Raw genomic sequence first — 144179 nt, 5'->3', positions numbered from 1 at the left:
AGTAAGAACCCTAGTAGCCTAATATCTCAAAGACTAGTTGATAAAATGTTCATAAGAAAGAAATGAAATTCTAATGGAAATGTTTCACAATGATGTCATTAGGCAGAGCAGGCAACAGATGGCACACAGACAGCAGAGTTGGGGACAGATAGGCAGGGACAGACTTGCAGAGACAGGGAGTCTCAGGTAAATTTGTTGAGTCTTTGTTTGGCAACATTATGAAAGGTTCTCAATTTTTTTTACTTGTAAAATAGGAACATAATTGGAAAATGCCATGGATACCCCCACTCTCAACTTAAACTGGTGACTGAACTAAGATTTGTTATTAAAGGCAATGGTATTGCTGTCGTGATCAGTTCTGTAGTTTTCGGTAACGGTAGTTAGGAGTACGGCAAACATCTTATTTCTTTGGTTCCTCAATATACATTTACCATATTACAATGTAGGCTATGTGTTACAGCACTACTTTTGGTGTCCCCCTCAGGAATTGCTCTTGAGAAAATTTCATGTAATTGTCCCCTCCAAAGTTGATATCAGATTTTCGCCCCTGGTACTTTGGTTTAACAACTTTGCTTTGCAGTATGTTGCTAACATTTTAAAAGGAGCAGAAGTCTACATGGCATTAAGTGGTACAAACAAAATACCGTCATTATTGCTACTACACACCAGACCTGGGTTCAGATGGTGTTTGTTTTCTTTCAAATATGTTCACCAGAAGTTCAAAGTTCAAACCTCACCCATTTGGCATTCCGGGCAGGCTAAATTAAAATACACACGGTACTTGAAAGAAAACACACTATATGAACCCAGATCGACTCCCTTCCTCCTCATTTATAACATGCAATCGAGGATTCCCTTGTCCTCGTCAACAATGTTGTTATCATTCTCTCCACCCCGGACTCTGCCATCCCTTAGTGCCCCAGCTGTGGATCTTTGTCTCTTCCTGAGTGGAAGGAACTCAAATCTGTAATTCGAAGCCATGGGAAATCCCCAGAATATTCATAATACACACAGGAATAATGCACCATAGAATCTGTGGGATGCGGAGACACACTTCCCCAACAGCACACAAGGAATGGGGAAGGTGTGCCACACAATTCCGTGCCTTATTCTAAAGTACAGTTGCAGGGGAGTGATGGAGGTGCAATGAGAAGTTCAACTAGGAGCTTGAACGGCGCTGTATTGATGACACATACAGTAACAGATGATACAGCAGGGGCTGAGTGATTTTATAGTTTGTCAAATGTTGGCAATGGCTTCACACGAGAGAGAGCTACACTACCGGTCAAAAGTTTTAGAACTCATACAAAGGATTTTCTTTATTTTTACTGTTTTCTACATTGTAGAATAATACTGAAGACATCAAAACTATGAAATAATACACATGGAATCATGTAGTAAACAAATAAATGTTAAACACATCAAAATATATTTTGTATTTGAGATACTTCAAATAGCCACCCTTTGCCTTGATGACAGCTTTGCACACTCTTGGCATTCCCTCAACCAGCTCCATGAGGTAGTCACCTGGATTTCAATTAACCTTTCTGGTGCAGGCGGTCCGCTAGCGACCCACCTCGACAATATCCGGTGAAATTGCAGAGCGCCAAATTCAAAATACAGAAATAGTCATAATAAACGTTCATAAAAAATACAAGTGTATTACATCGGCTTAAAGATTAACTTCTTGTTAATCCAGCCGCTATGTCAGATTTAAAAAAGGCTTTAACCTCTTACATCTAGACGTTCCGCTAGTGGAACACCTGCTCCAATATCCAATGATAGGCGTGGCGCGAATTACAAATTCCTCAAAAATACAAAAACTTCAATTTTTCAAACATATGACTATTTCACACCATTTTAAAGACAAGACTCTCGTTAATCTAACCACACTGTCCGATTTCAAAAAGGCTTTACAACGAAAGCAAAACATTAGATTATGTCAGCAGAGTACCCAGCCAGAAATAATCAGACACCCATTTTTCAAGCTAGCATATAATGTCACATAAACCCAAACCACAGCTAAATGCAGCACTAACCTTTGATGATCTTCATCAGATGACAATCCTAGGACATTATGTTATACAATACATGCATGTTTTGTTCAATCAAGTTCATATTTATATCAAAAACCAGCTTTTTACATTAGCATGTGACTAGCATGTAACTAGCATTCCCACCGAACACTTCCGGTGAATTTACTAAATTACTCACGATAAACGTTCACAAAAAACATAACAATTATTTTAAGAATTATAGATACAGAACTCCTTTATGCACTCGCTATGTCCGATTTTAAAATAGCTTTTCGGTGCAAGCACATTTTGCAATATTCTGAGTAGATAGCCCGGCCATCACTAGCTATTTAGACACCCACCAAGTTTAGCCCTCACCAAACTCCGATTTACTATTAGAAAAGTTTGATTACCTTTGCTGTTCTTCGTCAGAATGCACTCCCAGGACTTCTACTTCAATAACAAATGTTGGTTTGGTTCCAAATAATCCATAGTTATATCCAAATAGCGGCGTTTTGTTCGTGCGTTCAAGACACTATCCGAAGGGTAAAGAAGGGTGACGCGCCCGATGCGTTTCGTGACAAAAAAATTCAAAATATTCCATTACCGTACTTCGAAGCATGTCAACCGCTGTTTAAAATCAATTTTTATGCGATTTTTCACATAAAAAAGCGATAATATTCTGACCGGGAATCGTTGTTTTCGTTCAAAGAGAGAGAAAGTAAACATGGTGTCGGCTCGTGCACGCGCCTCCAGTCTCATTGTCCTCTGATCGACCACTATCAAAATGCGCTAATGTTTTTCAGCCAGGGCCTGCAAAGCCACCATTCATCTTTCTGGCGCCTTCTGAGAGCCTATGGGAGCGTTAGAAAATGTCACGTTATGCCAGAGATCCCCTGTTTTGGTTAGAGATGATCAAGAAGGCCATGAAATGGTCAGAGAGAGCGCTTCCTGTTTGGAATCTTCTCAGGTTTTGGCCTGCCAAATGAGTTCTGTTATACTCACAGACACCATTCAAACAGTTTTAGAAAATGTAGGGTGTTTTCTATCCAAATCAAACAATTATATGCATATTCTAGTTAATGGGCAGGAGTAGTAACCAGATTAAATCGGGTACGTTTTTTATCCGGCCGTGCAAATACTGCCCCCTATCCCCAACAGGTTAACGAGTCCGACGTGAAGGATATACTGCTTTCCCGGGAACAGTACCTAATCCCCGTAATTTGCGTGAAGAAAAGACGGAGAAAAAGGGGGCGGAGGTCGGGCTGCCTTCCATTGAATTCGTAGGCGAGCGAGTAAACTCCCACTGCCATCCGTTCTATTGGCCAAAGTGCAATCATTGAAAAATAAAATCGATGACGTACGATCAAGGTCATCCTACCAATGTTTCACTGAGTCATGGCTGAACGACGACACGGATAGTATAGAGCTGCCGGGATTTTCCATGCACCAGTAGAACAGAGAAGCTATGTCTGGTAAGACGAGGGGTGGGAATGTGTGTCTATTTGTCAATAACAGCTGGGGCGCGATGTCTAATATTAACGATGTCTCGAGGTAGAGTACCTTATGATAAGCTGTAGACCATACTATCAACCAAGAGAGTTCTCATCTATATTATTCGTAGCCATCTATTTACCACCACAGACCGATGCTGACACTAAGACCGCACTCAACCAACTCTATAAGGCCATAAGTAAACAAGACAATGCTCATCCAGAAGTGGGGCTCCTAGTGGCCATGGACTTTAATGCAGGCAAACTTAAATCGGTTTTACCTAATTTCTACTAGCATGTCACATGTGCAACCAGAGGAAAAAAACTCTAGACCACCTTTACTCCACACAGAGATGCATACAAAGCTCTCCCCCACACTCCATTTGGCAAATCTGACCAATCTGACCCTACATTTGCCAACAGGCAACATCCGCATCGAGCTAAAAGTTAGAGCTGCCGCTTTCAAGGAGCAGGACACTAATCCGGACGCTTATATGAAAGCCCGCTATGCCCTCAGACGAACAATCAAATGGGCTCCCGAGTGGCGCTGCGGTCTAACGCAGTGCTTGAGGCATGGGTCACCAGATCCTCAAAAAGTTCTACAGCTGCACCATCGAGACCATCCTGATCGGTGGCATCACCGCCAGGTAAGGCGCTACAGAGGGTAGTGTGTACGGCCCAGTACATCACTGGGACCAAGCTTCCTGCCATCCATTGCAAAAATTGCAAAAATCATAGAAGTTGGAGACATATCTCCCTCACTGACTTCAAGCATCAGCTGTCAGAGCAGCTTATCGATCGCTGCAGCTGTACACAGCCCATCTGTAAATAGCCCATCCAACAAACTATCTACCTCATCCAACAAACTACCTACCTCATTTTTCTGCTATTTTGCACACCAGTATTTCTACTTGTACAACCTCATCTGAACATCTATCACTCCAGTGTTAATTGCTAAATTATAATTACTTCGCCACTATGGCCTATTTATTGCCTTACCTCCTTACTTCATTTGCACACACAGTATACCAATTTTTCTATTGTGTTATTGACTATACGTTTGTTTATCCCATGTGTAAATCTGTCTTGTTTTTGTCGCACTGCTTTGCTTTATCTTGAACAGGTCGCAGTTGTAAATGAGAACTTGTTCTCAACTGGCCTACCTGGTTTAATAAAGGTGAAATAAAAGATACAAAAAAATCCAGGACCTATATAATAGGCTGTGTCAGAGGAAGGCCCATAAAATTGTCAGAGACTCCAGTCACCCAAGTCATAGACTGTTTTCTCTGCTACTGCACGGCAAGCGGTACCGGAGCGCCAAGTCTAGGACCAAAAGGCTCCTTAACAGCTTCTACCCCAAAAGCCATGACTGCCGAACAATTAATCAAATGGTCACTTGAGTATTTACATTGACCCCCCCCTCTCTCCGTTTGTTTTGTACACTGCTGCTACTCCCTGTTTATTATCTGTACATAGTCACTTTACCACTACCCACATGTACAAATCACCTTGACTAACCTGTACCTCCGCACATTGACTCGGTACCGGTACCCCCTGTATATAGCCTCGTTATTGTTTTTTTATTGTGTTACTTTTTATAATTTTTTAGGTTAGTTTAGTTGGAAAGTATTTTCTTAACTTGTCTTGAACTGCACTGTTGGTTGAGGGCTTGTAAGTAAGCATTTCACGGTAAGGTCTATACTTGTATTCGACGCATGTGACAAATAAAGTTTGATTTGAAGTACATTTTCCCTCAACAAAGTAGTTTGTTATTAGTAAAATCAGTGCTAGTAGTAAAAGATAAGTCTTTATTTGTTTTCAGGGGGTGTGGATTGCACCATAGGATTTATTTTTAGGGGAAGCTTGTTCCACCATGGTGGTGCAAGGACAGAGAGGAGCTTTGACTGGGCTCACATGTGGGTGGGAGGGCCTAGAGACCAGAGGTGGCAGAATGGAGGGCTTGGGTTGAGGTTTAAGGTTTGACCATAGCCTGAAGGTAGGGAGGGGCAGTTCCCCTTGCTGCTCCGTAAGCAAGCAACAGGGTCTTGAAGATGATGCAAGCTTGTGAGCGGAGTGTGCGGAGGAGCCGGGCATAAAATAAAATACACTAACACAGACACACACACACACAGACAGACATAAACACATGCACACAAACTGTACACGCAAACAAACACACACACAAACGCACACACACAAACATACTGTACACGCAAACAAAAACACACACCGCCCTGAGCAGACATAAAAGAAGAGCAGTAAACGAGAGGCGTGAGTTAGTCAATACAGTAATGGGCTGTGCACAATACAGGAGCTAGAAGCAAACAATCACAAGATGCCTGTCTGCTCCGTGTTCTCTCACAACGGCCCGTCCTGACAGGCTGCGTTGAGAGGATGTTTACTTGAGCGCCATTAGGGATACACAAACAGGCTCACACTGACGGCTTTCTCCCATTAGTTCTGTCAAACATGTGTACAGTGGAGCTCTCTCTTCCCTTCCTCATTCTATCCCTCCCTCTTTCCCTGTCTCCCTCTCTGTCTCTCTCTGCCTTCACTTGTCCACCACATCTCTTCTTATTTCCATCCTTTTTCTCCCTCACCTCCCCCCCTCCCCATCCACACCAAGGACAGCGAGAGTAAACACACAGCATGGGAATCATCTGCAATTAGACCAGGGAGGAGAGGAGAGAGAAACATTGTCATAAATGAAACCAGTACACAAAAGCTTGAAAAGTTGTTTTGGCACCTCTGCAAAATGGTACTGCGTGACTTGGATGAGTGGGAGGCAGTACTTCTTTGTGTCACACCACATGCAACTTGTTCACATCCAGAAAGACAAGATGAAATAAGAAAGGATGAGAAAATATAGAGATTGCTTTATTTAGGACAGCATCTGCTACAAACCAGTGGTTTCCAAAGTGAGTGGACTCTTTGTCAATCAACAGTGGTAACTAACTTAATTTGATAGTTTTTTTGTGTTATTCTGGATTCCAGGACGCCCTGAACAGACCAGGTTAGACAGACAGACAGACAGACAGACAGACAGACAGACAGACAGACAGACAGACAGACAGACAGACAGACAGACAGACAGACAGACAGACAGACAGACAGACAGACAGACAGACAGACAGACAGACAGACAGACAGACAGACAGACAGACAGACAGACAGACAGACAGAGACACATTTGCTAGTGAGAATAAAAACAACACAATTTGCCCCCCTGAGAATCACAGCATTGGGGTTATAATGATGTTAAAATATGTGAGCCCTGCATCCAGACCTCGTTCTGTATTCTCCATATTCCATAAATCAGCATGTCACACAGGGATTTGTCTGTTGGATGTCCAATCTGACACCTGCTATAGTCTCAGTGGTTCCTAACCTGGGGTAAGGGTACTTGGGAAATCCACAGGGGGTAATTGAGAAGACTCATAAGACCACAGGCCTACTGGTAAAATTCACATGAGAGGGTACTTTGTGGGTTCTCCGAACAGAGCAAAATGTGATTTGGTGTACAGTAACCAAAAAAGGTTGGGAATCGCTGGTCTAGACTGACTCTCGAATGAGGATACACACCCAAGTGACCACTACCAAATCCACACAAACATAACCTAAAGGTTGTCCAAGGATGCGAAAACACTCCTAGCAGCTGTGACTCTGACCCGTCTCTCATCCATCTTGGCAAGAAATGTCCTAGAAGACGAGTCTGAAAGTGAAGGCTTGGATCTTGTTAGCTTTATATCATTCACAGACCACGGGAAGACCCTCTCTCCTTCTCTTTGTCTATAGCTCGGTGGGAGAGCTGTTGGCTTCCAACTAGAGGGGAGTGTCGATAAAAGGCGCTCGCAAGTCTGTGTTTAAATTCATGCTCCGCCACACAAAGGAGAAGACAAAAGAAAATCTGCTTCTCAGATGGTGGAGCAGCTGAAAGGAAAAAGGGGCCCAACACACTGGAAACTCAAAATATTCTCGGAGTCTGGATGGATCATTTGATCAAAGACTCGCTTCTCGCCAAACACATTTTTTTTGGGAGAGGGAGCAAAGACTTTTAGGTTTTGGTTGGCCACTGGCCCCGGCCACACCGTTACAGAACGTGAGCTGCCCCTACACATGGCCATATGCGAGCAGGGGTTGAACACATTTCAAACAGGCTGGATTGTCCCCCCACACACTAAAAATTATAAATCACTTCAACCCTACGTAGATGTACAGGGCCTTCAGAAAGTATTCACACCCATTGACTTCTTCCACATTTTGTTGTGTTACAGCCTGAATTTAAAATTGATTACATTTAGATTTTTTGGTCACTGGCCTACACACAATGCCCCGTAATGTCAAAGTGGATTTTTTCCCCCCGAAATCTTTACAAATTAATAAAAGATTTAAAGCTGAAATGTCTTGAGTCAATAAGTATTCAACCCCTTTGTTATGGCAAGCCTAAATACGTTCTGGAGTATAAATGTGCTTAACAAGTCACATAATAAGTTGCATGGACTCACTCTGTGTGCAATAATATTGTTTAACATGATATATAAAATTAATACCTCATCTCTGTACCCCACACTCACAACTATCTGTAAGGTTCTTCAGTCGAGCATTGAATTTCAGACATAGATTCAACCAAAAAGACCAGGAGATTGTCCAATGCCTCGCAAAGAAGGGTAGATGGTTAAAAATAAAAAAGCAGACATTGAATATCCCTTTGAGCATGGTGTTATTATTACACTTTGGATGGTGTATCAATAGTGTTGCACAATCCAGGTGTGGAAAGCTCTTAGAGACTTACCGAGAAGGACTCACAGCTGTAATTGCTGCCATAAATGATTCTAACATGTATTGACTCAGGAGGTTGAATATTTATCTAATCAAGATATATTACAGTTGTATTTTTCATAAAAGTTTTACACATTTTTCTTCCACTTTGACATTAGAGTATTTTGCGTATATTGTTGACCAAAAAATGACAATTCAATCAATTTTAATCCCACTTTGTAACACAACAAAATGTGGAAAAAGTAAAGGGGTGTGGGTACTTTCTGAAGGCACTGTATACTATATATACACACAGTTGGACCAAACGCTTGTGCACGCACGCTCACACGCACGCAAGAACACAAACATACACACACACACAGTCTTGTATAACTAACCTTTTGGGGACACAGAATTCAGTCCCATTCAAAATCCTATTTTCCCTAACCCCTAACCCAAAACCTAACTCTACCATTACCCCAACCTTAACCCTAACCCCAAAACCTAACTTTAACCTTTTGACATGTAAGTGCTAAATATTAATAACGGCCCTTGGAGCGTGAGTTCTTTTTGCACGCATTACTTAGAAAATGCCTGGTTTTTGAAAGAAAAGCATATTTTTTTTGTCCATTCAAATCTCATAAAATGGATCAGAAATACAGTGTAGACATTGTTAATGTTGTAAATGACTTTTGTAGCTGGAAACATAATGTAATGCTTTTCTTAGAGAAGTGGAGGAGTCAGGCGCAGGACATAGGGATAAAGGTATAGAAAACGTGTTTACTAAAATTATCCATAAATCTTCTCATCAAAATACATATTTTGGAGAAACACTTCCAACTACATAAAACAGACAAACAATCACCGACAAGACAAACAGGAAATGCAGAGGTTTAAATAATGAACATAATTAGGGAAAATCAAAACAGGTGTACACAATAAAGACAAAACCAAACGAACAGTGAAACATCGATCGGTGGCAACTAGTAAGCCGGTGACGTCGACCGCCGAACGCCGCCCGAACAGGGAGAGGGGTCGACTTCGGCGGGAGTCGTGACAGTACCCCCCCTGACGCGCAGCTCCAGCAGCGCGCCGACACCGGCCTCGGGGACGACCCGGAGGATGGGGAGCAGGGCGATCCGGACGGAAGCTGTGAAAATCCTGGATTAACGACGGATCCAGGATGTCTTCCGCCGGTACCCAGCTTCGCTCCTCCGGGCCATACCCCTCCCACTCCACGAGGTACTGAAGGCCCCCCCGCCCGACGTCTGGAGTCCATAATGGCTCGTACGGTATATGCCGGGGCCCCCTCGATGTCCAGAGGGGGCGGAGGAACCTCCCGTACCTCCGACTGCTGGAGCGGACCAGTCACCACCGGCCTGAGGAGAGACACATGGAACGAGGGGTTAATATGATAATCAGGGGGAAGTTGTAACCTATAACCTGTTTGGGATAGGGGGCAGTATTTTCACGTCCGGATAAAAAACGTACCCGATTTAATCTGGTTACCACTCCTACCCAGTAACTAGAATATGCATATACTTATTACATATGGATAGAAAACACCCTAAAGTTTCTAAAACTGTTTGAATGGTGTCTGTGAGTATAACAGAACTCATTTGGCAGGCAAAAACCTGAGTTTCATCCAGGAAGTGGCCTGTCTGAGAAGGTGTTGTTGTTCTTGCTTCTGTTTATTGAAGAGTCAGGATCTTAGCTGTAACGTGACATTTCCTAGGGCTCCAATAGGCTCTCAGAGCCCGGGAAAAACCTGAACGATGACGAGGCAGCCTCAGGCTGAAACACATAATCGCCTTTGCCAAGTGGCCCATCAGAGGACAATGGAATTAGGCACGTGCCCGATTCGACCCAGTGATTTATTTTCCTTCGGCTGTTTATCTAATCGCTTTTTTACGAGAATAATGGCATAAAAATTGATTTTAAACAGCGGTTGACATGCTTCGAAGTACGGTAATGAAATAAAGGTAAACAAAACGTGTTTACTAAAATTATCCATAAATCTTCTCATCAAAATACATATTTTGGAGAAACACCTCCAACTACATAAAACAGATAAACAATCACCGACAAGACAAACAGGAAATGCAGAGGTTTAAATAATGAACATAATTAGGGAAAATCAAAACAGGTGTACACAATAAAGACAAAACCAAACGAACAGTGAAACATCGATCGGTGGCAACTAGTAAGCCGGTGACGTCGACCGCCGAACGCCGCCCGAACAGGGAGAGGGGTCGACTTCTGCGGGAGTCGTGACACGTAAGATTTTTTATGGAATATCTACATAGGCATACAGTGGCCCATTATCAGCAACCATCACTCCTCTGTTCCAATGGCACGTTGTGTTAGCTAATCCAAGTTTATCATTATAAAAGGTTAAATGATCATAAGAAAACCCTTTTGCAATTATGTTAGAACAACCCACTGTTCCCCGGTAGGCCGTCATTGTAAATAAGCATTTGTTCTTAACTGGCTTGCCTAGTTAAATAAAAAAATATCTAAAAAAATAAATGAGCATGAAGGGACCTATTACATATGCCCACCATTGCTAAGGCCGGGAAATGCTGGCATCCTAAATCATTTTTGTTCATTTTTAAAAATGTATTTAATTTATTCTCCCCTGAAAAAACTAGGCTACAGCGGTGGCTACATTTCATCATCATGTCAACATATTTACACCCCTGGACATGTAGTCTACCGATGCCTGCCTCACGAGGAAGATATTTCAAGGAAGATATTTCACAATCATCAAATGTAGTGAGTATTATGTCTTGGATAGGTTTTAGCCTGGTCAAGGCGAAGGAGAATGAGAACAGGGTGGAGGTTCAAAGTCATGAAAGCAACAAAATTATGTTGTGTGGGTGTGTCACACTGATCTGTTTCACCTGCCTTTGTGCTTGTTTTCACACCCCTCCAGGTGTTGCCCATCTTCCCCATTATCCCTGGTGCATTTATACCTGTGTTCTCTGTTTGTCTGTTGCCAGTTCATCTTGTCTTATCAGGTCTTACCAGTGTGCTTACCCGTCTTCCTTTTTCTCAAGTTCTGTTTCCTAGTTTTCCCGGTTCTGACTATTCTGCCTGCCCTTACCCCAAGCCTGCCTGCCGTCCTGTACCTGCCTGACTTTGACCTGATCATGAACTCCTGCCTGTCCTCGACCTCCCCTTTGCCTGCCCCGTGTTTAGAATAAATCAGCTGAGAACTGTACTAACTGTACACTCCTGTGTCTGCATCTGGGTCATATCCTGAGTCGTGATAGGGTGATCATATTGAATCAGCTATATTGTATGCAGAGACCATGGCATGAGTGAAGCGAGGTTGTAGATATAATGGGTTATTGTTAACTAACGAGCTAGACAGGTTTTGCTTTGTTACGTGGGTGGACCAGTTATCACTTTCCTTCCAAAACGTGGTTACATTTTTAGAAACTTAAGTATTACTAACTACACAATATATTCCCAGGAAAACTCAAATTGTGCTCTTTAGTCTACAGAAGTCTACAGATTAGGTTAAAAATTGTTTGTTAAGGAAAATATGATTATGAAAAGTTTGATTGAAATTGATTAAACATAACTACGAGAATGCATTACAAATCAAGGAATAATACAGTTTGATTACATGCTTTTCTCTTTTTTTATTTTTTATATCAGAAATGAAGCCCAGGAATCAAACAAAGTATTTAATTTCAGGTAAAGAAACATGTTACATTTCTGTTTTTATTTTTAAGAACATTTCTCTAATCCCCCCTCATCCACTACACGTCAAATACCTCAAGTCATACATTTCAATAATTTTTAAGATTACTTAAATGTTTATAACAGCATAAAGCATCAATTGTATCAGCCACTATATGCCCACTTTCCACTTAGTAGTGCTTCAGGGTGTGGTACTCGTCAAAGCAAGGAACTGCAAACAAGGCTGTGTTACAAGGCTCACACATGTACTTAGTCATCTTCCTTTGCTTCTGTCGTCGGGTAGATATTAAACAGACCTTGCAATCCCTCCTTGTTCTTTTCCCTTGCAGGGTGGTCTGAGGGACATCGCTTGGGAAGTGGCATCCAGTGAGGCGTAGAGGATTGTCAGAGGCAGGCCTGCCCCCAACTGACGGACGACAAGGAGTGTGGTAGTTCTCAAGGAGCTGTCGCATTAGGTTTATCCTGTACTGCTGGTACGAGATCACCTGTCCTGTGATCTGCCAGTGGACAATGTGGCCGTTCACGAGAGCTATCTATTAGGTGGAAAAATAGCTTCTTGTACCATTTGAGGGAATTTCTGGCACACTAAACAAAACTCTTCTGCATGTCCACATTGTCAACTGCTCCCATCCTCTTGTTGTACTCCAAGACACAGTCTGGCTTCATTTTCCTCTCTCCGGTGACATAGTCTAGTTCTCCTGTGTCCGACATTTTGGAGGTGTGCACAGTGGACAGAAAATGGACATTGCGTTTTACTTCCAATATCTCCCCGTTTGTTTGGAAATCTACCTCCTCCTTGTTCATTTTCCACAAGCCCCTGTGTTCTCCCTCAAAAGGTACTATAAAAGGGTAGGGCTACTGTACCACAAATACAGTTTTTCTTCACCAGCCCATCAGCAGCACTGGGACCAGGAAGGTATACATTTCACTGATGGTAGTGTTAACCCATTTTGAGAGCTTCCCTTTTACGCCAGTATACACTGTAACAAGCACATTGAAGATTTGTAATATGCTGAAAAGTGACCAAACTAAGTTGATATTTTTAGGACAATGGGCACAGCCATCTTTGACTTTGTTTATTTGCGTCTTATAGCGAATGGCATTCTGGGATTAAGTAGTTTTCGCATGTCAAACATAAACAAACATGGCTGCCATCATAAAGAAGTTGGCTGCTGTCAGATTAGCTGACACATACTGTATCTCTTTTCTAAACAACATTACATTTCTCCCTTTTCCTCACCAGAGATGTGGTACATTGTAAACAGGTCTAGCTGTTAGGTCGCTAACTTATGTTTCTTTTGCAAGCGCAACTTGCTATTTAGACTGTTTTATGGAATTCGTTTTTTTTTTCTGTGGATGTGTTCCATGTGATGCTTGGGTGATGTAGTTCGCATTTATCTTTAACAATAAAAGGTGAAATTGAGGAATAATGTTGAAGACCTTTATTTTCAATCAGTACAAAACATTATTTATATGTTGTTCAGACATCAATGCTGTTTAGACATGTTTTTTGCATTATACACTCTGTTGCTACTGTTTCAATCCCATATTTGCCAGGGACCACTCAACACTGATCACAAATATGTCATCGTATGCGTCAAAGAGTTAACCCTAACCCTAAACCTAACCCTAGCTCATAATCGTAAAACTAACCCTAGCTCCTAACCCTGACCCTAAACCTAATTCTAACATAAATTCTAACCTTAACCCTAAACCCCCTAGAAATAGCATTTGACCTTGTGGGGACTAACAAAATGTCCCCAGTTGGACTTCTGGTCCTCAGAAGTATAGTTAAACACGTCTACACACACATTAGTTGTCTAATTCACACACTTATCAAGAGAACATCCCTGGTCATCCCTACTGCCTCTGATCTGGCAGACCCACCAAACACAAATGCTTTGTTTGTAAATTATGTCTGAGTTTTGAATTGCGCCCCGGGCTTTCCGTATTCTAAAATTATGTCGTCTGGTTTTACGTAATATAAGGATTTTAAAATGATTTATACTTTTACTTTTGATACTTAAGTACATTTAAAACCAAATACTTTTAGACTTTTACTCGCGTAGTATTTTGCTAGGTGACTTTTACTTTTACTTGAGGTACTTTTACTTTTACTTGAGGTTAGATACTTTTACATACCAAACTATGTTTAATTGCTACCTGATTCAATTAATCATGTAACAATTAACTCATTAGGATCTGGGCCACCACAAGAGCGGTTCTTTAAATAGTTATCATCTCCCGAGTTAAACTCTGAAAGGCCTTTACCTATCACATCTTTAAACAGTCAACTTATTAATCATAACCTCATATCATATCATCATTCTGAACAGTCGTAACCTCCTTCATCTGCAAAAACCGAGTCTTACTTATGATTCAGTACTACACAAATTGGTTTTATTATTTATTTACTAGCAAATTAAATGGTAACACAGGATAAACATATACACTTAATATGTTAAAAACAGGTCCCTAGCGGAATGACAACAATATGACTGCTTGTTACAAAAGAGATATGGCTGCTTGGTACAGGAACCATACATTTTGCACACAAACCACCGCTCGCTTTAAGTAAGAAATCATGACTGTATTTACGTGAAATGCCTGGGTCCGCCATGGGTCTCTCTCGGTGGACAGGGCCGCATTGGAAAAGGAGTTGGGCCTTTTTGTGGCACGCTTGTAAGGCTTTGATTGTCCAAAAGGGTTCCAAAAAATGATCTTCTATTGTTCTTCTCTGTATTTGTCCGGTGTCCTGGTACTTGTTTTGTAGTTCTGAACACAACTACAGAGTTTGTTTTCCTTCCATTCGCTCTTAAAGATCCTTCTTGAAGATAGGCTAGCCAGCCGTGTCGATGGTTCCAAGTGGGGTGATGAGAGTAGCATAATACAATGGTTTGAGCAGAGTAGTATAATGGTCCTACCTAGGGGGCAGTATTTTCACGGCCGGATGAAAAACGTACCCAATTTAAACAGGTTACTACTCTGGCCCAGAAAATAGAATATGCATATTATTAGTAGATTTGGATAGAAACCACTCTGAGGTTTCTAAAACTGTTTGATTGGTGTCTGTGAGTATAACAGAACTCATATGGCAGGCCAAAAAACGGAGAAAAATTGAATAAGGAAGTGGGAGAAATTTGAAATGTAGTTTTTGTTTTGAATCCCTTGAAAAACTAGTGACATAGGATTTACGTTGCACCTCCTAACTCTTCCATTGGCTGTCAACAATCTTTAGGAACTGGTTTCATCCGTCACCTGTTACCGGGCAGAAAATTGTGGCTCAGTCACTCACTGGCCAGTCTGAGGACAGGTGTCTTATGACGCGCGTGCACGTGACTTCGTTGTTTTTTTATTTTTCTTCTGGGATGAATACCTATTGCCCGGTTGTAAAATTTGTGCAATTTTACGTTAAAAAATACCCTAAAGGATTGATTGTAAACATCGTTTGACGTGTTTCTACAAACGGTAATGGAACTTTGAACATTTCGTCTATGGATTTGCGTCCACGCCACATAGCATTGTAAAGTGTTCTGGATGGGTCAACAAAACGGACGTATTTGGACATAAATGATGGACTTTGCAGAACAAATGAACATTTCTTGTGGAAGTGGGTGCCCATCCGAGTGCATTCCGCCGAAGATCAGCAAAGGTAAGTAAATATTTCAAACATATTTTTTGTTTGAGATTTGTCGACGTTGTGGTTGTAGGCTAACTGTATCGCTTAGCATTGAAGGCTAAGTTCTGTACTCAGAATATTGAACAATGTGCTTTTTCAGTAAAGTAATTTTGAAATCTGACAAAGTGGTTGCATAAATGAGTAGATTATCTCTAATTCTTTAAATAATTGTTATAAATTTTGTCAACGTTTATGAGTTCTTATGTAAATTAAATGTGCCTATTCACCAAAAGTTATGGGGAGAAAACATTTTCTGAACGTCACGCGCCAATGTAAAAATTGGGTTTTTGGATATAAATATAAACTTGATCGAATAAAAAATGCATGTATTGTCTAACATGATGTCCTAGGAGTGTCATCTGATGAAGATTGTCAAAGGTTAGTGCTTAATTTTAGCTGTATATCTGGTTTTGTGATGGCTATCCGTGCTTGGAAAATTGCTTTTTTTTTGCTAAGGTGCTATGCTAAAATAATCTAATGTTTTGCTTTCACCGTAAAGCCTTTTTGAAATCGGACAATGTGTTTGGATTAACGTGTAGAGTATCTTTAAAATGCCGTAAAATACTGGAATTTTGAGATTATTTTGTTTTGAATTCCGCGTCGTGCTATCTCACTGGTTGTTGTCCAACCAATCCCCTTAACGGCATTTTATCTCGAAGGGGTCCTCAAGAGGTTAAATTAGCTTTCGAAGATACTTTACTTAGGACAGCTAATCAGCCGTACCAGTGATGGTCCGGGAGGTGAGTTTATCGTCTCTACTTCTTGTTGATATTCAAAGTTCAAACCACTTTAAACGTGCAGCTGTAGCTTAATGCTTTTCTGCTCTGGTATGTTCATTTCTTGACTCATCATTTATACAGTTTGTTCGAAAGGGGCGGTTCCGTCAGGCTGACACACTCTCTGACCTCACTCGGGGGAGTGACTTGTCTCTTGTACAAAGTTATGTAAAAAAATTATCTCTTATAGTTTAGCAAATTAGATCCCTCTCTTAACCTCTCTGGGGTATGTGGGATGCTAGCGTCCCACCTGCGGGACACACTATTCAACAGCCAGTGAAATAGCAGGGCGGCAAATTCAAAACAACAAAAATCTCATAATTCAGATTTCTCAAACATTATCATATCTATTATATCCCATTATAAAACTATTATATCCCATTTTAAAGATACACTTCTCGTTAATCCAACCACATTGTCCGATTTCAAAAAGGCTTTACGGCAAAAGCATAACATTAGATTATGTTAGGACAGCACCTAAACAAGAAAAACCACACAGCCATTTTCCAAGCAAGGAGAGGCGTCACAAAAAAACAGAAATACAGCTAAAATGAATCACTAACCTTTGATGATCTTCATCAGATGGCACTCATAGGACTTCATGTTACACAATACATGTATGTTTTGCTCGATAAAGTTCAAATTTATATTAAAAAATAACATTTTACATTGGCGTGTAATGTTCAGAAATGTTTTGCCTCCCAAAACCTCCGGTAAATGAGCACATCAATTTACAGAAATACTCATCATAAACGTTGATAAAATATTCAACAGTTATTTAAAGAATTATAGATACACTTCTCCTTAATAACCTCTCTGGGCTAGGTGGCACCAAATCGTCCCACCTACATAACAGCCAGTTGAATCCTGTGGCGCGATTTTCAAATACCTTAGAAATGCTATTACTTCAATTTCTCAAACATATGACTATTTTATAGCTATTTAAAGACAAGACTCTCGTTAATCTAACCACACTGTCCGATTTCAAAAAGGCTTTACAACGAAAGCAAAACATTAGATTATGTCAGCAGAGTACCCAGCCAGAAATAATCAGACACCCATTTTTCAAGCTAGCATATAATGTCACATAAACCCAAACCACAGCTAAATGTAGCACTAACCTTTGATGATCTTCATCAGATGACAACCCTAGGACATTATGTTATACAATACATGCATGTTTTGTTCAATCAAGTTCATATTTATATAAAAAAACAGCTTTTTACATTAGCATGTGATGTTCAGAACTAGCATACCCCCCGCAAACTTCCGGGGAATTTACTATCAATTTACTAAATTACTCACGATAAACGTTCACAAAAAGCACAACAATTATTTTAAGAATTATAGATACAGAACTCCTCTATGCACTCGATATATCCGATTTTAAAATAGCTTTTTGGTGAAAGCACATTTTGCAATATTCTAAGTACATAGCTATTTAGACACCCAGCAAGTTTAGCCTTCACCAAAATCAGATTTACTATTACAAAAGTTTGATTACCTTTGATGTTCTTCGTCAGAATGCACTCCCAGGACTTCTACTTCAATAACAAATGTTGGTTTGGTCCCAAATAATCCATCGTTATATCCAAATAGCGGAGTTTTGTTCGTGCATTCCAGACACTATCCGAAATGGTAAATCAGGGTTACGAGCATGGCGCATTTCGTGACAAAAAAATTCTAAATATTCCATTACCGTACTTCGAAGCATGTCAACCGCTGTTTAAAATCAATTTTTATGCAATTTTTCTCGTAAAAAAGCGATAATATTCCGACCGGTAATCTGCGTTTCGGTAAATAGAGGAAAAAAAAGAAAGACGGGGGCGACCAGTGCACGCGCCTAAGCCCACTGTCCCTTGATCGGCCACTTGACAAAGGAGATAATGTGTTTCAGCCTGGGGCTGGAATGACGACATTCAGCTTTTTCCCGGGCTCTGAGAGCCTATGGGAGCCGTGGGAAGTGTCACGTTACTGCAGAGATCCTTTGTTTTGGAAAGAGATGTCAAAGAAAGCCAATAAATGGTCAGACAGGCCACTTCCTGTAGTGGAATCTCTCAGGTTTTTGCCTGCCATATGAGTTCTGTTATACTCACAGACACCATTCAAACAGTTTTAGAAACGTTAGGGTGTTTTCTATCCATATTCTAGTTACTGGGTAGGAGTAGTAACCAGATTAAATCGGGTACGTTTTTTATCCGGCCGTGTAAATACTGCCCCCTAGCCCTAAGAGGTTAATGCAACCGCTGTGTCACATTTCAAAAAAGTTTTACGGCGAAAGCAAAGTTTGCAATAATCTGAGTTCAGCGTTCAGACACGAAACCAAACCCGCCATTTTGTGGAGTCAACAAAACTCAGAAAAAATATTATAAATATTCACTTACCTTTGATGATGTTCATCAGAATGCACTCCCAGGAATCCCAGGTCCACAATACATTTTTGTTTTGTTCGATAAAGTCCATCATTTATGTCCAAATACCTCCATTTGTTCGCGAGTTCAGTCCACTACTCCAAATGCAGGAAGCGCGTGCAAATGTCACGATGAAAAGTAAAAAAAAGTACTATTTACATTCGTAGAAATATGTCAAATGATGTATAGCATCAATCTTTAGGACGTTTTTAACCTCTATGGGCTAGGTGGGACGCTAGCGTGCCACCCGTGGTGCACTCCATCAACAGCAGGTGCATTTCAAGAGCGGCAAATTTGAATCCAAATAAATGTCAAAATTCAAATTTTTCAAAAATACAACTATTTTACACCATTTGAAAGATAAACATCTCCTTAATCTAACTACGATTTCAAAAAGGTTTTACGGCGAAAGCATAAATTTAGAGTATGTTAGGACAGTACATTTACAAGAGTTGTGTGTAATGTTTTGTCAAGTCAAAGACAGGGTCACCAAAACCATAAAACCAGCTAAAATGATGCACTAACCTTTTACAATCTCCATCAGATGACACTCCTAGGACATTATGTTAGAAAATGCATGCATTTTTAGTTCTATCAAGTTCATATTTATATCCAAAAACAGCGTTTTACTATGGCATTGATGTTGAGGAAATCGTTTCCCTCCAATAACCGGCAGTCAAGTCAGCGTCACAAATTAAATAATTAAAATTAGAAAACATTGGTAAAATATTATATTGTCATTTAAAGAATTATAGATTTACATCTCTTGAACGCAATCAACTTGCCAGATTTAAAAATAATCTTACTGGGAAATCACACTTTGCAATAATCTGAGCACTGCGCCCAGAAAAATACGCGTTGCGATACAGACTAGACGTCATGTTGGGGAGATCTAAAATCGAAAATACTATGTAAATAATCCATTACCTTTGATTCTCTTCATCAGATGTCACTTCCAGGTATCACAGGTCCATAACGAATGTAGTTTTGTTCAAAAAAGCTCATCATTTATGTCCAAAAATCTCCGTCTTGTTAGCACATGATCTAAGCCAGCCGGACTTCTCGTCATGAACGAGGGGAAAAAATATATTTACGTTCGTTCAAACATGTCAAACGTTGTATAGCATAAATCATTAGGGCCTTTTTTAACCAGAACATGAATAATATTCAAGGTGGACGAATGCATACTCTTTTATAACGTATTGGAACGAGGGTACCCAACATGAACTCGCGCGCCAGGTGTCTAATGGGACATCATCGTTCCATGGCTCTTGTTCGGTCAGATCTCCCTCCAGAAGACTCAAAACACTTTGTAAAGGCTGGTGACATCTAGTGGAAGCAATAGGAAGTGCCAAAATATTCCTCAGCCCCTGTGTTATTCAATGGGATAGGTTTAAAGTCAATACAACACATCAGGTATCCACTTCCTGTCAGAAAATGTCTCAGGGTTTTGCCTGCCAAATGAGTTCTGTTATACTCACAGACACCATTCAAACAGTTTGAGAAACTTTAGAGTGTTTTCTATCCATATATAATAAGTATATGCATATTCTAGTTACTGGGTAGGATTAGTAACCAGTATCCAGACGTGCAAATGCTGCCCCCTAGCCCTAACAGGTTAACATAAATCTTCAGTAATATTCCAACCGGACAATTCCAATGTTTTCAGAAAAGAATAGGAACACAGCTAACTCTCACATGAGGGTGCGCCTCTGAGCTCATGTCATTTTCTCACTCATCAACTTCCAGGCCCTCTTGTTCGCTCCATATTCACAGTAGAAGCATGAAACAACATTCTAAAGATTGTTGACATCTAGTGGAAGCCTTAGGAAGTGCAAAATAAACCCTAAGTCACTGTATACTGGATAGGGAATCACTTGAAAAACTACAACCCTCAGATTTCCACACTTCCTGGTTGGATTATTCTCAGGTTTTTGCCTGCCATATGAGTTATGTTATACTCACAGACATCATTCAAACAGTTTTAGAGTGTTTTCTATCCAAAGCTACTAATAATATGCATATCCTACCATCTGAGCCTGAGTAGCAGGCAGTTTAATTTGGGCGCGCCTTTCATCCGGACGTCAAAATACTGCCCCCTACCCTAGAGAAGTTAACAAAAAAACCTTCATCATTGCTTATTTTACATGCACAATAATACAATGCACAGTATGGAAACTTCATCCATGTAGTGGGTATACTTTCCAAGTTACAGTATTTCCTTTATAACATTTGTAATGACGTCACAAAATTAGAAACAAAATTACATTATTGTTCTATAGATCGCTTCTGACCATTCCCCACGTTCTATGTTAGAAATATTGTTCCAGTAGTTGCTTTTGAACGTGTTACAGCGGGAAAAAGGTCTGTTGAGACAAAGGACATTCCTTTGGTGAATACTGGAGAGGGAGACCTGAGTCTTCTCCCGTTGATTTACAACAGGACGTGAGTTGTTAATCCCGTCTAGTTCATGAGTGAACTTATTCATTGCAAACCTGATCTGACCTATTTGGATTCTCGTGGACAGTCATGACAATGCATTCATGCACAGACATTCCTGCAATCTATAAAGTATGTCTGGCACTTCCACCAAATGGTGCCAGCAAAACTCAATTTACAGACTCAGCATTTAACACGGTTAAATGCTATATGCTGAGAGTGTTATACAGAGGAGCACCACAGAATGGGATAAGAATACACTCAAAATGTACCTTTTGTGTCACAGAATGGCTCTTGAAGACATGACCACTGCCATACAACATTTGGTCTGGATTATACTATTTCAAGCCCTTTTGATTCGCCAGGCTACACTCCAATATGAAACTGAAATACAGAGCTTTACAAGAAAAAAAGCTTTTCAATGTAGGCCTACTTGATGTTTTTGCCTCTTTCTCATATTCTCTCACAAAATCGATGTTTGAGCCATTATTCCAGAAAACAGCATTAACACTTATTGGTCCCCCATCTGAAATACTCAACAAGGCATCCCTTTATTCGTGAAAAGGCAGCAGGGCTATTAACAAATTATTGCTGTATGGAATTAAGGACGGAGGGAGGACTGACACTTTGCCAGTGTTGGCCATGAGAAATGCCAGATGAGATCATGATCCCATTGAGTGTGTGTGGGTGCGTGTGCATATGTGTTTATACCCAAGCACGTGCATGCATATGCGCATGAGTATGCATGAATGTGTGTATGTGCATGTGTGCTATGTGTGGTAAAAGGGAATCACTTGTGTGGTAAATGTGGTAAAAAAAAACTTTTTTTCTTGTAAAGCTCTGTATTTCAGTTTCATATTGGAGTGTAGCCTGGTGAATCAAAAGGGCTTGAAATAGTATAATGCAGACCAAATGTTGTATGGCAGTGGTCATGTCTTCAAGAGCCATTCTGTGTGCCCATTTGTTACTGGGTGGAGGTAACATTTTATGCACTAACAGCCCCTTAGCTGTCATCACAGCCAGCATGACCACCAAGGCAGCTGCACCAGCACAGGCTACGCCAAGCATCCTCCTCACAATGAGGTCCTTCCAAACCATGCGCAGGCATTTCCAAGGCAATTCCAAGTAATAGGTGTGTGTGTGTGTGTGTGTGTGTGTGTGTGTGTGTGTGTGATTTCAGTTTCATATTGGAGTGTAGCCTGGTGAATCAAAAGGGCTTGAAATAGTATAATGCAGACCAAATGTTGTATGGCAGTGGTCATGTCTTCAAGAGCCATTCTGTGTGCCCATTTGTTACTGGGTGGAGGTAATATTTTATGCACTAACAGCCCCTTAGCTGTCATCACAGCCAGCATGACCACCAAGGCAGCTGCACCAGCACAGGCTACGCCAAGCATCCTCCTCACAATGAGGTCCTTCCAAACCATGCGCAGGCATTTCCAAGGCAATTCCAAGTAATAGGTGTGTGTGTGTGTGTGTGTGTGTGTGTGTGTGTGTGTGTGTGTGTGTGTGTATTTCAGTTTCATATTGGAGTGTAGCCTGGTGAATCAAAAGGGCTTGAAATAGTATAATGCAGACCAAATGTTGTATGGCAGTGGTCATGTCTTCAAGAGCCATTCTGTGTGCCCATTTGTTACTGGGTGGAGGTAACATTTTATGCACTAACAGCCCCTTAGCTGTCATCACAGCCAGCATGACCACCAAGGCAGCTGCACCAGCACAGGCTACGCCAAGCATCCTCCTCACAATGAGGTCCTTCCAAACCATGCGCAGGCATTTCCAAGGCAATTCCAAGTAATAGGTGTGTGTGTGTGTGTGTGTGTGTGTGTGTGTGTGTGTGTGTGTGTGTGTGTGTGTGTGTGTGTGGTGTGTGTGTGTGTGTGTGTGTGTGTGTGTGTGTGTGTGTGTGTGTGTGTGTGTGTGTGTGTGTGTGTGTGTGAGAATCAACAGTGTGCGTTATAGTAGGGTAGTGGCCAGAGATGATGGTGTGTACATCCACATGCCATGCCTTGACAGCCATAGGTCTGACACTGCCTGGTATCCATGCAACCACACACACCCAACCAGCCTTCTGTAACGCGTGGCTAATGTGAACAATTACCTTTACAGATGACACTTAAAACGAATGGTAAAAACCTTGACACTGAAGTCTGGGCACCATACACAGCACCATTTAAGCCTGGTAGTGACTGGCCTCTGTGGCTATTCATGGTATGCACTTCATAAATGCCATTGTTTTCTTAAAGAGTACATGAAAAATGAATACAGTGAGATCCAAAAGTATTGGGACAGTGACACACATTTTGTTTTTTTGGCGCTGTATTCCAGCACTTTCGATTTGAAATGATACAGTGACTATGAGGTTAAAGTGTACTGTCAGCTTTAATTTGAGGGTATTTTTTTATGCATATAGGGTGAACCGTTTAGAAATTACAGCACTTTTTTTACATAGTCTCCCCATTTTAGGGGAATAAAAGTATTGTGACAAATTCAGTTATGTATTAAAGTAGTAAAAAGATTTGGTCCCCTATTCATAGCACGCAATGACTATATCAAGATTGTGACTCTACAAATTTGTTGGATGCATTTGCTGTTTGTTTTGGTTGAGTTTCAGATTATTTTGTGCCCAATAGAAATGAGTGGTAAATAATATATTTAGTAATTTCACAAGCTTGATGTAGTCATTCAATACTTTTGGAGTTCACTGTAGCACAGTACTAATAACCTCTTTATTGCATATCTTAAACAGCTAATTTGAAAACCCTGGTACTTAACTGTTGTGTATGGCTTCTCCTCCACATGTGGGAATATATTAGACAAAAGTCATTACAATATCTTCAAACAAACAAAATGTGTTGTTTATCTTACAATTACCATAAGTATTCAGCGTTTTATTCTCATATGTGCCAGTGACTAACACTTACTGTGAGCACGGAATTGTTTTTGGACTCACGCTTTGCTATCTCCAATTCGAGTACATCAGAGGCATAATTAATAGTTTATGACAACGTCAATCTGGATGCCTGGCAGAAAAGGTGGATTCCTCGCAGCTATATATTCTCGCAGTCCCTTTTCCAGATGGAATCGAATGCCACAGCTATGCCTGAGCCATCATCTGTCACATCAGACATGAAAAAATATATCTTGATAGGAAGGACACAAATAGAAAGTTGTCACGACAGAGAAATGAGCACTATCTGCTTTTCTCTCTTTCATTATGTGATTTAATAAGCTTTCAATTGTGCATATGTTGAGAGAGACAGACAGAGAGAGCAAAAGAGATTGACACACAGAGAGAGAGATAGTGAGGAGAGAGACAGAAAGGGAGAGAGTGCTGGATGAAATGTAATTAACCTGTATGTTTCCTAACAAACCTGTACCATAAGACATGTGCGAAACAAGGCAGAGCGTATCGTCTCTAACTAAAGTTAAGTTTTCCCGTGTAATTAACAGTGTGTTTTTTGCTAAGAGGGCCTCGTGTGGGTAAGTGTGGGCTCAGGCAGTGTGTATCCAGCAGACAGCTCGTTTGTGGTAAGGTATGACACATTGGTTACCTTACCCTAAGTGTCCACAGCAGCAGAGCCAATAGAATACATAATTTGAAGAAAAAACATAATTGTGGCAATTCATATCTTACAGTAAAACTGTAAATATGACTTTAATCTCAAGAGAAGAAAGGTTTAATGTTAAAAAAGGTTATCCTACTTAGAAAACAGTCCTGATCATATAGGCCTAGACGATATCCAAAACAACGAACAACACACTGAATTCATACATTTTCAGTCATTTTAATTGTAAAGTCATGTTTTTCTACTCAATACCACAAAGAATTTTACCAATCTGTAAGATAAAGTTGTTAAACTATTGAATAATATAGCTACGTATTTCGGGTTGGAATCAAGGCATTAATGTACCACTGGCCACCAAAATACAGCTTGTTCTGCAACAACAACAAAAAATCACTGGGTGCATGACTCCCTGGACCCCCCCAGCAGGAACTCCCTTGCTGGCTACTTTTTCTATTTGGCTGACTACTCCATGCACTGATGTTAAACACTGCCATATCCCCAAAGATAATAACAGTTGTAATATGTAACAATGTGTACCTACCATGTAACTACTATGTAAATACAAAGGTATTGGGACACGTATTGTAAAATGGAATGTATTGTAAAATGGGACGTATTGTAAAAATGTTTTCATGTGAAATTACTCAGTAATGTACTTTTTCCTAAACTGCCACAAAACCACATTTTGTGATAAGACACATGTCACATACGATAAGATGACCAACCACGTACACTACTGCTTATACATTACTCTCATGGAAGCAGTAAAACAGGGAATTCGGTCTACTTAAATCATATTGTTTGTTCTTGTACGGTTATGCCAAGTATAATCAATATCGTGCCCAGTAAATGAGGCATCTGGTGACAGCACTGCACAGGAACCCAGGTCCATATACTGTTTGATGGCTTTGATCTAATGTACTACTTTAAAGCAATCTCATGCACCACATTAAACCTTTATAATGTCGGTGGGAAGAAGTGCCATTGACAATGGACTCTCATTCAGCACATACTGGCATTGAGTAAAGACTATGTGCTCTTGAAGTTCACTTTACTACTTACAGGTATGTGGATATGTGGTTGGTATCTGGGAACATACAGTAAGTGACCAGTAAATGCAATTGCTCAACTTAATGTGTGCTCATGTTATTTCTGTAATCTGTAAAACAGGTTACAAACCCTGATTTTCACTGAAAAGCAACCATTGTTCCAACAGATGGGAAAAAGGGATGTCTGAAAAGTATCGATCTTCTCTTATTTGAACATGCACACAATTACATTTATTACTTTTCTAGTATCCCCTTGGAAAGTCAGATTTCTCTCAGCAGGAGACAGATATTCATATGTCTGGGAATCCCTTCAAAAAATGTAATTTTCAAATTACTAGTCTAGAGGACCATGAATACGGCCTTCATATTTCTGAAATCAGAGAGGAATTACGAGATGAAAATAGAGCGGAGAAACAATCCCTGCGATGATCATCTTCCTGGTGATGTTCCATTGAAACCTAGTCACATCCATTTGTCTACATATGCCACATGACATGTAACCGCCACGTTTCTGTCAAATATGAATTGCAGTTAAAACAATAAAACAAATCCTGGAAAACACATTTTCTTCATGAAAAGGTACAGTATTTCCTTTGGTTACGTTTTTCTGAAACGGACTCACCGATATTCATCAATCTCGTTTCTACTGGCAAGGTGATTGAAATCTGTAGCCCTTTAATCAAATCAAATCAAATTTTATTTGTCACATAGACGTGTTTAGCAGATGTTATTGGGAGTGTAGCAAAGTGCTTGTGTTTCTAGCTCTGACAGTGCAGTAATATCTAACAAGTAATATCTAACAATACACACAATCTAAAGTAAAGGAATGGTTTTAAGAATATATAAATATTTGAATGAGCAATGTCAGAGCGGCATAGCCTAAGATAAAGTAGAATAGGACAGAATACAGTATATACATATGAGATGAGTAATGCAAAATATGTAAACAATATTAAAGTAACCAGTGATTTCAAGTCTATGTATATGAGATAGAAGCTGTTTTTCAGTCTTTCTGTCCCAGCTTTGATGCACCTGTACTGATCTCGCCTTCTGGATGATAGCAGGGTGAACAGGCACTGGCTCAGGTGGATGTTGTCCTTGATGATCTTTTTGGCCTTCTTGTGACATTGGGTGCTGTAGGTGTCCTGGAGGGCAGGTAGTTTGCCCTCTGTGATGCGTTGGGCAGACCGCACCACGCTCTGGAGAGCTCAGGCGGTGCAGTTGACGTACCGGGGGGTGATACAGCCCGACATGACACTCTGAATTGTGCATCTTTAAAAGTTTGTGAGGGTTTTAGGTGCAAGCCAAATTTCTTCAGCCTCCTGAGGTTGAAGACGCACTGTTACGCCTTCTTCACCACACTGTCTGTGTGGGTGGACCATCTCAGTTTGTCAGTGATGTGTACACTGAGAAACTTGAAGCTTTCCACCTTCTCTGATGCGGTCCCTTCAATGTGGATAGGGGATGCTCCCTCTGCTGTTTCCTGAAGTCAGCTCCTTTGTTTTGTTGATATTGGGTGAGAGGTTATTTTCCTTGTACCACAATCCCAGGGCCCTCACCTCCTCCCTGTAGGCTGTCATTGTTGGTAATCAAGCCTACTACTGTTGTGTCGTCTGCAAACCTGATGGTTGAGTTGGAGACGTGCGTGGCCACACAGTCATGGGTGAACAGGGAGTACAGGTGATGGCTGAGCACGCATCGTTGTGGGGCCCCAGTGTTGAGGATCAGCGAAGTGGAGGTGTTGGTCCCTATCTTCACCACCTGTGGGTGGCCCGTCAGGAAGTCCAGGATCCAGCTGCATAGGGAGGGGTTCAGACCCAGGGCCTTGAGCTTAATGATGATCTTGGAGGGTACTATGGTGTTGAATTCTGAGCTATAGTCAATAAATAGCATTCTTACATAGGTATTCCTCTTGTCCAGATGGGATAGGAGCTGGTGCAATGCGATGGCGATTGCGATTGCATTGTCTGTGAATCTATTGGGGCGGTATGCAAATTGAGGTGGGTCTACGGTGTCAGGTAAGGTTGAGGTGATATGATCCTTGACTAGTCTCTCAAAGCACTTCATGATGACAGAAGTGTAGTCTTGCTTTCTATGATTTTGTTTTGGTTTTCTGTCCTGTGCCACTCAAGGACATTCAGAGACTTGTCAGAGTGACAATCAGGTTCTTGTTCATCTGCCTGACCAAGGCCCTTCTCTCCCGGTTGCTCAGTTTGGCCGGGCGGCCAGCTCTAGAAAAAGTATTGGTGGTTCCAAGCTTCTTCCATTTAAGAATGATGGAGCCAACTGTGTTCTTGTGGACCTTAAATGCTGCAGAACAGTTTTTGTACCTTCCCTAGATCTGTGCCTCGACACAATCGTGTCTTGGATCTCTACGGACAATTCCTTCGACCTCATGGTTTTTGCTCTGACATGCACTGTCAACTGTGGGACCTTATATAGACAGGCGTGTGCCTTTCAAAATCATGTTCAGTCAATTGAATTTACCACAGGTGGACTCCAATCAAATTGTATAAACATCTCAAGGATGATCAATGGAAACAGGATAAACCTGAGCTCAATTTCGACTCTCATAGTAAAGGGTCTGAAAACTTTTGTAAATAAGGTGTTTATGTTTTTTTGCAAAAATGTCCAAAAGCCAGTTTTTGCTTTGTCATTATGGGGTATTGTTTGTAGATTGATGAGGAAAAACATTTATTTAATACATTTTAGAATAAGGCTGTAACGTAACAAAATGTGGAAAAAGTCAAGGGGTCTGAAAACTTTCCGAAGGTACTGTACTTGGCACTGAAAACAGTTTTCACACCTCCAGAGAGAAAATACTAATATTCAACACTCCGTTTTCAGCTGATGCATGTAGATTTGATTAACAGTTATGTGTAGCAAGGCTTTTTCTTTACCAACCACACAGTTTTAGAATATTCCATTTCACACACTGATTTCCTTATTCCCTCCCTCAGAAAACGTTTAGTTTAAAACAAATTATTGAATTGCGATAAAAAAGACATGGTACTGTATCTGTTCTCTGTTCAAAATGTTCATCCTGTGCCCTAATACCACAAAGTGCCCACATTTTCCCCCTTGGAACCTCCATCTTTATGCATTACAGAAGCTCCATCCATCCAACCCAGATTTGGACTATTGCATCACTATAATCAACCCACCAACCACATTTCTGATTGTTACATTAGCCAAATTAATTTCAGGATATCAGAGCAATTGATTGGCTGATGTTAAACTATAGCACATATTTGGTCTGGTTACCCTGGTTATCCACTCTCAGGGAAGATTTTAATGCATTATTTCAATGGATTTGAATTATTGTAGGTCATGTAGCACCATAGCCATTAAAAAAAGGTATTAGCATTTTGATAGCATGCTGTAGCACATAGCAGTCTGCACCGCTTTTTGCCATGCTTTTGAAGAACATGTCAACCCATGAGGTGATGATTCTGTATTCACAGAACTAAGCTTTTACAGTAAAAGTCAGAGAAACATCCCAATATCCACAATGGAAATACAATACGCCTCATGAAATAGCATTTTACTTATCCAAAATAGAAACATTTGCTGTTAATGATTCTATATAATTACTATACTGCATTACAACTGGGATCTGATGTACTATAACTAGAGCACGCTGTATCCTGTAATACGCACCCACTCACAAAGCCCCCTTTGTTCCAATGGCCCCGGGTGTGGGAGGTCCACGCACCCCCATGCTACCCCCTCCTCTGTCTATTAAGCTCTCCAATTCCTATTTCAAATTGGCCCTTGTTATTAATTCCAATCACCCGGAACCTGGCGACCACAACTCACCCTGAAACTCATGCGAAAACCCCCACCTCCGCGCGCTGCTTCTAATTAATTAATTACATCCCAGGTGATTTCACTTTAAGATGGAGGAAAAAGGAAGAGGGGGAAACTGCACCCTGCAGGCACCACCAAATTGGCAACAAAATCTCCTAGAAAAAAGTCTCAGTTCGCTTCTCCAGGGAGAGCCGAGCTTTGCTGCTTTCTAACTACTCTTTCTCTCGCTTTTCTTTTTTCTTTCTCACAAACTCGTCAGTCTGCTACCCACAGCATCCTAGTAAAAACACTCTCTGGAATGAGCCCACAACAAATTGATATCCTATTATAAGGATTTAACATTTTGTGTTATTTAACTACATACAAACCATATTTCTGACTACTTCAACAATCTCAAATAAATCTCTATGGAAAAATAAGTGGTTTTCTCAGCATTGCGGCTGTATTGAATAAAACATCTCGACAAGTGATTGCATATCTCATTCATTTGATGTTGATGGTTTTTGCATATTTCTCTCATGTCCTTCCAGGGTTCAACCCTCAATATCTGGGACACTCTCTTGTGCTCCTGCTATCTCAGTAATCTGCTGACTTGTAAATGTTAGCCTCTGCAAATTCCCTATGCATCATGTTTAAATATTGATAACTATCAATAATCTTTCTAACAACTCATCTTCATCAGTAAAATGTAGTTAGAGTGGACTTTGACAGAACTTTCTGACTTGCTTTGGGCATAAGAATCTAGTGCAGCAAGCAGTAACTGATCAATTCCCTAATGTTCCAAGCAAAAGTTTTAATATGGATGTTATACAGAGAGTTCATTTAAAGATGGTCAAATATACATTTCTCCTTGAGGTGACCTCAGTAAGAAATGTGAAAATATGTTGTAAAGCTTACTTAAGCATTAATTCAAGAAAGTCTATGTTATGGATACCCAGCTTGATATGTTTTCTATTGAGTTAGTTATTCAAAATATTCCATAGTTTATTTGAACACACTTTTTTACCTCTGTTTGAAAGTGTAGGTTTCTCTCATTTTTATTTTTGCTCTTTCAAGAAATAGAAGGAATAGAGGGCACTGCAGGTGAAGTAGAAGTATACATGTTTTAACTTTGAAATGTGACCAAATGATGTGCAGAGATGGGAACGTTTTATTTTTTTAAACAATAGTTGAAAAGTTTGATGGAAGAGCTGCTTCCCAGTGGTGTACTAAACATCATTTCAAACCACTTTGTCCAATGGATAACCCTGAATGTCTGTAAAACCAAATCACTATTTGTATGTTCTTTCTCTCTCTCTCTCTCTCTCTCTCTCTCTCTCTCTCTCTCTCTCATATAACAGGTTTTCAATCAAATCAATCAAATTTATTCATAAAGCCCTTTTTACATCAGCCTATGTCACAAAGTGCTATACAGAAATATAAGATTGCCACTCTCTATGGATACTTTATCCTTCTTGGATAGTGTCCAATTGACCTAACACATTAATGTTTGATGTCTTTCCACTTCCTATTCAAATATCCTTCAGTCTCTCTCTAATACACACAAATGGTTAGCCTCTACATTATTCTGGCTTGTGCATGTGTAGACATTCTTTTTCAGTTACTAGTAGCCCTCTCTAAATCAGAGTACATGGATCGCTGCCATCTTCTCACCTCTCTGTGACTCTGTTTATACCTGGCCACCCTTCCCCAGGCACCTCTTCATGTAAATTAGTGCTCGAGGGGATTCTGGCATGGTGTTACCAAATGACAGAGCGCCAGGTTAGGATGAGCAGGGTCTAACAGAGCAGGATTAAGTGTTTCTCTGAGACTTTTTGTCAATGAATCAAAATTGAAGGTGCTTCTTACAAACAGATTAACAAATGGCCTAGCAACCACCTCTGTAGGACTTGTTTTCTTTCTTTCCCTCCCTTTTCCTGGACGGTAATTAAGTTGTCGCAGGTCTTTCATTCCTTGTTTGGCATCTGGCTCGAGGGTTAGTGGCCTGGCCTGGCCTGGCTGCGCAGGCGTGTTTAAATATCATTAGTAATTTATAATCTGATTGTTACTATATTTAGAAAGTATTGAAATCATTTCAAGCCCAATTCCCCCACTTGTTGAATAGGAAAAAATAGATATATTCACATTATTTTTCATATTTGTACTGTGTAATAGAGCTTGTGTCTTCAAAAGTGACTACACCTCAGCAATTTATAACTATTTATTACTAGCAAGGTGAGATTTTAATCTTTCTGTCAGTATAAGCATTTCTGGCCTGATCATAGAATTACACATAGGATCTCTGTGAGCGGTAAAGATTTGTCATTTAACTTTAAATATATGACCTTTTATTGTGGCATAAACACAACCAGCCATGATGTTTTCATCTGATTGTAAAACAATCACTTCAAAGGGCTCCTTTACTAGGCACATTCATCCACTCGCAACATATTTACAGCCTCCAGACAGTGGTGAATGGAAAGAGACATCTGTTAGACAAAATACCAAAAAGTGTAATGACATTTGGCGATTGTCAATAGTCCAGAATAAATGCATCCACTGCTGTCAGTGTGCGTCTCGGTGTCGGCCATGTGTTCTCGTTGAACCACATTGCATTTTGGAGAGAAAGCTAAACCACCTGTTTTCAAGACCAATCGCTCATTTTGTATGCCTCTAACATGCAATAATGATAAATGTGGTGCAATAGCCTACAGTTTTCTTGACATTTTGTTTTAATTATTGTGATAGACTCATGCTTTACCACTATTTATTTTGCCGGGATGCCGTACTGGACCGTACCGCCTTACTTTCACCTCTATACTTTATACTGGGTTTCATGTGAACGCTCAGCAGGGGTTCTCCTTCACACCCTTAACTGGTAGAAAAATGAGCCACAGATGGACTAAAGATGCTGGATTTTTTCTGCTGCTCATCCTAAAAGCTACAAAATGAACTTTGGTACAATGGTGATAAAGACGCCGTATGGGAAGTGTGTTGGAGACATGGTGCTTCTAGGTGAGGTGTACTGTACATCACTGTGAGCCTAGTGGAACTTGTGGGTAAAGAGAGGAAACAGATGTTTTTGGTGCCCAAAGGGAAATGTAAGAGGATAGAATAGAAGAGCCTAATGAAGGATAAGAAGAAGTGCTAAAAGAGACTTTGATGCGTGAATTCTGTGATTTGAAATAAGTACAGTACCCTCGCTCTTTTTCACATTTGATAGTCCTGGATTTGGAGATTCAAATCTACTTTACATAGTACAACAACATATAAAAATGTGTTTCAATTGTTTATTATCATCCCTAGGGCTTATGTATCATTGATAATAACATGGTAAATACACGTGTTATAACATTACTTCGACAAATAGTCTACATGTTCAAAATAGGTGTACTTTACTGTATCCCTGTAACTCTGTCACCACAATGTGATTGTCTGCTTTGGCCATTTCTTTTCAAATGGAGTGGATTGAAGTGATAAAACAGAGTTATGCACTGTTTGCCTTTTCTGTGCAGATGAACCATAGAGAGCTCAACATCTACCAGAGGGAAAGATTGCAGTGAATCCTGTCAATATGCTCCGAGGGGCAAAAATGTAACTATATGCTTTTGAATATTTAAAGCACATTTATCTGTTCAGCAGAACAACTGCACACAATGAATCTCTCTCTCTGAAACATGTGCATGGACAAAATATATTTGATTTAACCATTCATCCCAAGGCCTAATCTAATCTGTTGAATATACTTTTCACTTTAGTTAAAAACATTGAAGTTTCTGCCCACAAGGTCTAGATCGGGACACATTCAAATGACAGGAATATTCATCAACACAAGAAGGAACACCATAATATAACTCATAATAAATACAGCCAGGTCACCCATGATACACCAAGTCAGTATTCAACGTCCATCCATGTCTGAGGATGTCGGGAGATGAAGTGGAAACCGGCCACTAGGGGCAACAGTGAGCGCTGTTACCTTTAAGATGGTTTCGGTTTTGCTAGGGCATTGTGGATAGGGATGGTGGATGGACGTAATCAGGCGATAGAACGTTTTTTGTATAATTTTGTTGTTGTAAGCCTATCCCAAACCTTAACCCTTGCCTTAATAAGGTTAATGTCTAACTTTAAGAATTTGGAGTTAAAAACCTCTTAAGGATCAGACCAAATCTGACTGCCAGTAGCGACCCTCAGGATGAACAATCTGAGCAAGATTACTGAATGTAAGTATATTATTTACCTTCAGAGGTGAATATAGCAAACCAGTTGCCATGATAAAAGTGTTTTGTTGTTGTGCACTATCCTCAAACAATCACATGGTATTTTTTTGCTCTAACAGCTACTGTAAATTGGACACTGCAGTTAGATTAACAAGAATTCAAGCTTTCTGCCCATATAAGACATGTCTATGTCCCAGAGCTGGCTGTTGTTTATGTCATTCTAGTCACATTATCGCATATTGAGCAACAACTGTCCCGGTTTAGGGACACCAATCCCGGAGAGGTTTATGCCTAAACTTAATCCTAACCTTACAATTTTGGAGTTAATGCCTAAACTTAACCTTAAATACTTTGAAATTTGACGTTTGGAACAACTTCGAAATTTGACCTTTAAAGAAGATGTATGAACGTCTAATTCTGACATGAGACAGCTGGTAGAATAAACAATGAACAAATATAAGTTAACATGCATATTGAAAATACATGTCAGGATATGAACTTAACAGATGTCAACAAAATGTCAAAACAGCATCACAGAGATAATAATATAAGGCAACTACTGTATGTACCAAGCACATTATATTTACATGAGTGTAGCATTGTTTTACTAAAGATTGGCATAAACCGAACTGGATTCCAACTCATCCCGTCTCCATCAAGGTTACTGTGAAATAAACATGAGGTTTCAGCCTCTATCAGTGACAAAGAGTGGCTTCTTTTTGGAAATGTATTGATGACATCAGTTTGACTCAGGCTACCAGGGTTAAGCCTATGTTGTCAGTACGTGTGAGCAGACCAGCGGAAGCTGCTGAGGGGAGGATGGCTCATAATTATGGCTAGAATGGAGTCAAAGGAATTGTATCAAACACATCAAACACGTGGTTTCCATGTGGTTGATACCATTTTATTGACTCCATTCCAGCCATAATTATGATCTGTCCTTCCCTCAGCAGCCTCCACTGGAGCAGACAGAGAAAAACAATGTCAAATAATCCATGTATTGTCTCAGATGCAGATCTTGTGACGGGGGTAACACAATCCCTACACTTTATAGGCCCAGAGGGTTGTGACATATCCCTATGCCTGTGGGAAAATAGTTTATAGAACTGAATATCTAAAATATATAAAAGTCCTAATTGTGGCTCCTGCCATGAAGAGGATTAAATAAAATACGAATTGTAGAGTTATCGCATTTGAACATGATTAGAAATGAAAAGAAAGAAGGAGTTGGAATGTATAATTACCACAAAATGAACCAGCACACGGCCATGCTTTACATACGGTTGAGAATACCTTGAACTTGTCCTTGATACAAAATACCCACTCAATGCATTTTAATAAATGTTTTGTTATTTTAATCACATTGAGGTTTGTGCAGACAAATTGTTCCTGTGTATTTTGTCTGTGTTGGCTTCGTTGGTTGCAATGTAAAAATATAGTTTTAATTTCCTTCAAATAGAAATATACCTAAGTGGTGCCTGTAATTGTAATATGGGATCAATTGCATTGCATGTCCTATTGCATTAGCTGTAAGATATGTTTTGCTCTTCAATGCATACAGATCATGCAAAACATTTAGACTAACAGTCATAACAATCAGCATCATATTCCCATTGTAGCCTATATAAAGTGAAACCCTACGTCACTTTCACCCAGCGTAATACAGTGTTAATAAACACTTTTTTTGTGTTATTACATGACGTAAAGTAGTGCTCAGTGCCACAACGGGCAAGATTACTGTTCCCATAAAGGTTCGGAATGTGAATGGATGGGGTAATTAATTAAGCCAAAACATATATTTATTTATTTTACCTTTATTTAACTAGGCAAGTCAGTTAAGAACAAATTCTTATTTTCAATGACGACCCAGGAACAGTGGGTTAACTGCCTTGTTCAGGGGCAGAGCAACAGATTTTTACCTTGTCAGCTCGGGGATTAGATCGTGCAACCTTCCGGTTACTAGTCCAACGCTCTAACCACTAGGCTACCTATCGCCCATGAAAAATAAATGGGCTACAAAAGGAGCCTGTTTCCCAAGGACCTCCACTTTTGGAAGAATTACCAGACCCCTGTCCAATGGGCTAAATGTAAAAAAAAATAAAAAAAATATGAAAGTGATGTTTAAAGCCCAGCTGACATGGTTTACATTATAACATCATTTTAAATTAAAACTGTTCCCTCCACTTGACTTTTTTTTACTTGCACTGACAGCTGATAGCTACTTTATTGAGGAAAAATGTACTTACTATGTCTGTGATATGTGGTTGTCCCACCTAGCTATCTTAAGATGAATGCACTAACTGTAAGTCACCCAAGACAAGAGCGTCTGCTAAATGACTAAAATGTAAAATGTAAAAATGTAAATTGAGTTATGGAGAGGTAGACCATGTGGCTTTTACACTGCTGGGAGAGAGCCAAGGGAGAGAGCTTCAAAAAGGAAAATACCAGACAGATTAAAAGGAAAAGTGCAGTATTTCATTCAAAAGCTTTTGAAGAATCTACAGTCGAATATGCTTTAATTTTGGAGGCTTTATGAAGTTTGAAGTTACTCTACAGTTTATAGAATATTGCAAAATCTTCATATAACAATTTTCACTAGATTTTGGTCAACCATAGATACACTGTAGTGTTCTCCGGGTATGTTTTTGTTGATACAGTAAGTTGGCATCTGAAGTGATATTTTTTTGCCATCCAACGCAGAAATTAAGTAAGTGTTGCAAGTAAAGATGTCATTATTGACTTTGGCTTTTAACATCATTTTCATAATTTTTTCCCCATTCCTCATAGCTAGACTGAACCAAATTAGTGCATGTCTTCAAACGGATTTAAAAAAAGTCTAGTGATAAAATTAAACTTAAAGCACTGTTAAAATATCTGTTTAGAATTTTTGACATTTAATTGTGCCCTATATTCTATAAAAATGTAATATAAAATGTTGACAATACACAAGAGGAGCAGCTTTTTTGGATTGTGTTCATTAGGCACCAAATGAAATAAAGAGCACAAAAACAGTATGAATCAGGGAATTGTCCAATAACTAAAACTGATTTTCAGTTTCCTTTCCTTTTTAAAACACTTTAAAACATTTGCGTACCCTTATGAAGACAGCACAGGTAGATTACAAATGACCTCACAGCTCAAAGTAGGTTGAGGAACAGGTGCCTGACTGTAATGTAGAGCTACTCCCTGTGCCACTGGGTCCTCGGGAATGGGTCTTTAAAAAGACAGGGCCATCCGCTCTGTACAGGATGTTCTCAATAGACTGGTCTGACCTGGTAAAAGCCTGAGCTGCACGTCAGTCACTTCAGGGGGCCCTCCCAGGGGATGCAGCGTAATTACGAGAGAAAGGGCCCTGGGGCCACATCAAATCCACTCTGAGCACTGTGAGCCACCCACTAATCACAAATCACACACCCTGGAGGTGGCTTCCCTCAGAAACTGAACCAAAAACATTTTAACTGGAAAAAGGTCAGGTTGGATGATAACTGCGGAGCCAGGTTTTGTATATGTGTGTGTGTGTGAGAGTATGTGTGTGTAATCCCAAAATAGTTTTGAAAGGAAACCCAGCTGTGATTTCTAGGACAGGGTCATTTTTTGTTGACTAAGCTGTCACAGGTCAAAGTTGACCAATGAGCTGATTTGCATGGCACTATACTAGGAAAAATAGAAGTAATTTGCAAATGTTACATAAGACCAAGATGGCTAGGTTCTTAATGGACACAAATAAGTATTGTTGTCAATATTAATCTGTGTTGATTGAACAGTGTGACGGTGTTGTCATATGCTAAACCTCGGCAAGACGGAGCTGCTCTTCCTCCCGGGGAAGGACTGCCCGTTCCATGATCTCGCCATCACGGTTGACAACTCCCTTGTGTCCTCCTCCCAGAGTGCTAAGAACCTTGGCGTGATCCTGGACAACACCCTGTCATTCTCCACTAACATCAAGGCGGTGACCCGATCCTGTAGGTTCATGCTCTACAACATTCGCAGAGTACGACCCTGCCTCACACAGGAAGCGGCGCAGGTCCTAATCCAGGCACTTGTCATCTCCCGTCTGGATTACTGCAACTCGCTGTTGGCTGGGCTCCCTGCCTGTGCCATTAAACCCTTACAACTCATCCAGAACGCCGCAGCCCGTCTGGTGTTCAACCTTCCCAAGTTCTCTCACGTCACCCCGCTCCTCCGCTTTCTCCACTGGCTTCCAGTTGAAGCTCGCATCCGCTACAAGACCATGGTGATTGCCTACGGAGCTGTGAAGGGAATGGCACCTCCATACCTTCAGGCTCTGATCAGGCCCTACACCCAAACAAGGGCATTGCGTTCATCCACCACTGGCCTGCTGGCCCCCCTACCTCTGAGGAAGCACAGTTCCCGCTCAGCCCAGTCAAAACTGTTCGCTGCTCTGGCACCCCAATGGTGGAACAAGCTCCCTCACGACGCCAGGACAGCGGAGTCAGTCACCACCTTCCGGAGACACCTGAAACCCCACCTCTTTAAGGAATACCTAGGATAGGATAAAGTAATCCTTCTAACCCCCCCCCCCCTTAAAAGATTTAGATGCACTATTGTAAAGTGGTTGTTCCACTGGATATCATAAGGTGAATGCACCAATTTGTAAGTCGCTCTGGATAAGAGCGTCTGCTAAATGACTTAAATGTAAATGTAAAATGTAAATGTTGGATGCTATTCTGTTGCAGTAGTAATATATGATATGGTTATGTCTTAGAATGTGTATTTGTATTTATTAGGAAACCCCATTAGCTACTGCGAAGGCAGCAGCTACTCTTTCTGGTGTCCAAACACACCAAAGCACTCACGTTACATATAAAACAAAACAAAATAAAAAACGGTGAACTATGTTTGTACTGAATGAGCTAAAAACAAAACAGTACATCAAAGAACATCCCTACACTACCACATAGCCACAACACAAAATGTTCAATACCAACATACATCAATATCACAATGTGTGCATATGCATGTATCTGTACTTTTGTGTGTGTCTCTTCATAATCCCTGTTGTTCCATAAGGTGTATTTTTAGCTGCTTTTTAAATCTGATACAACTGCTTGCATCAGTTACCTGAAGTGGAATAGATTTCCATGTAGTCATGGCTCTATGTAGTACCGTGTGCCTCCCATAGTCTGTTCTGGACTTGGGGACTGTGAGGAGACCTCTGGTGGCATGTCTTGTGGGGTATGCATGAATGTCTGAGCTGTGTGCTCGTATTTCAAACAGACAGCTTGTCAACACCTCTTACAAAAACAAGTAATGATGAAGTCAATCTCTCTTCCACTTTGAGTCATGAGAGACTGACATGCATGTCATTAATGTTAGCTCTCCGTGTACTTTTAAGGGCCAGCCATGCTGCCCTGTTCTGAGCCAACTGCAATTTTCCCAAGTCCCTCTTTGTGGCACCTGACCACACTACTAAACAGTAGTTTAGGTGTGACAAAACTAGGCCCTGTAGGACCTGCCTTGTTGATAGTGTTGTTAAGAAGGCAGAGCATTGCTTTATTATGGACAGACTTCTCCCCATCTTAGCTACTGTTGTATCAATATGTTTTGACCATGACAGTTCACAATCCAAGGTTACTCCAAGCAGTTGAGTCACCTCAACTTGCTCAATTTCCACATTATTCATTACGAGATGAGGTTGAGGTTTAGGGTTTAGTGAATGATTTGTCCCAAATGCAATGCTTTTAGTTTTGGAAATATTAAGGACTAACTTATTCCTTGCTACCCATTTTCGAAACTAACTGCAGCTCTTTGTTGCAGTCATTTCAGTCGCTGTTGTGGCTGACATGTATAGTGTTGAGTCATCTGCATACATAGACACGCTGGCCTTACTCAAAGCCAGTGGCATGTCATTAGTAAAGATTGAAAAAAGCAAGGGGTCTAGCCAGCTACCTTGGGGAATTCCTGAATCTACCTGGATTATGTTTGAGAGAATTCCATTAAAGAACACCCTCTATATTCTGTTAGACAAGTAACTCTTTATCAACATTATAGCATGGGTGTCACACCCTGACCTTAGAGGGCCTTTTTATTCTCTATTTTGGTTAGGTCAGGGTGTGACTAGGGTGGGTACTCTAGTTTTTTTGTATTTCTATGTTGGCCTGGTATGGTTCCCAATCAGAGGCAGCTGTCTATTGTTGTCTCTGATTGGGGATCATATTTAGGCAGCCTTTTCCCACCTGTTGTTTGTGGGATCTTGATTTTGTATTGTAGCTTTTAGCCCTACAAAGCTTAACGTTTCGTTGGTTACTCTTTATTGTTTTGTTGCCGGTTATCATAAATAAATAATGATTAACCTACCCCACGCTGCATCTTGGTCCGACCATCATTACAACGACGTTCGTTACAATGGGGTGTAAAGCCATAACACATATGTTTTTCCAGCAGCAGACTATGATCGATAATGTCAAAAGCTGCACTGAAGTCTAAGACAGCAGCCCCACAATTATTTTATCATCAATTTCTCTCAGACAATCATCAGTCATTTGTGTAAGTGCTGTGCTTGTTGAGTGTCCTTCCCTATAAGCGTGCTGAAAGTCTATTTTCAATTTGTTTACTGTGAAATAGCATTGTATCTGGTCAAACACCATTTTTTCAGAAGTTTACTAAGGGTTGGTAACAGACCGATTGGTCGGCAATTAGAACCAATAAAGGGGACTTTACTATTCTTGGGTAGCTGAATGACTTTAGCTTCCCTCCAGGCCTGAGGGCACACACTTTCTAGTAGGCTTAATTTGAAGATGTGGCAAATGGGAGTGGTAATATCATCCTCTACTATCCTCAGTAATTTTACATCCAGATTGTCAGTCCACGGTGGCTTGTCATTGTTGATAGACAAGAATAATTTTTTCACCTCTTCCACACTGACTTTATGGAATTAAAATGTACAATTCTTGTCTTTCATAATTTGGTCAGATATACCTGGATTTGTAGTGTCAGCGTTTGTTGCTGGCATGTCATCCCTAAATGTCCTTATCTTGCCAATTAAAAAGTCATTAAAGCAGTTAGCAAAATCCATGAGTTTTGTCATGAATGAACCCTCTGATTCAATGAATGATGGAGCCAAGGTTCTCCAAAGCTTTTTTCAATCATTATTTCTATCATTTATCTTTGTTTCATAGTATAGTTTTCATTTTATTTAGTTTAGTCACATGATTTCTTAATTTGCATTACGTTTGCCAATTAGTTTGGCTGACAGACTTTTTTGCCTTACCTTTTGCCTCATCCCTCTCAACCATACAATTTTTTCAATTCCTCATCAATCCAAGGAGATTTAACAGATGTTACAGTCATTTTCTTAATGGGTGCATTCTTATTAGTAACTGGAATAAGCAATTTAATAAATGTGTCAAGTGCAGCGTCTGGTTGCTCCTCATTACACACCACAGACCATCAAATATTCTTTGCATCATCAACATATGAATCACTACAAAACCTATTGTATGACCTCTTATACACTATATTGGGCACAGCCTTTGGAAATTTGTTTTTTGATATGGCTATTATATTGTGATCACTACATCCTATGGTTTTGGATACTGCTTTAAAGTAAATTTCTGCAGCATTAGTAAAGATGTGATCAATACATGTTGATGATTTCATTCCTGTGCTGTTTGTAAATACCCTGGTAGGTTGACTGACAACCTGAACCAGGTTGCAGGCACTGGTTACAGTTTACATTTTTTGAGTGGGCAGCTTGATGAGAGCCAGTAAAGTTTAGGATTATGTCATGACCCATCTTCTGTCCAAAAACTAAGCACGTGTCAACAAATCCTGTAAATATGTCATTCTCGATCTTTGTATTCAGAACTGAATGGTAGAATGACAAAAATAACCCAAAGAATCTGCATTAAACACATATTCCCATTAAAGAATACTGCAATACAGTGAGCACTAGTACCATAGTAGCCCTTTCTTGCAGTCAAATGACCAAGTGGTCCCAAGTGGTCTCATGTGTGCTATGTTATTAATATCATTCCTTATTTCATATTTAATAAAAAATATTTGAAAAACCTGTTGATAATGCAGTATTTCTATTTCTATGTTCAACCGTTTTGTTATATGTTAGTCTTCTGTGATGTACAGTAACAGTCAAAAGTTTGGACACACCTACTCATTCCAGAATTTTTCTTTATTTTTACTATTTTCTACATTGTAGTATATAGTGAAGACATGATCACTAGGAAATAACACAAATTGAATCATGTAGTAAACAAAAAAGTGTTAAACAAATCAAAATATATTTTATATTTGAGATTCTTCAAAGTAGCCACCCTTTGACTTGATGACAGCATGGCACACACTTGGAAATGAATAGGTGTGTCCAAACGTTTGACTGGTACTGTATATAAAGTGTAATATTGGGATGAAAACTCAAAATGTTATATATTTAAACTCTATTTCTGACATGGCACAAGTGTCTTACACTTGTGGTAAACCGTGCTTTGTTGGGTTGAACGTGCAAAGATAAACACAGAGACAGAGAGGTTCTAGTCAGAAAACACAACTTTATTAGGCAACAAAATTAACATAACAACAAAATCACTTAGGTTTCGCTCGGTCCACCTCAGATTTGGCTCCGTGTCTGTCTCTCTGTCTTCTCTTGTGGTGTGCCACGGTGCTCCCTTTATGTGGCCTGCACAGCTAGTTGTTACTCTCCCCTAATTACCTCTTCTTCGGCCCATCAGGTCGGGGTGCCCAGCCGTATACTCCCAGCAGAGGAAGCCAACATCGCGGCACATACTTCCCCTCTATCACCAACCCCCAGGGTAGATGCGTGCTCAGGGCTAGGTTTGTATCCCTCCTGTGCTGGGCCCCCGACCTGTGGATGACAAATAAGGAGAATCGCTGTAAGGACAGGAACCAGCAGTTAGGTACAAATCGGTCATTTGTGTCCTTACCACTTGCCATCCACACAAGAGGGGCATGGTCAGTGTTCAGGGTGAACTTCCTGCTGACATACATGATGGGGTACTCCTTGCCTTACTGTATTTGGGACAAGACGGCCCCTACCACTGTGTCTGACTGGACCAGGAGTTTTTTTGAGAAGTCCGGGGTGACGAGTACCAGGTGCGAACATCGGGCATCCTTCAGGGCCTGGAACGCCGCCTCTGTCCTCCGTCCATCGCACCGTCTGGGGTAGTCGTGCCTTCGTTTTGTCTGCGAGGGGAGAAACTATTGCGGCAAAGTTAGGTACAAATCGACTGTAGTAGCCTGCTAACCCCGGGAATGACTTCACCTGCCTCTTGGTTCGGGGGACCGGCCATTCCAGAATGGGGGCAATTTTTTTGTTTATTGGGGCTTCACATTTCCCCGCTTGACTTAATAGCCCATGTACTCCACCTCGGCGTAGCCCAGCTTGCACTTGAGGGGTTCGCTGTCAGCCCCGCATCCCTTAGCATATCCACCACCGCCTGTAACCGACAGAGATGGGACTCCCAACTGTCACTTTGCACGATTATATCATCCAAATAAGTATTAGTGTACTCACAGTGCTGGAGCAGGACGCGGTCCATGAGTCGCTGAAAGGTCGCTGGAGCCCCGTGGAGCCCGAAAGGAAGAACCCGGCAGGGGTATAGCCCACCCAGTGTGGAGAAGGCCATCTTCAGGACCTGCTGCCTTGGTGCCCTGTAGCTTTATTCTTGGCGTTCATGTGGTTCTTACAAACCTCACATCCCAGATCCAGTGGGATGTTACATCTGTACACCATGAGTGTTGCTTTACACTCTCCATCACTGATGGGGAGTACAGCTCTACTGGTATGTTGTTTTGCGCTTTGGGGGTCAGCTCCTGCCTTTGTTTGTTCACTGTTCCGAGCAGGCTAGTCTTCTTTGATTGTATGCCAGGGAAATTGATATGAAGAAGTTGTCCATGGTCACATTTCTTCCTTTGCCCATGTAAGGCTCCAAGAGTCTCAAAACCACATTCTCACTGTCACTCACCCACTGGCCTGGTTTCATCTTTCCCCTGATATGGAAAGCCATTGAGAGTACTTGGTTTTGTACTTGGTTTTGACATCGACGGCTTACCAGAACTTAACTGAAGTCACATGAACCATTATCAGTTTCTATCTGGTTTCTATCGCCAATTCATCCATTGACAACAAAATAACATATCGTAATTTTACGTTTATTAAGTTACTAGTTTTTGCTTAGTAGCCAGGGCAATGCTGCCGCTCGAGTGGTCATGTGCTGAATGCATGGGCAGCACGATATTCTTGGAAAAAGTGACATTTGGAAAACGACCTGCACCTCTTGAATTTTGAGAGTTATTTGACAAAGTAAGCGTCATAGAAACTGCAGAATATGCTCTTGCAGATACTATATACAGTAGAAATCACAATGTTTTACCTGCATGTGACTCTGAAGGATTTGATAAAGTGATGCTCTTTTCCCCGCATCTGTCAATTACAATATGTGCCCATCTCTTTATGTACATTTTGACAACTGATAGGCCTAATATTGTCACTCATTAGTTTATTGTCAATGTAATCTTGTCTATAGGCTAACTCTTATTATGTTTGAAATTAGTTTGGGTATAGTTTAAGTGTAGTTTTGATGGGCCGGCTGTGCAGGCTGACTGGCATCATTTGTTTCCCGCTTATCAACTTGGATAGAGTCAAGGATATGTTTTGCCTTATTCTAAAGTCCTACTGCAACATGTAGCATGTTTTCATTTCCCTAACAATACATTTGATTAGTAATAGAGTTATGAAACAGAATGGTGTCAACCTGCAAACCTTTCGGTCAAATTATTAACATGAGCACCAACGCTGATAAACAGGCATAAAACAAACTCATCATTACATTATTGTTTTTCTCAATTAAATCAACCTCTTCACCCTCATCAGTCAGTTAGGCCTAATTTAAATTTTATTGTGAAGTAACTTGCACAATTATCGGCCATTTTATCAATTTGTCATTCATTCAGTGGGCTGGCATCATTTGCTTCGCTGGATTGAGTCAATGATATGTTTTCCATTATTCTAAAGGCCTAGTGCAACATGTAACATGTTTTCTTTCCCTTAAAATACATTTGATAAGTAATAGAGTTATAGTAAATAAAACAGTCCTGTAACAGCTTCTTTTTACAAAGTAAAATGTAAACGAGAATGGTATCAATGGTAACATGTATGCTAGGAGTCGGGAAGCAAGTACAGGGAGTGTAAATGTAATAAATAACGGAACAAAACAAGAAACACGAACAGCGTACAGACATGAAACAGAAAAAGAGTCAATAACGCCTGAGGAAAGAACCAAGGGGAGTGACAGATATAGGGGAGGTAATCAGGAAGGTGGACTCCAGGTGAGTGTACGATGGTGATAGGTGTGCATAATAATGAGACAACTGGTGACGTCGAGTCCCGGAGAGGGGGATTGGGAGTAAACATAACATCAACCCGCAAGGCATGCGGTCAAATTATTTGCTGCTGATAAATAGGCATAACTTAACATGCTGACCAAAACGGACACCCTTGTGCGCACGCGTGCGCCTACGAGAGCACGTTGATTTTGTTCACCCAGCCCAGAAGCGATCAGGACAAGCAGGTTGAAATATCAACTCTGAACTAATTATATTAATTTGGGGACAGGTCAAAAAGCATTAAACATTTATGAAAATGTATTTAGCTGGCTTGCTGTTGCTAGCTAATTGTGTCCTGGTATATAAACATTGGGTTATTAATTTACCTGAAACACACAAGGTCCTCAGCTGCGACAATTAATCCACAGATAAAATGGTAAACCGAGTTTGTTTCTCATCATCTCTCCTCCATCCTTAAGGCTTCTTTTTCTTCTTTGGACTTTATATGGCGGTTGGCAACCAACTTTAAAGCATTACTACAACCTACTGGAGTGTGGACCTAAGTTAATCTTTCAATCACCTACGTGGGTACATGCTCCTCAAACCCAATGAGGAGATGGCACGTGGGTATATGCTCCGAAAAACCAATGAGGAGATGGGAGAGGTCAGACTTGCAGCGTGTTGAGCATCACAAATATAACCAATTTCTATTTTAGCGCCTGGCCACGCAAACACTCGCTGACGTCCATGAGCAGTATGGGTGCAATGATTGAATAACATGCATGTGTACATTTATTTCGTTGTGGTCAGTATGTTACACAAACTCATGATTACACTATTCTCTTTCTAAATTAAATCAACCTCTTCACCCTCCTTTAAATTCAGTATATATATATTTTTTATTTCACCTTTATGTAACCAGGTAGGCCAGTTGAGAACAAGTTCTCATTTACAACTGCGACATGGCCAAGATTAAGCAAAGCAGTGCGACAAAAACAACAACACAGAGTTACAAATGGGATAAACAAACATACAGTCAATAAAACAATAGAAAAATCTGTATACAGTGTGTGCAAATTAAGTAAAGAGGTAAGGCAATAAATAGGCCATTGTGGCGAAGTAATTACAATTTAGGAAATTAACACTGGAGTGATAGATGTGCAGATAAGGATGTGCAAGTAAAAATACTGGTGTGCAAAAGTGCAGATGAATGGGCAGAGAGGGTCAGTTAGCTACACACAGGGCCTGAGCTCAAGGCTGGGGCACACAGATAAACAAAATGAAGTACCGTGTTAATGAACAGTCCAGCAGGCATCAGCTGTCTAGCCGAGTGATCATAGGGTCCAATGAGAGCAATAGATGACACGGGGAGCCGTTCGGTAGTCGTTACTATGCTAGGTGAGTGGGAGACAAGGCGTTCAGAAAGCTAGCGGGCCGGGTCAAGCAGATGGGTCTTCACCAACATCCACGACGCAGAGGCCGGTTGAGAGCACATCGGCCTAATTACGTCAGCAAACCAGTTGTGACGGATCGGCAGGGCTCTGTGTCGACAAAGGGTCCAGGCCAATTGGCAAGAGAGGTATTGTAGTTGGTGTACTTCGTTGGATAGCCGGGAGATGGACCTAGCTCGAGGCTAGCGCGAGGCTAACAGGTGCTTGCAAGGGCGTTAGCCACAATAGCCACACAATTGCCACAAGGGCATTAGCCACAATAGCCACTCGGTAGCAGCTAGCTTGCTGCGATGGTCCAGAGCTTGCGGCAGGATTCCGGTGATGTAGTGGAAAAAGCAGTACGATTTGCTCGCGCTGTGCAGACTGGCAGGTATTATCCAGGCTAAAGCGGCTGGTGTCTGAGTTAAAGGTAAAGACTGCTAGCAGTGGCTAACAATGACTAAATAGCTAGTAGCTAATTTGCTGGCAAGCTTCTGATGGCTAACTTCTGATGGCTAACTTCTGATGGAGGTTCCAGTTACAAGGTCAAAAAGATAGCAGATCCATACCACATTGGGTGAGGAAGGTATATTCAACATGAAAATGGAAAAAAAGAGACTGAAATATATTGAAATATATATATTTTTTAAAGTTTTTAAATGAATATTTACACGGGACAAAACAACACACGTCTTACTGTTATGCCATCTTGTGAAGTAAGATGATCAATTAACCCCCATTCATCCATTTCTCACTAATTCAGTTAGGGGAATGGGTACCAACGTCCTACAGCACATTGTCTTGATGGATTAACCTCTCTTGGGTAGGGGGCAATATTTTCACGTCCGGATGAAAAGCGTGCCCAAAGTAAATGGCCTGTTACTCAGGCCCAGAAGCTAAGATATGCATATAATGATAGACTTGGATAGAAAACATTCTAACGTTTCTAAAACTGTTAATATAATGTCTGTGAGTATAACATAACTGATATGGCAGGCGAAACCCCGAGGACAAACCATCCCCCCCAAAAAAAATTCAGCCTACCACTATTTTCAATGGCTGTCACTTTTATTATAAGGCAAAGTCCTCCCAGATTGCAGTTCCTAGGGCTTCCACTAGATTTCAACAGTCTCTAGAAAGAGTTTCAGGCTGGTTTTTGGAAAAATGAGGCAGAAATTGTAGTTTTTCTAGGTGGCTCCCATTTGGGCCTGTAGTGTTTCCAAGTGTGTGAATGATATCGCGTTCTTTGGTATTTTCCTCCGGTAAAGACAATATCGATTCTCCGTCTTAAATTTTATCATTTATTTATGTATTAGGGTACGTAAGGTTTGATTAAAAACGTTGTTTGACTTGTTTGGAAAAGTTTATTAGCAATGTTTGGGATTCATTTTGTATGCATCTTGATGGAGGGAAACTGGGTGGATTATTGACTGAAGCACGCCAGCTACACTGAGTTTTTATGGATATAAAGAAGGACGTTATCGAACAAAAGGTCCATTTGTGATGTAACTGGGACCTTTTGGAGTGCCAACAGAAGAAGATCATCAAAGGTAAGGCATTTATTATATTGCTATTTCTGACTTTCGTGTCGCACCTGCCTGGTTGAAATATGTTTTTCATGCTTTTGTATGCGGGGCGCAGTCCTCAGTTAATCGCATGGTGTGCTTTCGCCGTAAAGCCTTTTTGAAATCTGACACAGCGGCTAGATTAACAAGAAGTTAAGCTTTATTTTGATGTATTACCCTTGTGATTTTAAGAAAGTTAAATACACTGCTCAAAAAAATAAAGGGAACACTAAAATAACACATCCTAGATCTGAATGAATGAAATAATCTTATTAAATACTTTTTTCTTTACATAGTTGAATGTGCTGACATTTTGGAGTCACACTCAAAATTAAAGTGGAAAACCACACTACAGGCTGATCCAACTTTGATGTAATGTCCTTAAAACAAGTCAACATGAGGCTCAGTAGTGTTTGTGGCCTCCACGTGCCTGTATGACCTCCCTACAATGCCTGGGCATGCTCCTGATGAGGTGGCGGATGGTCTCCTGAGGGATCTCCTCACAGACCTGGACTAAAGCATCCGCCAACTCCTGGACAGTCTGTGGTGCAACGTGGCGTTGGTGGATGGAGCGAGACATGATGTCCCAGATGTGCTCAATTGGATTCAGGTCTGGGGAACGGGCGGGCCAGTCCATAGCATCAATGCCTTCCTCTTGCAGGAACTGCTGACACACTCCAGCCACATGAGGTCTAGCATTGTCTTGCATTAGGAGGAAGCCAGGGCCAACCGCACCAGCATATGGTCTCACAAGGGGTCTGAGGATCTCATCTCGGTACCTAATGGCAGTCAGGCTACCTCTGGCGAGCACATGGAGGGCTGTGCGGCCCCCCAAAGAAATGCCACCCCACACCATGACTGACCCACCGCCAAACCAGTCATGCTGGAGGATGTTGCAGGCAGCAGAAAGTTCTCCACGGCGTCTCCAGACTCTGTCACGTCTGTCACATGTGCTCAGTGTGAACCTGCTTTCATCTGTGAAGAGCACAGGGCGCCAGTGGCTAATTTGCAAATCTTGGTGTTCTCTGGCAAATGCCAAACGTCCTGCACGGTTTTGGGCTGTAAGCACAACCCCCACCTGTGGATGTCGGGCCCTCATACCACCCTCATGGAGTCTGTTTCTGACTGTTTGAGCAGACACATGCACTTTTGTGGCCTGCTGGAGGTCATTTGGCAGGGCTCTGGCAGTGCTCCTCCTGCTCCTCCCTGCACAAAGGCGGAGGTAGCGGTCCTGCTGCTGGGTTATTGCCCTCCTACGGTCTCCTCCACGTCTCCTGATGTACTGGCCTGTCTCCTGGTAGCGCCTCCATGCTCTGGACACTACGCTGACAGATACAGCAAACCTTCTTGCCACAGCTCGCATTGATGTGCCATCCTGGATGAGCTGCACTACCTGAGCCACTTGTGTGGGTTGTAGACTCCGTCTCATGCTACCACTAGAGTGAAAGCACCGCCAGCATTCAAAAGTGACCAAAACATCAGCCAGGAAGCATAGGAACTGAGAAGTGGTCTGTGGTCACCACCTGCAGAACCACTCCTTTATTGGGGGTGTCTTGCTAATTGCCTATAATTTCCACCTGTTGTCTATTCCATTTGCACAACAGCATGTGAAATGTATTGTCAATCAGTGTTGCTTCCTAAGTGGACAGTTTGATTTCACAGAAGTGTGATTGACTTGGAGTTACATTGTGTTGTTTAAGTGTTCCCTTTATTTTTTTAGCAGTATATTTATAATTCTGTAGTTTGAATTTCGCACTCTGCAATTTCACTGGATGTTGGCCCATAAAAAGTTAACCTGTTGGGGGTAGGGGGCAGTATTTGCACTGCCGGATAAAAAAACGTACCCGATTTAATCTGGTTATTACTACTGCCCAGAAACTAGAATATGCATATAATTATTGGCTTTGGATAGAAAACACCCTAAAGTTTCTAAACTGTTTGAATGGTGTCTGTGAGTATAACAGAACTCATATGGCAGGCGAAAACCTGAGAAGATTCCTTACAGGAAGTGACCTGTCTGACAAGTTCTTGTTCTTCTTGGCTCTGTTTATTGAAAACAGAGGATCTTTGCTGTAACGTGACACTTCCTACGACTCCCATAGGCTCTCAGAAGGCGGGAAAAAGCTGAATGATGTAATTCCAGCCACTGGCTGAAAAACATTAGCGCTTTTCGTAAGTGCTCTATCAGAGAACAATGGGACGGAGGCGCGTGCACGAGTCGACCCCATGTTTTTATTTTCTCTCTCTTTGAACCTAAACACGCTTTCCCGGTCGGAATATTATCGCTTTTTTTATGAGAAAAATGGCATAAAAATTGATTTTAAACAGCGGTTGACATGCTTCGAAGTACGGTAATGGAATATTTAGATTTTTTTTGTCATGAAATGCGTCGTGCGCGTCACCCTTCTTTACCATTCGGATAGTGTCTTGAACGCACAAACAAAACAGAGGATATTTGAACATAACTATGGATTATTTTGAACCAAACCATCATTTGTTATTGAAGTAGAAGTCCTGGGAGTGCATTCTGACGAAGAACAGCAAAGGTAATAAACATTTTCTTATAGTAAATCTGACTTTGGTCAGGGCTAAACTTGGTGGGTGTCTAAATAGCTAGCCCTGTGATGCCGGGCTATCTACTTAGAATATTGCAAAATGTGCTTTCACCGAAAAGCTATTTTAAAATCGGACATAGCGAGTACATAGAGGAGTTCTGTATCTATAATTCTTAAAATAATTGTTATGTTTTTTGTGAACGTTTATCGTGAGTAATTTAGTAAAATGTTAGCGAATTCCCCGGAAGTTTGCGGGGGGTATGCTAGTTCTGAACGTCACATGCTAATGTAAAAAGCTGTTTTTTGATATAAATATGAACTTGATTGAACAAAACATGCATGTATTGTATAACATAATGTCCTAGGCTTGTCATCTGATGAAGATCATCAAAGGTTAGTGCTGCATTTAGCTGTGGTTTGGGTTTATGTGACATTATATGCTAGCTACAAAAATGGGTGTCTGATTATTTCTGGCTGGGTACTCTGCTGACATAATCTAATGTTTTGCTTTCGTTGTAAAGCCTTTTTGAAATCGGACAGTGTTGGTTAGATTAACGAGAGTCTTGTCTTTAAAATGGTGTAAAATAGTTATATGTTTGAGAAATTGAAGTAATAGCATTTCTAAGGTATTTGAATAACGCGCCACAGGATTCCACTGGCTGCTACGTAGGTGGGACGATTTCGTCCCGCCGACCCTAGAGAGGTTAAGTTAGGAATAGGCGTGTAGTTGTAGTTTGAATTTCGCACTCTGCAGTTTCACTGGATGTTGGCCCATAAAAAGTTAAGTTAGGAATAGGCGTGAAAAAAACAGGTAAAAAGACTCTAAATATAGTACTTGTTTTTAAAATAATTGTTGCGAGAGTGTGGCTAACTTCTGACATTAACATATTCCTCACCACCACTCCTCTGACTGTTGCCAAGAACCTAATGACCACTGACAGAAGTACAGAGTTTCTTGCCTGAGATGGTAGAACCTGCCAGAAGGACAACAGTTTCTACAGCACTTCACCAATCTGGGCTTTATGGTAAAGTGGCAGGACTGAAGCCACTCCTGAGAGAAAAGCACATGACAGCATGCCTGGAGTTTGCAAAAAGGCACGTGACAGACTCAGAGCATAAGTCAAAAGATTCTGTGGTCTGATGAGACTAAAAATTTACTTCACTTGAGGAAATTTGTCAAAGACAGATCATTCAGTGTTTTCTCCCTCTCTCTCCGTTCATCTTCATTGTTTTTCTCTCTCGTGTTCAGCTGGAATTCACCATGATAATTGAGCATTGGAAGCAAATCATTCAAACAACGACAGAGCATTTCTCCTAAGAATGCTACAGTTCCAACTTCATTTGTCATTAAGAGGCAGACATTTCTGTTTAAATAATACGGAGTAGAAAGGCTTAATTTGATTAGGCATGTCTAGTGGTTAAGTCTGTCTGCTCAGACTCCAGCAGGGGAGGGATTTCGAGTGAACAAGCAGAATCAACGTGCAGTAAATACTATTTCTAAGAAGAATTGCAGGTTAACTTTGTACGGTAACCATGCCATGTAAGAAAGTCCACTCTTTTTGGTTATGGTCACTCTCATTTCCTTTTCCTGATATTGTCTCCCTCTTTTCCTGCCTACTCCATTTCCTCTTGATTTGATTAACTTTAATGTATCCTAGCTTTCTTTTATTAACGTCATCAATTTCTCTTATCTATCGGTTGTTATAGTAATCCTACCTATCTCTAGCTGTCTTCCTTCGTCTTTTCTATCCCCCTTACCCTTTCAAACCATCAGGGCCTTCAAGGTCTCCTCAGATCACGTCACTGTGCCTCGGCATCTGGTTCCAATCCCCTGCAATTAACCAGGCCGACTGGGGAATGTTGTTCTCTCCTGCATTCCCCTCCATTTCTCTCCCTCCCTGCTTCTCTCTCTCTCTCAATCTCTCTGTCTGTCTCGATCTCACTCTCTCTGTCCCACTCTCACTCACTCTGTCCCATTGTTTCTCAGCTCTTTGGAACATATCCATTGTTTTTGTGTCTCTCTGAATCAATACAATGACCAATCTCATCCAATTACAAGGTTTGTTTCCAATAGGTGGGCTCCTCAGTCTTGTGCTCAGAATGTTAATTTTGTAGTTGTAGAGTAGAGACAAGAGCATTTATATGTCCAGTTCTTAGGTATTCATAATATTCCATGAGCCAGACCCCCAGGGCCGTTGGGCTCACTTGGGGTTATGATGTCTCATAGTGATTTTTTTGAAGGTCTATGTCCCTATAGCTGTGTGATAGCACTGTGTGATAGCAGTGGAGAAATGGTAGCTTTCTGTGTGTAATTACGCGTTCTTTCATCAATATATCCCATTATTTTTCCCATCGGGATTTTACCCTATGACAAACAGCTAGCAGTACTGTATCATTTTAGTCAATAAGATTTTTGCAATGTAAGCTTAACTTTCTGAACATTCGAGATGTGTAGTCCACTTCTGTAGCTAGCAGGACTGACTTTGTGTTAGCTAGCCAACGTTTAATTTCTTCTGCGTTATGAAAGGAACTAGACACGGACACGAATGATCCATTGGTAGTTTGTTGTAACCAAGTATTGGTGCTAACCGTGTGTTATTGGATGCTAGCATGCTAGTTAACTACGGCGTCATAGGATACGGTGCACTGGGTGGGTTTCACGGAAGAATACTGTACCAAGTTATCTACCTGAATAAACTAAGTTTGAGCCTATTCCTGGAAACATTGAACCACTGTAGTTTACATCAATTATAATTTCTAAAGTGGAAGTTGGAAGAGTTATATTTGAGTTTCAGTGAAAGGTTAATGAGGGAGGCCCTGCTCTCTCGCTTCCCCAGTTGTTTAGTTCATTTTCATTCCAATCTCCTTTGCATTAGCGTAGCCTCTTCTGTAGCCTGTCAACTATGTGTCTGTCTATCCCTGTTCTCTAATATCTGCACAGATCATACAAACGCTTCACACCGAGTGGCTGCTGCCACTCTAACCTGGTGGTCCCAGAGCGCACGACCCATGTGGAGTTCCAGGTCTCCGGCAGCCTCTGGAACTGCCGGTCTGCAGCCAACAAGGCAGAGTTCATCTCAGCCTATGCTACCCTCCAGTCCCTCGACTTCTTGGCGCTGACGGAAACATGGATTACCACAGAAAACACTGCTACTCCTACTGCTCTCTCCTCGTCTGACCACGTGTTCTCGCATACCCCGAGAGCATCTGGTCAGCGGGGTGGTGGCACTGGAATCCTCATCTCTCCCAAGTGGACATTCTCTCTTTCTCCCCTGACCCATCTGTCTATCTCCTCCTTTGAATTCCACGCTGTCACAGTCACTAGCCCATTCAAGCTTAACCTCTTGGGGCTAGGTGGGACGCTAGCGTGCCACCCGTGGTGCACTCCATCAACAGCAGGTGCATTTCAAGAGCGGCAAATTTGAATCCAAATAAATGTCAAAATTCAAATTTTTCAAAAATACAACTATGTTACACCATTTGAAAGATAAACATCTCCTTAATCTAACCACGTTTTACGATTTCAAAAAGGTTTTACGGCGAAAGCATAAATTTAGAGTATGTTAGGACAGTACATTTACAAGAGTTGTGTGTAATGTTTTGTCAAGTCAAAGACAGGGTCACCAAAACCATAAAACCAGCTAAAATGATACACTAACCTTTTACAATCTCCATCAGATGACACTCCTAGGACATTATGTTAGACAATGCATGCATTTTTAGTTCTATCAAGTTCATATTTATATACAAAAACAGCGTTTTACTATGGCATTGATGTTGAGGAAATCGTTTCCCTCCAATAACCGGCAGTCAAGTCAGCGTCACAAATTAAATAATTAAAATTAGAAAACATTGGTAAAATATTATATTGTCATTTAAAGAATTATAGATTTACATCTTTTGAACGCAATCAACTTGCCAGATTTAAAAATAACCTTACTGGGAAATCACACTTTGCAATAATCTGAGCACTGTGCCCAGAAAAATACGCGTTGCGATACAGACTAGACGTCATGTTGGGGAGATCTAAAATCGAAAATACTATGTAAATAATCCATTACCTTTGATTCTCTTCATCAGATGTCACTTCCAGGTATCACAGGTCCATAACGAATGTAGTTTTGTTCAAAAAAGCTCATCATTTATGTCCAAAAATCTCCGTCTCGTTAGCACATGATGTAAGCCAGCCGGACTTCTCGTCATGAACGAGGGGAAAAAATATATTTCCGTTCGTTCAAACATGTCAAACGTTGTATAGCATAAATCATTAGGGCCTTTTTTAACCAGAACATGAATAATATTCAAGGTGGACGAATGCATAGCCTTTTATAACGTATTGGAACGAGGGTACCCAACATGAAGTAGCGCGCCAGGTGTCTAATGGGACATCACCGTTCCATGGCTCTTGTTCGGTCAGATCTCCCTCCAGAAGACTCAAAACACTTTGTAAAGGCTGGTGACATCTAGTGGAAGCAATAGGAAGTGCCAAAATATTCCTAAACCCCTGTGTTTTTCAATGGGATAGGTTTAAACTCAATACAACACATCAGGTATCCACTTCCTGTCAGAAAATGTCTCAGGGTTTTGCCTGCCAAATGAGTTCTGTTATACTCACAGACACCATTCAAACAGTTTTGGAAACTTTAGAGTGTTTTCTATCCATATATAATAAGTATATGCATATTCTAGTTACTGGGTAGGATTAGTAACCAGATTAAATCGGGTACATTTTTTTTATCCAGACGTGCAAATGCTGCCCCCTAGACCCAACAGGTTAACATCTTTATCATTTATCGCCCTCCAGGTTCCCTTGGAGAGTTCATAAATGAGCTTGACGCCTTGATAAGTTCCTTTCCTGAGGATGGCTCACCCCTCACAGTTCTGGGTGACGTTAACCTCCCTTTGTCTACCTTTGACTCATTTCTCTCTGCCCCCTTCTTTCCACTCCTCTCCTCTTTTGACCTCACTCTCTCACCGTCCCCCCCCTACTCACAAGGCAGCCAATACACTTGACCTCATCTTCACTAGATGCTGTTCTTCTACTAATCTCACTGCAACTCCCCGCCAAGTCTCCGACCACTACCTTGTATCCTTTTCCCTCTCGCTCTCCTCCAACACTACTCACTCTGCCACTACTCAGATGGTATTGCGCCGTCGCAACCTTCGCTCTCTCTCTCCCGCTACTCTCTCCTCTTCCTTCCTATCATCTGTTCCCTCTGCTCAATCCTTCTCCAACCAATCTCCTGATTTTGTCTCCTCATTCCTCCTCTCCTCCTTTTCTGCATCCTTTGACTCTATATGTCCCCTATCCTCCCGGCCAGCTCTGTCCTCCCCTCCTGCTTCGTGGCTTGACGACTCATTGCGAGCTCACAGAACAGGGCTCCGGGCAGCCGAGTGGAAATGGAGGAAAACTAGCCTTCCTGCGGACCTGGCATCTTTTCACTCCCTCCTCTCTACATTTTCTTCCTCTGTTTCTGCTGCTAAAGCCACTTTCTACCACTCTAAATTCCAAGCATCTGCCTCTAACCCTAGAAAGCTCTTTGCCACCTTCTCCTCCCTCCTGAATCCTCCTCCCCCTCCCTCTCTGCGGATGACTTCGTCAACCATTTTGAAAAGAAGGTTGATGACATCCGATCCTCGTTTGTTAAGTCAAATGACACCGTTGGTCCTGCTCACATTGCCCTACCTTATGCTTTGACCTCTTTCTCCCCTCTCTCTCCAGATTAAATCTTGCGACTTGTGACGGCCGGCCGCCCAACAACCTGCCCTCTTGACCCTATCCCCTCCTCTCTTCTCCAGACCATTTCCGGAGACCTTCTCCCTTACCTCACCTCGCTCATCAACTCTTCCTTGACCGCTGGCTACGTCCCTTCTGTCTTCAAGAGAGCGAGAGTTGCACACCTTCTCAAAAAACCTACACTCGATCCCTCCGATGTCAACAACTACAGACCAGTATCCCTTCTTTCTTTTCTCTCCAAAACTTTTGAGCGTGCCGTCCTTGGCCAGCTCTCTTGCTATCTCTTTCAGAATGACCTTCTTGATCCAAATCAGTCAGGTTTCAATACTTGTCATTCAACTGAGACTACTCTTCTCTGTGTCACGAAGGCTCTCCTCACTGCTAAAGCTAACTCTCTCTCCTCTGCTCTCATCCTTCTAGACCTATCTGCTGTCTTTGATACTGTGAACCATCAGATCCTCCTCTCCACCCTCTCCGAGTTGGGCATCTCCGGCGCGGCTCACTCTTGGATTGCGTCCTACCTGACAGGTCGCTCCTACCAGGTGGCGTGGCGAGAATCTGTCTCCGCACCACGTGCTCTCACCACTGGTGTCCCCCAGGGCTCCGTTCTAGGCCCTCTCCTATTCTCGCTATACACCAAGTCACTTGGCTCTGTCATATCCTCACATGGTCTCTCCTATCATTGCTACGCAGACGACACACAATTAATCTTCTCCTTTCCTCCTTCTGATAACCAGGTAGCGAATCGCATCTCTGCATGTCTGGCAGACATATCAGTGTGGATGACGGATCACCACCTCAAGCTGAACCTTGGCAAGACTGAGCTGCTCTTCGTCCCGGGGAAGGACTGCCCGTTCCATGATCTCGCCATCACGGTTGACAACTCCATTGTGTCCTCCTCCCAGAGTGCTAAGTGCCTTAGCGTGACCCTGGACATCACCCTGTCGTTCTCCGTTAAAACCTCTTACATCTAGACGTTCCGCTAGCGGAACACCGCTCCAATATCCAATGATAGGGCGTGGCGCGAAATACAAACTCCTCGAAAATCCGAAAACTTCAATTTTTCAAACATATGACTATTTTACACCAATTTAAAGACAAGACTCTCCTTTATCTAACCACACTATCCATTTTTCAAAAAGGCTTTACAACGAAAGCAAAACATTAGATTATGTCAGGAGAGTACCCAGCCAGAAATAATCAGACACCCATTTTTCAAGCTAGCATATAATGTCACAAAAAACTAAACCACAGCTAAATGCAGCACTAACCTTTGATGATCTTCATCAGATGACACTCCTAGGACATTATGTTATACAATACATGCATGTTTTGTTCAATCAAGTTCATATTTATATCAAAAAACAGCTTTTACATTAGCATGTGACGTTCAGAACTAGCATTCCCACCGAACACTTCCGGTGAATTTACTAAATTACTCACGATAAACGTTCACAAAAAAATAACATTTATTTTAAGAATTATAGATACAGAACTCCTTTATGCAATCGCGGTGTCCGATTTTAAAATAGCTTTTCGGTGAAAGCACATTTTGCAATATTCTGAGTCTGGCCATCACAGGCTAGCTATTTTGACACCCACCAAGTTTGGTTCTCACCAAACTCAGATTTACTATAAGAAAAATTGGATTACCTTTGCTGTTCTTCGTCAGAATGCACTCCCAGGACTTCTACTTCAACAACAAATGTTGGTTTGGATCCAAATAATCCATAGTTATATCCAAATAGCGGCATTTTGTTTATGCGTTCAAGACACTATCCGAAGGGTAATGAAGGGTGACGCGCCGGCGCGTTTCGTGACAAAAATGTCAAAATATTCCATTACCGTACTTCGAAGCATGTCAAACGCTGTTTAAAATCTATTTTTATGCAATTTTTCTCATAAAATAGCGATAATATTCCGACCGGGAGTCGTTGTTTTCGTTCAAAGACTGAAAATGTAAAATGGCCTCTTCACGTGCACGCGTGCGCCCGTCTCATTTTTCTCAGATCGACCACTATCCAAATGCGCTACTGTTTTTCAGCCAGAGACTACAGAGTCATCATTCAACGTTCTGGCGCCTTCTGAGAGCCTATGGGAGCCTTAGAAAGTGTCACGTTACAGCAGAGATCCTCTGTTTTGGATAGAGATGACAAAGAGGGCCAAGAAATGGTCAGACAGGGTACTTCCTGTACAGAATCTTCTCAGGTTTTGGCCTGCCATTTGAGTTCTGTTATACTCACAGACACCATTCATACAGTTTTAGAAACTTTGGAGTGTTTTCTATCCAAAGCTACTAATTATATGCATATTCTAGTTTCTGGGCAGGAGTAATAACCAGATTAAATCGGGTACGTTTTTTATCCGACCGTGAAAATACTGCCCCCTATCCATAACAAGTTAACATCAAGGCGGTGACCCGATCCTGTAGGGTCATGCTCTACAACATTCGCAGAGTTCAACCCTGCCTTACACAGGAAGCGGCGAGGGTCCTAATCCAGGCACTTGTCATCTCCCGTCTGGATTACTGCAACTCGCTGTTGGCTGGGCTCCCTGCCTGTGCCATTAAACCCCTACAACTCATCCAGAACGCCGCAGCCCGTCTGGTGTTCAACCGTCCCAAGTTCTCTCACGTCACCCCGCTCCTCCGTACACTCCACTGGCTTCCAGTTGAAGCTCGCATCTGCTACAAGACCATGGTGCTTGCCTACGGCGCTGTGAGGGGAATGGCACCTCCGTACCTTCAGGATCTGATAAGTTCCTACACCCAAACAAGGGCACTGCGTTCATCCACCTCTGGCCTGCCGCCCCCCTACCTCTGCGGAAGCACAGTTCCCGCTCACCTCAGTCAAAACTGTTCACTGCTCTGGCACCCCAATGATGGAACAAGCTCCCTCACGATTCCAGGACAGCGGAGTCAATCACCACCTTCTGGAGACACCTGAAACCCCACCTCTTTAAGGAATACCTGGGATAGGATAAAGTAATCCTTCTACCCCCCCCCCAAAAAAAATACAAAAAAGATAGATGTATTATTGTAAAGTGGTTGTTCCACTGGATATCATAAGGTGAATGCACCAATTTGTAAGTCGCTCTGGATAAGAGCGTCTGCTAAATGTAAAGAACAAATTCTTATTTACAATGATGGCCTACACTGGTCAAACCCAGAATAAACTGGGCCAATTGTGCACCTCCCAATCACAGCCAGGTTGTGATACAGCCTGAATTTGAACCAGGATGTCTGTAGTGACATCTCTAGCACTGAGATGCAGTGCCTTAGACCGCTGCGCCACATGGGAACCCAGCTGTGAGTCTTTCTGGAAAAGTCTCTAAGAGCTTTACACACCTGGATTGTACAATATTTCCACATTATTCTTTTAACCTGTTTAGGATAGGGGGCAGTATTGACACGGCTGGATAAAAAACATACCCGATTTAATCTGGTTACCACTCCTACCCAGTAACTAGAATATGCATATACTTATTACATATGGATAGAAAACACCCTAAATTTTCTAAAACTGTTTGAATGGTGTCTGTGAGTATAACAGAACTCAAATGGCAGGTCAAAACCAGAGAGATTCCTTTACAGGAAGTGGCCTGTCTGACCATTTCTTGAACTTCTTTTCCATCTCTATCATTTACTAAGGATCTCTGCTCTAACGTGACACTTCCCACGTCGTCCATAGGCGCTCAGAGCCCGGGAAAAAACAGAATGTCGTCATTCCAGCCCCAGGCTGAAACACATTATCGCCTTTCTCAAGTGGCCGATCAAGGGACACTGGGCTTATGCGCGTGACCCGACCGCCCCCGCCTTTGGGATTTTTTCCTCTGTTTGCCGAAAAGGAGATTCCCTGTCGGAATATTATCGCTTTTCTACGAGAAAAATGTCGTAAAAATTGATTTTAAACAGCGGTTGACATGCTTCGAAGTACGGTAATGGAATATTTAGAATTTTATTGTCACGAATTGCGCCATGCGCGCGACACTTCTTTACTATTTCGGATAGTGTCTGGAACGCACGAACAAAACGCCGCTATTCGGATATAACGATGGATTATTTTGGACCAAACCAACATTTGTTATTGAAGTAGCAGTCCTGGGTGTGCATTCTGACGAAGACAACAAAAGGTAATCAAACTTTTATAATACTAAATATGATTATGGTGAGTGCTAAACTTGCCGGGTGTCTAAATAGTGAGCCCGTGATGCCTGGGCTATGTACTTAGAATATTGCAAAATGTGCTTTCACCAAAAAGCTATTTTAAAATCGGACATATCGAGTGCATAGAGGAGGTCTGTATCTATAATTCTTAAAATAATTGTTATGCTTTTTGTGAACGTTTATCGTGAGTAATTTAGTAAAATGTTAGCGAATTCCCCGGAAGTTTGCGGGGGGTATGCTAGTTCTGAACGTCACATGCTAATGTAAAAAGCTGGTTTTTGATATAAATATGAACTTGATTGAACAAAACATGCATGTATTGTATAACATAATGTCCTAGGGTTGTCATCTGATGAAGATCATCAAAGGTGAGTGCTGCATTTAGCTGTCTTCTGGGTTTTGGTGACATTATATGCTGGCTTGAAAAATGGGTGTCTGATTATTTCTGGCTTGGTACTCTGCTGACATAATCTAATGTTTTGCTTTCGTTGTAAAGCCTTTTTGAAATCGGACAGTGTGGTTAGATTAACGAGAGTCTTGTCTTTAAATAGCTGTAAAATAGTCATATGTTTGAGAAATTGAAGTAATAGGATTTTTAAGGTTTTGAAAATCGCGCCACAGGCTGCCAGTGGCTGTTACGTAGGTGGGACGAATTCGTCCCGCCTAGCCCAGAGAGGTTAAAAATTATTCAAGCTCTGTCAAGTTGGTTGTTAATCATTGCTATACTGCCATTTTAAAGTCTTGCCATAGATTTTCAAGACAATTTTAGACAAAACTGTAACTAGGCCTCTCAGGAACAGGAAATTCAATGTTGTCTTGGTAAGCAACTCCAGCGTATATTTGGCCTTGTGTTTATTAGGTTACTATCCTGTTGAAAGGTGAATTTGTCTCCCAGTGTCTGTTGGATGGTAGACTGAACCACGTTTTTCTCAAGGATTTTGCCTGTGCTTATCTCTATTCCGTATTTTCTTTAATCATAAAACAACTCCGTAGTCCTTGCTGATGACAAGCATACACATACCATGATACAGCCACCACCATGCTTGAAAATATGAAGAGTGGTACTCAGCGATGCATTGTACTGGATTAACAATTTATATTCAGGACATTAAGTTAATTTCTTTGCCACATCTTTTGCAGTTTTACTTTAATGTCTTATTGCAAACAGGATGCACGTTTTGGAACATTTGTATTCTGTCCAAGCTTCCTTCTTTTTACACTGTCAATTATGTTAGTATTGTGGAGTGACTACAATGTTGTTGATCCATCCTCAGCTTTCTCCTATCACAGTCATTAAACTCTGTAACTGTTTTAAAGTTACCATTGCCCTCATGGTGAAATCCTTGAGTGGTTTACTTCTTCTCTGGCAACTGAGTTGGGAAGGATGCCTGTATCTTTTTAGTGACTTAGTGTATTGATACACTATGCAGTGTAATTCATAATTTCACCATGCTCAATATTGCACCTCTTTGTGAGACATTGGAAAACCTCACTGGTCTTTGTGGTTGAATCTGTGTTTGAAATTCACTGATCGACTGAGAGACCTTACAGACAGTGGTGTGTATTCATGGATGCCAAGAGAAGCCAGGCTTCCCCAAAAAACTGACCAAGAAAAAAGAAAAACATCTAAAATAGGCTAGCGAGCAAGCATTTTAGCCAGGTAGCCTATGACAACAAAAACTAAAGAGAACTGTATCAATGAGTCATAGACCGTTTCGTCAACATGAAAGAGAGGACGATGGCATTGGCGTTTCTTTACAAGTAGGGTGAGTCAATATGTTTTTTTTTTCTACTTGCACGAACACGCGTGCACATACACACACACACACAGTTTTCTACAACTAACCTTGTGGGGACACAATATTCAGTCTCATTCAAAATCCTTTTTTCCCTAATCCTAAACCTAACACTAACCTTAACCCGTACCCTAACCCTACCCTTAACCCTAACCTTAACCCGAAAACCTAACATTAAGCCTAAACCTAACCCAAGCTCCTAACCCTAAAAGTAACCCTAGCTCCTAACATGTCCACACACACACACACACGCACAGAGTGAAATCAGAACCACAGACAGCCACAATCATATTTAGCCTACGTTGATTGGACTAAATTGTTTTTTATATATTTTAGTTTGCACTGTATTAGACTAAGCAAGGGTGATTTTATGATGTTAAAATGTTGAAGTTGAAATGGTGCTGGAATAGTAGAGGCAGCTCCTGTTTTCTTTGCGACTGCGCTAACTCTCCTTAGTTCTAAATCAATAGTAGTCTGAAAATGTCGGAAACATTAATTTGCTTGACCATGCTGTAGGTCATGTAACTGTTTTCTACATGCAATATGGTTTGTGGACTTCACAGGACAGAGGTTGCTCTCCGGTTTCAACCACACAAAGGTGTGGTTGAATTTATTCTGCCGCTGTGTTTTCTTATTGTCTCGGCCTTAGGCATATATATCACGGTCGCAAGGCATAAGAACTAACAGGTTAGAGAGCAAACAACGCAATTATCACAACACAGGTTGTAATATGGCAATTTTTTATGATGTTACCGACGCACCACTACTGCTTACATATAATTGTATGTGTGGGGTAGTCATTAAAAAAACATGTCAAACACTATTATTGCACACAGAGTGAGTCCATTCAACTTATTATGTGACTTGTTAAGCAAGTTGTTACTCCTGATCTTATTTATGATTGCCATTACAATGGGGTTGAATGCTTATTGACTCAAGACAGTTCAGCTTTAACATTTTTTATTAATTTGTAAAAATGAAAAAATATATATAATTCCACTTTGACATTATAGATTATTGTGTGTAGGCCAGTGACAAGCTATAACACAACAAAATGTGGAAAAGGTCAAGGGGCGTGAATACTTTCTAAAGGCACTTTATTGGTGTGTTGGTGTGTAATCTCTGTAGAATTTTTTTTAAACGAAAAATGTTACATAAATACCTTATATCCCATAATATCCTCCAATAGCCACGTCTCTGTTAACCTCTCTGGGCTAGGCGGGACGAATTCGTCCCACCTACGTAACAGCCAGTTGAATCCTGTGGCGCGATTTTCAAAACCTTTGAAATGCTATTACTTCAATTTCTCAAACATATGACTATTTTACAGCTATTTAAAGACAAGACTCTCGTTAATCTAACCACACTGTCCAATTTCAAAAAGGCTTTACAGTGAAAGCAAAACATTAGATTATGTCAGCAGAGTACCAAGCCAGAAATAATCTGACACCCATTTTTCAAGCTAGCATATAATGTCACAAAAACCCAGAAGACAGCACTAACCTTTGATGATCTTCATCAGATGACAACCCTAGGACATTATGTTATACAATACATGCATGTTTTGTTCAATCAAGTTCATATTTATATCAAAAACCAGCTTTTTACATTAGCATGTGACGTTCAGAACTAGCATACCCCCCGCAAACTTCCGGGGAATTTGCTAACAATTTACTAAATTACTCACGATAAACGTTCACAAAAAGCATAACAATTATTTTAAGAATTATAGATACAGAACTCCTCTATGCACTCGATATGTCCGATTTTAAAATAGCTTTTTGGTGAAAGCACATTTTGAAATATTCTAAGTACATAGCCCAGCCATCACGGGCTAGCTATTTAGACACCCGGCAAGTTTAGCCTTCACCAATATCAGATTTACTATTATAAAAGTTCGATTACCTTTTGTTGTCTTCATCAGAATGCACTCCCAGGACTGCTACTTCAATAACAAATGTTGTTTTTTTCCAAAATAATCCATCGTTATATCTGAATAGCGACATTTTGTTCGTGCGTCCCAGACACTATCCGAAATTCTAAATCAGGGTCGTGCGCATGGCGCAATTCGTGACAAAAAATGTCTAAATATTCCATTACCGTACTTCGAAGCATGTCAACCGCTGTTCAAAATCAATTTTTATGCAATTTATCTCGTAAAAAAGCGATAATATTCCGACCGGGAATCTCCTTTTCGGCAAACAGAGGAAAAATCACAAAGACGGGGGGGCCAGGGCACGCGCCTAAGCCCACAGTCCCTTGATCGGCCACTTGAGAAAGGCGATAATGTGTTTCAGCCTGGGGCTGGGATGACGACATTCAGGTTTTTCCCGGGCTCTGAGCGCTCATGGAAGACGTAAGAAGTGTCACGTTAGAGCAGAGATCCTTTGTAAAAGATAGAGATGGCAAAGCAGTTCAAGAAATGGTCAGACAGGCCACTTCCTGTAAAGGAATCTCTCAGGTTTTGACCTGCCATTTGAGTTCTGTTATACTCACAGACACCATTCAAACAGTTTTAGAAACTTTGGAGTGTTTTCTATCCAAAGCCAATAATGATATGCATATTCTAGTTACTGGGCAGGAGTAGTAACCAGATTAAATCGGGTACGTTTTTTATCCAGCTGTGAAAATACTGCCCCCTAGCCATAACAGGTTAAAGAAAAATACCAACAAAAAAAGAAATAAAGGAAACAAATAATTAGAGCAGCAGTAAAATATCAATAGCGAGGCTATATACAGGGGTACCGATACAGAGTCAATGTGAAGGGGCACCGGCTAGTCGAGCTAATTGAGGTAATATATACATGTGGTAGAGTTATTAAAGTGACTTATGCATAGATTGTAACAGAGAGTAGCATCAGCGTAAAATAGGGGGGCAATGCAGATAGTCTGGGAAGTCATTTGATTAGATGTTCAGTAGTCTTATGGCTTCAGGGTAGAAGCTGTTTAGAAGACTCTTGGACCTAGACATGGCGCTCCGGTACCGCTTGCCGTGCGGTAGCAGAAATAACAGTATATGACTAGGCTGGCTACATTTTTAGGGCCTTCCTCTGACACCGCCTGGTATAGAGGTCCTGGATGGCAGGAAGCTTGGCCACTGTGATGTACTGGGCCGTACGCACTACCTTTTGAAGTGCTTTGCTGTCGGAGGCCGAAAAGTTGCCATACCAGGCAGTGATGCAACCAGTCAGGATGCTCTCGATGGTGCAGCTGTAGAACCTTTTGAGGATCTGAGGACCCATGCCAAATATTTTCAGTCTCCTGAGGGGGAATAGGTTTTGTCATGCCCTCTTCATTACTGTTTCGGTGTGCTTGGACCATATTAGTTTGTTGGTGATGTGTACTCCAAGGAACTTGAAGCTCTCAACCTGTTCCACTACAACCTGCTCGGTCCTCCTTTTCCTGTAGACCACAATAATCTCCTTTGTCTTGATCACGCTGAGGGAGAGGTTCCCTATATGCTGTCTCCTTCCTATATGCTGTCTCGTCGTTGTTGGTGATCAGGCCTACCACTGTTGTGCATTCAGCAGCTTAATGATGTTGTTGGAGTCATGCCTGGCTGTGCAGTAATGAGTGAACAGGGAGTACAGGAAGGGACTGATCACGCACCTCTGAGGGGCCCCAGTGTTGAGGATTAGCTTGGCAGATGTCAACACCTCTCTCCGGAATCTTGCGTCGAGTTCTTCCCTCATCTCCCTGACTGGCTCTGGTTCACCCCTCGGCTCTCCACGGTAAGCAGGAAGAATGGGCCAAAATTCACCCAACTTATTGTGGAAAGCTTGTGGAAGGTTCTAAAAAAAAGAAACGCACACCTATAAAGGCGAGGTGCTGGCTAGCGGAGTAGAAAACTAGAAAATAAGGGAAAGCCGCACACTCTAAGAGCTCAGATGCAAAAATGTAATAACCAACATTTCGACAGCAAAGCTGTCTTCATCAGGGTATCATCACAAACACTGCGAGATGAGTCATTTATATAGTGTCAAGAAACACACAGGTGTTTGTAATCATGGCCAAGTGTGGCCTAATATCATTGGTTAACTCAAATATAAAAAAAAAATGGCATACAAAGAACATACAAAAAGACAAACAAATGGATAGCATACGATCATAGCATTTGTAGTCTAAAATGTATCTAACAAACAATTACAATGGCAAAATCACACTAAGCTCCACTAAGGCAGTTATTTATCTTATAACTTGTCCTTGTGGTAAAAATTATGTGGGTAAAACAAAGCGTGAATTAAAAGTACGTATCTCAGAGCATCGTAGCACCATTAGGTGCAAAAACTTGACTTACCCAGTTGCGGCCCACTTTTTGGAAGCAAACCATTTGATTTCGTCTCTGCGTTATATTGGCATCGAACATGTCACCCTCCCGAGGAGAGGAGGTGACCTTGATAATTTATTGTTAAAACGAGAGGCTGCCTGGATCTTTAATTTAAAGACCCTTGCTCCCTTCGGTCTCAACATAGACTTTGATCTGAAGCCATTCTTGTGATTATTGTGATTTTGCCATTGTAATTGTTTGTTAGATACATTTTAGACTACAAATGCTATGATCGTATGCTATTCATTTGTTTGTCTTTTTGTATGTTCTTTGTATGCCATTTTTTTAAAATATTTGAGTTAACCAATGATATTAGGCCACACTTGGCCATGATTACAAACACCTGTGTGTTTCTTGACACTATATAAATGACTCATCTCGCAGTGTTTGTGATGATACCCTGATGAAGACAGCTTTGCTGTCGAAACGTTGGTTATTACATTTTTGCATCTGAGCTCTTAGAGTGTGCGGCTTTCCCTTATTTTCAAGCTTGTGGAAGGTAACTTCCGACTTCTACTGTAGATGTGTGAGTTAGTGTATAAGGTAATGATTCATCATGTATGACATTCCTGGGAGTGTGTAAACTTACATTTTTTATTTCCATAGCATTGTTGTATGTTCTCTATAGTTATGTACTTGAACATGTGTCAATTGACCAATTTGGAACATTTGGGCAAACTCCTGGCAGACTTGATACAAAATATTGTGCAGTAATGTAATTCTTCACTGGATCATTCTGAAACTTTGCATACACACTGCCTCCATCTGGTAGCCAACATCTAAATTACACCTGAACTCCTAGCTGAAAGTATGGCCTTTCACTTGCATTTCAAATATTATCTTCTATTTTTTACCAGATCTAATGTGTTACATTCCCCTACATTCATTTCTCATTTCCACAAACTTCAAAATGTTTCCTTTCAAATGGTATCAAGAATATGCATATCCTTGCTTCAGGTCCTGAGCTATAGGCAGTTAGATTTGGGTATATAATTTTAGGCTAGAAAAAAAAGGGTACGATCCTTTTAAGAAATACGGTTCTTCTGTGGAAATTTCAGTACTTCAACATAACGTTTCCTACAGGTTTCCTCGTGGTTCTATTGTTGTTAAATTGTTCTGAAAACGTTAAGAAAACTTTCCATAAAAACATGCCCCATGCACCCTCTGTGACTTCTAGGAAGATTTTTGTCTCCTAGTTTCACCATAACTAGGGCTTTACAATAAGCCCTAGTTATTGTGTTGCTTTGACCAAATCAAATCATACATTATTTGTCACTTGCTTTGGAAACAGCAGGTGTAGACTAACAATGAAATTCTTACTTGCGGGTCCTTTCCAACAATGCAGTCTATTTCATGTGATTAGTGATTCATTTATGTCTAATAGTTGTAACTGGTGTTTTCAAAGTTGGTTATATTATATATAATTTGAAAGGCAATTTCATGACCTTTCAGAACCACTTGTCAAACAAAGTTTAAAATGTATCAGGGCATCCTTTTTAAAGAAATTACACAGTAACCTTTCGCTAAGCCCCGCCCCACTTGGTTACTGTTGCAACCTCAGACAACAATTTCCTGGGAAGCCCAATTCCCCATTGAACCACTGGTGAAATCCGCTCAAATTGATCTCAAACTGTGCTTAAAATACACAATTACATTTAACACAGACTACCCCTTGCTAATCAGGAAACTATTGGGCACGTTGTGTAGGACTGTCATTACAATTGCTTCACGGGAACCGGGTAAAATTATGTTTTACCATCATGCAGTTATAGCTATAACCAATTTTGGAGCTAAATAGTGCTCTCAAACTGTTTCCTGATATCTACAGCATATTGGAGTTGTATTCATAACATTTCTAACTTAGCTAGCTAACATACATTTTGAGATAACAAATTACATTAAGTGGCTAGCTAGCTAGCTAGTGTTAGCAGTGTTTGGTGGTCAATGAGAGCTGGTTAACCAGCTTAGCTAGCAAACAATGTAAGTATAATTTCGGATTAGAAAAATACTCCATCAACATGCTCTACATTTCGGGAATCACAGTAGTAAGTACTCCTGGTGCACTGTTAAATTATTTAACCATTTAAACAAACTCCGTTTTTGCCATAGCCCTCACTTGCTTTCATGCGATTTAAATGTGAGCTTGTGTCGGACTCGAAGACAGTTGCTTTCCATTGGAGCGCTGCGATTGGTTGTCCAACATTCTGGGCGGGGCATAACATAGGGTAAATTCTGATATGTACCCTAGAGCTCAAGGTTCTGTTGACTTGAACATTCTGACAATGCTAACCGACACACAGAAAGATACCGTTGCTGCATTGCTATCACACATTTTCTAACTCTAGGGACATAGACCTTCAAAAATCCCTATGAGACATAGTCACCTGGAGTGGGCCCGACCAACCCCCCTGGTTCATGGACTACATGTGCGAAAGAACAATGTAAAGGTCTTGTTTGATACTTCAAACGTTTTAAATGAAACATCTGTTCAAATGACAAATCTGCTCAAATGACACCAAGTAGTCTAATGAAAAACAGATTGAAAAAAAATACCAAAAATAACAAATGCCAGAACAGCAGATATTATTTCAATGATGTGTACACAGTGGATACATTAATGCAGTCTGGGCTGCAGGTCTGCAAAAGATGTCTTGTTTTTCTTGGTAACCATACAATAACCCTTGGAAAAGTGTTTTTATTCCTCATTGAAATGGCTGCTTCCCACTTCAAATGCTCCGCTAGCCCATATATCCCAGCCTTCCAAGCGCCCGAAAACTTGAATACTCGGAATGCCAATTGCGGAGAGGAGAAAGACTGAGAGAGAAGCAGAAGTTCCTTATGTTCCTGGGTTTTCTCTGAGCCAGAACACAAGCCGGGGAAAAGGAGGCTTCTAGAGCATGGGGTTCGGCAGGTCCACCACAAACGTAACCGACAGTCGCCATGGGGTTTAGACTGAGTACAGCACTGAGAACAGCCAGTGACAGCTTTATAAGCTTGTGGCCGACTCGCAATACAATTTACAACCAAACTACATTTGGTCCCTTATTGTCTCCATTTAACTGTATTTCATATATACACTGCCTAAGGAAGATTGTGTCGTGATTGATCATTGTAGACAACAAGATTGAAGACCAAACTTTACCATATATATTAAATGCTGTATTTACAGCTGGGGCATAAAGCAACCATAATTTTAGAGAGGGCGTGAAGTGCGTGAGGATGGGGGGTCGGGAATTCAGAGAATTTAGCATTTTTCGAACACCTTTGACCTGCAATTTAGAGCCATAATCATTGCCTAATTTGATGTAAAAAATGTATGTCTATTTTTCTGCATAGGTTATAAAAGTATACCTCTTTACCAGTTCAATTGTCATTTAAATTAATGATGAGCACTGATTCTTTAAGAACTTTTATGCCTTAGGAGTTTAGTACAACTGATATACACTGCTCAAAAAAATAAAGGGAACACTTAAACAACACAATGTAACTCCAAGTCAATCACACTTCTGTGAAATCAAACTGTCCACTTAGGAAGCAACACTGATTGACAACAAATTTCACATGCTGTTGTGCAAATGGAATAGACAACAGGTGGAAATTATAGGCAATTAGCAAGACACCCGCAATAAAGGAGTGGTTCTGCAGGTGGTGACCACAGACCACTTCTCAGTTCCTATGCTTCCTGGCTGATTTTTTGGTCACTTTTGAATGCTGGCGGTGCTTTCACTCTAGTGGTAGCATGAGACGGAGTCTACAACCCACACAAGTGGCTCAGGTAGTGCAGCTCATCCAGGATGGCACATCAATGCGAGCTGTGGCAAGAAGGTTTGCTGTGTCTGTCAGCGTAGTGTCCAGAGCATGGAGGCGCTACCAGGAGACAGGCCAGTACATCAGGTGTGGAGGAGGCCGTAGAAGGGCAACAACCCAGCAGCAGGACCGCTACCTCCGCCTTTGTGCATGGAGGAGCAGGAGAAGCACTGCCAGAGCCCTGCAAAATGACCTCCAGCAGGCCACAAATGTGCATGTGTCTGCTCAAACGGTCAGAAACAGACTCCATGAGGGTGGTATGAGGGCCCGACGTCCACAGGTGGGGGTTGTGCTTACAGCGCAACACCGTGCAGGATGTTTGGCATTTGCCAGAGAACACCAAGATTGGCAAATTCGCCACTGGCGCCCTGTACTCTTCACAGATGAAAGACGTGACAGTATCTGGAGACGCCGTGGAGAACATTCTGCTGCCTGCAACATCCTCCAGCATGACCGGTTTGGCGGTGGGTCAGTCATGGTGTGGGGTGGCATTTCTTTGGGGGGGGCGCACAGCCCTCCATGTGCTAGCCAGAGGTAGCCTGACTGCCATTAGGTACCGAGATGAGATCCTCAGACCCCTTGTGAGACCATATGCTGGTGCGGTTGGTCCTGGGTTCCTCCTAATGCAAGACAATGCTAGACCTCATGTGGCTGGAGTGTGTCAGCAGTTCCTGCAAGAGGAAGGCATTGATGCTATGGACTGGCCCGCCCGTTCCCCAGACCTGAATCCAATTGAGCACATCTGGGACATCATGTCTCGCTCCATCCACCAACGCCACGTTGCACCACAGACTGTCCAGGAGTTGGCGGATGCTTTAGTCCAGGTCTGGGAGGATATCCCTCAGCAGACCATCTGCCACCTCATCAGGAGCATGCCCAGGCATTGTAGGGAGGTCATACAGGCACGTGGAGGCCACAAACACTACTGAGCCTCATTTTGACTTGTTTTAAGGACATTACATCAAAGTTGGATCAGCCTGTAGTGTGGTTTTCCACTTTAATTTTGAGTGTGACTCCAAATCCAGACCTCCATGGGTTGATAAATTGGATTTCCATTGATTATTTTTGTGTGATTTTGTTGTCAGCACATTCAACTATGTAAAGAAAAAAGTATTTAATAAGATTATTTCTTTCATTCAGATCTAGGATGTGTTGTTTAAGTGTTCCCTTTATTTTTTTGAGCAGTATATATTATCATAACCCAAGAAGTAAAGCAATGTGTTGTATCTTCTAAAGTCTAGTTACCTTGCCAGCAGGCACGTCAACTAAGACAGTTAGACAAGCTACTCTAATTGCTTGTTTGAAATGGCTTGGTGGCTAGTTATGAGGTTGGGAGATAGGTTCCCAATCTAGCTGGCTTGCTAAAGACAATTTAATAAAATTGCTAGGTGGCTAATATTACAGAGAAACAAGAAAACATTGTTGTTTTATTTATCCATCGAGAATGGATCAATAGGCTACATAGCTTGATCAAATTCATTTACAAATCAATTTACAAATTCATACTCTACCAACTGAGCTACAAAGGACCAGTTGTCAGGTCATGGAACTTACTATAACGTCCTGATCAACAGTATCAAAATGGGGGGAGTTTTATTACAACCCAAGATCTTGGCACTGCTTGGACATAATATGTATAGCATTAGATATATATCAAACAAAAAATTAACACAAACTGAATGTTAAACCTGTTATATACACACACATACCTTTCTCTCCTCCTCACACTCAACGCTTAATGATCCCTTTACAAGTAAAGCTTGACCGTGTTTGTTTGGTTTGGAGAGCCTGAGCCCACAAAATGTGAGGGTCCACTTTTACTTTCAAACCTCGCCAAGGCTCCACACTCTTTCTCTCAATCCAAGTGGTCAGTAATTTAGTATGGAGTTTGAATATTTGTCTAACACCAGTAGCCTTGGGCTTAGAGCAGAAATGATGCGTAACCAGTGTATTTTATTTAAAATGAATTAGCAAGGCACATACAGTAAGTGTTTTTTTTTTATTTGCCAATGGAAAAAACAAAAAAGAGTGAGAAGGAGAGAGGGAGAAGGGAAGAGCATGGTGACAGCTCTCCAGTAGAAGATTATTTGTTAATGGAGGTACTCTACGCCATGGAAATGCCCACAGAGGGCCCTTCTCCAAGCCTGCATTGAGAAAGAAGCAGGCATCGGCCCAGTCGCAGGGTACAAGACCTCAATTCTTCCCTCATTATCCAGGCTAGAAAAACACATGCATCTAACATTTGGCACCACATGCCAAGGGAGCCAGTACCTGTTCTATATTTTAAATTTTACTATGGCAGCAAAGGCTAAATCATATACACACAACTTCAAACCAGAGTCCTTCTGTTTCCCAACCCCACTTTGACGTTGGTGATCTGTAAATAGAGAGAGAGTTTGGTCAATTTTTCAAACGTGCCACAGTGCATTAACTCTGGTGCGGCGAGTCAAATTGGCTCAGCAATTAACTTCGGGTTTAGCACGCCGTGCTAATCATCTGCCTCGTTAAGGTGACTGGACTGATTTTTCTCTTGGCAAATAGCCCGTATCATTAATTAACTAATTATGCATGCAGATCGATAGTGTAAATCACATTTGCTGTAAGCACTCTTTGGGAAGTTGTGTTGTTGCCTCTAAAATACTGCATTGGCAAAGTAATCAATTGCACTGACATGTTGGATTAATGGATTTGAAAGTATACAGTGCATTATTAGGTACTGTAAACATTAGCATACAGTGCATTCGGAAAGTAGTCAGACCACTTCACTTTTTACTTATTTTGTAACATTACAGCCTTATTCTAAAATTGATTCAATTGTTTTTTTCCCCCCTCATCAATCTACACACAATACCACATAATGACTAAGCAAAAACAGGTTTTTAGATTTTTCTGCAAATGTATAAAAAAAAAAAACTGAAATATCACATTTACGTAAGTATTTAGAAACTTTACTCAGTACTTTGTTCAAGCACCTTTTGCAGCTATTACAGCCTCGCATCTTCTTGGGTATGACGCTACAAGCATGGCACACCTGTATTTGAGGAGTTTCTCCCCTTCTTCTCTGCAGATCCTCTGAAGCTCTGTCAGGTTGGATGGGGAGCATTGCTGCACAGCTATTTTCAGGTCTCTCCAGAGATGTTCGATTGGGTTCACGTCAGGGCTCTGGCTGGGCAACTCAAAGATATTCAGAGACTTGTCCCGAACCCACTCCTGCATTGTCTTGGCTGTGTACAGTCGTGGCCAAAAGTTTTGAGAATGCCATAAAAATTCATTTTCACAAGGTCTGCTGCCTCAGTTTGTATGATGGCAATTTGCATATACTCCAGAATGTTATGAAAAGTGGTCAGATGAATTGCAATTAATTGCAGTCTCTCTTTGCCATGCAAATGAACTGAATCCCCCAAAAACATTTCCACTGCATTTCAGCCCTGCCACAAAAGGACCAGCTGACATCATGTCAGTGATTCTCTCGTTAACACAGGTGTGAGTGTTGACGAGGACAAGGCTGGAGATAACTCTGTCATGCTGATTGAGTTCGAATAACAGACTGGAAGCTTCAAAAGGAGGGTGGTGCTTGGAATCATTGTTCTTCCTCTGTCAACCATGGTTACCTGCAAGGAAACACGTGCCGTCATCATTGCTTTGCACAAAACAGGCTTCACAGGCAAGGATATTGCTGCCAGTAAGATTGCACCTAAATCAACCATTTATCGGATCATCAAGAACTTCAAGGAGAGCGGTTCAATTGTTGGGAAGAAGGCTTCAGGGCACCTAAGAAAGTCCAGCAAGCGCCAGGACCATCTCCTAAAATTGATTCAGCTGCGGGATCGGGGCACCACCAGTACAGCGCTTTCTCAGGAATGCCATCAGGCAGGTATGAGTGCATCTGCACGCACAGTGAGGTGAAGACTTTTGGATGATGGCCTGGTGTCAAGAAGGGCAGCAAAGAAGCCACTTCTCTCCAGGAAAAACATCAGGGAAAGACTGATATTCTGCAAAAGGTACAGGGATTGGACTGCTGAGGACTGGGGTAAAGTCATTTCTCTGATGAATCCCCTTTCTCATCCTGAGACCATTCATGTGTGGGGTTGCTTCTCAGCCAAGGGAGTGGGCTCACTCACAATTTTGCCTAAGAACACAGCCATTAAAACAGAATGGTACCAACACATCCTCCGAGAGCAACTTCTCCCAACCATCCAGGAACAGTTTGGTGACGAACAATGCCTTTTCCAGCATGATGGAGCACCTTGTCATAAGGCAAAAGTGATAACTAAGTGGCTCGGGGAACAAAACGTTGATATTTTGGGTCCATGGCCAGGAAACCCCCCAGACCTTAATCCCATTGAGAATTTGGTGGACAAACAAAAACCCACAAATTCTGACAAACTCCAAGCATTGATTATGCAAGAATGAGCTGCCATCAGTCAGGATGGGGCCCAGAAGTTAATTGACAGCATGCCAGGGTGGATTGCAGAGGTCTTGAAAAAGAAGGGTCAACACTGCAAATATTGACTCTTTGCATCAACTTCATGTAACTGTCAATCAAAGCCTTAAACACTTATGAAATGCTTGTAATTATACTTCAGTATTCCATAGTAACATCTGACAAAAATATCTAAAGACACTGAAGCAGAAAACTTTATGGAAACTAATATTTGTGTCATTCTCAAAACTTTTGGCCACGACTGTACTTAGGGTCATTGTCCTGTTGGAAGGTCAACCTTCGCCCCTGTCTGAGGTCCTGAGCACAGAAGCAGGTTTTCATCAAGGATCTCTCTGTATTTTCTCCGTTCATCTTTCCCTCGATCCTGACTAGTCTCCCAGTCCCTACTGCTGAAAAACATCCCCACAGCATTATGCTGCCACTACCATTCTTCACCATAGGGATGGTGCCAGGTTTCCTCCAGACGTGAAGCTTGGCATTCAGGCCAAAGAGTTAATTCTTGGTTTCATCAGACCAGAGAATCTAGTTAAGTGCCTTTTGGGACTTAACTCAAGGGAAAACCATGTCCGTGATGAAGAGGGCTTTAACTTATCTTCATCACGCATAATATTCCTCAAACTTAATTAACAAGAGTAAAGGTCATTTATTACTAGGGATTACGGGGTGATAAAAATGGTTATATTGTCTCAAGTGGTCCGAGAAAATTGTTATGACTTACTTAACATTGTAGTTGCAGGAAAAAGTTATCACTGGCTGGAAAGAATTCTAAGTAAATGCAAGTTCTGCTTTAAGATGAACCATCAATAATGTAAGCACTTAGGGCCTAGCTGGCATTGGTCAGCCTTGACCCCTAACTCACATCGACCAGCAACTTACCCAAGTCCTCTGTGACACACACATGCACACACACATCTTCACACACAACACACACATTTAGCAAACGCTCTTATCCAGAGTGACTTACTGGAGCAATTAGGGTTAAGTTCCTTGGTCAAGGGCACATCGACAGATTTGTTCTCCCAGTCAGCTCGGGGATTTTAACCAGAGACCTTACCACTAGGTTACCTGCCACCGTACATCCACAAGCACACACACATAAAAAGACACACTCATGCACACAGACATAGACAGACATACACGAGATAAAAACTACAATGTGTGGCAAGACTTTAGAAACAGTATTGTGTATAGAACAGATAAAATGACATTCAGTTTTATTTCACTTGTGGTTGTGGTTAGACTGAGACCATATTCCCAGAACATTTTTACTGTTGTTCTTAGGTCAATTTGGGAGGGAAATTAAGTCATTTTAAACCCCCAGAAGAAACCAAGATAGACAAAATATTTCCTTCTCATTATTGAGAAAACACAGTTGGGAGACGACGCCACTATTAGCTGAATCATTTTAAGAGGAGGTGGATTAGACACTGCTATGTTTTCTGTTACACAGTATCTTTTTTGTGGGTGGAAATATATAAATTACTAGTTAGCTCTGTACGAGCTCTGTTTAACTATAAGGCCATGTGGTTGCTGCTAGAATAATGTTACCCTGTATTTCTGTGACCACAGGAAATTACTTTACAGAGCCTGCACATGTCACTTCTCCCCTCTAAGGAAAGTAGACTGGCATCAAGGCTTCTACCATCAGCCATCTTGGCCTGTTATTGATTCAAAGGAGTGAAAATGATTGGAGAATGGTCACCATAAATAATCACTATCCCCACTTCAGTGGTATGTCCTGAGATTTTGAATGGGGTGGCCAAGGTGGGGCAAAGACCCAATTTAGCTGGGCCCATAACATTTTGAACCTTAATCGATGCAAGGTGGATTTTGCAATAAAATGAAGATGGTTTAATGCATTAAATGCCTTAGCTTAGGTTTGGTTAATTTCCCTGTTCAAATAAATCTTAAATCAATTCCAAAAGTGTTGTTACAATGTTTGCATTCAAGGTCAGGATTTTATATAAGGGCATTAACATACATTCACTTGAATATGCCATCCATAGTGCGAGTTATACCGTGACATTCGGGGGGGTCACTATTTTTTTAATGGGACCTCCCATAATTGTTTTATGGGCTTTACAGTAAAGACGTAATTTAACTGTAAAACTGTGTTACCTTTTAATGTGTCATGAACACATAACAGTCATGATGTTTTCATCTGATTGTCAAACAAACACTTAAAACCTCTTCAGCGTCTCATCCCGTCAGCGGGATCAAAATCCAGCGAAAAACCATATCCCCATTAGCATAACAAAATTTAATAATTTGGAAAAAAAATAAAAATAGATACACCTCTCCTGAATCGACCCACGTCGTCCGATTTCAAAAAGGTTTTACAGGAAAAGCAAATCATTATATTATGTTAGAGGAGTCCATCGTAAAAAGCAGCAACTTAGCCATTTTCCGACCAACCACATGCATCACAAATAACCAAAAAACAGCTAAATGCAGCACTAACCTTTTACAAACTTCATCAGATGACACACCTAGGACATCATGTTACACAATGCATGCATTCTTTTGTTCAATAAAGTTCATATTTATATATGAAAACAGCATTTTACATCGGCGTCTGACGTTGACTAACTATTTTCCCGTCAAAAGCATCCGATGAAACAGTGCTACAATTTACTGAATTACTATTCGAAAACATGTTTAAAATGTAATATTGTCATTCTAAGATTTATAGATGAATATCTCTTGAAAGCACCTGTCATACCAGATTTAAAAATAATTTTACTGGGTAATCACACTTAGCAATAAAAGGGGATGCGATACGCAGAAAATGAGCTAGTAAATACAGCTCGGCGCCATCTTGGAACAATCGCATATCACATCTAATGTTGTATAATATTGTCAATAATCCCTTACCTTTAGTTGTCTTCATCAGAAAGCACTTCCAGGAATCCCAGGTCCACAACAGATGTATTTTCGGTCGAAAAAGTTCATCCTCTATGTTCCATTAGCTTGTTGTTGTTAGCGCGTTCTGAAGGCTGCACCAAAAGTTCCGACGTGCGCGGGGCTACTCTGTCAACAAAATGCATTTTTTTCTTATTTAGGTTCGTTCAAACATGTCAAACGTTATAACATAAATCTTCAGGGCCTGTTTCAACAAGAGAGCCAATAAGATTCGAGGGGGACGATTTCAATGTGTTTCAAAACGTTTCCAAAGGTGGGGGTAGACAGGGCCGCCGGCGTCATAATGGTGATGGCCCTCCCGCTGTGACCAATTTCCAACGCGTCTCATTCACTGAGTTTCGACAGTAGAAGGCTCAAAACACTTTGTAAAGACTGGCGACATCTTGTGGAAGCAATAGGAAGTGCTCAATAAACGATATCTCATGGTGTTAATAATAGGCGACGACGTGAAGTTGAGTCCACAATTCAGAATTCCACTTCCTGGTTCAATCGGTCTCGGGGTTTTGACTGCCATATGAGTTCTGTTATACTCACAGACACCATTCAAACAGTTTTAGAACCTTTAGGGTGTTTTCTATCCACAGGTATTAATTATATGCATATCCTAGCTTCTGAGTCTTTTTAGTAGGCCGTTGAAAATGGGCACAAATTTTTTCCAAAATGCGCTGTGGCGCCCCCTATCCTAGGGTAACGTCAAGAGGTTAAAAAAGTAGGTTAACCTGCGCACATTCGTCTACTATATGTCCTGCATCATAACAGTGTACTGTGCACCCACCATTTGAATGGAAAGGGACATCTATTACAAACACCATTAGTGTAATGAAATTAAGCCTACAAAGTGTTTAATGGATGCCCCAAAATCTGTACCATAAAAAAATAAACAAACTTAATAACCACTCTGAAATTCATAAATGGCTCAGTAATTCATGAGATCAAAAATAGTTGAAAATATCACCCTCAGACTTAGTGGAGAAATGATATGGTATTTCTCAAATACAACATGGAGGTGGCTGGGGTGCAACACCCAGAGTTCTCCGTTTTGGGGTTGTCCTTCCTCCTCTTTCCCATCCAGGGCAAGAAATGAGGACAGATCACCTAACTTTCTGTGGCAACTTCCTTTTATTTCACACCCGAGACCTGTTGCCATATATCAAATGCACATATGAAGATGACTTCTCCTAGCCAGGGCTCAAGGTCTGTTCTGTTGGTTTTCCAGCAATGCTATAGCAATTTTTCCATTGTATTTCTGTTGGGGGGAAACCTGGGAGTTATTTTATTGTAATAATTCCTTTTTTCTGTTTACTGGTGTATTTCCACTCAACTCAAATGAAGTCACCCCTCACCTTGCTCTATACGTTTGTCAAATATATGCACATGGCATACACTTCGTCCAAAAACTCCATCCTAGACTTCATTGATCATTTCGCAGGCAGTTATTATTAATATGTTTAATTTATGATGGATTGGAACCACAGTGCCTGGGTTCTCGGGAATCAGAACTAAAAACCCTAACTAGTTGATTTTAGTTGAATTGATGGTGTTGTTGATAACATGTCAGCTATTGCAGCATATCATATTACCATATTGACGATAAACAGAGATTTGGAGCAGGAAGCCAACAGTGAGGGAGTTAGCGATGTCTGTCATTCCCAGGATAATTCAAAAGAATCTGGTACAGTTCACTGTGATTTGAACTGAATAATTTGTTTTCCTCTAAAAGGAGTCAGCTGCAAAGAAGTTCCAGTTATTTTGATCTACAACAGGCTTGATGAATACCACCATGAACAATCAAAGATCATCGTTTGTTGCCCAAACTGCGTTCAGCCATTTCCATTGAAAATGCATTTTCACAGCGTGAACAAAGTCAACACCCAGCCATGCAGTAAATAAATCCACAACAGTTTACGGCAGTGTTTCTGAACTTGAGTTAATGAAGGCAAGCATATTTACGCCATGGTGTAAAAAAAGTTATTCTTGACATTGACCTCTTGTTCTGTAACCACTATCCCCCATTTTTACTACTCATAGCTTGGGAGTCGTGATCCTTAAACAGCGCATAGAGCTCTTTTGCTCTTCAAATAGACTTTACAAGTTGAAAAGAGAATGAAACACTCCGATTTACCCTGTTGACACTGGCAGCAGCTGGTTCTAATTTACATTTGAAAGACTGAGGTGAGTTTTGTTTGCATTGCTATCCACACATTTCAGTGACACAAGCAAACAATTGTTTGGTAGGAAAATATTAAAAAACTCCCAGTCTTTCAGAGGGAAAAAAACTGCTCTGGCTGTTTAGAAACTGGCTTTGAGAAATGGCTAGTGAGATACCTGCAGACAAAACAGGGTTTTATGATAAGGCCTAGTCTATGAAACTGTCTGAGCTTGACGTTCTCCAGTGAGGTCAACTGCAGAGTCTTACAGTTTTGTTTATATTTGTGTCATTGTAAAGTTCACTCACCCCATGGTTATTATCTATGAGGGAAAGCCATTCTACTGTAGGCCAGCTCCTAACAGGGTTAGTTGTACCAAGAGTCCATAGAAAGTTATATATCTCTATATACGGCTCAGGTTGTACAGTACTGTCAACTATACTGTGACAAGTGAGGTCAGAAGCATCACTGTGATTGGAAAAAGCAGGTAACCATGTGTAAAATAGAGCGACAAATGTTTAACTTGACCTTCCCATGAACCAATATTGCAGGCCTTAATGGTTATACTAGATATCCCTCCGCTTACAACAGTTTTTCCACCTAGTTACAAAATCATACTGTACCCAAGCTAGTACTGGTGGATCCATTTGTCTATTACATTTGGGTGAGGTGAGGTTCATGGGGGCCAAAAGCGCACCAGTCTGGTACCCGAAAATATCTGGTACTGGCTTGCTTGTAATGCATACTGAGGGGGCGGAGTTTTGCACTGTCATCCATTGTCTAAAACAGACCGAAATAATCTAAGCTAAAACAATAAATCTGTGGATAATATTGACATACAGTACCATTCAAAAGTTTGGGGTCAAAAATACTGTTAGACTTGGGGATTACGGTCACGGACAGTGCTATTCGCAAACACTATCGTCAGATGCTTGTGTTACGCCGAAAGCAAAAGCCCAGGAAAATTAACAGGTACAGTAGGCTACAGTACTGTACAGCAGGCCTAATAATGCAAAAAAGAATGCTTAAATAAAGTAACGTTAGACGGAAAGACAGAGGTAGAGTATAGTAGAGAGCTTTACAGAGATGTAGACTAGTGAAGGAAAGAAAGGAAAGTAAGTTAATTGGAAAGTAAGAGTTTCGAATTGGAATTGTTTGGACTGATTAAGATTTAACAAAATGGAAACTAACAAAATGTTTATTTCTCTCCCTTTGAAATGTTTCTGAGGTTAACCTCTTACATCTAGACGTTCCGCTAGCGGAACACCTGCTCCAATATCCAATGATAGGCGTGGCGCGAATTACAAATTCCTCAAAAATACAAAAACTTCAATTTTTCAAACATATGACTATTTCACAGCATTTTAAAGACAAGACTCTCCTTTATCTAACCACACTGTCCGATTTCAAAAAGGCTTTACAGCGAAAGCAAAACATTAGATTATGTCAGCAGAGTACCAAGCCAGAAATAATCAGACACCCATTTTTCAAGCTAGCATATAATGTCACAAAAAACAAAACCACAACTAAATGCAGCACTAACCTTTGATGATCTTCATCAGATGACAACCCTAGGACATTATGTTATACAATGCATGCATGTTTTGTTCAATCAAGTTCATATTTATATCAAAAAACAGCTTTTTACATTAGCATGTGACGTTCAGAACTAGCATACCCCCCGCAAACATCCGGTGAATTTACTAAATTACTCACGATAAACGTTCACAAAAAACATAACAATTATTTTAAGAATTATAGATACAGAACTCCTCTATGCACTCGATATGTCCGATTTTAAAATAGCTTTTCGGTGAAAGCACATTTTGCAATATTCTCAGTAGATAGCCCAGCCATCACGGCTAGCCATTTAGACACCGACCAAGTTTAGCCCTGATCAAACTCCGATTTACTATTACAAAAGTTTCATTACCTTTGTTGTCTTCGTCAGAATGCACTCCCAGGACTGCTACTTCAATAACAAATGTTGGTTTGGTCCAAAATAATCCATCGTTATATCCGAATAGCGGCGTTTTGTTCGTGCGTTCCAGACACTATCCGAAATGGTAAAGAAGGGTCGTGCGCATGGCGCAATTCGTGACAAAAAAATTCTAAATATTCCATTACCGTACTTCGAAGCATGTCAACCGCTGTTTAAATCAATTTTTATGCCATTTTTCTCGTAGAAAAGCGATAATATTCCGACCGGGAATCTCCTTTTCGGCAAACAAAGGAAAAAATCACAAAGACGGGGGCGGCCAGGTCACGTGCCTAAGCCCACAGTCTCTTGATCGGCCACTTGAGAAAGGCGATAATGTGTTTCAGCCTGGGGCTGGGATGACGACATTCAGGTTTTTCCCGGGCTCTGAGCGCCTATGGACGACGTAGGAAGTGTCACGTTAGAGCAGAGATCCTTAGTAAAAGATAGAGATGGCAAAGAAGTTCCAGAAATGGTCAGACAGGCCACTTCCTGTAAAGGAATCTCTCAGGTTTTGACCTGCCATTTGAGTTCTGTTATACTCACAGACACCATTCAAACAGTTTTAGAAACTTTAGGGTGTTTTCTATCCATATATAATAAGTATATGCATATTCTAGTTACTGGGTAGGATTAGTAACCAGATTAAATCGGGTACGTTTTTTATCCAGCCGTGAAAATACTGCCCCCTAGCCATAAGAGGTTATTGCCTTGGAAGAGCAGTTAGTGAAATTCTGCAATTTTATAAAGTATAAAGGTACCCGATTCGAAGCTCCCACATTAAATAAGGCCTGGCAAATTTTGTTTGTTTTTACCCTACATTATGAATAATTGTTACTGTTTTAATACCATGTTTGATTTATTGTGAGTGGTCTATTTAATTTATTTTTTGTGGGTTTTTCATGGGTTAGAACTGAGGTATCTTAAAACCTGTTGAGGACAGGCGTTCCGCTAGCCAACATCCAATGGAAAAGCAGGGCGCGAAATACAAAACATCAAAAATCTAATAATTTCAATTTCTCAAACATACAACTATTTTACACCATTTTAAAGATACACTTCTCCTTAATTTATCCACATTGTCCAATTTCAAAAAGGCTTTACAGCGAAAACAAAACATTAGAATATGTTAGGAGAGTACATAGACAAAAATAACCACACAGCCATTTTCCAAGCAAGGAGATATGTCACAAAAACCCAAAACACAGCTAAATGAAGCACTAACCTTTGACGATCTCCATCAGATGACACTCCTAGGACATCATGTTACACAATACATGTATGTTTTGTTCGATAAAGTTCATATTTATATCCAAAAACAGCATTTTACATTGGCGCATGATATTCAGAAAATGTATTCCCACCAAAACCTCCGGTGAATGTGCACATCAATTTACAAAAATACTCATCACAAACGTTGACAAAATACATAACAATTATTTTAAGAATTATAGATACAGTACTCCTTTATGCAACCACTGTGTCAGATTTTAAAATAACTTTTCGGCGAAAGCACATTTTTCAATATTCTGAGTCCATAGCTCGCCATCAAAGCAAGCTATACAGACACCCGCCAAGTTCTGAGGTCACCTAAACTCAGAATTAGTATTATAAATATTCTCTTACCTTTGCTGATCTTCATCAGAATGCACTCCCAGGACTGCTACTTCCACAACAAATGTTGTTTTTGTTCAAAATAATCCATATTTATGTCCAAATACCTCCGTTTTGTATGGGCGTTCAGGTCACTATCCAAAGGCATAACGCGCGAGCGCAAATTGAGACACAAAAAGTCAAAATGTTCCATTACCGTTCTTAGAAGCATGTCAAACGTTGTTTACGATCAATCTTTATGGTATTTTTAACATAAAATTGCGATAATATTCCAACCTGTCAATAGCATATTCATTCAAGAAGAAAAAGAAGGAACAGTGCGCTTGCGGGATCGCGCATCTTCAATCCCTTGGTCCTCAGGCAGTCCACTCATTGACTGAGCTCCTTTTCTCTGCCCATTTACAGGAGACCGATGAAAAAACGTTCTAAAGACTGTTGACAGCCAATTGAAGCCTTAGGAAGTGCAACGTGGCCCCACAGACACTGTAGTTTCGATAGAGATTCCAAAAAAGAACTACAATTCTCAGACTTTCCACTTCCTGGTTGGATTTTTCTCAGGTTTTTGCCTGCCATATGAGTTCTGTTATACTCACAGACATTATTCAAAACAGTTTTAGAAACTTCAGAGTATTTTCTATCCAAATCTACTAATAATATGCATATTCTAGTTTCTGGGCCAGAGTAGTAATCAGTTTAATTTGGGTACATTTTTCATCCGGCCGTGAAAATACTGCCCCCTACACCTTAACAGGTTTTATGGGGCACAGAAATATAATTTTCTGAACATGTGAATTATTTTGATAAGACATGTACTGAAGAAACGTATGAAATGTAGGAGCTGCTGGCTGAGTTCAATCAATCAGTAGCACAGATAATCTCAATTTCTCATTGTGTGTCTGCGTGTGTGTGTGTGTGTGTGAGTGTCTTTGTGGTTTTTGTGGTGTGTGAATTATTTTGTAACTGCCTGGTCAAAAATGACCCTAAGACAATCTTTGTACCCTGGTGGTGTACAGCTTTCATGGAAATATGAACAAACGCGATGTTTCACTTTTTCTAATGTTGGGGTCACTCTAGGAAAAGTAATCAAATTTCAAGTCGAAAAAATATCATTTAGGGGGATTTCTCTGCTGTTAAACATAGTAGCGGGTCATTTTGACCCTTAAGACAACTCAAGGGTTAATATAAATGTATATTCTGCCAGTGCTGATGTGTGTTAAGTTGAGGGTTTTAAATTTGAGTGATAGAACCAATGTCATTCTATATGTGGGTTGGATAATTAATTGGGTTTTGATTATAATTTGGAAACTAAATGATTTTAAAACTGAGTAATTGATTTGAGTAAGTTGTTAGTTTGTTAATAACTATATGAGTAAAACAATTAATATATTATGGATTGATTGTTTTGATTATTGTTATGCTGATTGTGACATGTGTAAAGTTGATTCCAAAGATGTTGACACATTCTCAGCATGCCCTGGTGAATGGAGAGGGTGAACTCTAATCCTGAGAATGAAACTGTTTGACAAGTGTGTCGGGTAAGCGTCATCTAATAATTACAAAAAATGTATTCAAATATTTTTATCTGGACACTTTCTGTTTTTGATATTGCTACTATGCAATTATAAGAATATTTTGAAGATAAACACACAACACAGTGGATGAGAGCATGCTGAGAGGTCGAGAGTACTAAAAACAGAGTCCTAATGGTCAATAGGGAATTGTCAATAGGAGTAGGGTTTCAGTTCAACAGCTATTTAGAATCTGTGGAATGTCACTCCTGAACTCAGAGTGACGTGTGCTACGTTCTGTACATTGAGTCGGGGGCAGGATACTGGTTATTTAGCCATTGGCCCAGTGGTACTGCAAGGACATTTGATTGGCCAACCCCAGGCTAGGGTGAGGGGTTATAAACGGCATCCTGTTCCTTTGTTCGGTGGAGAAAAACTGAGGACAGGGTAGACTGAACATCTACCTCCCAGCATAACATTGTGATTTGTCCTTCTCAAATAAACCTATTTTTCTCCCCCTGATTTGCTTTGGAGTTTATGTTATTGAAGTATAACATAAATTGCTAACACAAGTAACCATTTCAGTGTACCGTTTACACCTATCCTGTACATGTTACAAATAAACTTAGATTTTATTTGATATAGCATGTGTTTACCTCATGGCCTCACATATGAATCCTTAATGAGATGGATGGGCTAAGGCTTAACCTGTTAGGGCTAGGGGGCAGTATTTGCACAGCTGGATAAAAAAATGTACCCGATTTAATCTGGTTACTAATCCTACCCAGTAACTAGAATATGCATATACTTATTATATATGGATAGAAAACACCCTAAAGTTTATAAAACTGTTTGAATGGTGTCTGTGAGTATAACAGAACTCATTTGGCAGGCAAAACCCTGAGACATTTCCTGACAGGAAGTGGATACCTGATGTGTTGCATTACCTTTAAACCTATGCCATTGAAAAACACAGGGGCTGAGGAATATTTTGGCACTTCCTATTGCTTCCACTAGATGTCACCAGCCTTTACAAAGTGTTTTGAGTCTTCTGGAGGGAGATCTGACCGAACAAGAGCCATGGAACGATGATGGCCCATTAGACACCTGGCGCGCGAGTTCATGTTGGGTACCCTCGTTCCAATACGTTATAAAAGAGAATGCATTCGTCCACCTTGAATATTATTCATGTTCTGGTTAAAAAAGGCCCTAATGATTTATGCTATACAACGTTTGACATGTTTGAACGAACGTAAATATATTTTTTCCCCTCGTTCATGAAGTGAAGTCCGGCGGGCTTAGATCATGTGCTAACAAGACGGAGATTTTTGGACATAAATGATGAGCTTTTTTGAACAAAACTACATTCGTTATGGACCTGTGATACCTGGAAGTGACATCTGATGAAGAGAATCAAAGGTAATGGATTATTTACATAGTATTTTCGATTTTAGATCTCCCCAACATGAAGGCTAGTCTGTATCGCAACGCGTATTTTTCTGGGCGCAGTGCTCAGATTATTGCAAAGTGTGATTTCCCAGTAAGGTTATTTTTAAATCTGGCAAGTTGATTGCGTTCAAGAGATGTAAATCTATAATTCTTTAAATGACAATATAATATTTTACCAATGTTTTCTAATTTTAATTATTTAATTTGTGGTGCTGACTTGACTGCCGGTTATTGGAGGGAAACGATTTCCTCAACATCAATGCCATAGTAAAACGCTGTTTTTGGATATAAATATGAACTTGATAGAACTAAAAATGCATGCATTGTCTAACATAATGTCCTAGGAGTGTCATCTGATGGAGATTGTAAAAGGTTAGTGCATCATTTTAGCTGGTTTTATGGTTTTGGTGACCCTGTCTTTGAATTGACAAAACATTACACACAACTCTTGTAAATGTACTGTCCTAACATACTCTAAATTTATGCTTTCGCCGTAAAACCTTTTTGAAATCGTAAAACGTGGTTAGATTAAGGAGATGTTTATCTTTCAAAGGGTGTAAAATAGTTGTATGTTTGAAAAATTTGAATTTTGACATTTATTTGGATTCAAATTTGCCGCTCTTGAAATGCACCTGCTGTTGATGGAGTGCACCACGGGTGGGACGCTTGCGTCCCACCTAGCCCATAGAGGTTAAGAGGGTATGAACGATGCTGAATGGGTGTAGACAAAGAAGACCTCTCCAGTAGGTGTACCAAAACATTCAATGGCCATTTTCTCAAAAGTGGGGTAACAAGTTTATCAACGTTCAAAGCAGAATTACTTTCCCATTGTTATTCAACTGCCGGGTATGATATACCATTTTCTAGCTCTAAGTCTCTACTTTTATCCAATGTCAAAAACACAATTTAAAATGTTGCTACTTAAGACCAAATCGAGGCGGTCGGTCACATATGATGCCTCATATGACTGTCAAATGTCCTCGCCTTCTTTTTATCAAATTGTCCTATTTCACCTATCGGTCATTCTCTTATCCTCCCTAACTATCTCTCCATCTCTATTCCAGCATGAAGGATTAAAGAGCACACCTCCCCTCTCTTTTTACAGTATACCTCCAATCACTTCCAGGTGGTGGTCTCAACCTGCCAAGCAAGGTATCCCTCCAGATATATATACACCGATACGGTGTCCATTTTGGGACACCCTCGGCTTTACATTTCACCCCTTCTTTAGTCAATCGTCAATCCTTCTTGAGTTAATTGTCACTCCTCTGACTCAAGATGGGTTGAGACTTAAGGCTGAGGGTCTGCTAAAATGTGCACTGTACTCTCCTTGCAACATGTCATCCCATTCAAGGAGAAGGAGGAGAAGGAGAAGAAGGTATACTCAGAAGGCAGTGACCCAGCGGAGGTCAGGAGGGGCTGTGGGGAGTTGACTAATGAAAAGCCCAATCAGCACACGGAGGACGATTAGGAGGAGCTCCGGGCTCTGATGGAGAGATGGGAGGGAAAGAGAGAGGGATGAGCAGAGGGATGGAACCTCCCAGAGGACCTCCCCATTACCATGGTCTGATTCAGAGACAGAAGATGTGATTTAAAAGTGTAGGGGCCTCGTAAACCAGCAGGACTATTCAAGTACCAGCCCTCGAGGGCCGAACTACATCTGGGTCGTGATCATTTGGGAGAAAACGGAAGAAAAAGGGCTGAATAAGGGAGGGACTACCTGGACTTTCTTTCTGTTTCGTGCCATTATGAACACGACCTGGTGTTATTTTCTACCTGGTTGTTTACTGATCAATTAATATAATTGATTGGCCATAGAGTCCACTCAACTGGTTTCCCAGGCCTCTGATTAACAGAAAATAATTATATTTGGCCTACCAGTACCTAAGTGTACTGTAGCATGACCAGACAGAGTTATACAAGAGAGAAGTGTGGTAACTCTTTCTTTCACTATCCAGTAATAACCAATATAGCCACAAGTGTAAATTTCATTTATGACCAAAATAGACACTAGCTAGATTTCCATCCATTGGCAACAGATTTCATGTGAATATTCAAAATCTGCTTAAAGAACCTATGAGCATTTTCTCACCAGTGGTATTTCCACAAAACGGACTTGTTGAGGATAGAACTTTTTATTTAATTTTAATTAAACCTTTATTTCACTAGGCAAGTCAGTTAAGAAGAAATTCTTATTTACAATGACGGCCTACCCCAGCCAAACCCTAACCCTAACCCGGACGACGACGGGCCAATTGTGCGCCGCCATATGGGACTCCCAATCACAGCCGGTTGTGATAAAAACTGGAATTGAACCACAGTCTGTAGTGATGCCTCTAGCACCGAGATGCAGTGCCTTAGACCGCTGCGCCACTCGGGAGCCCCCACATAGTTTCTAGGTCTTGGACCAAAACAACGTTAACCCTTCTTTCTGTCCTTCTATCAGTCCCCTCCCTGAGAGCAAAGTCAGAGAACATCCTAACACAATAACAAGAAACAATACACTACATGTCATCACACATTTTCAGAGATACACAAAAAATGTTCACTACATGTTTCCATCTCATTTTCAACTCTACCTATAGTTGAACTGTTGCTAAACTGTTGTTGTTAAATAGCAAATGTACCTACTCTGGTCTTGGCATGTGTGCTGTAGCCAACAGCACGCAGATATAGTGCGGGTAGACTAGTCGACATGATAAGGTTATTTTGGATAATAGCAAGAATATTTTTATTTGTCAAACGGGAGTCAATCATCGATCATGTCACCAGAATAAGACCCTCGATATTTATTGGGAAGTAGCATCAAGCTCATCACTGTGCACTTACACCACCCAGTGAAGTTCATTATATTTTATTTAATTTGCAACCTAATAAACTGCATGCTTTCCTGAGTCGTAGTGGGATGTATAATTATTATATCAATATTCACGCTTAAAGGTGTTTCCGCCGCCGTCTGACATAATGCATTTTACCAACACAAAAAGATCCCACCGTGTCGAACTAACAAATTATCTGTCTGCATTTATACAATTTTAACAAAATGTCCTGTTTTAAATTACATGTAGCTTATAAAGGCTTCATAAAGCCTTCATAAACACTACATAAATGTGCTACAAATCATCTATAACCGTATGTCATGCTTTATAAAGGGTTCATAAATGTGGCATAAGTCTGTGACATAACTACTACTGTCAAATGTGACATAGCCCACTATGTCAAATATGACATAAACCTGAGCTTTATAAATGGTGGCATAAGCACCGCTTAATAAAGGCCGTATCAATCATATTCAATTGAGGCTTCACAAAGCATTTATAACCATGTCATGCATCTTGGTAGAGTATTGCAATGCCAGGATAGTGGGTTCAATTCCCGGGACCACCCATATGTGACCCGTTTCAGGAAACTAGGCTTATGTCACAAGTCACGACTTCACAGGAGATCCGTTTGAATGTAATTTATTTTTATTTGTTTTATCAAAATGCGTTTTATGGCCGAAATGACTTCTCGAACATGTGAACTTTCATGTGCCTTAATAACAAACTTTCATGCCATCTGTAAATACAAATAAAGTTGTTAAATTACGAGCCTAGTTGGTTTAGCCCCCCCAAAAAAGACAGGAATCTTCACGCTACCCATAATTGGTTGAGATAATGAGTGGGCTGGACATGCCGAGAAATTTGTTTCAGATGGACTGCTGTGTAGCATCTTGTGTCTACAAAATGTGCTGTTCGTTAGGCGTAGATAATCATTTCTACTGCATTTTTTTGAAAGATATAATGTTAGCCATGGAGAACTGCAAATATGTTGCCACTGCTCTCAATAACATTGCTGCACTGAATTTGTCAGGCACTATCGACAAAGATCAGTGGGAAAAAGTTATGATTGACTACTTTCTGGAGAATGATCGTGCCATGCTGACCCTCTCTGACTCTGAAAATGAATCAGACAATGAGGAAATCCCTGATTTAGGTAAAAACAGTTTCATTGAAGAAGACATTGCAGATTAACTCACTGTATGAAGTGTGTGTAACATTAGTGATATTTTCCCAGAATGCCATTTCACATTGCTAGTTATAGCCTAATGTTAGCTAGCTAACTAGCTAACATTGAACCTATTTGGTTAGCTTTAGCTAGCTATGACAATCGGTTTGTAATGCTAGTTAACCTCTATGGGCTAGGTGGGACGCAGGCGTCCCCCCTGTGGTGCACTCCATCAACAGCAGGTGCATTTCAAGAGCGGCAAATTTGAATCCAAATAAATGTCAAAATTCAAATTTTTCAAACATACAACTATTTTACACCCTTTGAAAGATAAACATCTCCTTAATCTAACCACGTTTTACGATTTCAAAAAGGTTTTACGGCGAAAGCATAAATTTAGAGTATGTTAGGACAGTACATTTACAAGAGTTGTGTGTAATGTTTTGTCAATTCAAAGACAGGGTCACCAAAACCATAAAACCAGCTAAAATGATGCACTAACCTTTTACAATCTCCATCAGATGACACTCCTAGGACATTATGTTAGACAATGCATGCATTTTTAGTTCTATCAAGTTCATATTTATATCCAAAAACAGCGTTTTACTATGGCATTGATGTTGAGGAAATCGTTTCCCTCCAATAACCGGCAGTCAAGTCAGCATCACAAATTAAATAATTAAAATTAGAAAACATTGGTAAAATATTATATTGTCATTTAAAGAATTATAGATTTACATCTCTTGAACGCAATCAACTTGCCAGATTTAAAAATAACCTTACTGGGAAATCACACTTTGCAATAATCTGAGCACTGCGCCCAGAAAAATACGCGTTGCGATACAGACTAGTCATCATGTTGGGGAGATCTAAAATCGAAAATACTATGTAAATAATCCATTACCTTTGATTCTCTTCATCAGATGGCACTTCCAGGTATCACAGGTCCATAACGAATGTAGTTTTGTTCAAAAAAGCTCATCATTTATGTCCAAAAATCTCCGTCTTGTTAGCACATGATCTAAGCCAGCCGGACTTCTCGTCATGAACGAGGGGAAAAAATATATTTACGTTCGTTCAAACATGTCAAACGTTGTATAGCATAAATCATTAGGGCCTTTTTTAACCTGTTAGGGCTAGGGGGCAGTATTTGCACGGCTGGATAAAAAAAATGTACCCGATTTAATCTGGTTACTAATCCTACCCAGTAACTAGAATATGCATATACTTATTATATATGCATAGAAAACACTCTAAAGTTTCTAAAACTTTTGAATGGTGTCTGTGAGTATAACAGAACTCATTTGGCAGGCAAAACCCTGAGACATTTTCTGACAGGAAGTGGATACCTGATGTGTTGAATTACCTTTAAACCTATGCCATTGAAAAACACAGGGGCTGAGGAATATTTTGGCACTTCCTATGGCTTCCACTAGATGTCACCAGCCTTTACAAAGTGTTTTGAGTCTTCTGGAGGGAGATCTGACCGAACAAGAGCCATGGAACGATGATGGCCCATTAGACACCTGGCGCGCGAGTTCATGTTGGGTACCCTCGTTCCAATACGTTATAAAAGAGTATGCATTCGTCCACCTTGAATATTATTCATGTTCTGGTTAATAATTCTTTGAATAACAGTTTAACCTGTTGGGGATAGGGGGCAGTATTTGCACGGCCGGATAAAAAATGTACCCGATTTAATCTGGTTACTACTCCTGCCCAGTAACTAGAATATGCATATAATTATTGGCTTTGGATAGAAAACACCCTAAAGTTTCTAAAACTGTTTGAATGGTGTCTGTGAGAATAACAGAACTCATATGGCAGGCAAAAACCTGAGAAGATTCCTTACAGGAAGTGCCCTCTCTGACCATTTCTTGGCCTTCTACACTCTCTTTATTGAAAACTGAGGATCTCTGCTGTAACGTGACACTTCCTACGGCTCCCATAGGCTCTCAGAAGGCGGCAAAACGTTGAATGATGCCTTTGCAGGCCCTGGCTGAAAAACAGTAGCGCATTTGGATAGTGGTCGATCAGAGAACAATGAGACTGGGGGCACGTGCATGAGGCGACACCATGTTTTTATTTTTTGGTCTTTGAACGAAAACAGGGTTTCCCGGTCGGAATATTATCGCTTTTTTACGAGAAAAATCGCATAAAAATTGATTTTAAACAGCGGTTGACATGCTTCGAAGTACGGTAATGGAATATTTAGAATTTTTTTGTCACGAAACGCGTCGGGCGCGTCACCCTTCGGATAGTGTCTTGAACGCACGAACAAAACAGAGGATATTTGAACATAACTATGGATTATTTTGAACCAAACCAACATTTGTTATTGAAGTAGAAGTCCTGGGAGTGCATTCTGACGAAGAACAGCAAAGGTAATCCAATTTTTATTATAGTAAATCTGAGTTTGGTGAGGGCCAAACTTGGTGGTGTTAAAAATAGCTTGCCCGTGATGGCGAGCTATCTACTCAGAATATTGCAAAATGTGCTTTTGCCGAAAAGCTATTTTAAAATCGGACATTGCGATTGCATAAAGGAGTTCTGTATCTATAATTCTTAAAATAATTGTTATGTTTTTTGTGAACGTTTATCGTGAGTAATTTAGTAAATTCACCGGAAGTTTGCAGTGGATATGCTAGTTCTGAACGTCACATGCTAATGTCAAAAGCTGGTTTTTGATATAAATATGAACTTGATTGAACAAAACATGCATGTATTGTATAACATAATGTCCTAGGACTGTCATCTGATGAAGATCATCAAAGGTTAGTGCTGCATTTAGCTGTGGTTTGGGTTTATGTGACATTATATGCTAGCTTGAAAAATGGGTGTCTGATTATTTCTGGCTGCGTACTCTGCTGACATAATCTAATGTTTTGCTTTCGTTGTAAAGCCTTTTTGAAATCGGACGGTGTGGTTAGATTAACGAGAGTCTTGTCTTTAAAATGGTGTAAAATAGTAATATGTTTGAGAAATTGAAGTAATAGCATTTCTAAGGTATTTGAAAATCGCTCCACGGGATTCCACTGGCTGTTGAGTAGGTGGGACGATTTCGTCCAGCATACCCTAGAGAGGTTAATATTTTATCAACGTTTATGATGAGTATTTCTGTAAGTTGATGTGCTCATTCACCGGAGGTTTTGGGAGGCAAAACATTTCTGAACATTACACGCCAATGTAAAATGGGGTTTTTGTATATAAATATGAACTTTATCGAGTAAAGCATACATGTATTGTGTAAGATGAAGTCCTATGAGTGCCATCTGATGAAGATCATCAAAGGTTAGTGCTTAATTTTAGCTATATTTCTGGTTTTTGTGACGCCTGCTTGGAAAATGGCTGTGTGGTTTTTCTTGTCTCGGCGCTGTCCTAACATAATCTAATGTTATGCTTTCGCCGTAAAGCCTTTTTGAAATCGGACAATGTGGTTGGATTAACGAGAAGTGTATCTTTAAAATGTGATAGTTGTATGTTTGAGAATTTTGAATTATGAGATTTTTGTTGTTTTGAATTTGCCGCCCTGAGGTTAACTTGGACCATCCGGTTATTCTCTTCAAATCATTGTCGCCTACACTGCTCTCATCACCACTCTGGGGATCATCGACATTACTAATTAGCAGTCCTCATAAGACCACTCTTCCAGAACGAGTGCAAGTAAACAGACAACTAAGAAGGACATTGTGACTGCTTGTGGACAATCAGAGACTTACACCTGAGAACGAAGGAGAAGACCATCTGAAGAAGAAGGCCCTCCGTGGAAAGGGTTCTGCTTTGTGAGAAGGGTCGATTGGGCCTTTTTCTTCGGAGGCCTGGGCCCAACAGAGATACCCGACGAAGACCTTCAATGCGTAAATACATACATTACTTCTTAACCAAAAGAGCAGCAGTTTGGGGCAAGGTATTAGGGTTACTTTGAGCGCAGTTCCCAAATGTATCCAAATGTTACATCTCTTTTTCTCTTGCTTTCTCTCTCTCTCTAACTCTCCATCGTGTGTAACAAGTGTCATATTGTGTTAGACTGCTAGTGACTTGTTGTCATTGTATTACATTTCTAATCAATAACCTATACTGTGTGTGTGAGTGTGTGTGTGTGTGTATATCCTATGTTAACATTTAGTTTGTTAGTAAATAAATATTCAAATCAATTTGAGTGGTATGGAATGATTAGTAAAACATTGGTTTGTGCAGATTCATGAAGTCGGCGATGTTCAGAATGAGACTGATATGAGCAAATGATTATTTAGTGACTGGTATCAAAATAAATATTCTTGAGATAATTCAGGAGACGGTAACTCTTTATACAACTTTTCCCGTGGTGCCCCAAATTCCTAATGAGTTAATTGTTAAATGATTAATTAAATTGAGTAACAATTAAACAGTTAGTTTGATTCGATAAATAACTTTCATCAGGTTAATGATTGTCACATCACGTGTCACGCCCTGACCATAGAGAGCCTTTTATTCTCTATGTTGGTTAGGTCGGGGTGTGACTAGGGTGGGTAATCTAGGTTGTTCTATTTTTATGTTGGCCTGGTATGGTTCCCAATCAGAGGCAGCTGTTTATCGTTGTCTCTGATTGGGGATCATATTTAGGCAGCCATTTCCCCACTGTGTTTTGTGGGATCTGATTTTGTTTTTGTGTAGTTGCCTGTGAGCACTCCAGAACATCACGTTTCATTTGTTCTTTATTGTTTTGTTTGTGCTGAAGTTTCACTTTATAATAAAGATGTGGAACGCTACGTACGCTGCTCCTTGGTCCAGTTCCTACGACGATTGTGACAGAAGATCCCACCACAACAGGACCAAGCAGCATGCCCAGGAGGAGAAAGTATCCTGAGCTTGGGAGGAGATCAAGGAGGTGAAGATATCCTGGACATGGGAGGAAATCATGGAGGGACACGAAAGCCTTCCTTGGAAGCAGACGCAAGGAGATAAGGGAGGACTGCGATGACGCCGGGGTTCGCGGCCACAAGGAAAGCCCAAAGGACAGCCCAAAATGTTGTTTTTTTTTGGGGGGGGGGGGCACACGGGGTGGTCAGTGAAGCCAAGGAGCGAACCAGAGCCAATCTGAGAGAAAAGGGAGAAATTGGAGGAGAGTGAACGGAAAGAGTCAGAGACCGTCAGTGAGTTGATGGAGTAATTGGAGGAAAGAGAAATTAGAGAGTTGTTGTGTTGGTGTATGATGCACGACATTCGCCCTAAGGAGTGTGTTATCTGTTTGATGCCACCTGAGTCAGCTCTCCGTACTCGTCCTGAGGAGCGTGCTAGCAGTCTGGTAAAAACTGTGCCAGCTCCACGCACCAGGTCTCCAGTACGCCTCCACAGCCCTGTACGTCCTGTGCCAGCTCTCCGTACTCGCCTTGAGGAGCGTATCATTTGTCCGGTACCATGTGTGCCGGCTCTATGCACCAAGTCTCCAGTATGCCTTCACAGCCCAGTACGTCCTGTGCCAGCTCCCCGCACCCGCTGTGCGAAGTGTGTCATCGTTCCAGTACGATTTGTGCCGGCTCTACGCACCAGGTCTCCAGTGCGCCTCCACAGCCCAGTACGTCCTGCGCCAGCTCCTCGCACTCGCCCTGAAGAGTCTGTCGCCAGTCCGGTGCAACCTGTGCTGGTCCCACGCATCAGGCCTCCAGTGCACCCCCCCAGTCCGGCATGTCCTGTGCCTCCTCCGCGCACTCGCCCTGAAGAGTGTGTCACCAGTCCGGTGCAACCTGTGCCGGTCCCACGCATCAGGCCTCCAGTGCACCTACCCAGTCCGGCATGTCCTGTGCCGGCTCCCCGCACTCGCCCTGAAGTGCATGTCACCAGTCCGGTGCCACCTGTACCGGTTCCACGCACTAGACCTCCAGTGCGTATCAACAGTCCAGTGCTTTCGGCAACGGTCCCCAGTCCAGAGCTTCCGGCGATGGTCCCCAGTCCAGAGCTTCCGGCGACGGTTCCCATTCCAGAGCTTCCGGTGACGGTTCACAGTCCAGAGCTTCCAGGCGAGGGTTCACAGTCCGGAACCTCCTACGACGGTCCACAGTCCGGAACCTCCTACGACGGTCCACAATCCGGAACCTCCTACGACGGTCCACAGTCCGGAATCTCCTACGACGGTCCACAGGCAGGAGCCCTCCTTTGCGCCGGTGCCCAGTCCAGGCACGGCGTCCAGTTCAGCTCCAAGGCCGGAGCCTTCCTCTGTGCCGGTGCCAAGTCCAGGCACGGCAACCAGCCCAGCTCCATGGCCGGAGCCTTCCTCTGCGCCGATGGCCAGTCCAGGCACGGCGTCCAACCCAGCTCCATGGCTGGAGCCCTATTCCGCGCCGGTGTCCAGTCCAGGCACGACGTTCAGCCCGGCGCCATGGCCGGATCCGGGATCTGGGCGTGGGTTATGACCTGCACCGGAGCCGCCACCAACGCTAGATGCCCACCCGGACCCTCCCCTATTGAGTCAGGTTTTGCGGCCGGAGTCCGCACCTTTGGGGGTGGGGTACTGTCATGCCCTGACCATAGAGAGCCTTTTATTCTCTATGTTGGTTAGGTCGGGGTGTGACTAGGGTGGGTTATCTAGGTTTTTCTATTTCTATGTTGGCCTGGTATGGTTCCCAATCAGAGGCTGCTGTTTATCATTGTCTCTGATTGGGGATCATATTTTGGCAGCCATTTCCCCACTGTGTTTTGTGGGATCTTATTTTGTTTTTGTGTAGTTGCCTGTGAGCACTCCAGAACGGCACGTTTCAGTTGTTCTTTATTGTTTTGTTTGTGCTGAAGTATTCACTTTATAATAAAGATGTGGAACGCTACGTATGCTGCTCCTTGGTCCAGTTACTACGACAATCGTGACATCACGACATATGACAATCAGTTTGTATTGCTAGTAACGTTACTTTATGGATTGGGATTATAGTTCCTTTTTTAGCTAGCTATCTAACATTAACGTTACATGTCTAAACAAAAGAAACCAAGTTAAAGCTAGCTGTTAGCTAGCTAACGTTAGCTGATGTTAGATGGCTAGCTTGCAAGCTAACATTAACTTACATGTGTGTAACATTAGTGATGTTTTCTCAGAATGCCATTTCACATTCTAGTTATAGCCTAATGTTAGCTAGCTAACTTGCTAACATTGAACCTATGTGGTTAACTTTAGCTAGCTATGACAATCGGTTTGTATTGCTAGTTAAAGCTTGCTGTTAGCTAGCCAGCTGACGTTAGATGGCTGGCTAGCTAGCTAACATTACGTGTATGAACTGTGTGTAGTGACGTTATCTCAGAATGCAATTTCGCATATATTGTATAATAATGCTAAAATATTTGTATCTAGAATTTGTCTTCCAGCATCAGTAGAAAATGCCTGACTCTCCTCCACCAGTCATACAAGGATAATGGTCTAATGCCTCCCAACAGAAATGAGAGCTGGCCCAAGCTTACACCTGAAGCATGAGAACTTGCAGCGAGTGGTGAACTTCATCAAGAACTACGCAGAGGATAATTCATTAGTATAACCAGGATGCCACCCAGGACACAAACACTTTGGTGAAAAGCTGCTGCCATCACATGTGACAAAAGCAGCAGTGAATTGATGTTGTGCAAGCTTGTAATGTCTTATTTTTTTGTTATTTCCTGTTTTACAGCTCTGGAGCTTGGTGTTGTTGTCGCCAAGGAGTGTTTGGACTAAGTCGGGATCAGGTTTCAGCTGCTGCACAACGCTGACATCCTTCCTCCCATAGATTGTCTGCCTGTACAAGCACTACCTGGACTGGACACAGCTAGACAAACTCATATTTTTGAGAAGATCAGGGAGTTTTGCGACAAAGAGGCTATGGACATCACATGCCCTCAACCAAAGTCAAGGGCAGGACAGAAACAGGCTCCCCGAATATAGGTTCCCTTGTTCATGTGTGGTTCAGACGGACCAGTCATCAGCACTCTCTGCAGTGCCTCTATTAAAATGACTTTGTCCTAACACACACGCCTTACTTTGCTGCTAAAAATAAAATATCCTGCTACCCAGCCACTTTACCCCTGATTGTATGCAATTAACTACCTCATCTATCACTATTGTTATTGATATTGTTCATGTACATACTGTATATATATTTTTTTTATTGACACTATCTATTTATAATTTTGATACTATGCAAGTAACCATTTGGCTGTACCATTTACACCTTCTGTAGAGACAAATCCACTTAGCAAGCCTTAGCAAAATATTGATATATAAAATGAATATTGATATGTGCTGTCGTAACATGATTTTGTGACATACCACAACAATATCATGTGACCGTATCAGGTGTCCACCACATAAATATATGGCGCACACATCTGTTTATGTACTGTACATGTGCACCCTCACTCAGGTTGCATGGCCTTAACTTATGTATGGAATGCTATGTGGTAAATGCGTATGTAACAGTATATAAAGTATGGCAATGTACCAGTGTGAAGGCATTTGAGCAGTGGTTTAAAGTACTACTTAAGTATTTTTGGGGGGTATCTCTACATTACTTTACTATTTATATTTTTGGCAACATTTACTTCACTACATTCCAAAAGAAAATAATGAACTTTTTACTCCATACATTTTCCCTGACACCCAAAAGTACTTGTCCATGTCACACACTTATCAAGAGAACATCCCTGGTCATCCCTACTGCATCTGATCTGGCAGACTCACTAAACACAAATGCTTTGTTTGTAAATTATGTCTGAGTGTTGGAGTGTGCCCCTGGCTATCCGTCAATACAAAAAAACAAAAGACAATTGGTCCTTCTGGTTTAATATAAGGAAATTGATATCATTTACTTTTGATATTTAAGTATTTTTAAAACCAAATACTTTAACTCAAGTAGGATTTTTCTCCGTAACTTTTACATGAGTAATTTTCTATTAAGGTCTTTTTACATTTACTCAAGTATTACAATTTAGTACTTTTTCCACCACTGGATGTGGCTGGGGGTTATAGCATTTATTTCACATCACCCATAAATTTAGACAAGAGTGGCTGGGTAAGCGTCATCTAATATTTATAAAATATTTTTATCTGGACACTTTCTGTTTATTTGAATTTTTTCCTTATTGTAGGCTACTACCACTTTTTAGTCTTCATCTTTACTACACTACTCACTGTTTAGCACTGTTTGGCCTATTAAAATCAATTCATCTTTTTTTACCTTCTGTTTTTTTCCAACATCCAATTTCCTCAGTTTTGTTTGTCCAGATTTCGGATTGCCCCCTTTTTATAGTTTATTTTTTAAATCGAAAAACAACAACATTTGATTTTCTGTTTTCAGAACAATGCTTAAACCACATCAGGGGATGACTTTTGAGGTCTGTGATTTTTTGTTGTTGTGTAGTTTCCCTTTAATTCAGTTCTCATGCCCTGCACTGTTGTTTGATTAGAGGGTTTTCTGTAGTCCAGTAATCACACATGTGATGATTATGTATTCCATGTACAGTTATTCGCATTGAGGCCGCCAATGGAACGGGTGGAGTAAAAGGCTAGCAACACTCCGTATTATTCAAAGCCCCATGAAATGACACCATACTGTATATACATTATATACATTATTACATTATTGTGGCACCCTTAACAGTTTTTGACCAAAGGTGTCTGACTTTATAGTAAGTACAGCATCATATGATACAAGGCATTTATGTATGTGTTATAAATTACCCAAAGGGTCTAACTTTAAATTACGTACAGCGTCATGCAATAGAGTCTTTAGGGATGTGTTATGAATGACCGAAGGTGTCTCACTTCAAACTAAGTATTACAGGACACTACATAAAGTGTCAATAAACAGGTTATTAACGTTCTGCTGATTTATCAAGGTCCTCTCATGATCCACAGGTTACTGTAGGATGTGAGAAGTATTTAAATGGATTGATGGACCTTCACAGCTTGTGTTTGTGTCAGAGCTAAGATGATTTGGAGTAGTCCAACCTAAGACCACAGTACCTCTTCTGTTCCTATGCTGGAGATCAGGGCTTGATTACAACCTGTTATGAATGGTGCCAAAATTTTGTGGCTGATCTTTCAGCTGGGGTGTGGGTGAATGTGTCAAAGACATGATGGGCCCAACACCGCACAGTATGGCTTGTTTTTGTTGTGTGTGTGTTTGTGTAGTGAGGAACATATAACTTGGTTCCAGAAGAAAGAGGCCCATTGTCGTGCCATTCATATGCCGCCATCATCTCATGTTTCATCGTGATAATGCACGGCCCCATGTTGCAAGGAATTCTGTGGCACCCCCCGCAAGCTGTGCTGCAGTATGCCGCAACTTTTAAAGGAAGAACCACCAACTATGACCAACCGATGCACGTCTGTATTCCCAGTCATGTGAAATAAATAGATTAGGGCTTAATTCATTTATTTAAATTGACTGATTTCCTTAAACAGTATGAACTGTAAAATGTTTCATGTTGCATTTATATTTTTGTTCAGAATACTGTCTTTTCTTCTTCCAAAATCGCTCTGGCTGCAACTTTTTTTGCATTACTCAGAGTAATGAATAATCTATAACTGAAAGTATAAGCACAATTTGCACAGCTCAAATGGAGCATTGGTGTGCTGTACTGTCTGGAAGTAGTTTTATCTGTCATTGGGCACAAATGGCTTTGGGCACTCAATGTCACAGTTTGATGCCCTGAGGGACTTCCTAAAAGCCCGGGATGATTAGAACACTGGGTAACACTTTAATTGGATAGTTTGTAGAGCATCTACAGATGAACTATCTATGTCAACTGCATGTCTGTTGACTTTCAACAAAAAATTGTCTATAGTCCATCTATAGATGTGCAACAAACAATCAGGAGACTATAAGCAGCATCTCAAATCAAATCAAATTGTATTGGTCACATACACGTGTTTAGCAGATGTTATTGCAGGTGTTGCAATTTGCTTGTACTTCTAGTTCCGACAGTGCAGCAATATCTGACAGGTATTTACATTTTTATTTCACCTTTATTTAACCTGTTGGGTCTAGGGGGCAGCATTTGCACGTCTGGATAAAAAAAATGTACCCGATTTAATCTGGTTACTAATCCTACCCAGTAACTAGAATATGCATATACTTATTATATATGGATAGAAAACACTCTAAAGTTTCCAAAACTGTTTGAATGGTGTCTGTGAGTATAACAGAACTCATTTGGCAGGCAAAACCCTGAGACATTTTCTGACAGGAAGTGGATACCTGATGTGTTGTATTGACTTTAAAGCTATCCCATTGAAAGACACAGGGGTTTAGGAATATTTTGGCACTTCCTATTGCTTCCACTAGATGTCACCAGCCTTTACAAAGTGTTTTGAGTCTTCTGGAGGGAGATCTGACCGAACAAGAGCCATGGAACGGTGATGTCCCATTAGACACCTGGCGCGCTACTTCATGTTGGGTACCCTCGTTCCAATACGTTATAAAAGGCTATGCATTCGTCCACCTTGAATATTATTCATGTTCTGGTTAAAAAAGGCCCTAATGATTTATGCTATACAACGTTTGACATGTTTGAACGAACGGAAATATATTTTTTCCCCTCGTTCATGACGAGAAGTCCGGCTGGCTTACATCATGTGCTAACGAGACGGAGATTTTTGGACATAAATGATGAGCTTTTTTGAACAAAACTACATTCGTTATGGACCTGTGATACCTGGAAGTGACATCTGATGAAGAGAATCAAAGGTAATGGATTATTTACATAGTATTTTCGATTTTAGATCTCCCCAACATGACGTCTAGTCTGTATCGCAACGCGTATTTTTCTGGGCACAGTGCTCAGATTATTGCAAAGTGTGATTTCCCAGTAAGGTTATTTTTAAATCTGGCAAGTTGATTGCGTTCAAAAGATGTAAATCTATAATTCTTTAAATGACAATATAATATTTTAACAATGTTTTCTAATTTTAATTATTTAATTTCTGACGCTGACTTGACTGCCGGTTATTGGAGGGAAACGATTTCCTCAACATCAATGCCATAGTAAAACGCTGTTTTTGTATATAAATATGAACTTGATAGAACTAAAAATGCATGCATTGTCTAACATAATGTCCTAGGAGTGTCATCTGATGGAGATTGTAAAAGGTTAGTGTATCATTTTAGCTGGTTTTATGGTTTTGGTGACCCTGTCTTTGACTTGACAAAACATTACACACAACTCTTGTAAATGTACTGTCCTAACATACTCTAAATTTATGCTTTCGCCGTAAAACCTTTTTGAAATCGTAAAACGTGGTTAGATTAAGGAGATGTTTATCTTTCAAATGGTGTAACATAGTTGTATTTTTGAAAAATTTGAATTTTGACATTTATTTGGATTCAAATTTGCCGCTCTTGAAATGCACCTGCTGTTGATGGAGTGCACCACAGGTGGCACGCTAGCGTCCCACCTAGCCCCAAGAGGTTAACTAGGTAGGCCAGTTGAGAACAAGTTCTCATTTATAACTGTGACCTGGTCAAGATAAAGGAAAGCAGTGCGACACAGTACAGGTAATATCTAACAAATTCACAACATATACCCAATACAGACAAATCTAAGTAAAGGAATGGAATTAAGAATATATAAATATGTGGACAATCTCAGAGTAGCATAGACTAAGAAAAAGTAGAATAGTATAAAATGCAGTATATACATATGAGATGAGTAATGCAAGATATGTAACATTATTAAAGTGACATTATTAAAGTGAACAGTGTTCCATTTATTAAAGTGGCCAATGATTCCAAGAATGTATGTAGGCAGCAGCCTCTCTGTGGATGCTCTCAATGTTGCAGCTGTAGAAGCTTTTGAGGATCTCAGGACCCATGCCAAATCTTTTTAGTTTCCTGAAGGGGAATAGGCTTTGTTGTGCCTTCTTCACGACTGTCTTGGTGTGTTTGGACCATTCTAGTTTGTTGGTGATGTGGACACCAAGGAACTTGAAGCTCTCATCCTGCTCCACTACAGCCACATCGATGAGAATGGGGGCGTACTCGGTCCTCCTTTTCCTGTAGTCCACAATCATCTCCTCAGTCTTGGTTACATTGAGGGACAGGTTGTTGTTCTGGCACCACCCGGCCAGGTCTCTGACCTCCTACCTATAGGCTGTCTCGTCGTTGTCGGTGATCAGGCCAACCACTGTTGTGTCGTCTGCAAACTTAATGATGGTGTTGGAGTCATGTCTGGCCATGCAGTCATGGGTAAACAGGTAGTACAGGAGGGGACTGCGCACGCACCCCTGGGGGGCTCCAATGTTGAGGATCAGCATGGCAGATGTGTTGCAACCTACCCTCACCACCTGGGGGCGGCCCGTCAGGAAGTCCAGGATCCAGCTGCAGAGGGAGGTGTTTAGTCCCAGGAGCCTTAGCTTAGTGATAAGCTTTGAGGGTACTATGGTGTTGAACACTGAGCTGTAGTCAATGAATAGCATTCTCACATAAGTGTTCCTTTTGTCCAAGTGGGAAAGGGCAGTGTGGAGTGCAATAGAGATTGCATCATCTGTGGATCTGTTTGTGCGGTATGCAAATTGGAGTGTTTCTCCAATTCTCTAGGGTTTCTGGGATAATGGTGTTGATGTGAGTCATTACCAGCCTTTCAAAGCACTTCATGGCTACGGATGTGAGTGCCACGGGTCTGTAGTCATTTAGGCAGGTTGCCTTTGTGTTCTTGGGCACAGGGACTATGGTGGTCTGCTTGAAACATGTTGGTATTACAGACTCAATCAGGGACATGTTAAAAATGTCAGTGAAGACACCTGCCAGTTGGTCAGCACATGCCCGGAGCACACGTCCTGGTAATCCGTCTGGCCCCGCAGCCTTGTGTATTTTGACCTGTTTAACCTGTTAGGGCTAGGGGGCAGCATTTGCACGTCTGGATAAAAAAAATGTACCCGATTTAATCTGGTTACTAATCCTATCCAGTAACTAGAATATGCATATACTTATTATATATGGATAGAAAACACTCTAAAGTTTCTAAAACTGTTTGAATGGTGTCTGTGAGTATAACAGAACTCATTTGGCAGGCAAAACCCTGAGACATTTTCTGACAGGAAGTGGATACCTGATGTGTTGTATTACCTTTAAACCTATCCCATTGAAAAACACAGGGGCTGAGGAATATTTTGGCACTTCCTATTGCTTCCACTAGATGTCACCAGCCTTTACAAAGTGTTTTGAGTCTTCTGGAGGGAGATCTGACCGAACAAGAGCCATGGAACGATGATGTCCCATTAGACACCTGGCGCGCGAGTTCATGTTGGGTACCCTCGTTCCAATACGTTATAAAAGAGTATGCATTCGTCCACCTTGAATATTATTCATGTTCTGGTTAAAAAAGGCCCTAATGATTTATGCTATACAACGTTTGACATGTTTGAACGAACGGAAATATATTTTTTCCCCTCGTTCATGACGAGAAGTCCGGCTGGCTTAGATCATGTGCTAACAAGACGGAGATTTTTGGACATAAATGATGAGCTTTTTTGAACAAAACTACATTCGTTATGGACCTGTGATACCTGGAAGTGACATCTGATGAAGAGAATCAAAGGTAATGGATTATTTACATAGTATTTTCGATTTTAGATCTCCCCAACATGACGTCTAGTCTGTATCGCAACGCGTATTTTTCTGGGCGCAGTGCTCAGATTATTGCAAAGTGTGATTTCCCAGTAAGGTTATTTTTAAATCTGGCAAGTTGATTGCGTTCAAGAGATGTAAATCTATAATTCTTTAAATGACAATATAATATTTTACCAATGTTTTGTAATTTTAATTATTTAATTTGTGACGCTGACTTGACTGCCGGTTATTGGAGGGAAACGATTTCCTCAACATCAATGCCATAGTAAAACGCTGTTTTTGGATATAAATATGAACTTGATAGAACTAAAAATGCATGCATTGTCTAACATAATGTCCTAGGAGTGTCATCTGATGGAGATTGTAAAAGGTTAGTGCATCATTTTAGCTGGTTTTATGGTTTTGGTGACCCTGTCTTTGACTTGACAAAACATTACACAATTCTTGTAAATGTACTGTCCTAACATACTCTAAATTTATGCTTTCGCCGTAAAACCTTTTTGAAATCGTAAAACGTGGTTAGATTAAGGAGATGTTTATCTTTCAAATGGTGTAAAATAGTTGTATTTTTGAAAAATTTGAATTTTGACATTTATTTGGATTCAAATTTGCTGCTCTTGAAATGCACCTGCTTTTGATGGAGTGCACCACGGGTGGCACGCTAGCGTCCCACCTAGCCCATAGAGGTTAAGGGTGTTAATTCCGGCCGACCTGTTGTCCGGCAATTCCATGCCTAGTCATGGCGACTTATCTTTTTCCTCTTTGTCAAATCTTTGACGCTTTTGTAATTTTCTTAGCAGAGCTTCTAGAAAGCATCAGTCTACAATTTGAACATCTTTGAACCCTTTGTGACCGTTGTGCCCTGGCACTTTGTGTGGGTTTGGTGCAGGAACATAGCGATCAGGTTGATTGTAGCGGTGGTCGTACCACTGGCAACATAGTTTGTAGTTATTTTGACCACGGCGGTTATTGGTATCGTGGTTTTGTGATATATACCTTTGTTGTGCATCATCTCTCAATGCTCCTATCCCTGATAACTTATCCTCTAACTGGAGTGAGTGCTCCTGTTCAATCTTCAATACCGAGATGTCAGGGCTCTTAACGCGTCTCACTTTTGATGTCTCAAATGCTGTGATTGCAAGCTTTCTGAGTTCTGAGATTGGCAAATCAACGTGGGATGAAGGGCCCAACTAGTTAATGAAGTTTGGATACATGTTCGACAGAAACATTTGTTTGAATAGTAATCACTCTTCCATTCCTGTTTCAGTGAGTAGGCCAAAGTAAGCTGAACGATAGTATGCTTGTGGGTGTTCATTCCGAGCTTGTTTGACAGTGTTAGCCATCGAGCTGTCGTGTTTGCATTTCGCAGAACCACTGAATTCTATTTTGAAAGGCCTGGCAAGTTTTGCGTAGTCGTTTTTCATATGTTGTTGTTGAAGATGGTTGAACCTTGTCTCGTGTCTATTCAACGTTTGCCTCAACAAGTAAAGCCTGTCAGTACCCGTAGCGTTCGGTTACCCATCCAAGGCGTCTTCTATGTCTCAGTGTTGTTTGGCTTCCTGGAACAGGGTGAAATGTGTGAACGTTTTTGACGATTTGGTCAAGGCGTTCCATGCGAAGTGCACAGAGAGAGTTGGCTTCATCCTGTGGGGAATTTTGGACCGAAAAGGCCAAGAGGAGAAGCCAAGCTTTGGCTTTGTTGGTGAGGAGGCGCCATAATTCTCTGTGCCGAATGGCCAAGAGAAGAAGACTTAGGGACACCTGAGAGAGGCAAAGTCTGAAACCTGTCATCTTCACTCCTTTGTGTACCGAGCTCTGGTTGCGAGCTTGGTTGCTTGGTTGGGTAGTCAGGCTGTAGCTCGTGAATGTTCTGGAATTCCTCCAGATTTTTCCTAAGGATGGTATTCTGCTGCATCACAGAGTCCATATGGGCACTTATTTAGACACGTGAGTGTCGCACTTGCTCCATTCATCTTCATACTTATCTGTCATGGTTTTCAGGTAGAGGTCTTGAGATTCATTGATGAGATTTCCTCCGCTTGATTGGAGATCCATTTTTCCATCTTTCTCACCTGGGTTCTCTCATCATTCATTTGGTCAGTGACTTCAATGAGTTCCACTGTTTTGTCATCTAACTTTGTGGACATTGTGTTCATTAACTGATCGTCTTTGGTCTGCAGCATTTGGACCAGAACATTATTGCTTTGAGTGTTGTTCATCAAAACTGCATGCATGTTATGAAGTTGCGTGCCCCTGTTTGTAGATAACTCATCACATTTATTCTAGTTTGGTGTGGACTTTATCGTATTTATTTTTGGCTAAATCGAGTTGTTCCTGTATAAGACGATTTTCTACTCATTCTTCATCATAAGTTTTTGCCATGTCAATTAATTGTTCCCTTTTCAAACGCAGTTCCTCGTTAACCTCTATGGGCTAGGTGGGACGCTAGCGTGCCACCCGTGGTGCACTCCATCAACAGCAGGTGCATTTCAAGAGCGGCAAATTTGAATCCAAATAAATGTCAAAATTCAAATTTTTCAAACATACAACTATTTTACACCCTTTGAAAGATAAACATCTCCTTAATCTAACCACGTTTTACGATTTCAAAAAGGTTTTACGGCGAAAGCATAAATTTAGAGTATGTTAGGACAGTACATTTACAAGAGTTGTGTGTAATGTTTTGTCAAGTCAAAGACAGGGTCACCAAAACCATAAAACCAGCTAAAATGATGCACTAACCTTTTACAATCTCCATCAGATGACACTCCTAGGACATTATGTTAGACAATGCATGCATTTTTAGTTCTATCAAGTTCATATTTATATCCAAAAACAGCGTTTTACTATGGCATTGATGTTGAGGAAATCGTTTCCCTCCAATAACCGGCAGTCAAGTCAGCGTCACAAATAAAATAATTAAAATTAGAAAACATTGGTAAAATATTATATTGTCATTTAAAGAATTATAGATTTACATCTCTTGAACGCAATCAACTTGCCAGATTTAAAAATAACCTTACTGGGAAATCACACTTTGCAATAATCTGAGCACTGCGCCCAGAAAAATACGCGTTGCGATACAGACTAGACGTCATGTTGGGGAGATCTAAAATCGAAAATACTATGTAAATAATCCATTACCTTTGATTCTCTTCATCAGATGTCACTTCCAGGTATCACAGGTCCATAACGAATGTAGTTTTGTTCAAAAAAGCTCATCATTTATGTCCAAAAATCTCCGTCTTGTTAGCACATGATCTAAGCCAGCCGGACTTCTCGTCATGAACGAGGGGAAAAAATATATTTCCGTTCGTTCAAACATGTCAAACGTTGTATAGCATAAATCATTAGGGCCTTTTTTAACCAGAACATGAATAATATTCAAGGTGGACGAATGCATACTCTTTTATAACGTATTGGAACGAGGGTACCCAACATGAACTCGCGCACCAGGTGTCTAATGGGACATCATCGTTCCATGGCTCTTGTTCGGTCAGATCTCCCTCCAGAAGACTCAAAACACTTTGTAAAGGCTGGTGACATCTAGTGGAAGCAATAGGAAGTGCCAAAATATTCCTCAGCCCCTGTGTTTTTCAATGGGATAGGTTTAAAGGTAATACAACACATCAGGTATCCACTTCCTGTCAGAAAATGTCTCAGGGTTTTGCCTGCCAAATGAGTTCTGTTATACTCACAGACACCATTCAAACAGTTTTAGAAACTCTAGAGTGTTTTCTATCCATATATAATAAGTATATGCATATTCTAGTTACTGGGTAGGATTAGTAACCAGATTAAATCGGGTACATTTTTTTTATCCAGACGTGCAAATGCTGCCCCCTAGCCCTAACAGGTTAAGCAGTATATTTTATTTTTCGGCTTTTCTAATTCGTTTCCTGGTTCTCTCCACCTGTCCCTTCATGTCAACCGTTTCTTGTTCGTGCTTCTGCTGTGCACTGCGGTACTGGACCGATGTCCATCTTTGCTGGTGGCCATACATCAGGGCTAAACTGGAGAGAACCTTTATATGGCCTGCATCTGATGGTTTATTTTGGAGTGCGTCTGTCACAGTTTCTGCTGTTTTTTTCACTTACGGTATTGTTTTGGTTTGCTGAGGTCAGCGATCAATCTTTCTATGCGTGAGGGTTCACTAATTAGCGGGAGAATAGGGGCCACTCCCTCTGATAGATTGCTCATTATTATGAACGTTTTTTATTTTTTAAGGTTTGGATTTAGAGTCGTTGGAAGCTGCAAAAATGATTTAAATCCATTTATAGACATTAATGAATCATCAATACTGGATAAGTAATGTGGGAGTTGATCACCAATTAATTTTCTATAGCCAATTTACATTGATTAACGAGAGAATCACTGACATGCTGTCAGCTGGTCCTTTTGTGGCAGAGCTGAAATGCAGTGGAAATGTTTTTTGGGGATTCAGTTCATTTGCATGGCAAAGAGGGACTTTGCAATTCATCTGATCACTTTTCATAACATTCTGGAGTATATGCAAATTGCCATCATACAAACTGAGGCAGCAGACTGTGAAAATTAATATTTGTGTCATTCTCAAAACTTTTGGTCACGACTGTATGTAAATAATTTTTTTTTTATAAATGTACAAACATTTCAAAAAAACTATTGTTGCTTTGTCATTATGGGGTATTGTGCTGAGGATTTTTATTTTTTTTATTTTGTGGGGGAATCCATTTTAGAATATGGCTGCCACGTGACAAAATGTGGAGAAAGTCAAGGGGTTTGAATACTTTCCCAAGGCACACAGATATATACACACACGCATATGCTCATTGGTATGCACAGGGAAACACGCACAGGGAAACAAACACACACACACACACACCAAAACAACTTGGGAGAAGACAGAAAGAAAGGAGATTTTGATCATGATGCTTGTCATGGTTGAAGCCATTGTCTTATTGTTTCATTGTCCAGGCCTTGTCACACTAAGCCTCAAATATATTCATGAGCTAATTCACCACTCTGGGAGAGTACAGTGCTGTGGCAACCAATTCGGCTCTGGTTCCTGTCTACAAGTCACATCTTGTCTTCCTGTTCCCCCACTGCAGAGTCACTGTGCAGACAATCTGCTCTCAAGGCGAAACACAGCTCATCCAAGTCTCCGCTCATCTCTTCCCCTCTTCTCCTCAGCCAAGGCCTTGTGGTGGTATTGATTAAAGCGGTGTCTTTTCGTCTCCTGCCAGCGTATTTTCACAAACCGCTATTATCTGAGAGGAAACAGCCACAGGGAGAAAGGAAAGGAGGGATGAACTTGGAGAGAGAGAGAGGGAGTGGAGATTTCTGGGTTATGGCGCCACCATACCCTCTCACAGAAATGTAGAAACCCCCAGTGATGCACAACTTCCAAGCCATGGTTGTCATATACAGTACAGTACACACAACAACCTTCCTCCGTTTTTTGCCTCCCTCCTCCTCCTTTCCTCCTTTTCCGCCTATCCTGCTACCTCTTCCGCTGCTCCCTCTTTCCTGCCTGCCACATTGAGGGAGTTTTGGGGGTTCTGTGAGGCGCGGCCGGCCAGTCTGCCATGTGCCTTTGGTAAATCAGCACTTCGCTAGAGTCAATAGCGTCACATCTGTAACAATAAAACAGGTTCATGTGGGAGCCAATCTCAGTGGACCAGAGCTCACATCTCAGGGAACATCTGGAGAGATATTTGGAATGGCCAGCAGGCAGTCATCTAGCTTTCTCTGCTCTCTCTTTCTCTCTCCTTCTCTCTCTCCAAAAGCCGACCTCTCCCTGTTTCTCTTTCCATTTCAGTTCCCCCATCTCCCATTCTTTCTTTCTCTCTCCCTCTCCCTCTCTTTCTCCCTCTCCCCCTCCATCTCTAATATTTCTCTCCCTCCCTCCACCCCCCATCCCTTCATCCACCCTCCCCTGTCTCTCCCAATACAAGGGCCTTCCACAAAGCTGACGTTAAGTGGCATTGTAAATAAACGTCTTATACATTGTGCAGACAGGAGTCAGTGCTGATGTTGCACCGAAGTACAGCTGTGAAAAAAGACAGGCCACAGACAAATAAAACAAATCAATCAAAAAGTTGAAATATTCTGTTGATCAGCGTAGGTTTGCATGTGCTGATGCTACCCGGCTGTCCAACGCAATTAGCCTGGATTATACCTTATTCCCTGTTCCCATTCTCATTTAATAGATGAAGTAAAGAATTTAAGAAACAGATCCGCTATATCTGAAATTGAAAATGAGGAATTTAGATTCCTAAGAGATATCACTGAAGGTTTAGAGTACACACTAACAGCCTTAGATTGCAGATCTGCATCAGACATGAAAAGTATGTAAACAAGGCCTAATACAAACACACACACGCATACACCCATTGCTTCCCCTAGAGAGCAGTCATTTGTGACCCTGTTTTGGTAATGGCAGACACATTGTATAGTAAAATGGAGCGTTGGGGAATTAGCTTCCCTGTTGACTTGTTCAACTCTCCCCTGTGCCTCTAACATATTCAATGTATTCGGAAGGCCTGAGGCGAGGATGGTTAGGCTGTGGAGAAACCAACTAACCCAGACACACGTGCCAATGTGCAGGAGTCAAGATGCTTTCTGTTTTGGAATGCTGATACCATTAGTTAGGTCCCTTGGCATTCTCCTGGAGTTTTGGCGCAAACTTCTAGCTAGCTGCCTCGGGGCAAATGCCATTAGATTGAACATTCCAGGCTGTGGAGTCAATACATGATGCTAGTAAATATAAGGCCTAGTTACCATGCTAATAATGATAAGAGAATACCTCTAGGACCAGCACTATTTGACAATACTATCATAATAAATAAAACATGATATTTGTCAATATTTGATGTGTCACATTTTCACTTAGACACTTGCGGTTAGGGCCAAATCAGTCTCTTATTTTTCCACTTTACTAAATCAAGCCGATATGTTTTTTTTTTGTCCACTCTTTGGAGCTATGAGGATTCACTTTCAACCGTTAACATGCTGGAATAATCCTCTTAGAACGACAGAACGGGGAAGAGACAGAAAAATCAGGAAGTGCATCATGTAGCCCTCAAATCACCATGCAGGAAGTGGTGTGTGTACAATTTGCTTGCCCCGTTTCCATGTGCGGGATATTCTGAATGAGAGGATAGAGGAAAAGATGAAAAGAGAGAAATAAAGAAGTCTGTGGTGATGTAAATATAGAAAACATGCGAAATTCAGACAATCCCCTCATCTAGGTAAGTAATAGTAGTAGTAGAGGAAGCGGAATTCAAAATAGACCGAAATAGAAGACTCTGCAAACCATTCGAGGTGAAAGACTCTTTTCTTACATCTGGGATTCATGCTGAAAACAGTCCTTGATATTGTACCACTGAGATTGTGTTCATGATGATAGGCTTTTACATCCTGTACAACTTCATTCAAATGCCCCACTGCCTTTCAGTCTTCGATGGATTTGCGAAACCACTCTAGGATAAAAAACTTCTGGATCTCCACAGCCATTGCACCAGCTGTCATCATCGGCAGCTCTATGGTGAGAAACATAGAGCTATCCTGGAGCACGAGTACAGGACATTACAAGGCTGCTTCCGACCGTTCTACGACAGCTGCCAGGAGCTGAAGCTGTCGTAGTCGATGTGGGGTCAAACAACATTAGGAGGGCTAGCTTGTAACTGCTGAATAGGGCTGTTGCGGTGACCGTATTACCGCCACACCGGCAGTCATGAATCATTTCCTTGTGGCCGTTGAGTCATGGTAAACTCCTTTTATGCACTGTGGACATGCTTTGGTAGCACCCAAATTGCTAACGACGATCAGGCCCTAATGACCTGGTAGTCAGGGCTCTATTGTCCCTCCATCGACTCTGACATTAACCTGTTAGGGCTAGGCGGCAGTATTTACACGGCCGGATAAAAACCGTACCCGATTTAATCTGGTTATTACTACTGCCCAGAAACTAGAATATGCATATAATTATTGGCTTTGGATAGAAAACACGCTAAAGTTTCTAAAACTGTTTGAATGGTGTCTGTGAGTATAACAGAACTCATATGGCAGGCAAAAACCTGAGAAGATTCTGTACAGAAAGTGCCCTCTCTGACCATTCCTTGGGCTTCTTGACTCTGTTTATTGAAAACGTAGGATCTTTGCTGTAACGTGACACTTCCTACGGCTCCCATAGGTTCTCAGAACCCGGGAAAAAGCTGAATGATGTCGAGGCAGCTACTCTCTGAAAAACATTAGCGCCTTTGGTAAGTGGTCTATCAGAGGACAATGAGACTGAGGCGCGTGCACGAGGCGACCCCATGTTTTTATTTTCTCTCTCTTTGTACTAAAACACAGATTCCCGGTCGGAATATTATCGCTTTTTTACGAGAAAAATGGCATAAAAATTGATTTTAAACAGCGGTTGACATGCTTCGATGTACGGTAATGGAAACGCGTCGGGCGCATCACCCTTCTTTACACTTCGGATAGTGTCTTGAACGCACAAACAAAACAGAGGATATTTGAACATAACTATGGATTATTTTGAACCAAACCAACATTTGTTATTGAAGTAGAAGTCCTGGGAGTGCATTCTGACGAAGAACAGCAAAGGTAATAACATTTTTCTTATAGTAAATCTGACTTTGGTGAGTGCCAAACTTGGTGGGTGTCTAAATAGCTAGCCCTGTGATGCCGGGCTATCTACTTAGAATATTGCAAAATGTGCTTTCACCGAAAAGCTATTTTAAAATCGGACATAGCGAGTGCATAGAGGAGTTCTGTATCTATAATTCTTAAAATAATTGTTATGTTTTTTGTGAACGTTTATCGTGAGTAATTTAGTAAATTCACCGGAAGTGTGCGGTGGGTATGCTAGTTCTGAACGTCACATGCTAATGTAAAAAGCTGGTTTTTGATATAAATATGAACTTGATTGAACAAAACATATATGTATTGTATAACATAATGTCCTAGGGTTGTCATCTGATGAAGATCATCAAAGGTTAGTGCTGCATTTAGCTGTGGTTTGGGTTTATGTGACATTATATGCTAGCTTGAAAAATGGGTGTCTGATTATTTCTGGCTGGGTACTCTGCTGAAATAATCTAATGTTTTGCTTTCGTTGTAAAGGCTTTTTGAAATCGGACAGTGTGGTTAGATTAACGAGAGTCTTGTCTTTAAAATGGTGTAAAATAGTAATATGTTTGAGAAATTGAAGTAATAGCATTTCTAAGGTATTTGAATAACATGCCACAGGATTCCACTGGCTGTTACGTAGGTGGGACGATTTCGTCCCACCTTCCCTAGAGAGGTTAATGCAAATGCAATCGAAAATCACATCAAACACATACTGTATCATCAAAACAGTAGGCCTATAGCACTTTTAAACACACCTCACTGAGATGATCAATTTGAAGAAAGAAGATCAACAGCAGAAACTATGTAAAACATGGTTGTTGTGGATGTTATTTCAAAGCCTACCACAACAAAAGGGATAGTGCTTTCTAAGGTGATAATTAATTCAAAACACCCACACGCATATTAGAGCTTATGCATATGCATAGGCTTATGAGCCCAAGCCCGAAAAAATAAACCTTAATTCAAATTATGATTGTGTCATTATACAATAAATAGCCGACCACAAAATACGCATTGCAGAAAAACATCAAATAAAACTGTCTTTAGTACATAATTGGTCTAACCTATACTCTATATTTAAACAAATTAGAGTAATCGCCTTTGAGTGTTAACTGTATTATTATGCATACCTTATGCTCCCAAATTTCTATCCATGAGTCTGGGAGAGTATGTATAGCCCAAGGCGATGCTGTTTGTTCATTGATTGTGCAGGGTGGCTTACAGTTAGCCTACAATTAGTGAATTTGTATTTGATTTTGAATAGCCTAGTAATAGGGCATTTTTTACATTTTCATAATTAATTGGGTGACACATTACCTTTAGCTATACAGAATATCTCCCCACCATGCGTTTCCATCTCCTCTCTCCTTTATTCCTTTCTCGAGCAAGCAGACCGGTTGTCAACAGTTTAGTGATATATGTTTTGTTGCGAAAACATGTTACTATCGATGTTCCCGAACAGATTTCACAGGTTTCCCAAATTAAGCACTGGGTATCTGCAGGAACAAGTTTGGAGAGCCCATGGCATACAGAGTTTGGGTGGAATATCACCTGTCAGGGCAGGCTCCTCAAATACAGTGGTTGATGCATGGAGTGAAATAAGTGTTCTCATATGTGACCGACCGGCTCAAATCGGTCTTATGGGTTTTTTACATTGGATGAAAGTAGAGACTCAGAGCTACAAAATTGTATATCTGTAAGGGCTGTCTGAAGAGAGAGTGGACCAAAATGCAGCGGAGTTAGTGTTCATCATATTTAATTATCAAATGGAACACTATACAAATACAAAATAAGAAACTGACAGCCAACAGTCCTGTCAGGTGAAACACTGAACAGAAACAATTACCCACAAAACCCCAACGGAAAAACATGCACTTATGTGTGACTCCCAATCAACAACAACGAACTTCAGCTGTGCTTGATTTGGGAGCCACACACGGCCCAAAACAAAGAAATACAAACACATAGAAACAGAACATAGAACGCCCACCCAATGTAACACCCTGGCCTAACCAAAATAAAGAAAAAAAAAACCTCTCTATGGCCAGGGCGTTACAATATCATACACTGCATTTGAGGAACAATGGAAAAGTAATACTGCTTTGAAAGTTGATAAACTTGTCAACTCACATTTGAGAAAATGGCCTTTAAATGTTTTGGCACCTACTGGAGAGGTCTCCTTTGTCTACACGCATTGTTCACACCCTCTTAAGACAGCTCCACCCATCTATTTAAGGATTCACAAGTGCTAAACAGTGAGTAGTGTAGTAAAGATCGAGAATAAAAGTGGTAGTAGCAGCCTTAAATATGGAAAAATTCCAGGTAAACATAAAGTGCCCAGATAAAAATATTTTATAAATATAAGACCCCAGACACACTTGTCTGAATTGATGGGTCATGTCAAAGATATGCTATAACCCCCAGCCACATATTGCCAAGTGGATGAGTCTCTACAGAAGGTGTAAACTGTACAGCCAAATGTCCAACTAGCAATGAGGAATCGGCCCAGAAGCGGCACTCTTCCGGGTGGCTGGAACTGATTGAATCGGCCTGGAATCGAGTGGCGGACTCGGCCCGGAATCAAAATGAATGACTTCTCAGAATCGGCCCAAGTACATTGGGCCTTTTCCGTCTACCGGAATTCAGCCGACTTTGCCGGCATCTTACCAGAATCCCCCCAGAAGCGGCCCGATGCAAATTTAAATACATGTACACAAAATTATCCGGTTTAGTCATTTTAAATATTACAATTTTATAAATACAATTTATACCCATCAAAAAAAATAATTGTGTCGGAAACACCATACACCTGGTGACCGTGTCAGCGTGCATGTGCCTGGCCCGCCACAGGAGTTGCTACACTGCGATGGGACAAGGACATCCCGGCCGGCCAAACCCTCCCCTAACTCGGATGACACTTGGCAAATTGTGCTTCGCCTCATGGTGCTCCCAGTCACGGCCGGCACGGGTCTCAAACCAGCATCTGTAGCAATGCAGTTTGCACTGCAACGCAGTGTCTTAGACCGTTGCGCCACTCGGGAGGCTCCATCTGCAAAGTTTTTAATGCTTATTAATTGCACAAAAGTTTTAAAATACCACGCAGGACTCTTAAAGAATTTAATTTAATTGTTAACATTTATTTTATATAAACATGGAATGGAACAGCACTTCACCGTAGTGATTATGTTCCATGTACTCTATAGAATACATCTGTTTATTTAACGTGTTGATACAGGGCTCATACGTGAAAGTATTCTTACTGAAACAATTTTTTTTCCCACAGTGGCAGTGATTCTGATTATGCGCCACCAATGTCTAGGTGTCCATCCCCCTCTGAAGCTTGTTCATCCAGCCAGACCCCTGCTGTATCTCACTCCACACCTACCCGGCCATCTAGAGGTTTGAAGTCAGTGACAAAGAAGCGGAGGTGGGGAAGACAGAAACCTGCAGACAGAGGGCCAGAGGGTCGTTGGCACTCTGTGTTGGAAGATGATGTGGAACCAATTCCACCAGTTTTTAGACCAAAAAGGCAGCCAGGACCTCAACTAGACATGACTGCAAAGTACAGCCCCCTTCAACTTTTTCAACTGTTTTTCACCTCGTCAGTTGTTGATTCCCTGGTGTCGAACACCAATAAGTACGGGGCTAAGAAGCAGGCAGGAAAGAAAGAGGCATGGAAGCCTCTTGTCATACTTTTTCTGCTTTTTTCACTGGTCATTTACATGTGGCTGGTGAAGTTGAAAACTCTGAGGGACTACTGGAAAACGTCAGCTCTCTATCATCTGCCTTTCCCCACCACTGGCATGTCTTCTAAAAGGTTTCTGACTATCTCACGGGCGCTTCACATCAGTGACCCAGAAGCTGATGGAGAGAATGACAAGAAGAGAGGCACAGCAAGGTTTGATAGGCTCTGCAAAATCAAACCTCTCTACCCCAGCATCGTTGAGGCCTGCAAGACCTATTTTCAGCCTGCCCAGAACCTGTCCATCGATGAGAGGATGGTAGCCTCAAAGGCCAGAATCAGCCTAAAACAATACATGCGTAACAAACCAACCAAATGGGGTTACAAACTGTTTGTTTTGGCTGATTCTGTATCTGCCTACATGTGCAATTTTTTTGTTTATGAGGGGAAAAACAGTTTTGCTACCGGTAATGGACTGAGTTATGATTCCGTTATGGAGTTATTGGATTTTCAACTGCTGGGGAAGGGCTACAAGCTGTTTGTGGACAACTTCTACACAAGCCCTACCCAGTTTACAGACCTGAGGAAGCGGGATGTGTGGGCGTGTGGCACCATTCGGACCAACAGAGTGGGCTTTCCAAAAACAAAGGTGAATGACATGCCTAAGCGGGCTGAGCGGAGTACCATGTGATGGATTCGTGACGATGGCCTGCCCTTTGTAAAGTCTATGGATAGCAGAGAGGTGGTCATGTGCACAACTATCCACAAGTCCTTCAGTGGCGATCACGTAGTCAGGCATGTGAAGGAGGTAGCGGGGCATGGACCACAAAAAAATTCCCCATTCCAGCTGCTGTGAAGGATTACAACAAGGGCATGGGAGGTGTGGACCTGTCAGACGGACTGATAAGATAGTACAATGTTCTCCACAAGACCATGAAATGGTACAAGACATGTTTCTATCATTTCATTGACATTGCTGTGGTGAATGCCTTCATCCTCCAGAAGGAAATGGCCAAGAGCTGGGGACAGCCCCCCATCTCACAGCTAGCCTTCAGGGAGCTGCTCATCCAGGAGCTTGCTGGCTACAGCAAGTCCACTGTAGCACCTTCTGTCCCCTCTACCTCTGTCCCTTCTGCTTCAACCAGTGGTGTTCACCTGCCCAGATTCATCTCTGCAGGCATGAATGTGCCTCAGGGCAAAAAGGGCACAGTAGGGAGACGTCGTTGTGCCCTTTGTCACAGGAAATGCCCCATCACCTGCACCACCTGTTCAGTAAGCCTCTGCTTTACAGCAGAAAGAGATTGCTATGGGCCATGGCACTAGCAGCACAATATTGTGTAGAGGACTGAGGGTCTTCACAATATTGTAAATGGAAAATGTGTAAATAGTTACACTTGTTATTTTTGATTTTTAATTATTTATCATTTTTATTTTATATTTGTATTATTCTTTTGGGGGGGTGTGTAAATAGCATTTATGTATTTTGTATATAGTTTTTTCCTTCAAAATGTATCACTGTACCAGTTCGGCCACTTGGGTACATTTGTGTACATTTGTGTGGGACACATGGGTGACTTCATGCTCAATGTCATGTAGCTCGCTCATTTTTGAAGTTATCGGTCTAACACTTTGTGTGTGTTTCCTTTCAAATGATACCAAGAATATGCATATCCTTGTTTCTGGGCCTGAGCTACAGACAGTTAGATTAGGGTATGTCTTTAGGCGGAAATTCAGAAGAAGGGGGGCTACCCCGAAGAAGTTAACGTATTGTGTGTGTGTTAAATCAAATCAAATGCAATTTATTTGTCACATGCGCCGAATGCAACAGGTGTAGACCTTAAAGTGAAATGCTTACTTACAAGCCCTTAACCTCTATGGGCTAGGTGGGACGCTTGCGTCCCACCTACTCAACAGCCAGTGTAATCCCGTGGCGTGATATTCAAATACCTTAGAAATGCTATTACTTCAATTTCTCAAACATATGACTATTTTACAGCATTTTAAAGACAAGACTCTCGTTAATCTAACCACACTGTCCGATTTCAAAAAGGCTTTACAACGAAAGCAAAACATTAGATTATGTCAGCAGAGTACCCAGCCAGAAATAATCAGACACCCATTTTTCAAGCTAGCATATAATGTCACAAAAACCCAGAAGACAGCTAAATGCAGCACTAACCTTTGATGATCTTCATCAGATGACACACCTAGGACATTATGTTATACAATACATGCATGTTTTGTTCAATCAAGTTCATATTTATATCAAAAAACAGCTTTTTACATTAGCATGTGACGTTCAGAACTAGCATACCCCCCGCAAACCTCCGGTGAATTTACTAAATTACTCACGATAAACGTTCACAAAAAACATAACAATTATTTTAAGAATTATAGATACAGAACTCCTTTGTGCAATGGAGGTGTCCGATTTTAAAATAGCTTTTCGGTTAAAGCACATTTTGCAATATTCTGAGTACATAGCCCAGCCATCACGGCTAGCTATTTAGACACCCACCAAGTTTAGCCCTGACCAAACTCCGATTTACTATTACAAAAATTGATTACCTTTGTTGTCTTCGTCAGAATGCACTCCCAGGACTGCTACTTCAATAACAAATGTTGGTTTGGTCCAAAATAATCCATCGTTATATCCAAATAGCGGCGTTTTGTTCGTGCGTTCAAGACACTATCCGAATTGTAAATAAGGGTCACGAGCATGGCGCAATTCGTGACAAAAACATTCTAAATATTCCATTACCGTTCTTCAAAGCATGTCAACCGCTGTTTAAAAGCATTTTTTATGCCATTTTTCTCGTAAAAAAGCGATAATATTTCGACCGGGAATCTGCGTTTAGGTAAACAGACGAAAGAAAACAAAGCATTCTGTCGACGCGGGCACGCGCCTGAGTCTCACAGTACTGTAACCAGCCACTACCCAAACGCGCTACTTTTTTTCAGCCAGAGCCTGCAAAGCCACGATTCAGCTTTTTGCCGCCTTCTGAGAGCCCATGGGAGCCGTAGGAAGTGTCACGTAACAGCAAAGATCCTCTGTAATGGATAGAGATAATCAAGAAGGGCAAGAAATTGTCAGACAGGCCACTTCCTGCATGGAATCTTCTCAGGTTTTGGCCTGCCATATGAGTTCTGTTATACTCACAGACACCATTCAAACAGTTTTAGAAACTTTAGGGTGTTTTCTATCCAAAGCCAATAATTATATGCATATTCTAGTTACTGGGCAGGAGTAGTAACCAGATTAAATCGGGTACGTTTTTTATCCAGCCGTGTCAATACTGCCCCCTAGCCCTAACAGGTTAATATAACTATTCATGTCTGCAGGCTCTGGACCTGTGCGAGAGTACAGCCCTTCTGTATGGTGCCAGCAGGAGGATGATGTCACAATCCTGTCACATTTTCTATGTTATTTGATTGTTGTTTCCTTAGGTTACCACTGGAGGGCACCCTTACCCTGTTTTCTAGTTTCCAGGTTATCCAGATTATTACTTATTATATTCAACTGTGTTTAACCTCTTATAGTTACCTTCTCTGTTCACCTGGTTGCCTTGCCATTTAGGTTCCTCAGTTGGCCTGTATCTTGGCTTAGGTCTACTGTAACAATAATGCTAGTACACACTTGAACCCAGGCGCAGAGAAACACAGCAAGCAGAGGTAAGAGTAAATCCTGAACTTTTACCTAGTCTTAACAGAAACAAGGCAACCGCACAAGAGCACACTAATAAAACATGAGACCTAAGTAAAGATACAGGCCACAGGGTAAGTGTGCTCTCCAGCGGTAACCTAAGGAAACAACAATCAAATAAATCAAATAATCAATCAATCAAATAACACCTACTTTATTGATTTTTTAATTGGCAACATTAGCAAACTTAGACATGACATGCCAGCAACAAAAACCGACCCTACACATCCAAATATAACTGATCAAATTAGTAAACAAATTGACAAGCAACTTTCAGCACGCTTATAGAGAAGTGCATTCAACATGCACGCACTTACACAAATGACTGATGATTGGCTTAGAGAAATTGATAATACAAATTTTATGAGAGCTGTTTTGTTAGGCTTCAGTGTGGCTTTTGACATTATTGATCATGGTCTGCTGCTGGAAAAATTGATGTGTTATGACTTTACAACCATTGCTATATTGTGGATAAAGAGTTACTTGTCTAACAGAACACAGAGGGTGTTCTTTAATGGCAGCCTCTCCAACATAATCCAGGTAGAATCAGGTATTCCACAGGGCAGCTGTCTAGGGCCCTTAATTTTTTTCAATCTCTACTAATGTCCTGCGACTGGCTTTGAGTAAAGCCAGTGTGTCTATGTATGTGGATGACTCAACGTCAACTACACATCAGCTACTACAGCAAGTGAAATCACTGCAACACTAAATAAAGAGCTGCAGTCAGTTTCAGAATGGGTGGCAAGAAATAAGTTAGTCCTAAATATTTAAAAAACTAAAAGGATTGTATTTTGGACAAATCATTCACTAAACCCTTAACCTCAACTAAATATTGGAATAAATAATGGGGAAATTGAGCAAGTTGATATAACAGTAGCTAAAATGGGGAGAAGTCTGTCCATAATAAAGCACACCTCTACCTTCTTAACAACACTATCAACAAGGCAGGTCCTACATGTCCTAGTTTTGTCACACCTGGACTACTATCCACTTAGGTGGTCAGTTGCAACAAAGTGGGATTTTAGGAAAATTACAATTGGCTCAGAACAGAGCAGCACGGCTGGGCCTTAAATATACACAGAGAACCAACATTAATCATATGCATGTCAATCTCTCTCAAAGTCGAGGAGAGATTGACTTCATCAATGCTTGTTTTTCCAAGAAGTATTGACATGTTGAATGCACCGAGCTGTCTGTTTAAACTACTAGCACACAGCTCGGACATCCATGCATACCCCACAAGACATGCCACAAGAGGTCTCTTCACATTACCCAAGTCCAGAACAGACTTTGGGAGTCGCACAGTACTACATAGATCCATGGCTACATGGAACTATATTCAACATCAGGTAACTGATGTAAGCATTGTAATCAGAATTTTTTTAACAGATTAAAATACACCTTACGGAACAGCAGGGACAGTGAAGAGACGCACAGACACACGAATACACATACACATGCTAACACATGCACGCTACAAACACGTACACATGGATTTCGTATTGTAGATATGTGGTAGTGGAGTAGTTGCCTGAGGGGACACACTTAATGTGTTGTGAAATGTGTTATGAAATTGAATTCCATGTAATATATTTTATTGTATATAACTGCCTTAATGTTGCTATACCCCAGGAAGAGTAGCTGCTGCCTTGTGCGTCTGTAACTGTCTCACTCATCATTATTCCCGATTTACTCAGGATTATCCATAATCATGGTAGCATCCATATTAATGTAGAAGTGTTTAGAAACATATTCTGTTCTTATTTACATAAAAACTTACTCCAAAATGACACAATATATGATTTACCATTAATTTATATTGGGCACAAAATAATCCCCCAAAAACTGACCTAATACATTTGGTCTCCTAAAACGGGGTTAATATGTACATAAATTGCTGTAATTTCTTAACGGTCAACCAGATATGGATAAAAATACCCTCAAATGAAAACTGACAGTCTGCACTTTAACATCATAGTCCTTGTCTCAATGAAAGTGCTGGAGTACTGAGCCAAAACAACCACAAAAGTTGTCATTGTCCCAATACTTTTGGAGCTCACTGTAAATATGAACATTTATTGAGGTTTTGAGATTTTAATATCTCAATGTGTAGAATGACTCTGTGAAGATGAAGTAAGCCCAGACAAAAGTAATGTGTTCATGATTTATTAATATCAAACAAGTTTTTAGAAGTTTCAATTATTATTATTTTTAAATCAGCCTGTCCCCATATTCTCCCTAGTGCTGTAATCAATTAATGGCTTTAATTTAGCAATGTGCAGTTCCTCCATGATGGTTCCTCGATGTCTTGAAGATGGTGCCATTTAGTGAATGAGGCTCTGTGACAACGCAGTGGATTTGAAGTTTCCCTGTTTATTAATTACAGAAACCAAAATCCCTGTGTGTGTGGTCTGTGTGTGTTCATACGAAGGCTATTGGTGATGGTGGTGGTGTGTATGTGTGTCTCTCTGTGGCCTGTGTGTTCTTCTGAAGGCTCAGCCGGCGGAGTGTTGTCAGGTGGGTGGTTTGGGGGATGTTTCACAAGTTGTACCAAGTGCTCTAAAGTGAGGGACCCACAAACAATTAGCCAGAACCCACACCACGGTGGCCTTTTGGTGCCACTCACTGATGCAGGGCTGTAAACTACAGTATATCCTAGGCCTGCACAGTTCTGTGAAGGGACATCTTGCATGCAAATGCTGTGAGGTAAGCTTTGAGCATTACTTTCTCTAATGATATGCTGTTACTTGAAAGCTATACTGTCCATAGTACACTCTTAGAAAAAAGGTTATATCTAGAACCTCAGTGTTATATGTCTGTCCTTATAAGAGAACCTTTTGAAGAATCCTTTTTTTTATTCAAACAGTTCTCCTATGAGGACAGGCAAATAACCGATTTGGAACCCACTTTCTAAGTATAGATTAGTGTAAGGCCTTAGAACGTTTTAACTTCAATGAGAAATGCTATTTAGGCTGTGCACATCTTACACAACCTCAGGTAAATGACGAGGGAAAGACATTTTAGTTGTGCTATCTAGAACCTAAAAGGGTTCTTCAGCTGTCCCCATAAGATAACCATTTGAAAAACTATTTTTGGTTCCAGGTAGAAGAACCACTTTGGTTCCAGGTAGAACCCTTTTGGGTTCTGTGTAGAATCCTTTCCACAGGGGGTTCTACCTGGAACCAAAAAGCGTTCTATGGGGACACCTGAATAACCCTTTTGGAACCCTTTTTTCTAAGAGTGTACAAGTCAATTGAGCCGTTTGATTAAGTCTTAAGTCAATTTATTAGCGGCAGAGATCTTATTTCAGAAGACTTGAGGTTAATTAGTCAATTCAATTAAATCCACTCTCGATACACATTAAGCAGCTTCAAATTATTTTCCTTCTGGTGACAGTTCATAATGGAATGCAAATTAATTGACTGTTTTCATGTATATCTGTTAATTAAAAAATAATGAAGCTATTGCACTATACTGTCTAATTAGGTTCTCTTGCGTTCACTAAGATACATTTTTTTTGTTGCTCAAACCTGTTTGTGTTGTACTATGTAAAATACAGCAACTCTTAAGTATTTTCCACTCTTATTGAGGGGACTTCTTTAATTAGTGGTCAAATTAACAATTCTACTCCCTTCTAATAACCTTTTCACAGTTTCATGCCAACCAGAACTGTATTCTGCTGGCTCAGATATTTTCTTTTCACACTGTGTTTTCCAGCACGATTCCAGCAACTTTGGTGAATCTATAACCAGGCCAGCGTAATACAGCTCATCCCGACTGGGTCAGTAGTGTAAAAGGATACGTGTCAATATTTGCGCTTAAACTTTATTTTAACGGTCCGTAAAAAAAAACATTTATTCGGCATTTACAAAAAGATTGCACACTATTTAGGGGTAGGTTAGGTAAGGGTTATGGTAAGGGTTAGGGTTAAAAAGTGCTCACTTTAGATTAGGGCCTGCAAAAACACTAATTATGGTTAGTAAATAATTTATAAATGTGGGAGTAATGATTAATAAATGATTTATTACGAATCATCAATGGCAACAACTTGCCAATGTCCCAACCACTCTCTCTGAACAACCAACCAGTGGAGGTGGTTGAGTGTTTCAAATACCTAGAGGCACAAATTGACAACAGGCTGAGTATTACAGAGAATGGAGACTGTATTTTCTTAAACACAAGCCAGAACTTTTTTGGAAGTATGCTTAGGGTCATTGTCCATTTGGAAGAACCATTTGCGACGAAGCTTTAACATCCTGACTGATGTCTTGAGATGTTGCTTCAATATATCCACATCATTTTCCTGCCTCATGACGCCATCTATTTTGAGAAGTGCACCAGTCCCTCCTGCAGCAAAGCACCCTTACAACATGATGCTACCACCCCCGTGCTTCACGGTTGGGGTGGTGTTCTTAGGCTTGCAAGCCTCCCCCTTTTTCCTCCAAACATAACGATGGTCATTATGGCCAATCAGTTGTATTTTTGTTTCATCAGACCAGAGGACATTTCTCCAAAAAGTATGATCTTTGACCCCATGTGCAGTTGCAAACCGTAGTCTGGCTTTTTTATGGCGGTTTTGGAGCAGTGGCTTCTTCCTTGCTGAGCGGCCTTTCAGGTTATGTCGATATAGGACTTGTTTTACTGTGGATATAGATACTTTTGTACCTGTTTCCTCCAGCATCTTCACAAGGTCCTTTGCTGTTGTTCTGGGATTGATTTGCACTTTTCGCACCAAATTGCGTTCATCTCCTGGAGAAAGACCGCGTCTCCTTCCTGAGCGGTATGACAGCTGCGTGGTCCCATGGTGTTTATACTTGCGTACTATTGTTTGTACAGATGAGCGTGGTACCTTCAGGCATTTGGAAATTGCTCCCAAGGATGAACCAGACTAGTGGAGGTCTACAATTGTTTTCTGAGGTCTTAGCTGATTTCTTTTGATTTTCCCATGATGTCAAGCAAAGGGGCACTGAGTTTGAAGGTAGGCCTTGAAATACATCCACAGGTACACCTCCAATTGACTCAAATGATGTCAATTAGTCTATCAGAAGCTTCTAAAGCCATGACATCATTTTCTGGAATTTTCCGAGCTGTTTAAAGGCACAGTTAACTTAGTGTATGTAAACTTCTGACCCACTTGAATTGTGATACAGTGAATTCTAAGTGAAATAATCTGTCTGCAAACAATTGTTGGAAAAATTACTTGTGTCATGCACAAAGTAGATGTCCTAACCGACTTGTTAACAATAAATTTGTGGAGTGGTTGAAAAACGAGTTTAAATGACTCCAACCTAACTGTATGTAAACATCCGACTTCAACTGTGTGCATATGTGATCCTTCTAATGGAAGGTGGTGCCATAGAAAAATGTCCATCCTGGATACACAATAAAGTGTTATTCTATTCTATAAAGTGTTACTTCTACTAAGGAATGAATGTGTATGACACAATAATATTCATACAAAAAACTGTTTTAAGTAAAATCTTAACTCGTCTTAAGGTGAAAAAGACATGAATGTCATTGATAATATGACCTAACAAGGGTTTTCAGCATAAGCAGCTTGACTACTGCTCGATACTGCAGCTTTATTTATCTACTGTACTTCAACAACAGATGTACTCACATTGGATGGGATGATTAGGATTAAAACCTTTTCTCAAACAACCTAACACATACTCTTAAATTAGGTTAACCCCATTAATGTACTTGGTAATATAAACATGTTTTTTCATGTAAAACATCATCCCATTCCAATCGTTTAAACTTTATGGGGCGGTTTCCCCAGACACAGATTAAGCAAAATCCTGGATGAAAAAGCATGATCAATGGAACTTTTCCAGCCAAAATGATTTGTAGTCCAGGACTAAGTGTAATCTGTGTCCACGAAACCACTCCCTAACTATATATTTGACCAAGCTTAATACACAAACCTACTCAGATGGGAAATAGACAAGGTAGTTGACAGCTGTTGAATATATTTTGTGCTATACATGGTTTATGTTCCTGTTATAAATAATGGAGTAATGCAACCTTATATTTTGGGTTATGATAGGGTAAAACCATTACGCTATGCTCTTGAGACATTTATAAGTATTTAAAGGGTCAATCTGTGATTGCTTCATACATTTTTTTACTTTTAAATTATTGACACATTCTTGAAGAATATAACTTCCATAATAGATGCCTCATGAGCTTAGTCCAATTGTCAAACCCGTCAGATCCCACAATATTTGCTTGTTCAACTCAATTGTTTTTAAACAATGTAATTTTAACCTGTTGGGTCTAGGGGGCAGCATTTGCACGTCTGGATAAAAAAAATGTACCCGATTTAATCTGGTTACTAATCCTACCCAGTAACTAGAATATGCATATACTTATTATATATGGATAGAAAACACTCTAAAGTTTCCAAAACTGTTTGAATGGTGTCTGTGAGTATAACAGAACTCATTTGGCAGGCAAAACCCTGAGACATTTTCTGACAGGAAGTGGATACCTGATGTGTTGTATTGACTTTAAAGCTATCCCATTGAAAGACACAGGGGTTTAGGAATATTTTGGCACTTCCTATTGCTTCCACTAGATGTCACCAGCCTTTACAAAGTGTTTTGAGTCTTCTGGAGGGAGATCTGACCGAACAAGAGCCATGGAACGGTGATGTCCCATTAGACACCTGGCGCGCTACTTCATGTTGGGTACCCTCGTTCCAATACGTTATAAAAGGCTATGCATTCGTCCACCTTGAATATTATTCATGTTCTGGTTAAAAAAGGCCCTAATGATTTATGCTATACAACGTTTGACATGTTTGAACGAACGGAAATATATTTTTTCCCCTCGTTCATGACGAGAAGTCCGGCTGGCTTACATCATGTGCTAACGAGACGGAGATTTTTGGACATAAATGATGAGCTTTTTTGAACAAAACTACATTCGTTATGGACCTGTGATACCTGGAAGTGACATCTGATGAAGAGAATCAAAGGTAATGGATTATTTACATAGTATTTTCGATTTTAGATCTCCCCAACATGACGTCTAGTCTGTATCGCAACGCGTATTTTTCTGGGCACAGTGCTCAGATTATTGCAAAGTGTGATTTCCCAGTAAGGTTATTTTTAAATCTGGCAAGTTGATTGCGTTCAAAAGATGTAAATCTATAATTCTTTAAATGACAATATAATATTTTAACAATGTTTTCTAATTTTAATTATTTAATTTCTGACGCTGACTTGACTGCCGGTTATTGGAGGGAAACGATTTCCTCAACATCAATGCCATAGTAAAACGCTGTTTTTGTATATAAATATGAACTTGATAGAACTAAAAATGCATGCATTGTCTAACATAATGTCCTAGGAGTGTCATCTGATGGAGATTGTAAAAGGTTAGTGTATCATTTTAGCTGGTTTTATGGTTTTGGTGACCCTGTCTTTGACTTGACAAAACATTACACACAACTCTTGTAAATGTACTGTCCTAACATACTCTAAATTTATGCTTTCGCCGTAAAACCTTTTTGAAATCGTAAAACGTGGTTAGATTAAGGAGATGTTTATCTTTCAAATGGTGTAACATAGTTGTATTTTTGAAAAATTTGAATTTTGACATTTATTTGGATTCAAATTTGCCGCTCTTGAAATGCACCTGCTGTTGATGGAGTGCACCACAGGTGGCACGCTAGCGTCCCACCTAGCCCCAAGAGGTTAAACAAACACTGTTTACCCTCTGAATATGGTTAAAATTGTCATTTTGTATCCATAGCACTATGGATGCATTTGAGAGTGGTTAAGTTCCCCCCCCCCCCCCCCCCCCCATTCTTCTGATTTTTACCAGAACTGTGGCGGGGTAGCCCCTTGTTTGTTGTTTGACTGCAGATTGCGTCTTCAATTAGCAATGGGTATATATGTGATTAATTCGGTCTTATGTAGAAGAATTTGATATTGTGTTTTTTACATTGGATAAAAATAGACTCATAGCTAAAAAAAATTACATCATACACTAAAGTTGAGGAATAATGAGAAAGTAATTCTTCTTTGAAAGTTGATAAACTTGTAACCCAACTTTTGAGAAAATGTCCCTTAAATGTTTTGATACACCTACTGGAGAGCACCTCTTTGTCCACACCCATTCACACCCTCTAAAGCCTTAGGCCCACCCATCTCTTTAAGGATTCACAAGTGAGGCCATGTACTAAACATCCAATGTAATCTGGAGTTCCAGAGTGTGCTTAGAGTGCGCTCTGGGCATTCATAAACTCAGTGTTGTCAGATTGTCAATTCATATATTCAGGGTGTTTCTCTCTCGGAACACACCCTGAACGCTCTGGCCGAAGAGTAGGGTTGATCCAAGAGTTCTGACCTAACAACAACAACAGTCAAGCACCCAAGCTAACTGGCTAATGTTGGCTAGCTTGCTAGCTACTTCCATTCACAAATGATAGAACAGCTCACTTGGACCATTTTACTCACCCTAGCAGAGCTGGATATGCTGTTTTTATGTTATCTAGAGCATTGGTGACTGCAACTGTGCTGCTGGCAACAATTTAACACTTTTTGATTTAATGACACTTAATGACACTTTTTGCCAACAGTTACTGAGTAATTACACAGTAATTACACAGTAATTGTGTGTAACAGTGATAACACCAAGTAAAACTTAATTAACTTAAAACAAAATCTAATATCCATTAAACTTCTTATAGCGTATCAGACACATTTCCACTTGCTGAACACATACTACTTAAATAAAACATAGCCTTTCTTAGTAAAAACGCAAAAGTAAAAATGAAATAAATACAGTAGTCTTTCCACCATATAGTCAGACACATTCTATTCACAGGGTTGTAGTAGCATTTTATCAATGCAGGAGATGCTGATATGGAAAATGGGATCAACAATCAATATAATAAAAAAATACAACTACACACATCAAATAATAATTAACTATATTCAACAGGTGTTTAGCGTTCGTACATTTGTCAGTTATTCTGCGCTCTTATTCTGCGAATTTACCAGCTACGTCTATCTACAGCTGTCGTTGTGACATCATGAACATTCTATTGAAATAGTTACTTGCATAGTGGTGTCTTTTGTTTTGACATGTAGCTAGCTAGCTAAACAATGAATCATAACCCCAACTCTTAACGTTACTACCCTGCATGAAACTGCAGGAAGATAACCAACAAGATTCAATGTTAGCTAGCTAACATTAGTCTATAACTAGCAAAGCAAATGGTTCTGAGATACAAATAATATTATTGTCACACCCTGATCTGTTTCACTGATCTTCTGCTTGTCTCCACCCCCACCAGGTGTCTCCCATTTGTCCAATTTGTCCCCATTACCTCCTGTCACATCAAGTCCTACCAGCGTGTTCCCGTGTTTCCTGTGCTCTAGTTTTTTCTTTTTCTTAGTCTTCCCAGTTCTGACCTTTCTGCTTGTCCCTGATCCTGCCCGCCGTCCTGTACCTGCCTGACTCTGATTTGGATTACGACCTTTTGCCTGTCTTGACCTACCGATTGCCTGCTGTCCTGTACCTGCCTGACTCTGATTTGGATTACGGCACTTTGCGTGCCTTGACTTACCTTTTGCCTGCCACTTGAACTATATTTAACTCTGAGACTCGTGAAGTAATATCTGCCTCCTGTGTCCTTCCTAGGATACGTCAACGTTGCAGGGAATGGTGGTTGTGGATTGGCCTTAACCTCTTACATCTAGATGTGCCGCTAGCGGAACGCCTAGCCAACATCCAATGATAGATCGTGGCGCGAATTACAAACACCTCAGAAATCCCAAAACTTCAATTTTTCAAACATATGACTATTTTACACCATTTTAAAGACAAGACTCTCCTTTATCTAACCACATTGTACGATTTCAAAAAGGCTTTACAACGAAAGCAAAACATTAGATTATGTCAGGAGAGTACCCAGCCAGAAATAATCACACACCCATTATTCAAGCTAGCATATAATGTCACAAAAACCAAAACCACAGCTAAATGCAGCACTAACCTTTGATGATCTTCATCAGATGACACTCCTAGGACATTATGTTATACAATACATGCATGTTTTGTTCAATCAAGTTCATATTTATATCAAAAACCAGCTTTTTACATTACAATGTGACGTTCAGAACTAGCATACCCACCGAAAACTTCCGGTGAATTTACTAAATTACTCACGATAAACGTTCACAAAAAACACAACAATTATTTTAAGAATTATAGATAACGAACTCCTTTATGCAATCGCGGTGTCCGATTTTAAAATAGCTTTTCGGTGAAAGCACATTTTGCAATATTCTGAGTACATAGCCTGGCCATCATGGCTGGCTATTTTGACACCCACCAAGTTTGGCACTCACCAAACTCAGATTTACTATAAGAAAAATTGGATTACCTTTGCTGTTCTTCGTCAGAATGCACTCCCAGGACTTCTACTTCAACACCCAATGTTGTTTTGGTTCCAAATAATCCATAGTTATATCCAAATAGCTGCGTTTTCTTCTTGCGTTCAAGACACTATACGAAGGGTGACGCGCCGGCGCGTATCGTGACAAAAAAAATGCAAAATATTCCATTACCGTACTTCGAAGCATGTCAAAAGCTGTTTAAAATCAATTTTTATGCGATTTTTCTCGTAAAATAGCGATAATATTCCGACCGGGAGACCTTGTTTTCGTTCAAACACTGAAAATAGAAAATGGAGTCTTCACATGCACGCGCGCACCCGTGTCATTTTTCTCAGAACGACCACTTTCCAAAAGCCCTACTGTTTTTCGCCCAGGGACTGCAGAGTCATCATTCCCCATTCTGGCGCTTTCTGAGAGCCTATGGGAGCCTTAGAAAATGTCAAGTTACAGCAGAGATCCTCTATTTTCGATAAAGAGGCTATAGAAGGACAAGAAATGGTTAGAGAGTGCGCTTCCTGTATGGAATCTTCTCAGGTTTTGGCCTGCCATATGAGTTCTGTTGTACTCACAGACACCATTCAAACAGTTTTAGAAACTTTAGGGTGTTTTCTATCCAAATCAAATAATTATATGCATATTCTAGTTTCTGGGCAGGAGTAATAATCAGATTAAATCGGGTACGTTTTTTATCCGGACGTGAAAATACTGCCCCCTAGACCTAGAGAGGTTAAATTTAACCTCTATGGGCTAGGTGGGACGCTAGCGTGCCACCCGTGGTGCACTCCATCAACAGCAGGTGCATTTCAAGAGCGGCAAATTTGAATCCAAATAAATGTCAAAATTCAAATTTTTCAAACATACAACTATTTTACACCCTTTGAAAGATAAACATCTCCTTAATCTAACCACGTTTTACGATTTCAAAAAGGTTTTACGGCTAAAGCATAAATTTAGAGTATGTTAGGACAGTACATTTACAAGAGTTGTGTGTAATGTTTTGTCAATTCAAAGACAAGGTCACCAAAACCATAAAACCAGCTAAAATGATGCACTAACCTTTTACAATCTCCATCAGATGACACTCCTAGGACATTATGTTAGACAATGCATGCATTTTTAGTTCTATCAAGTTCATATTTATATCCAAAAACAGCGTTTTACTACGGCATTGATGTTGAGGAAATCGTTTCCCTCCAATAACCGGCAGTCAAGTCAGCGTCACAAATTAAATAATTAAAATTAGAAAACATTGGTAAAATATTATATTGTCATTTAAAGAATTATAGATTTACATCTCTTGAACGCAATCAACTTGCCAGATTTAAAAATAACCTTACTGGGAAATCACACTTTGCAATAATCTGAGCACTGCGCCCAGAAAAATACGCGTTGCGATACAGACTAGACGTCATGTTGGGGAGATCTAAAATCGAAAATACTATGTAAATAATCCATTACCTTTGATTCTCTTCATCAGATGTCACTTCCAGGTATCGCAGGTCCATAACGAATGTAGTTTTGTTCAAAAAAGCTCATCATTTATGTCCAAAAATCTCCGTCTTGTTAGCACATGATCTAAGCCAGCCGGACTACTCGTCATGAACGAGGGGAAAAAATATATTTACGTTCGTTCAAACATGTCAAACGTTGTATAGCATAAATCATTAGGGCCTTTTTTAACCAGAACATGAATAATATTCAAGGTGGACGAATGCATACTCTTTTATAACGTATTGGAACGAGGGTACCCAACATGAACTCGCGCGCCAGGTGTCTAATGGGACATCATCGTTCCATGGCTCTTGTTCGGTCAGATCTCCCTCCAGAAGACTCAAAACACTTTGTAAAGGCTGGTGACATCTAGTGGAAGCAATAGGAAGTGCCAAAATATTCCTCAGCCCCTGTGTTTTTCAATGGGATAGGTTTAAAGGCAATACAACACAGATTAACCAGATTAAATCGGGTATGTTTTTTTATCCAGCCGTGTCAATACTGCCCCCTAGCCCTAGCAGGTTAAAACACATAGTTACGTTCTAGCTGTGGGTCCAGTTCTGACATTATGTATAGGTCTAGCTGAGGTGACCCTGAATCCCGAGTTTCGGCTCGATAGGTCATTTGGAGCCCGTGCAGCAACCTTAATTAGATCTGATAATGTACTTTTCCGGGCGTTGCTACGGGGTCCCCGAATGAGCTATTGGACAGAAACTTTAGGGTCCCTCTCTATGGGTCGAGGCAGTTTCAGTCCACCTAGTCCTGCGATTCTGGGACTAAATGTCTAAATCGTGATGATCACAATTAATTGAAGTCATTGAAAATGGACGAGGCTGTTTCTCTGCCTGAGAACCTTCTAGAGCCACATAACTCACCCTCCACTATCGACTTAAGCAAGTCACTATTGCAGGCTCACAGTTTGTAAGCCTCAGACTGTGTCACTCCCCATTGACTGTGTGTGTGTGTGTGTGTGTGTGTGTGTGTGTGTGTGTGTGTGTGTGTGTGTGTGTGTGTGTGTGTGTGTGTGTGTGTGTGTGTGTGTGTGTGTGTGGCGCGTGTGTGCATGTGTGTGAGTTCAGAAAATCACATAAATCACGTAGAGCGCCAAAACCCGCCTTAACCTCTCTAGGGGGTGTGCGACGCTACCGTCCCACCTGGCCAACATCCGGTGAAATTGCAGAGCGCCAAATTGAAATTAAATTACTATAAATATTTAACTTTCATGAAATCACAAGTGTAATACATCAAAATAAAGCTTAACTTGTTGTTAATGCAGCCGCAGTGTCAGATTTCAAAAAGGCTTTATGGTGAAAGCAAACCAGACGATTATCTGAGGACAGCGCCCAGCACACAAAACATTACCAGCCAAGTAGATTAGTCACGGAAGTCAGGAATAGCAATAAAATGTATCACTTACCTTTGATGATCTTCGTATGGTTGCACTCACAAGACTCCCAGTTACACAATAAATGTTTGTTTTGTTCAATAAAGTCCCTCTATAAATCCAATAACCTCCATTTTGTTGGTGCGTTTTGTTCAGTAATCCAATGGCTCAAATGCAGTCACAACAGGCAGTCAAAAATTCCAAATAGTATCTGTAAAGTTCATAGAAACATGTCAAACGATGTTTACAATCAAACCTCAGGTTGTTTTTAGCCTAAATAATCGATAATATTTCAACCGGACAATAGCGTCGTCAATATAAAAGAAAAACAAGAAAGGTTTGCTCTCGGTCACACTCTGGGGACATCCCACTATCCACTCACTCAAAGTGGTCATTCTCCCTCATTTTTCAGAATAAAAGCCTGAAACAATGTCTAAAGACTGTTCACAACTAGTGGAAGCCATAGGGAACGGAATCTGGGTCCTATCCCTTTAAATGGTGAATAGGCTTTCATTGGAAAAACAGCCATTTCAAAATAATCAAATCAAATTTATTTATATAGCCCTTCTTACATCAGCTGATATCACAAAGTGCTGTACAGAAACCCAGCCTAAAACCCCAAACAGCAAGCAATGCAGGTGTAGAAGCACGGTGGCTAGGAAAAACTCCCTAGAAAGGCCAAAACCTAGGAAGAAACCTAGAGAGGAACCAGGCTATGAGGGGTGGCCAGTCCTCTTCTGGCTGTGCCGGGTGGAGATTATAACAGCACATTGCCTAGATGTTCAAATGTTCATAAATGACCAGCATTGTCAAATAATTTATAATCACAGTAGTTGTCGAGGGTGCAACAATCAGTAACACAAGAGTAAATGTCAGAGTTGCCTTTTTCATAGCCGATCTTTGAGAGTATCTCAACCGCTCCTGCTGTCTCTAGAGAGTTGAAAACAGCAGGTCTGGGACAGGTAGCACGTCCGGTGAATAGGTCTGGGTTCCAGCAGGTCTGGGACAACAGGTCTGGGACAGGTAGCACGTCAGGGTTCCATAGGTCAGGGTTCCATAGCTGCAGGCAGAACAGTTGGAACTGGAGCAGCAGCACGGCCAGGTGAACTGGAGACAGCAAGGAGCCATCAAGCCAGGTAGTCCTGAGGCATGGTCCTAGGGCTCAGGTCCTCCGAGAGAGAGAAAGAAAGAGAAAGAGAGAATTAGAGAGAGCATATTTAAATTCACACAGGACACCGGAAAAGACAAGAGAAATACCCCAGATGTGACAGGCTGACCCTAGCCCCCCGACACATAAACTACTGCAGCATAAATACTGGAGGCTGAGACAGGAGGGGTCAGGAGACACTGTGGCCCCATCCGATGAAACCCCCGGACAGGGCCAAACAGGTAGGATATAACCCCACCCACTTTGCCAAAGCACAGCCTCCACACCACTGGAGGGATATCTCCAACCACCAACATACCATCCCGGGACAAGGCCGAGTATAGCCCACAAAGATCTCCGCCATGGCACAGCCCAAGGGGGGGCGCCAACCCAGACAGGAAGACCACGTCAGTGACTCAACCCACTCAAGTGACGCACCCCTCCCAGGGACGGCATGGAAGAACGCCAGTGACTCAGCCCCCGTAATAGGGGTAGAGGCAGAGAATCCCAGTGGAAAGAGGGGAAACCGGCCAGGCAGAGAGAGCAAGGGTGGTTCATTGCTCCAGCCTTTCCGTTCACCTTCACACCCCTGGGCCAGACTACACTTAATCATAGGACCTACTGAAGAGATATGTCTTCAGTAAAGACTTAAAGGTTGAGACTGAGTCTGCGTCTCTGACATGGGTAGGCAGACTATTCCATAAAAATGGAGCTCTATAGGAGAAAGCCCTGCCTCCAGCTGTTTGCTTAGAAATTCTAGGAACAATTAGGAGGCCCGTGTCTTGTGACCGTAGCGTACGTGTAAGTATGTACGGCAGGACCAAATCGGAAAGATAGGTAGGAGCAAGCCCATGTAATGCTTTGTAGGTTAGCAGTAAAACCTTGAAATCAGCCCTTGCCTTAACAGGAAGCCAGTGTAGGGAGGCTAGCACTGGAGTAATATGATCAAATTGTTTGGTTCTAGTCAGGATTCTAGCAGCCGTATTTAGCATTAACTGAAGTTTATTTAGTGCTTTATCCGGGTAGCCGGAAAGTAGAGCATTGCAGTAGTCCAACCTAGAAGTAACAAAGGCATGGATAAATTTTTCTGCGTCATTTTTGGACAGAAAGTTTCAGATTTTTGCAATGTTACGTAGATGGAAAAAAGCTGTCCTTGAAAAAGTCTTGATATGTTCTTCAAAAGAGAGATCAGGGTCCAGAGTAACGCCGAGGTCCTTCACAGTTTTATTTGAGACGACTGTACAACCATCCAGATTAGTTGTCAGATTCAACAGAAGATCTCTTTGTTTCTTGGGACCTAGAACAAGCATCTCTGTTTTGTCCGAGTTTAACCTGTTAGGGCTAGGGGGCAGTATTGACACGGCTGGATAAAAAACATACCCGATTTAATCTGGTTACCACTCCTACCCAGTAACTAGAATATGCATATACTTATTACATATGGATAGAAAACACCCTAAAGTTTCTAAAACTGTTTGAATGGTGTCTGTGAGTATAACAGAACTCAAATGGCAGGTCAAAACCTGAGAGATTCCTTTACAGGAAGTGGCCTGTCTGACCATTTCTTTAACTTCTTTTCCATCTCTATCTTTTACTAAGGATCTCTGCTCTAACGTGACACTTCCCACTCTTCCATAGGCTCTCAGAGCCCGGGAAAAAACAGAATGTCGTCATTCCAGCCCCAGGCTGAAACACATTATCGCCTTTCTCAAGTGGCCGATCAAGGGACTCTGGGCTTATGCACGTGACCCGACCGCCCCCGCCTTTGTGATTTTTTCCTCTGTTTGCCGAAAAGGAGATTCCCTGTCGGAATATTAAATCTAGCCAGCTAAGTTCAACTGCATTAGGGAAATACAACTTTTTGACAAAATTAGAAATGTGTAATATCTGAAAATGTAGCTAGCTAGACTATATTAGCTGTATACAAGGATGGACGCTTCTCCATCTCTGTCACGGATGCCATGGTTGCCTTTAGTTTGAAGGCGTAATCCTGACACAGATGTTTTACACAATAGCCTTCTGTGTGTTCTCTTTTCCTCTTTTCTCTTTTCTTTTCCTACTATTTGCAATCAAATGCCAGATTTCTCTCCATCTCCTTAGCTATCATACTCTAATTCCACCGATTTCAAAACTCGGTCCTTATGCAGTTATGCACTTATGCAGATTATGCACTTATTCAGATTTACCATGGGATATCTTTCAAAAAAGCCACATAAGAAAGGATTACCTACACATACTGACCAGCTCATGTTATTGACATCTCTCCAGTCTGGTGAGTCCTGTGCCTGCTCCCAGAGCCAGGCCTCCTGCATGTCTCCCCAGCCTGGTGCATCCTGTGCCAGAGTCGCCCGGTGCTGCCAGAGTCACCCGCCTGTCTGGCGCTGCCAAAGTCGCCTGCCTGTCCAGGGACCCTGCTCTTGAGGCGCCACCTAAGTGGGATGAGCCAGTGGTGGAGCGGGGTCTACGTCCCGCTCCTGAGCCACCTCCGTAGGGGGGAGGATTGGGAAGGGGGGGGGTGTAGCACAAGAACCGTCGTTGATGGTGGCCACACTCCCTTCCCTCCCTTTAGTTTGGGGTTATTGTTTTGTGAGTTTTTGTTTCAGGTGCATTCAGGGTCTGCACTTTTGGGGGGGGGGGGGGGGTACTGTCACGTCCTGACCAGTAAAAGGGGTTATTTGTTATTGTAGTTTGGTCAGGGCGTGGCAGGGGGTATTTGTTTTGTGTGTTTCGGGGGTTTGATGTATGTTCTATATTTTCTATGTCTATGTTTATTCTAGGTTTCTCTTTCTATGTTGTGTTTTTTCAATGACCTCCAATTAGAGGCAGCTGGTGGTTGTTGTCTCTAATTGGAGGCCATATTTAGTGTGTTCGTTTTCACTTGTGTTTGTGGGTGGTTGTTTCCGGGTATAGTCTGTGCACCTTACTGGACTGTTATCGTCGTTATTTTGTTTAAGTGTGTTTACCTTCAATAAATACGAAGATGAGCAAGATACCCGCTGCATATTGGTCTGATGATTTCTCCTCTTCAGACGATGAAGTTTATGACACAGGTCGATTTCAACCCCTACATCCTTATCAATATCCACCACATGGTTGTGTTGTTATTAGCCAGTGTTGTTTTCAATGACACCTGAAGTGAGACCCATTCAAGACCAAGAGGAAATCGAGTCTGAGTCTGAGTCAAGACCTAGACCAGAAAAATGCAAGTCCAATTCAAGACCATGATTGTAATTTTGTCCAATCACCACCATAATAAAAGTTTAAAATGTTTAGTATTTCTGTGTTCATATTTCAGAAAAACATATGGATTCTTTAGACATTCAGAATAGTGAAAAAAATTATGGATGGAAACTAGAGCTACTCCACAAATTATTACTAACCCAAACACAGTGGGGAACAATGGGCCTTCCACGCTTTCAGAGAAGGTTTATGATAATAAATTATATTATTTTGGGAATCTGTTCAATGTTCCAAATCTTGATATGCGACTAGTATGTCGTACATCACTACTTCACAAGAGAGCCATTTGAACGTAAACTTTTTTATCAAAATGCTTTTTTTTGTCAGAAATGCCTTCTGGAACATGTGAACTTTCATGTGCCTTAACTGCTTAAAAAAATATACAGTACCAGTCAAAAGTTTGGACACACTTACTCATTCCAGGCTTTTATTTTATTTGTATTATTTTCTACGTTGTAGAATAAGAGTAAAGACATCAAAACTATGAAATAACATGTAGTAACAAAAAGGAAGTGATTCTTCAAAGTAGCCACCCTTTGCCTTGATTACAGCTTTGACAAGGTAGAGGTGGTATACAGAAGATAGCCCTATTTGGTAAAAGACCAAGTCCATACTATGACAAGGACAGCTCAAATAAGCAAAGAGAAATGGCAGACCATCATTACTTTAAGACATGAAGGTCAGTCAATCCGGAAACTTTCAAGAATTTTGAAAGTTTTTATTCAAGAAACCATTAAGAAACCATTAAGCACTATGATGAAACTAGCTCTCATGAGGACAGCCAAAGGAAAGGAAGACCCAAAGTTACTTCTGCTGCAGAAGATAAGTTCATTAGAGTTAACTGCACCTCAGATTGCAGCCCAAATAAATGCTTCACAGAGTTCAAGTAACAGACAGATCTCATCATCAACTGTTCAGAGGAGACTGCGTGAATCAGGCCTTTCATGGTCGAATTGCTGCAAAGAAAACACAACTAAAGGACACCAATAAGAAGAGACTTACTTGGGCCAAGAAACACAACCAATGGACATTAGACCGGTGGAAATCTGTCCTTTGGACCGATGAGTCCAAATTTGAGATTTTATGTTCATACTGTCGTGTTTTTGTGAGATGCAGATTAGGTGAACAGATGATCTCCGCATGTGTGGTTCCCACCGTAAAGCATGGAGGACAAAGTGTGGGGGTGCTTTGCTGGTAACACTGTGAATTATTTCAAATTCAAGGCACACTTAACCAGCATGGCTACCACAGCATTCTGCAGCGATACGCCATCCCATCAGGTTTGCACTTAGTGGGACTGTCATTTGTTTTTCAACGGACAATGACCCAAAACACACCTCCAGGCTGTGTAAGGACTATTTGACCAAGGAGAGTGATGGAGTGCTGCATCAGATGACCTGGCCTCCACAATCACCCAACCTTAATCCAATTGAGGTGGTTTGTATTTGTATTTATTATGGATCCTCATTAGCTGCTGTCACTGTTCCTGGGGTCCAGCAAAATTAAGGCAGTTTAAAATATGTTCAGAAAATTACAATACATTCACAGATTTCACAACACACTGTGTGCCCTCAGGCCCCAACTTCACCACTACCACATATCTACAGTACTAAATCCATGTGTATGTGTGTGTATAGTGTGTAAGTTATCATGTGTATGCAAGTGTCTGTGCTAGGTTTGTGTTGCTTCACAGTCCCCGCTGTTCCATAAGGTGTTTTTTAATCTGTTTGTATAAATGTAATTTTACTGCTTGCATCAGTTACTTGATGTGGAATAGAGTTCCATGTAGTCAATGCACTATGTAGCACTGTGCATTTCCCATTGTTTGGTTTGGGATGAGTTGGACCGCAGAGTGAATGAAAAGCAGCCAACAAGTGCTCACCATATGTGGAAACTCATTCAAGACTGTTTGAAAAGCATTCCAGGTGAAACTGGTCGAGAGAATGCCAAGAGTGTGCAAAGCTGTCATCAAGGCAAAGGGTGGCTACTTTGAAGAATGTCAAATATAAAAAATATTTTGATTTGTTTAACCCTTTTTTGGTTACTAAATGATTCCATATGTGTTATTTCATAGTTTGATGTTTTCACTATTATTCTACAATGTAGAAAATAGTCAAAATAAAGGAAAACCCTTGAATGAGTAGGTGTGTCCAAACTTTTGACTATATATATATATAAGAGAGAGAAAATCCATCATGGGGGAAGTTTGATGCTGTAGTAAATGTTTTCCTTTTATGCAAATGTGTGCATTTTTAAATCAAAATATAGTTCATGTAATTATAAGTTATGCAAATATAAGACCCTTTTACAGTTGTTATAGTGTGTGTAGCTTAAACTGTAAAATAAATTCTGCCATTTTGAAAACCAACAACTTTCTGCTGCAATCAAAGCCATGTTGTTTCATGGCTTACCATATAATTATAATGCACATTAAGAAAGTTTGGTGGCAGGACTTGTGCTATTATCAGACCTTCCGGGGAAAAAAACATGGAAATTAATACAAAAAAACTCTGCTCTAAGTTAAATATTAGCTTTTGTCCGAAGATGAAACAGACAGGAAATGCAAACGCTAATGCTAATTTCACCTATGCACTAACAATGGTTTTCAGTATAAGCAGATTGACTACTGTTAGAGTAATGTAGCTTTTTTATCTACTGTACTTCAACAACAGATGTACTCACATTGGATGGGTTCATTAGGATTCAAACCTTCTCTCAAACAGCCTAATACATACTCTTAGAGTAGGTTAAATCCATTAATATACTTGGTATTGTAAACATGTTTTTTCATGTAAGACACACATGCAATCTGCCATCGGGGAATCTGTTCAATGTTCCTAATCTTGATATATGACTCGTTTCAGGAAACTAGGCGTATGTCACATGCCACTGCTTCACAGGAGAGCCGTTTGAACGTGAACTTATTTTTAAATCAAAATGCATTTTTTTGGGGCAGAAATGTTTCCTGAACATGTGAACTTTCATGTGCCTTACTAGCGTTCATGCTCCCAAGTGGTGCAGCGGTCTAAGGCACTGCATCTTAGTGCAAGAGGCATCACTGCAGTCCCTGGTTCAAAATCAGGCTGCATCACATCCGGCTGTGATTGGGTTCTCGTAGGGCGGCGCACTATTGGCCCAGCGTTGTCCGGGTTTGGCTGGGGTAGGCCATCATTGTAAATAAGAATTAGTTCCTAATGTACTTGCCTAGTTAAATAAAAAATATATAAAAATAGCAAACTTTTATGCCATCTGTAAATAAAATTGCCTAAATTATGAGCCTAGTTGGTTTAGCCACAGAAACCATCAGCCACCTTCCCACTAGCCATGATTGGCTTAGATAATGAGTAGGCTGGACATGCCGAAAGATGAGTTCGGATTGGTCTGCCATGTAGCCCGATTCTGTCTATAACATGAGCTGGTCAGTATGTGTAGGTAATCCTTTCTAACACAGCTTTTTTTTAAAGATATCACGTAGTAGAACTGTTGCTCTCCACTTTCTGGAGGACCGAGTTTTGAAATCAGTGGAATTAGAGTATGATAGCTAAGGAGATGGAGGAAAGTCTGGAGTTTGATTGCAAATATGCAGACAGAGTAGGAAAAGAGAACACACAGAAGGCTATTGTGTAAAACACCTGTGTCCCCATTACATCTTCAAACTAAGGGCAACCATGGCATCCATGACAGAGAGGGTGATGCCTCCATCCATGTATACGGGTAAGATAGTCTAGCTAGCTACATTTTCAGATATTACACAATTTTATTTAGTCAGAAACTCCTTTTAATTTTAAATTAAAGTGTACAGTTAGCTGGCTGGCTCGCTAGCTAACGTTACGTGTATAATCTGTGCATTGAACTTCGTTGGTTAGCTACCTGCAGATTCATGCAGGGTAGTTGTTGGCATTAGGGTTCATTGTTTAGCTAGCTAGCCAGCTACACCATGCAAGTAACCATTTCAATGGAATGTTCATGATGCCACTACGACAATTGTCAATTTATGTAGCTGCAATCTGACAACGCTTTCAGTTTATGAATGCCCAGAGCACACTCTGAGCATACTCTGGCACTCCAGATTAAATTTATGAACACACCAGTAGTATAAACCAGCCTTTAGTTTAAAAATCTTTGGTTTTTAGTACATGGCCTCACTTGTGAATCCTTAAAGACATGGGTGGGACTTAGGCTTTAGAGGGTGTGAACAATGCTTAATGGGTGTAGACAAAGAACAGCTCTCCAGTATGCGTATAAAAATATCCAAGGGACATTTTCTCAAAAGGGGGTTAGAAGTTCATCAACTTTCAAAGCAGAATTACTTTCTCATTGTTCCTCAACTGTAGTGTATTATATAGTCTCTACTTTTTATCCAATGTAAAAAACACAATTTGAAATGTTGTTACATAAGACTGAATCGAGCTGGTCGGTCACATATATATACCCAATTCAAACAACAACCAAGGGCCTACCCCACCACTGTTGTGGTAAACAGCTGGGGGTATTTAACCATTTAACCACTCTCAAATTCATCGATAGAGCTATGGATACACAATTATAATTTTATACATATTCAGAGTCTATACTCTGTTTGTTTAAAATTACATTGTTAAAAAACAATTGAGTTGAACAAGCAAAAATGTTGAGCTCTGATTGGGTATGACAATTGGACTAAGCTCATGAGGCATTTATTATGGAAGTTATATTCTTCAAGAACGTGTAAATAATTTAAAAGTCAAAAAATGTATGAAGGAATCACAGATTGACCCTTTAAATACTTATAAATGTCTCAAGAGCATAGCGTAACGGCTTTACCCTATCATAACCCAAAATATAGGCTGCATTACTCCATTATTTATAACAGGAACATAAACCATGTATAGCACAAAATATGTTCAACAGCTGTCAACTACCTTGTCCATTTCCCATCTGTGTAGGTTTATGTATTAGGCTAGGTGAAATATAGAGTTATGGAGTGGTTTCGTGGACACAGATTACACCTAGTCCTGGACTACAAATCATTTTGGCTGTAAATGTTTCCTTGATCTTGCTTTTTCGTCCAGGACTTGGCTTAAGCTTTGTCCGGGGAAACCGCCCCATAAAGTTTAAACGATTGGAATGGGATGATGTCTTACATGAAAAAACATGTTTATATTACCAAGTACATTAATGGGGTTAACCTAATTTAAGAGTATGTGTTAGGTTGTTTGAGAAAAGGTTTTAATCTTAATCAACCCATCCAATGTGAGTACATCTGTTGTTGAAGTACAGTAGATCATTAAAGCTA

The sequence above is a fragment of the Salmo salar genome, chromosome 10 (genome assembly GCF_965601325.2).
Source record: "Salmo salar chromosome 10, fSalSal1, whole genome shotgun sequence".
NCBI classification, from domain to species: domain Eukaryota; kingdom Metazoa; phylum Chordata; class Actinopteri; order Salmoniformes; family Salmonidae; genus Salmo; species Salmo salar.
This window is presented reverse-complemented; position numbering follows the sequence as displayed.